General features: G+C 40.4%; 3 protein-coding genes across 12 annotated transcripts; 2 read left to right on the top strand and 1 right to left on the bottom strand.

Annotated features, from left to right (window-relative positions):
• The first annotated feature begins 4,786 nt into the window (after positions 1 to 4,786).
• SGCB (sarcoglycan beta) lies at positions 4,787 to 22,114 on the top strand. Its single transcript, XM_074324679.1, has 6 exons — positions 4,787 to 4,910; positions 8,938 to 9,147; positions 14,310 to 14,495; positions 15,147 to 15,338; positions 15,652 to 15,783; positions 18,877 to 22,114. Exons 1-6 carry the CDS (start codon positions 4,878 to 4,880, stop codon positions 19,078 to 19,080), a joined length of 957 nt encoding a protein of 318 aa, XP_074180780.1. The 5' UTR covers positions 4,787 to 4,877; the 3' UTR covers positions 19,081 to 22,114.
• A 124-nt stretch (positions 22,115 to 22,238) lies between these two features.
• Positions 22,239 to 51,223, top strand: LRRC66 (leucine rich repeat containing 66). 3 transcript variants are annotated; one of them, XM_074324677.1, is made up of 6 exons: positions 22,239 to 22,490; positions 25,263 to 25,763; positions 37,374 to 37,543; positions 42,644 to 42,863; positions 44,116 to 46,211; positions 49,270 to 51,223. In XM_074324677.1, the coding sequence occupies exons 2-6, from the start codon at positions 25,268 to 25,270 to the stop codon at positions 49,276 to 49,278; spliced, it is 2,991 nt and encodes a 996-aa protein (XP_074180778.1). In that variant the 5' UTR covers positions 22,239 to 22,490; positions 25,263 to 25,267; the 3' UTR covers positions 49,279 to 51,223. The 3 variants fall into 3 exon arrangements, with proteins under 3 accessions (XP_074180778.1, XP_019596580.2, XP_074180777.1); XM_019741021.2 differs by lacking the exon at positions 49,270 to 51,223 and having other exon boundaries at positions 42,674 to 42,863; positions 44,116 to 46,670; XM_074324676.1 differs by lacking the exon at positions 49,270 to 51,223 and having other exon boundaries at positions 44,116 to 46,670.
• Positions 51,224 to 69,693: 18,470 nt separating this feature from the next.
• DCUN1D4 (defective in cullin neddylation 1 domain containing 4) lies at positions 69,694 to 136,370 on the bottom strand. Of its 8 annotated transcripts, none has more exons than XM_074324672.1 (12): positions 136,212 to 136,368; positions 134,835 to 134,896; positions 115,676 to 115,746; positions 115,460 to 115,499; positions 106,790 to 106,904; positions 103,758 to 103,849; positions 96,654 to 96,706; positions 93,294 to 93,385; positions 86,289 to 86,397; positions 75,303 to 75,407; positions 73,110 to 73,212; positions 69,694 to 73,002 (listed from the first exon to the last, which is right to left on the bottom strand). In XM_074324672.1, exons 2-12 carry the CDS (start codon positions 134,851 to 134,853, stop codon positions 72,947 to 72,949), a joined length of 855 nt encoding a protein of 284 aa, XP_074180773.1. In that variant the 5' UTR covers positions 134,854 to 134,896; positions 136,212 to 136,368; the 3' UTR covers positions 69,694 to 72,946. The 8 variants fall into 8 exon arrangements, with proteins under 8 accessions (XP_074180773.1, XP_019596592.2, XP_019596591.2 ...); XM_019741033.2 differs by having other exon boundaries at positions 96,654 to 96,724; positions 136,212 to 136,366; XM_019741032.2 differs by lacking the exon at positions 134,835 to 134,896 and having other exon boundaries at positions 96,654 to 96,724; positions 136,212 to 136,370.
• Between the last annotated feature and the right edge of the window lie 7,809 nt (positions 136,371 to 144,179).

Below are 144,179 nucleotides of genomic sequence, written 5' to 3'. Positions count from 1 at the left end.
TGGGAGAAGAAAATGTTAAGAAGAAAATCATAAGAGAAAATACATTTACAGTACTGTATGTATTTATTTTTTAAAATCTGTGTGTAAGTGGACCTGTGCAGTTCAAACCCACATTGCTCAAGGGTCAACTGTAATTGGTAGGGACCTGAGCTGAAGACAGTTTCCCCCTCTGGATAGAAGCAGAGATGCTGTTTTCTGTGTAATACCAATAAGCATTCCCTGCTCAGAGCAACAGTTCAGAATTTTTCTGTAAAATTATTTCATGCCCTGTGTTAATTAAACTACAAAAACATAAGTAATTTTTAATACCGTGTTTCCCCGAAAATAAGACCAAGCCAGACCATCAGCTCTAATGCATCTTTTGGAGCAAAAATATATTATATTAAAATAAGACCAGGTATAATATAATATAATATAACCAGGTCTTATATTAATTTTTGCTCCAAAAGATGCATTAGAGCTGATGGTCCGGCTAGGTCTTATTTTCGGGGAAACACAATATATCACAACTGTATCACCTTAGCACGTAAATAAACTACAGGACATTTATAGCAAACAGATTAGAAGGAAAAAAACACAATTTACTGTGATTTTTGAGAGCCACAAGATACCCCTCCTATCTCAACCCAGGTTTCCATCATTATAGTTAGTTCAAAAAAGACGACACCCTTGCCCTCAATCTTTTCAGCTCTGCTAGCTAAATACATGGCAAATACTTGACTTTGTGAAAATGGTCATTGAAGGAGTAAGCTAATGAAGCTATTGCAAAGGCACAGTGGGCATGATCTACACTGTAAGATACCTTTAAGCACCCCAAGAGGGACATGGGACAGCATGAGGTCAGTTCTAAGGTGAAGGGTGCTGAAATAGAGATTTTCAGCACATTTGGTAAACATTTACTGAATTTCTAGTATGACAGAAACATCTGCCTTAATAAGAAGGCAAAATTAGACTCAGTCCCTGCTCCCACAATCTACTCAGGAGAGAGATAGACAGCCATAGTTCAGTGTGACAAATTACATTAAATATAAAATTCCATGGAAACACTGACCCTTCCCTTACCTCCTCCTCCAACCCCCTGAAGAAAGGATCAGGGCAAGTTGTGGAAGAAAGTGACATTTAAAGCCAGCTCTGGAAGTATGGAGAGGAGTTCCTCAGAGGAGGAAGAGAAGAGAAAATGGAAGAGGACAGACTAGCAAAGAGGCATAAAATTACATGGAGAGGCAGGGACTGACGAATGCTACTCCATTGTGACAATAGTATCAGAGAAAAGACTGAAAAGATAGTCCTGGGTTCGGCTACAATGAGTCTTGTATATCAAGCTAAAGAAAGTGATCTTTATCTGGAGGTCCTAGAGGCTAACTTTGGAGGGGGCAGAACAAGACCCAGAAAGAACATTTAGGAGACACAGAGATGAGAGCTAATGAGGTTCTTCTCTGGGGTAACGCATGGTGAGAGCATTAAAGTGGACATATGTCAGAAACACTTAGGTACTAGTAATATTTTTTACCTTGGATGACAATATTCACTCATCAAAGTTACTAGGTACATATTATATACTTGGTTGCTAATGTGTTCAGGATTTGGAGCATCACAGAAGCTGTTAACACATTTCCCCTACTTTATAATGAGCTTACAGTTTACCTGGGAGTAAATTATATGTGCATGAAAGGTGAAATAACACAAGATAGTGTGTTATTATCAAATGTTCATCATAGGAAATGGTGCAATAACAGTTGAGAGAGAGAGAGAGAGAGAGAGAGAGAGACAGCAATAATGATTGGCTGTAATTGACAGAAGGAGGTGGGGCTGAAGATGGTCCTTAAAGACCGATGAGATTTGGAGAGGTATGAATTCACAGACAAGAGAAATGGGCAAGTAAATAAATTTCAGCGTAGTGGGATAAATGTGACAATAGAGACATGTTTGAATATCACAGAGAAGAGCACAGAAATCAGAAATTTGTGATGGGGAGAAAGGCTTCCTAGCAGAGAGGTCATTTGAGCTTACTTTTAGCAGAGAAGTAGAAGAACAGGTAGATAAAAAAGATAAATATCCACATATGCAAAGGCACAGAGATTTTCAGAACTTGATGCATTCTGGCAAGTAGATGGGAACTGCAAATGTTGCACGTGGCTAGAGTAAAAATGAGTTTGTGGGAGAGGAAGTAAAGGAGGCTAAAAAGAGGTAGATGGGAACCAGGAAGCAAAGGACCTTATGTGCTAAATAAGGAGTGTAATTTTTATCATGGAAAGTACTGGAGGCTTTTAAGCTTCTGCATGAGGAGTGACATGATGGGATTTGTATCTTAGATCACACTAGAAATGATTTCAAGTTTTCTGAACAAATGGCGATATCCTTCACTAAGGGAATTCACGAAGAGCAGATTTGGGGAAAAGATGTTGAGTTCAATTTTTGGATGTTTTGAGCTTGAATTTGTAAATTCGTTTTTTTAAGGGCTGTTGTACCAAATTACCACAATCTTGGTGGCTTTAAACAACAAAAATTTATGATCTCACAGCCTGGAGGCTAGAAGTCAGAATCAGCAGGGTCTGTTCTTTCTGGAAGCCTCGAAGGAGAATCTGTTCCCTGCCTCAATCCTCGCTTCAGGTGATAGTCTTGACATTCCTCGGTGTAGACACATCACTCCAATCTCTGCCTCTGTCACATCATCTTCTCTGTGCCTCTGTCTTCTCTTCTTTTACAAGACACCAGACATTAACTTTAGAGCCTATTCCAGGGTGATCTCATCTTGAGATCCTTAACTTAATTATACCTGCAAAGACCCTATTTCCAAATAACATCACACTCACAGGTACCAGGGATTAGGACTTGGATATATCTTTTTTGGGGGGAAGACACTATCCAACCCACTATAAAGCGAGTGAATCTGATTAGTACTTCATGATCTGATTCGAACTCTAGCCTTGGTTTGTACTTCTAAATGCTAATATATTTACAACAGGCAAAAGGAAATGCATAATTAAAGACTGTGTTACATGGTAGAAAGAGCAAAGACTTTAGTCAGGTGGATCTACGTTCAGTTCTGGTTCTTTATTAGTTAAAAACCTGGTTAACCTCTATGAGTCTCGATTTCTTCATTTATAAAATGGGGATAATATGACCTATCTCATAAAACTGCTGGAAGAATTAAAAAGAGATTGCCAGGTACACAGTAGACTCTAAATATTATTATTTCAGGGGGGAAAATGCTTGAAGATAATACATTTGGAAATGACCACATCAAAGATGTGGTCATGTGAGTGTGTTGGATCTCTCTTTAAAGGCTATAGCGATTGGTATCAAGGAAAATTGTGAGGTGTCCTGTCAGAGAGGTGGAGATCAGCAATGAGGACTCCAAAAAAAGGTGGTCTTTCAGCTATCAAAGGGACATTTGGCATCAGGAAAATGAGTTATCAGTTATCTTACCACCTAAGTGGGAGAGAAGTTGGCAAAGTCAAGATAGGACTCTAGTCTTAGAAACTGGGATATCAGGCAAATTTCTAAGACAATAAGTGTCAATACTATGCTAGGCATTGGAGGTAAAACGACAAGTAAGACATGGCCCTTCCAGATAGAGTTCACCGTCTTTTAGATGACATCAGACAGGTAAACAAGACAAAACACAATAATATGAAGTGCTAAAAAAGACTAGGAGCAGAATTAAGGGAAAGACCAGCTAAAACTGCCCATAGGAGCCTAGGGAACCTTTAAAGAGAATGTGACATTTTAGTGGCTTCTTGGCGGATAGAAAAAATGAGGACTTTCCAGGCTGAGGAATAAGAGGCAAAGCATAGGAAAGACTAGAGTAACTGAACTGGAGACAGGAACTGAAGATCAGTCAAAGGCCCAGTGATCTAAATCAAGAGATGGGATCAGAGCCGGACTATTCACAGAATCTTACTGCTGATTCCCAAAGCCCTGGGCTGTAACTTCCTGCCTAAAATGCAGGTTTGTCCTAGAGATCCAGGCAGGAGTGGGCCTAGAGATTTCATTCAGGTTGTTCTAGTGTTTGGAAAAGAATATACACAGAAATTAATGAACAGTTAGGTACTGACATTAGCCAAAATCAGGGTAGAGAAGGGAAATGTTGATGAGAGATTTGTTATGTGTCAGACTGTCTATTTAAACTTCACAGCAATCCTCTGATGTAAAGCAGGCAGTTAGTGAAACAATGGCTCCAGTCATTAAAAAGCCATACTGACCGAGTTCCTAGAAAAAGAAAGGTTACTTGTACATTTGGGTGGCTTCCTGGTGTGCAGTAAATATCTGTGAAATTAGGTTTCCCAGGATACACATGGACAACACTATCTCCAATACTAAATGGCAAACCCACCCCCACTGCCACAGAAAAAGGCATCAAACGTCATCGGCCCTCCTCCAAAGTTAAGCAGCATCCCCTAAAGTGACTGTGCGTCTTCCTTGAGGACTCTACGCCTTCAAGATTGTAGCAGGCTACCTGGCAACTTGTTACCCTCTGTCCACATTGTCGCCACCCCATCTTCGTCCACCTCTACTCTGGAAAACGCCCCTTTGGGCCCCAGCCAGGGAGACCCCGGCCCATGAAGGAATGAGAATATGCCAGCCGGGGATGGCCTCGGCCCAGCGTGGCGGGGAATGGGGTTGGGGAAGCAGAGGCGTCCTCAGTACTTTGCGGGCGCCCTTTCGGGAGAGTCCACGGCCCGAAGTCGCGTGGAATCGCCGTGGGTGGAAATACGTTCCCGAGGCCACAGTCCTGGATGCAGGGCGCAGCGGAGCGCCGCCTCCGAACCTCCCTCCCGGGGACAGGGTTGGGGCGCAGTGAGCCGCAGGTCCCCCCTCCCACCCGGCCGCCAGGGCGCAGGCGCAGGCGCTCGGGGTGCGGCGGCCGCGGGAAGATGGCGGCGGCAGCGGCGGCGGCGGCCGAGCAGGTCTGTGAGCCCCGCCGCGGCCGCGGACTGCAGGGGCAGGGGCCCCGGGGTCCTGCCGGTGGGGCTGGCCTGGGGCTGGCCGGCGGGAGGGGGCTCCGCGGGGCGGGGCGGGGCGGCGCGGGGTGGGGCGGGGCGGGCGGGGCGGGAGGCGCTGTCTGCAGCCCGGGATGCTGGCAGAGGCCGGGCGAGCCCCCGGGCAGGGGCTCCGGGGCTGGGGAGGAGAAGCGAGCCGGGCTCTCGGCCTGGCCTGGCTGTCCCTCGGCTGGGATGAGGAGGGGTCGCGGTCCTAAGAGGCCGGAAGGCGGCCGCGGCAGCCGGGAGCCTGCGCGGGGACGAGCCGGGGACGTGCGCTCGGTGGCAAAGCTAAGATGCGGGTAAAAATAACCTCAGCCCCGCCGCCGCCAGGCTCCCCCGACAGCAGCCAAGACACAGCTGTTGCCTGGGTGTCAGCCTGCGGCCACTTCTTGTGTCTGTCATCCCCAGTGTGGAGATGCAGACATCCCGATTTCTCCGCCCGCTGTGGTTTTTGGAGATCTCGTCACCAGTATGAAACTGTCTCCTGACCGATTGGCTTAAAATCATTTTTAAAAATGCATAATGAAGTAATTCATGATCGGCATTGTGAACTTGTAACTTAGAAAAGTTTAAAAGGCTATTTTCCTCCAAAAGCAAGCTGGACATATGTATATATGTATACATGAATGTGTGTGTGTGTAAAGATACATACACATACCTATAGTTACTAAGGTGATTTGTTATAAAAATAATTTTCATCGTCACTTTTTTCTTTCACTGTTATTTCCCTTAAAAAAAAAAAGAAAGAAAGAAACTATGATGTGGTAGTTTCTTTTGAAAAAGTCCCATTCTTCAACACTTTAAAAAAATAAATACGAGTCAAGCAGCCAACATTCGGTCTCCAAAAAATCTTTTTTTCTGGGAAGATTTTCTTAGCTAATTAACGGCTTTTAGAGATCTATTGGATATATATCACTGGAAGAGTCATTCTTAGGGACCTAAAATAAACTTGTCTATTCCAGTTCATCTCTTACTGGTTTGATTTTGCTCTAATGCAAATTCTCTTGTATCACTAACCTATTTCACATCTTCAGTAGTCAGTCCCCCATCGCCTTCAGATAGAATCCATCATTCTTGACATGGTACTTATATCCATTCATTTACTGGCCTCTAACCACATCTCACACCTTTTTGCCCCTTTCCTATACAGTTGCCTGTACACATTTCATCTATAGCTGCACTTTTGCCTAACTCCTGTTTATCTTTCAAGATTCAACTAAAACCTCAAGTTTTCTTAAAAACCTTCACTGATGCTTCTGCTCGCTAAGTGGAGTTGCATTCCTCTGGTATCTGTGCATTGCTCCTCTACGGCACTTGGCACGTTGAACTGCAGTTGTTAATGACCCTGACTATCTACCCTACTTACCTGTAAGGAAGTTCATTGAGAGTAGGTGCTGTGTCTTGCTCATCTTAGTAGTCTGAGCATCTGGCATATAATAACTCTTCAATAAATGTAAAGTGCATTCAATGAGTATAACAGGGCACGTGAATTTGCAGAGAAGATTAAAGAATGCATCCTAGGCGGGATGCATTTTGCCCTGTCTCTCTCATCAGACCTATATTCAAACTCTGGCTAAGATTTTTAAATTGCGCATCTATCAGCATTGTCACACGTGTCTGTGAACAGTAGAAGAAGGCACACCTCCCTTAAGGGATTTTACTATCTTTGGGCGGGGGGGAAGCTATCAAAATGCATATTCAACTCTAAAACATCTGCAGTGTCATGCACCCTGCTAGATGTCACACCTCATGCAGGTACACAACCACCACAACTGTATTCAGCATCCATAGGTGTTTTGTGATAAAATCTATTGAGTAGATTGAATTCTCTTCTACAGAGCTGTCCTTGCTGCTTTGTGGAATTTAAAAATTTCATCTACCACATTACTCAAGATGATCTTTCCTGTCTTTTTCCATAAGCCCTCAACCAGCCTGCTACGCCCTGGTGAGATGCCAGTAACCCTCTCCTCTCTTTCTTGGCACCCTAGGAAAACGAAGAAGGTTTTCCCTTCGTGGTGTAAACCATTTCAATGATGTGGGAGCCCACCCTGTAAGACTGTTCTCTTCTCTTGTCCTCTGTACCACTTGCTCTCCTGCCTCTCTTGGCATATTTCCCTCTGCCATCAAATATACTAGTCCTCCTACAAATTGAAGGACTGGGGAGGTACTAACAACAACAAAGAAAAGCACAATGTTTCTCTAACAGTACATGATTCTTTAGCTAGACTCCCTCTTTCCTCTTTTCTCCTTCTGAACTCAAAACTAGATGTGCACATGCTGGCACCGTTTCAGGAGTAATTCCTACTCTCAAAGTTCATCTTACGGAGGCACTTCCTGATGAATCAAGTTCAGCAACAGTACACATCCTTGATTTTCTTACCATTCATTGTCTTTCTCATTGTCCACATTCCCTGCATATTTAAAGTTTCCCAGAACTATGTCCTGGGCTCCTCTCTTCCCTCTATACTGTTTTTCACAGTAAACTGATACAGCCTCATAGATTTAACTTACCTCGAGGCTGAGGACTCTCAAATCTATCTCTAGTCCTGACTGACCTAATATCCCATCCTTCCTATGGGCTTTGAGGCATGTGGTATTTCTCATTCAATTCAAATGCAACATGTGTAGAATCTTCTCCCTCCTTCATTCCCCACATTTAACTAGTCATCATTCAGTAAACATGAGGTTCTTTTTTTGACCTAGCTACAAATTCAGTTAACTTTTCTGTTGAAGTATATTTTCCATCTCTCCTTTTTCATCCCACCTTAGTTTAGGCCTTCGTTTCCACTAACCTCCATTACTACAGCATCCCCAAAAGCCTGCTTACAGTCTACTTAATCCTCTTTCCTAGCGCCTACCAGGGCCACATTTAGCATCCTGAAACATACATGTGCCATTCATGCTCAGAAATCTCCAGTGACTCCCAGGTAAACAGACATAAAGACTAGAATTTGCACCCAGCCGTCCAAGAACTTGAACAACCTGCCCTACATTTCCAACTTTATTCTCCCTGAATTACCAGATCTGACCCACCTACTCCTTCTGGTTTCCCTGGCAACTCCAAGCCATCCTGTCTCTCCTCTCATTGAATTCCACAGCACATATTGTCTATACCATTGATTTTGGCACCTGAACATACAGAATCCTTTATTGCATGCTAATTATTCCATATACCCAAATCACATTTGTTTGTCTAGAAGACAAGGATCCTGTCCTATATTTCGTTTGTATTCCTATTTATGCTTAAGCATAAAGTGCTTACTAAATACCTACTTAATAAATGAATTTTCTCAGAGTTCTATAAAATATGTAAATTGTACAGTATCCATTTCTACCCATTTCTTTGTGTTCATGACAGGCCAGGTTATTACCTAAAATGTCATTCAACCACAGTCTAAGTCAGAGGTCTCAAACTTTTTGGTCTCAGGTTCTCTTTGAACTCTTAAAAATTATGGACAATTCCAAAGCACTTTCGTTTATGTGCGTTATATCCATTGATATTTACCATATTGGAAATTAAAACAGCTTTTTAGGGGATGGCCTGTTAGCTCAGTTGGTTAGAGCGTGGTGCTAATAACATCAAGGTTGCTGGTTCAATCCTCACATAGGCCACTGTGAGCTGTGCCCTCCTTAAAAAAAACACAAGCAAACAAATGTGTATGTCAGTTCTTTCCCCAAATGAGCTAACTGTACACTTACTGAAGTAGGACTGTTCACAGAAGAGAGTAGAAATATGTTATCAAATAGTCACACTGAAAGTTCTCCTCTACGACACCTCCAAGCACAGTAAGACCCTTACTGAGCGCCTGCAACTAAATGTGGCTTGAAGTTTATTAGTGGAAAATATATCACTAACCAATTCCGCTTTCTTTGGTTACGAATATGCACTTAATAAATAAATGCATCAAAAAGAGAGGCTATAGCTGTCCCTATGTGTTGTGCTTTGTTTTAGCAAAGTTCCAATGGTCCTGTAAAGAAGTCCATGCGGGAGAAGGCTGTTGAGAGAAGAAATGTCAACAAGGAGCACAACAGTAACTTTAAAGCCGGATATATTCCAATTGATGAGGATCGCCTCCATAAAACAGGCTTGAGAGGGAGGAAGGGCAACCTGGCCATCTGTGTGATCGTCCTCTTGTTTATCCTGGCTGTCATCAACTTAATCGTGAGTATGCAGCACAGCACATTCTTTTTTTCCTTACCATGGGGAATTTTTCATCTGTTTTTCAGTGAAATCATGGACTTCGTTTCTATAATTTCTTTCAAGACCCTCTTACTTTCTTCTTTTCTACACGTTTTATCTCTTACTGTGTTTCAATGACTACTTTATATATAAAAACATGCTAATATTGCCATGTATTCATTTTATTTAGAAAAAAATGTCCATGGATCCTTCCCTTTAAAGGACTTAAGTTTTAAAAGGATAGGATCAACTCAGCAGAAAAGACCTTTGCCAAGGTGATTTTATTGCCTTCTCTTAAAAAATATAATCGAGTCTGTTTTTATTCAGCTTTTCCCATACTGCGTCTTGTCTCCTTGGCTAGATTTTAAAATTGTAAACCCTCGGGTGGCAGTAAAGGGTTATTTTTTATAGTCTTAAATCTCTGTTGTCAAAGAATGAAAGGATCTGGTAGGTGGTTTACACTAAGGTGCTAAGTACCTGGTATGTTGCCTTTCCCAAAGAGATTTGCTTTGTTAATGAAGAAGACTTTCAATCCAAGGGCATAACTATCTGAGGGTTAAATCTGAAACCCTCTGGCATGTGTGTGGATACATATTTTCAGAGCGTGATTATTGGTGTAGTTAACCACTGATCATGAACGTGGACTTCGGCAATTCTAAAGTGATTCCATCTACTTTCTTCTTTACTTCTAATACTCTCAAACCAGTCCTTTGTATTTATGTACATCCAAAACATTTGTGTCTAATTCTTTACTTAAATCAAAAAGAGCTGGTACCGTAAATAGCTTTACTAGGAGCACATATTCTGAATTTATTTTATTTTGTAAATTTATTTTCTTGGGAACTTTTGATTAAGATGGCAGAGAAAAGACATTATCGTCCCCTTCCTCTCTAAAACGCTCATCTCCAGGTGAAAATGTCAAGAGACAGAAATATCTTAGAAGAAAGTAGGAGTTAACTGAAATCTAAATCATAACATATGAAGACAAAAAGGAGGAGGAGGAATAGCAGATAACTTATCAGAGAAGAGAAACTGCTGTGTGTGTGTGTGAGACGAGGTTGCAGGGTGTGTGGGTGAAAGCTCCTTGCAGAATCCTGAAACGCCTCAGGAACTGGAAGTACAAGTACCCCAAAAAGCAGAGGTGAGGTTGGAACTGAAAACAGAGCTTGTTTGAAAATCTGTAGAAGGAGCCAGGAGATCCCTAGCCTTCCTCTGCCTCCCAGCCAGCAGTCAGGCAATTACTGCTCCTAAGCCCACACGAAAATACGCTGAACCAGAGAGGATTCTTTCTGCCTGAGCCTGTTGTACAGAGGAGGTAGGGGTGGGGTTCCCTACGGAAAGCAGGGAAGTCTAAATCCTGAGCACTGAGACTCCCTTTCCCAGGCTCCTTTGTCCTTATCTTCCACCTCATTTTCTGATACTCCAGGCAAGAGATACCCTGGGCAAGAGATAAAATAGCCTCCTCTGGAGAAACTGAAGCACCTGGAAAAAAACCCTGAAGATATTACCCTTGGCAGGTCCCAGTGAAAAAGTCACATGATCTCCCTCCTGCAAAGCCTGTCAATCACAAACCCCACCCCATACAGAGAACTTTCTATGGACTTTTTGCAACCTCACTGTTAAATATGAACACTGAGCCACAAAGGATCAATATATTTTGGAGGAAAACTCCCAGAATGGAAAAATGATAGAGACCTAAAATATCCAAACCATGGGGAACGTAGGAATTCAAGGAGATAGAGAAAAATGCAATGAATAACAGAAAACTTAAAAAAAAAAAAACACCTAAAATAAGTATCTTCAGAGAAATGAAAAGATATTACATCCATGAAACATGGATAACATGCCATCAAAAAGGAGCAATTAAAGAAGACGGACCAACTCCTAGAAATAGACATGGATGGATGGATGGATGGATGGATGGATGGATGGATGGATGGATGGATGGATGGTTAGGTAGGTAGGTAGGTAGGTAGGTAGGTAGGTAGACAGACAGACAGACAGACAGATAGATAGATATTGGAAGATAAAGAAAAGGAATTCTTCCAGAAAGTTCAATAACATTAAAGAATCAATCCAAGAACTGTAACATTCTGTTAATAGGAGTTTCAGAAACAGAAGAGGGCACACGCTGGGGAGAAAGTTGTCAAACAAATCAAGAAAATTTCCGAAAACAAATTGAAAACTACGTTCTGGGTCCAGCATACTGCATAGAAAAGATTCACACCAAGGCCATTACTGTGAAATTTAAGAAAACCAAGAATACATAGAAAATCCTAAAATCTTCCAGAGGAAAAAGAAACAGGTTATGTATAAAGAATACAAAATCAGAGTGGCACTGAACCTCTCAAAAGCAGCACTGAACACTAGAAAGCAAGAAAGCAAAGGTCTTCAAAATTCAGAGAGAAAACAGTTTCTTTTATTTATTTATTTATTTATTTATTTATTTATTTATTTATTTTTAATTTATTGGGGTGAAAATTGTTAGTAAAATTACATAGATTTCACGTGTACAATTCTGTATTACATCATCTATAAATCCCACTGTGTGTTCACCACCCAGAGTCAGTTCTCCTTCTATCACCATATATTTGATCCCCCTTACCCTCATCTCCCACCCCCCACCCCCCTTACCCTCTGGTAACCACTAAATTATTGTCTGTGTCTATGAGTTTTTGTTTTTCATTTGTTTGTCTTGTTCTTTTGTTGTTTTTGGTTTATATACCACATATCAGTGAAATCACATGGTTCTCTGCTTTTTCTGTCTGACTTATTTCGCTTAGCATTATACTCTCAAGATCCATCCATGTTGTCACAAATGTTTCCTATATCATCTTTTCTTACCGCCGAATAGTATTCCATTGTGTATATATACCACACTTCTTTATCCATTCATCTATCGAAGGACATTTTGGTTGTTTCCATGTCTTGGCCACCGTAAACAAAGCTGCAATGAACATTGGCGCACACGTGTCTTTATGGATAAATGTTTTCAGATTTTTTGGGTAGATACCCAGGAGAGGGATTGCTGGGTCATATGGTAATTCTATTCGTAATTTTTTGAGGAACCTCCGCACTGCACTGCCTTCCATAACGGCTGCACCAGTCTGCATTCCCACCTACAGTGGATGAGGGTTCCTTTTTCTCCACAGCCTCTCCAACACTTGTTACTATTTGTCTTGTTGATGATAGCCATTCTGACTGGGGTGAGGTGATATCTCATTGTAGTTTTTATTTGCATTTCTCTGATGATTAGTGATGTTGAGCGTTTTTTCATATGTCTATTTGCCATTTGTATGTCCTCTTTGGAGAAATGTCTCTTCAGGTTCTCTGCCCATTTTTCAATTGGGTTGTTTGTTTTTTTGTTGTTGAGTTTCATGAGTTCCTTGTGTATTTTGGATATTAGCCCCTTATCGGAGGCACTGTTTGTAAAAATCTTCTCCCATTCAGTTGGTTGCCTTTTTATTTTGTCGATGGTTTCTTTTGCTGTGCAGAAGGTTTTAAGTTTCATATAGTCCCATTCATTTATTTTAGCTTTTACTTCCATTGCCTTTGGAGTCAAATTCATAAAATGCTCTTTGAACCCAAGGTCCATAAGTTTAGTACCTATGTTTTCTTCTATGCAGTTTATTGTGTCAGGTCTTATGCTTAAGTCTTTGATCTATTTTGAATTAATTTTGGTACATGGTGACAGATAGCAGTCCAGTTTCATTCTTTTGCACGTGGCTATCCAATTCTCCCAGCATCATTTATTGAAGAGGCTGCCTTTCCTCCATTGTATGTTTTCTGCTTCCTTGTCAAAAATTGTCTGTCCATATTTATGTGGGTTTATTTCTGGGTTCTCAATTCTATTCCATTGGTCTATGTGTCTGTTTTTCTGCCAATACCATGCTGTTTTGATTATTGTAGCCCTGTAGTACAAGCTAAAGTCAGGGAGTGTGATACCTCCATTATTGTTCTTTTTTCTTAAGATTGCTTTGGCTATTCGGGGTCTTTTGTGGTTCCAAACAAATCTGATGATTTTTTGTTCTATTTCTCTAAAAAATGCCATTGGGATTTTGATGGGGATTGCATTAAATCTGTATATTGTTTTGGGTAACATGGCCAGAAAACAGTTTCTAATCTAGAAATGTATACCAACCTAGACTATCGATCAGATGGGAGGAAATATAAGACATTTTTTAGCCATGCACACTCTCAGAAAATGTTACTTCACATAGATTTTTAAGGTGCCCACTGGAGGATGTGCACTACCAACAAAAGGTATAAACCAAGAAAGTTGAAGATAAGGATACAGGAAACTGGGTATCCAGAGGGAGAGAAGGGAGAAAAACAAAAGGAAGTTCCAGCGTGAAAGTGAAGGGAAAAGTTCATGATTACAGCTGTGCAGCAGACCCAAAGGGTAACAGTCCAGACTGAGGCAAGAAAATAGGGGTTCCAGGAAGATTTCTTGGGAGAGAAAAATAGAAGTTATAAATGATCTGAGAGGTTTGGACCACTAGAACATTTTAGTGAGAGACATTTGGCAGAAATGTTGGAAGGTTTGAAAAGATTTAGTTAGATTTTCAAAGAAACTAAGCAAAGGAAAAACAAATATTAAATTCAGAGACACAAAGTACAAGAAAGGATCTGCCATCATAATACAATATTTGGCTTAGCAGTAAATAATACTTAAATGGTTATTATACTGAAAGTATTGAACATGGATTTAACCAAAACTTGAGATTGGAGTTGGAAAAGAAATATAGATGAGCTAAAATTCTTACCTGCTAAAATAGGAAACTAACCAATAAAACCTAAAATTGAAGAGTGAAGAAACAATATACACATACTATTTAGAAATAAGGAGGTAAATTCTGGACGAAATAGTGAAAATTATTGAAAGTGGTTGTCCCTGGGTGAGATACGGAGAGGATAGACAAAATAAGAAACTGCTCTTTTTTTTTTATAGACCTTTTAGCAGTTTTTAACTTTTAACTATTTGCATGTAATACCTTGATAAAAATAAAATTGATTTTGTTTGTAAGTGGAAAACCAATTGATGTGTTCATCTCACCGATAAAACACAGTTATCTTTTCTATTTGTTTTCCAATTATGTTAAATGTATGCTACCTATTAACAGTGGGCTTGTTTTTTTTTTTAGATAACACTTGTTATCTGGGCTGTGATTCGCATTGGACCAAATGGCTGTGACAGCATGGAGTTTCATGAAAGTGGTCTGCTTCGATTTAAGCAAGTTTCTGACATGGGAGTTATACATCCTCTTTATAAGAGCACAGTAGGAGGAAGGCGAAATGAAAATTTGGTGATTACTGGCAACAACCAGCCTGTAAGTTACCACGTTAATTGAGAGACATTAAAGAAAAATTCTTGGGAAAACCTAGAGTTGATTCTTAGAAATGGATGTTTTCCTTTAGGGAAAGTTCATAAATATATTTAATAATATTGTTGGTCTTACAATTTATTAATATTAGATACTTTCTTAATATTCTGGATTTTGTTCCTTGGTAGTATTTTCTGTGATGTAATTACTGTAAGAATACATAGTTTACTCTTTTCTTCTCCGTACAAGGAAACCGTTAAAAAAAAGCACCTTCCCAGATTAGAATACCCTCTACTTTCTGGGAGTCTAGAAGAGAGTACACCCATCTAGTCAGTGGCAGCCCATGCCAAGTGGCTGCTGTCACACAGGTTTGTAACTGCCTAGAACCTCAAGGAGGTATCCTTACCTCCTCCGCCCATCGTCAGCCTCCGTCCATTTGCCCTGTGACCCATGTATTTGTGCAGAGCAGTATAAGCAAACAAACACATAAGCCTTCATTTAAAGAACTCTTCTCCCAAGTGGGTGGAGGGGGGACAGACAGAAGCAGTTAAAACTATTTAAAATTAGTCTATTATTACAGAGTGTTCTAACAATGTTCTTGATGAAGTTTGGTTGCAGTCTTCTTTGAAACCATTCATGAAAATTGTTTTTCTGAAGATTGTTTTTCAGCAAGGGACAACAAAGCTCAGTGTAGAAAAGAACAAAACTTCTATTACAAGTGACATTGGTATGCAGTTTTTCGACCCAAGGACTCAAAATATCTTATTCAGCACAGACTACGAAACTCATGAGTTTCATTTACCAAGTGGAGTGAAAAGTTTGAATGTTCAAAAAGCATCTACTGAAAGGGTATGATTTATTTTCTTTGCTTTATTAATGGAAGAAAATTATTGTCTGAAGTTACAAAATGGGAGGGGAGTTTCACTGTTTGCTAGTGATATGAAAGAAATTCCAGAGCAATGGAACGGATTAGTTCTAGATGTGTTATTAACTAGCTGATGTGATCATTATCAAGTCATCTCTCTTTATCTCAACATCTGTAAAATGTGAATGAAAACACTTGCCTTTCATATTTCACATTGAAACACCTATTCCGCTATCTCTGATAATAATTCTCACTTTAATTTAGAAACTCTTTTCACTACTTCTTTTTTTTTTTCAGATTACCAGCAATGCTACTAGTGATTTAAATATAAAAGTTGATGGGCGTGCTATAGTGCGTGGAAATGAAGGCGTGTTCATTATGGGCAAAACCATTGAATTTCACATGGGTGGTAATATGGAGTTAAAAGCAGTGAGTATTTTTTAAGAGTTTAAGAGAATTAATAGATTCTTGGGTACATAAATCCATATGTAGAATAATATGCAATTATTGAAAATGGCAGTGTAGTTGTATTTTTGACATGGAAGGATGTTCAAAATGGATTGTGAAGTAAAAGAAAGTTATAAAACAATTTGTGAAATATCTCATTTTTACTTTTCAGAACATATATATGTTTATAAAAACCTGGGCAGGTATGTCAATAGATCAACAATGATTAACTATGGGTCGCAGGATAACAGATTATTTTAATTTTAATTTTATTTCTGCTTGCCTGTTATTGTCTAAAAAAAAATTTTTTTTTACATACTGCTACCTATATTATTTTAAAAGGAAAAAAACAAAACAAAAAGCAAAAAAACTTCCAAAAGAGAATTCTGGAAAATTAAAGTAAGTATCTCTTCCACAAAGTTGCCAGGGTATTTTTTCAGTTAGATTTTTCATATCTGTTCCAGAGTTTTGTATCCAGTGATGTGAAAATCAAATAGGAAATATATAAAATGTATTTTTATTTATATATCCATTATTAATTACAAAGGAAAAACCTTTTGCCTTTATTATAGCTATTGAAAAGTGAGATTTTCTCTGCGCATTACAGATTATATCTGAACTTTAATAGGTAACATATTTCATATGAGGGAGCCATAAATCCCAAAACGTTTTACCTACTCACAATCCTGGTAAAAGAATATTTATTCAAAATGTCTTTGAGCACCTGCTATATGCTACTTAACTAAAGCTAATTAAATCTGTTTTAACGAGCATTAAATGAAAAAAGAGAACTTAAAGCTATGGCCTTACAAAATCTTTCCTTTTTTAAATTTAATTTCATAGGTCTTAGGGGGAAAAGACTTTTAAAAATTAAGTTCTTCCAACTTCCAAAAATAGCTTTTCCCATTAAAGCACATATTCCAACCTCTAAATAATAAAGATGAACCTAAAATGTGATTCTTGCCAGAAATTCAATAGCAATACTGAGTATTTTTTACATGTACTGTATAGTAAGAAGCCATTTCTCTAAGAGAATAGTGTTGAAAAATGGTCTCAGGGGGCTGTTCTCTGCACTAGAAACTCGAAGAAGCAATAGATGTTATAGATTTGTACTTAGCCATTAGTGAGTTACTAAATCTTTTATTCCCCCCCCCCCGAGAATTCTACCTGTTGTTAATATGACAAATATTAAAATACTTTAAAATATACATACACATGTCACTTTCTCCACAGTTAAAGAAAAAGCCAGTATTTAAAATAATAATTAGCTTTGTAATTCAGTTAATATTAGTGGTTAGTTTTTAACTGTATAGTTAATCACTAGAGTTTTCTCAAACTGCTTTTAAAAAGTGATGGCTTTAGCAATTTAAAGAAAATAAAATTAAATGACCACAAGATGGCAGCACTGGAACAAAATTGGAAAAGTCATCACTTAAGACTTATTTATTCCATGTACTATCACTTCATAGTCAATTAGCCATTTTCATTACTTTATAACCAACTTCCTCATTGCTTTAAATACCCTCTATAAGCTGATGATTCTCAAATTTGAAATTCTCTCTTTAATCTCTCCTCTGAACTGTGATTCTCATATCCACCTGCCTTCTTACCTTCTCTACTTCAATATCTAACAGGCAACTCAAATTCAACAAGACTAAAATCTTAATATCCTCCCTCCCTCCCCAAACATACATTTCTTTCAGGATTCCCTTCTAGTTAAGTGGTACCTATCAGTACATCAGCAAAGCCTTCAGGCTCTGCCTTCAGAAGACGTACAGAATCTAGCTGCTTCTTACCACCTTCACCACCAGCACCGCCACCACCACCATGGTATAAACCATCATCATTTCCTACCTGCACTGTTGGAACAGCTCTTAAGTGGTCCCTACTTCCTCTTTCACCCTGTAGTTAGTTCTGTATACAGCAGCCAGGATGATCCTTTTTAAAAGATCATACCACTTCCCTATTCAGAACCCTCCAAATGGCTTCCTGTCTAATTCAGAATAAAATCCAAAGTCCATTCCCTGGACTTACCTATCTGGCCCCTAGTTATTTCATTGACTCATCTCCTACCAATCTACCCCCTCACTCTCTCTGCTTCAGCCGCACTGACCTCCTTCTTGTTCCCACAGCACCAGACACATCTTGGGGCCTTTGTGTGTAGTGTTTCCTCTGCCCAGAGTGTTCTTCCCCAGTTACCCACATGGCTTACTCCTTCACATAATCCAGTTCCCATTGCTGCGTGACCTTATCAGAGGGGCCTTCCCCAACCACCCTGTGTAAAGTGTAACCCCTGCCTGGTCACTTTCTCCCTACTTTTCCTGAGTTATTTTTCTCAGATATCATATTTGTCTTACCTGCTCATGTGTTTACTGCCCCTCTCCCATTAAAATGTCAACTGTGTAAGAATTTGAACCTTGCCTGTCTGTCGACTGCAATATCCCCAGCACATAGAATAGTGTCGAACACATAGTAGACATTTAATCGTTATTTGTTGAATGAATGAAAAAAGAAAAGGAACGAAAGGAGAGAGAAGCTTAGGAATTCTTTTTAAAAAGGGAGGTAGGGAGCCTACAATACAAGAATGTTTCTAGAACAGTGGGATTGAGGAAGAAAACCTCCAGGCAGTTTCCCTCGAGTGCCTGGTCTTCAAAATTGTATAGTTTGAATCCTCATTTGAGGTGTTCAAAAACATTGGGAATTAAATTTCACTAGGAGAAAAAGTCTTTTTCTGCTTATCGTCAGAAACTTATCAACCAGTAACCTTGTTAAAACTCTGTTAGGAAGTAACAAATAAAAATGATCTGAGACTTTATCAACATTAGTCTTATTATACACTTAGGAATTTTGATGTAATTTTAACTGAGAAATAAATTGTGTTACAAATCCATTTGTATACATTTGAACTATTACTAAGAGGTCACTAGTTAAATCTTGATACTAGTTTTGTTTTCTTTGTTTTGGTCATAACTTTACTCTTTCTTACTGCCTTCTTGTTAATATGCCAATAAGTTTTATTAGACTTGTTTTATCCTCATTTGCGGAGGTAAATAAATTATACTATTCTCCTAATAGGAAAACAGCATCATCCTCAATGGAACTGTGATGGTTAGCACAACTCGCCTCCCCAGTTCCTCCAGTGGAGACCAGTTTGGTCCTGGCGACTGGGTGCGCTACAAGCTCTGTATGTGTGCGGACGGAACGCTCTTCAAAGTGCAAGTCACGGGCCAGAACATGGGCTGCCAAATTGCAGACAACCCCTGTGGTAACACTCATTAGAAGAACCTGAGAGGTCATCCATATGTTCATGTCTGGACTTGACTTTTTTTTTAAGTATGCATGCAAATCATGTTTTTACAGTTTGTGATAACTGATAATTATTTTATCTGCAGAACACTACTGTATCTATTATATATAATCTCCATATTTAAAATATTCTCAGAGAGCCTACCTTCTGTTTCATTAATTTGCACTGATCTTCAAATTATAGTTCTCTAAAGTAATTATCAGAAATTAATAAAATCAAAATTAATCTTTTAAAAAGTGTTTTTAAAATTCCACTATTCCTTGTCTAAAGGATAAAGGGCTGAAGCAACTGTTGAGACTCCCTATAAGTAAGCTTTTGGTAACTAAATAAAGATAGACCCACTTAAGATATTTAAAAGGTACACATCGTCAGTAAATGTTACACACTGTGTCTCATGGCTTCTTAGAGCAAAGACAGGTTTTTGGTGCATTAACTTGCAGCCATATTCTCACATGCAAGTGAATCATTAAAGAACTTCATGTATGTGAGATAGTAAGAAACTGTGGTTCCTTAGTTTTGCACAAGGAGGAAAATACTCTAATATTATAGAATGTTTACTTGTTACATATTGATAAATACTAAATGTTCACAATGTGGTAGAAACTAAAATTCTATCCATCTCAGCTTTAACTTTTAGATAATGATAATAGCTGTCATTTACTAAGCATCTTATATATCCTAGGCTTTGTCCTGGGCATTGCATGTGTTGTTTCTCTAATTCTCACCAGAGCTCTGTAAGTAGGTGTTATTATCCAAGTTTTACCTATTAGGAAACTGAGGATCAGAGAAGTTAAGAAATTTGCCTAATGTCACATAGGAAATAGAAGAGTTGGGGTTGGAATTCAGGTGTGGGTCAAACCTAGATGTACCTGCTTCCAAATACCATGTTCTTTTCAATATCAGTACTGTAGTTTTAATTATTTAAAACTGTAGAAAGTTGAACAAAGACTAATTCAAACTTACACGTAAGAATCGAACAAAATAGGTATGCTTACTCGTGTTAAAAAAATCAGTCACTCAATTGTGTCAAAAAGAAAATAGCCAATCCCTGTTAGATTTTAAACTATCCTAAGCCAATTCCAAAATATTATACTATAGCGATGTTAGATTGCCTACTTATGGGTTACCCTACTTTCCGGACTGATGGGCCTTGGCACACTGGAGTACCTGACCTGGGGAAAAGGGTTGCCAAGGTATTTATCCCCTCAGCCCTCAGGGCAACACAGTAAGAAGTGAGGGGGTTAGGGAGGCCATGGCCCCAGTTAAGTCCCGCTGGCCAGGAATAGCCCAGTGGCTTCACCCCAATGTGCGATAGTACCCTTTTTAATGTGTGTCATGCCTTGAAAAAAGTTGGGAAGCACTAGACTAAACAGTGCTAATGCAGGAAATAATACAAATAATTTTTAAGGAAGTAGGAGAACTGACTCTGCTCCTAATATCAGCAGCCCACTGTAATGATTTACAACCCTCAGGTCGGTTGATTTTTAATGTATTTTATATTTAACTTGAAAGGAACTCTCTGGTATTATTAAGACATACACAACATCAGGGGCAGAGACTTCAAAGTAGTTTGCTATAAAGTAGGCAGTTGTGATAAATCGTAGGCCCTACTCTGCATTCAACTATGACAATATCCTGTCATGGTCACTTTGAACTGTGTAGATAAAAAAATACAAAAAACAATTTGCATTCAGTGTTGTTACAGTTCTCTTTGATAGAAAAACCAAATGCCTTAGAGATTATCAATAGTCATTAAAGTATACTAAAATAGAGATTGACTTACTACATAGTACTGAATACAGTTTTTAAATGAAGAAAAAAGAAAGTAAAATTTATGACCTCTGAGTGTTATTAATTATAGTGACATTCAGAATCTATTTTAATACATTCAGTATCATTTAATATCTGAATGATATTCAGAAAAAAATCCTTTGGAATTTTCATTCAGATACATAGTATATTTTTAAATTTTACATTCATTACTTGTCTGCTCTATTTAGATTTGTTTTGAAAATTTGTTTAAATAAATATTTTTACAGACACTACAGATGCTATGTTATAAAATATTATTTATTGAATGTAATTCATGAAATAATCTATTTTTACTCCTCTTTGAGAAATACTTGTGTTTTTGATACATTTCCATTAAGTGCTTTGGACATGAGAGGATATTTTGATGTTTTTATAGAATTGATTGTTAAGGTAACAGGTGTAGTATTTGAGGACACTTTAAAGGTCATCCCACTTTTTCACTGAAATGCAGACCTGGAAAATTCCCTGGAAAGCAGATCAAGAACAAACTGTCTGTTTTACCTGTCACCTATTTTGCATAAAGTAAAGCTTGAGCTACTCATTCTCACTACCAGGTCGTATTTTTCTATAAACTGAAATGTTAACTTTCCTCTTTCTGCTGGTTGTTCCTCCCCTATAATGAGCACTGATGTGACAAGCAGTGACCAGGGAAAGGTAGATGACAAAGACAGGGTCCCAGGAGAAGAGGGGACACATCCTTGTTTAAGTAACTGCAGTACTTGAGAAGTGGGATGCAATGGCAAGGGAGACAAATGAAATAAAAGCGAAATGTTTTCAAAACTAATGGGCAGAGAGGAAAAATGGAAAACAACACAAGGTGGGGACTGCCTACATATGGTCTACAATATTTAAAACTATATGTATTTGTATTCTTTTTGCATTATGAGAAAGCAAATTTTGTGTAATAGATTTGTTGATGAAAGGTGGAAATTCTACCTAGTTTGAATGAGTTGTTTTTTTTTAAGAGGGTAAGAAAGTTTCGGTGCTAAACTTGATTAAAAAAAAAGATACCATTGAAATGCTGATAATTTTAGTAATCTTTTAAAACGTGTTGAGGGGGGGCAAACATTACAAATTATGCCATACAAACTAAACCTATAAATCTGTTTCAGATTGCTAACTTGAGTTTCAGTTCATTCAATTTGTAATAACTATTAATGACCTCTGTTTACAATAAAGATTCTGTAAATTGTTTGCTGTTGATTTCTCAGTGGTTAAAATGTTACCAGGTTTCTACTTAATCATACAAACATGAATTAAATTTAGTTTCAGACTGTGGCCCCAGTCAGTATTTCTGGAATCCTAGAGCTGGAAGTTAGAAGTTATACAGCCCCAGTGAGGGTAGTCCTCCAGGGCAGTGGAGAAGCCCCCCCCTCCCCCCCACTGGCCCTGACCTCAGTGTCCCACTGTCGCTGTGGCAAGAGGCCAGAGCCTGGCGATGAAACGGTGAAGGTTTGCCACAGGGCGGGCTCTGTGGACAGATGGGCGGAGCTTCACAGGCTTGGGTCTAACATTCCCACCTGGCTTGATCCAGATAGAGCCCGTTTGAAAACTACCTAAGGATCACAAGGTATACCTTAGAAACACTGTTACTCTTGTGTTCTTTCTACTTAATGAAAAATAGCCTCTTTCTCTTTTTTCCCCCTAATTGTTTTAACTTCCTTTATATAAGAATGGAGTCTTTATTTCCTTTCTACTTTCTGGGTTTTTTTTCTACTGCCCTTTCCCTATCTCTTTCACTCTGACACACACGCCCAATATTTTTAATTGCTTCCTCATACTTCAGCTTGAATATGTCTGTTTAAACATTTACATTTTACTTGTTTTTCAATTTCCTCAGAAAATTTTTCAGGAGTTCTCAGGGGTTCCTTACCTAAGTCACATAAGTTTGTATGTAGTAAATGTAATTTTTCTTTACAGATTAATAGGTTTCACTTTAAGACATAAGATTATTATTACCTAGCTGTTTTGAATGCAGATCTATTAGTTAATGTGTAGATCTCTTCAACTTAGAAAGGACCATGTCAATGAAAATCTTTAATTCCCCTTAAGAATAAATATTTTTCAACCACGTTTCTCTCTAATACTACAAAGTAATGGGCCTGTGAATTATTGTTGTTTATTTGGTGGTTGCTGATATTGTTACATTATCTTAGTATACAGTTGTATATATAATGATTGCAGCTTTGAATATAGAAACAAAGATCTTTCTGACTATACAAATCAATTCAATTTCTGGTATTGCATAAGAGGTACTCTGAAAATAAATCACTTCTCCATGCTGTAGGGCACCTTTGCAATTCATGGCCATGTATAACCCGAATTTAGATGCCCTTCAAAAATGGGAGACTTGACCTTGTATGAAAACAAAGCTTAAAAGTTGCATGGTAAATTTTATTCACTCATGTATTCATCCAAAGAGCACAGTCCCATAACAGACTGCAGATGACTATTAAAAATATAAAACGTGAGGAAATTTTATATATGTATAAATGGAGAGCGAGAGAGAGAGAGAGCCAAAAAAACGTACACACATTTTAAGAAAGGAAAAAGCTATTAAAATTATGCTGATGGTAACCACTCTGAGCACCTCTTGTAATTGCAAAATTCAAATGTGACTTGTATTCATCTTTTGTTATCGGGATATATTGAGTATTACAATTTTAATAGTTTTTCCTTTCTTATGTATACATTTTTTGGCATCCTATGTATATATTCTCAAGCTTGTAGTTCTAGTTGTGTGTGTGTGTGTGTGTGTGTGTGTGTGTGTCTCACATGGAAAATAATAATGCTTACCTTCTGGGAGCTTACAGTCTTTGGGGGAGTTTAAAACAGACAAACAGCAAAAATGTAGCAATGCAGGATAGTGTTGATATTCTGTCCAACTGAATGTTGCTAATATGCATTCATTCATTCAATAAGCATTTACTGAAAGATTTCTGAAAACAAAGACAAAGTAGAGGCTAAAGCTGGACAAAAGGTCTTCAGGCCATAGGATTTGAAATGGATATAGAAGGATATATAGGATCTGGACTGAGGAGAGGAAAAGGCATGGAGCTTGGAGTTGGCAAGGAACTAAAACCTAATTTTAGCATAAGATGTGCATATATAGTTCTGTGCACAGTCACACCCTGTAGTTGCTCCACACATACGTTCGGTACCTCGTTCAGAAGGTTAGCTAGATAATGCAAAGTCATGAATGTCAACCTGAGAAATTTGGACTATACTCATCGGCACTAAGGAGCCAACTTTGAGGATTTTGAATGAGGGAATAATATGAGGGAAATAGCAGCATGAGGAAATAACCCTTTGGAATTTTATAGGCTGGACTGAGAAGAAGGAAAATCAAGAGGCAGTGGGGAAAAACAATTAAGCCTCTCTAGCATTTCAGAGTAGTGACGAGGACTTGAAGGGTGTCATTAGAACAAAAAGGAAGGGACAATTTGTTGCCAACCTGCATACTGAATAATGTGGTTATTTGTATGCTCACTGGTTTTTAATCGGCATTTAGTTTAATTAAAACAAATTTTTAAAATGATTCATTGACTCTTTTTAAAAAAAATTTTGTGTATATATTTAGCCATTGAGATTTGTGGATACCTGTTTTAAAACTTTCGATTGCTTCCCCCAGAATCTTTGCTGAAAAAGGTACTTGATATGTCTATCTTCTTACATCCTCATGGTTCTGAGGCAGAGCAGCTTTCTTATAACCTGTCTGATTTATGTTAGCTATATCTAAATGATTTCAAAAGGATTTGAAAAGTCACAAAGTCAAAGCTTGGAGTTCTTACAGTCATTTAAAAAAAATGGAGAGTCGCTTTTATGAGCTAAACTTCCCACCCATACACTTACTTCCATAGTTTAGTGTGATCAGCTGTCTGGCTTGTCACACATAATAAACCACGTGACTGATTACAGTGTCATAGATAAGCATGATAGACTTTGCTCAGTACTAATAACCAGCAAGGAAGCAGAGAAATCTTTCCTCTTGGTAGGATTCCCTCACTCCAAAGCAGACTGCAGCACAACTGATCCCAGAAAAGCAGACACAGAGGTAAGGCCCAAGTGAATATTTTCTGAAAAATCAGGGGAGTTCTTTCTTTAGAATGTGACGTAAATGTAATTTTATACTATAGCTATACCATTTTGGTAGCTCCATTTTAATCCCCCTATTTCTAAGCAATTCTAGGAAATTTCTAAGAAATGAAACATTCACTTAAATTGGCAATCAAAGCAAGATACTTTTCCTAAATCTTAAATTGAAAATTGAGTTTTCCGTTTATTTGCTGCTAGTTTTTACATAAGTAATGGTAAATACGTCAATTCATTTTCCTTTCTCCAGGCATCATGAAAAACCTATGTTTCACAGCCATTACCATGGCTATACGTCTTTATTTTACTGGAACAATGGCAAACCCAGCAAGAAAAAGCAGTATTTCATTCAATTCTGAGTGCCAATGGAATGGATATCTTCTGACCAATTGTTCTTTTCCTGGAAAGCATGCTATACCTATGGACATATCACAGACAGCAGCCACAGTGGATGTAAGTTCCAATTTCTTTAAGATTCTCTTACAGTCTCCCACAAAAAAAGAAGAATGGAATATAAAACATCTGGACCTCAGTAACAACCTCATATCAAAAATAACCTTAAGCCGTCTTGCACATTTACAAGCTTTGGAACTACTGAACCTCAGCAACAATGCCATCCGCTCCCTCTCATTGGCTCTACCCAGTCCTAAGTCCTCATCAGTGAAACGCCACAGAAGCAGCTTGAGAAACGGACTTCCACTTCTCAAGCTGCTGATTCTTCAAAGAAATAAACTCAGTGACATTCCCAAGGGTAAGTACAACCTTAAAAGATCGACTAGACCAAGAAACAGTATGTGGAGAGTTAATGTTTTATGTCAATAAGAATTCCATGTTTCTTTTCAGTTTCAAGAAAACAGCTGAAAATAAAACAATTTGGTCAGAGCAAATACAATAAAGAGTTAAGAGTTTCTCCCTGGAATTTGCAGTTATTCTATTTGGACTGTATAGTCAATGCAATTTAATTACTACAATTTACATTAATGTATATGGATTTGTCGCAAGACACTAAGACACTTAGTGTCACAAGATACTGAGAAGTATGTAAGTGCTAGATAATAATGCACAATTTTAAATTACCTACTTTGAGTATCATGTTTGTTACTAAATATAGAAAAGCACTGAGAAATAACTAGATCAGATACTTTAAATATGTTAATATAATTCAAATTAAATGTATTGCCATAAGTATAATTTTTTTAGAAGACATTTTGTGTCTACTTATCTAGTTGTCCTCCAAATGTAGACTAGAAATATGCTAATATCATACATCAATATGCAAACTTTCTTCTTATCTAATCAAAATCCGAATTCCTTATCCTGGTTTCTAACAGAACACCCCATATAGCCTCTTATTATAATAACTTCTCATCCATTCTGACATTCAGTAATCTACGTGTTGGAGTTCCTTAACTAATCCACCAATGTTTTATTTAGAAAATATATCAGGTTCATTAGCCAGAGCTTCTTTTATTCTTTTTATATTCAGGAGAGCTAGACAATTTCCTTTCCCTGTTTGGTTTTAGTCTTGGTCACTATTTGCTAAGTACTTACTTTACAGAAGACACTATACTATAAAAAAAGAAAGTGTAAAGATATTGTCATTTTTCTCCATCCCAAATTAATACTTAGTTTTTCTCATTTTTCAGTTCTTTCTCCTTCCCTTCCTTCCTTCTGTCCTTCCTTCCTTCCTTCCTTCCTTCCTTCCTTCCTTCCTTCCTTCTGTCCTTCCTTCCTTCCTTCTTTCCTTCCTTCCTTCCTTCCTCCCTTCCTTCTTTCCTTTCTTCTCTTTCTCCAGCTTCTGGTCTTGTATTAAACATAATTTTGACAATAATAGCCTGGCAGGTGAAGGAATGACTATTCCAGTTACCGTATCAGCAGAATTGTGTGAGTAGGGTAGGCGTCTTCTCTCCCTCGCCTTTTCCATAAAAGCAATGTGAAGTATTTTCAGTGCAAAGTGTAAACTAATAGTATTTTATTTTATGATTTTATTGTACTGTTCTTATTATACAGGAATACTTGTTATTTGTAGAACACTGGGATTTAAAGAAAAATTTTAAGGGAAAAATTAAAGTCCTTCATGTAATATATATTCTTTAAGTTTACTGTTTATGTCTACATATATTTTTTTATTTCAAATTGAATTGTACTTTCCATAATATTTCATAACTTGTATTTTCATATCACAGAATATTTTGAACATTTTTATCTAATTAAGCATCTCATAAATAATATTTTAAATAGTTTTCATAGATACATATATTATAATTGGTTCAATCAAATAACATTTAGGTTATTCCCCTTTTGTTTGCTGTAACTCTTTGATGAACATCATTATAGCTACACGTATACATATGATATAACATATGTTTTTACTAGTACGGTAGATGTAAATCTCAACCCACAAATTCAAGTATACTAGTGATATAACCTTCTGTTGTCTATGACTCAACATAGTTTCTGATTCTGAACCCCCGTTCTACTAGGATCAGTTGGGGGTGGGGTGTAAGGTACTTGTACTTAACATCAATCTTTTGTGAGCTTTCCTGTCTTTCCCCAGATTTGTACCACTACTCTAGAATGTCATACCCTGACAAGGCATCAAAGTGAGTGTGTGTGTGTGTGTGTGTGTGTGTCCCTTATGCCCAATAACCAAAGAACATTTCAGTTTGGAGAAAATTCTTCCTCCTTTTTGTTTCTTCAAAAATCCTTTCTAGTTCTAGAAATTCCTTTCCTCTAAAAGTTTTGGCCTTCGGAAAACAAAAGCCAGAAAGACTTATAGACTCCTCCGCTTTGTGCCTGGCAATGTGCCTCCCCTGGGACAATTAACACAGAGCCTACTTTCTGCTTGAATGGAGAGAAAGGGAAGGAGGAAAATAGAGGTAAAAGAGTAATATGTCAAAATATCCCACCACAAAAGTAAATAGAGAGATGCTGAACATATTTCCTTAAGGCAGATGAATTCCCTAGAGCTAATAGGATATTAGGGCAAATACGACTCCTTTGAAGGACCAAATATCTAGAGTTTCCAGGCGGGAATTCCAGTCCATTCTCAGGAAAGTTTTTCGCTTTCCCATCCCTGAATCCTGAGATACAAACTATTTTCTGTTCTCCATGATGAATCATTTCTACAAAGTGAAGGCTGATACTACCAACCACCTGGGTTCAAGGAGCTGATTTTCCCGATTTCCTGACCAACTTTTCTCGGGATTCGGGAATGGAAAAGTGAAAAAATTTCCCAAGAACGGGCAGGAATTTCCACCCAGAAGCCCTACAAATATCCCTATATGATGCAGATACAGCCCCATCTTCCTTTTCTGAGTTAAACTCTGCCTCCCAAAATACTGGGGAAAATGTTGAACTTGCGAAGGGGGAAAAAAGGGAAATTAGCAAATCCTGTGTCTGAAATTCCATTAGAACTCTAGCAAATGAAATTATAGAGAGAGGAATGAAACAGATGGGTGATGGAAGTCCAGTGTAAGCCCTGAATCTAATTGGATATAAGTCAGAATTCTTTTACCCATAGCATTTTGTGATTTGAATTATTTTCCCAAAATCATCATACATTTTCAGTTTTTACTAGATTAAGTTCCCGCCAACATCCCTTCCCATTTTATGATTCTGTGACTGTAGCTGGGTAACTCTGACTTTGAAATCTCATTTCAGAGGGAAAAGCCCTCTGAAGAGGGTAAGAAAGAGATCTGCCTCGCATACCATGCTATTTCTGACCTATCCTTTGTCCTTTTTTGATTCCTTTATTCTAAGCCTGTTTAAAGGTAACATCTGGATAATATAATATTTACTCATAGAATTGTTGTGAGGAATAAAGAAAAATGTATCTCAAGAACCTAACTTTACCACAGTATTTGGCATAATAAATGGTAGCTATTAAAATATGTGAAAAGTAGTTTGTAACCTTGTCGTTTACAAATAGTAGTTATTATTACTCCCTTGGCACAAATTGACAATAGCAGTCTATTTATAAACAAATAATACATTTGTTTTTGTCAAAATCCCAAGTTATCTTTTAAAATTTAAATAATTATTGCAGTAGATGGGACTCCTTAGTCCACTATAATTCATGAGCCAAGAATCATTTGTGTCTAACTATTTATACAGGTGTTTGCTCTCATCTAAATTAATAACTTAGAGATATCTGAGAAAGCAGCAATCAAGCTGCTGGCCTTGTAGCACATGTGTACTTTTATAAATCATTCCCACATATCTTAAAATGGTGACAGTTTATAGAGCCAGCAAAAAGTTGCTTTCAGTCAGTAAAGCCCACTTTTGTAAAGCTGACTAACCCAATGTCAGCTGATCCCCTGTCTTCAGAGTCAGCTGTGATGTCACCACTAAATTTCACATTGGGAAACACCCAGAGGAAGTGCCAGCCAATGCAATTTACAATACAGAAGCCAGACATGAATTTAAACTTAATGGTCATTCTATCTTCCTACCATATTTTTGAAGTACAGTGTTAATAATGGAAAAATCAGTTTTAAAAAAACTTAAAATAATGGGATGGGTGTCCAGTTAAACTATCCCACCTTCCTCAGGCAGTATTTTTAGAGTGCTCACAGAGTACCTAGAAATCTATTGGGGCCAACATCTTATTGGGATTCCAGTTAGGTTGACAGACCAGAATGTGACAGCCTGATATTAATGAACTCACTAAATTCCAGAATCCAAGAGATGTGTTATTAATGAGATGAAATAATACCTAACTTTGAAACCGGTGGAGTAAAAAAACATAACCAATGTATTGTAAAAACTAAAGTGTGTTGTATTCTTTTCATTCGTAGGGAATTTAACATTTCATCCTGATTGCTATTGGATTACAGAAACATTAATAACCAATGTTTTCAAAACCAGTTCAGGTTAGAAAGTAACAAAATGAATGTATGTCATTAAGTTAAGAGGGTAAACTCTTTGGCTCACCTATATAAATTTGACCACATTAAGGTCTGGCTTTATGAGTCAAATATCTTATCTAGAGCCATTCACAACTGTATTCTAATTATTAATACTCTTTGAAATTGAAACCACAACCCAATGAATATCATTGTTCTATGGTATCAGTTTATCACACTTGGGAGAGCATTTAAGAAGTTGATAGTCCAAAGGGATGCTTCTAAGATGGCTTAATGTCTGGATATACCTTCTGTGGCTGTTTTTCTAACAGACACGGAGATAGTTTCTTGGGAGTAAAATTGTCTCTGGCCACTTAAATGCAAAAGCTAATTAAATTCCTGTCTCTCATGGCCTGTGTGATCATCAGAAAGCTGTTCAATAAATAATTCCATCTCCACAAAAGTGCCTCCATATTTTCCTCCCAACATTCAACTCTACTCTCTTGGAACATAGAATCTACCCTCTGATGTCCAAACCCCAGCCATCAATGCACCTCCCAACCTCTTTCACTCACCTGAATATCTACCCCCTCATCATTGATTCACCATGCAAAACTTTTAAAAGGACATTATTTTTCCCCACTGAGAAATGTAATTAAGTATCATGAAAGAGTTTATTCAAATTTCCCAGCTCCATCTTGGGAGGCCCTAAACAAGGAAGGTTACATCTCCCATTGTCTTTGGATCAGCCGGCTAATCACAGCATGTTATTTTCATGGCCATGTTCTTGGCAGAAGCCACAAGAACAAGCCCCACCATGTGCACACATTTAAAATCTTTGCTCACATCTTGACTGCTAACATCTCATTGGCCAAAGCAATCACATGGTCAGTTCAGTGATGGGATATTCTGCTCACAGGAAAGTAAATATTTGTTGAATAATCTAAACGGTTATACCTTGCTTCCATTGAGCTTAAAATACTTGAAGATCATAGTAATCAAAGATAGACCTCAATTCTACTGTGAGAAACAATTTTTAAGAAAGGAAACTGAAGCATCGAGACCTTAAATGGTACACCCTGATTCACACCAAAAGTCACAAACAGAGCTGGAATAAAACTCAGTATCTTAAGTACCCTATTTGCAAGATGATACAAGTGGAATCACAAAACAACCGCCAGTACATTTGGGAATTTTATGTATTCCATGGCCCATATCATTCTTTTGCATAGAGAGCTCTGCCCACAGCCCCCTTTTCCCTTTTCTAAATTCAAGTTATCTTTCAAGGACTTGCTTTTTTTCTTTTGTAAGAAATGTGCATGGTTAAAGCGTAATTGTTAAGAGATCCGAGTTTTGATCCCAGTTCCACAGCTCCACCCACCATGACATAGAAGTTCTTAACTTTGCTGCATCTATGTTTTCTCTCACAAAATGGTAATAACCCGCAGGGCTTGTGGGAATTAAAAAGATGTTTGTGAAATGCTCAGAGCATAAAAAGAGTACACAATTAAGTAGGGATTTTAAAATAATTTCTTCCCTGCTTTCCAAAGCTAGGCATGATCTCCCCTCCACTGAACTCCTAGCACACCCTTCAATTCAGTTCATATTCAATTCACGGAGAAATTTCAGGAACCATAAACTCACATCCCTATGTAGGCCAAGCAGGAATCATGAAAATGTTAAGAAAGTTATAGCTTCTTTCATACTGGTGTCTTGTGTTGCATTTTTTTTTCTCACAAACCCATATGTTTGCATATTAAAACATGTAGGAATATTCATCGCTCCCAAAGGAAACCTTTCTCCAGGGGGGGAATACTGAAGTGCCTAGGACAGTGGGACAGCACTCAGAGGTGGGGGCAGGACACGGGCTTAGCAATGGCTACTTTACAAACCAATATGGAAGCATTTCTTACTAGCATATGCCAGCTGAATATCAACCTTGGTTCTCTCCCATTTTTTTAATCATGCAGGCTTCTTGGCCTAGCCTTTGATTTCCCTATTTTTGACAGAGACATGAATGCAAAGAAATTATATTCCTCTAGAAATGCAAGGCTCATGTAAAGCAGACAGTCCTCAGTCAGCTCCAGCTAAACGTTGTCTTCTGCCAGTTGGAACGTCCAATATTTCAAGAGAAGCTAGAAATGCAAATTGTTTGTATTGATGCTTTATCATTGGCTCAATAAGTTTTGAATCTCTGTGCAAGCCAAATACTATGACCTGTGGCTTATTGAATGCATGTTATATTCCAGGCATTACAAGAGTTCACAAAGATGTGAATTATGCCCTCCAGGGACTAATCATCTGATGGAGAGGACAGTCGGATAGTGGGAGCATAATTGCCTCATCTAACTAGTAACTTTTCCTTGTGTATATATCTTATCACTCAACCAGACATAAGGATTCTATGCCATATTGATCGTCAGCACCAAGTGCCTTCACTTATAATGTTTGGATTGAGTTGTCATCCTAATGATCACTTGCTTAGTCTGTGCAGCTGAAGTTAACATATGATAACATAGATGTACAACCATTTCAATTAAGCCATCATCTCTCTGCATAATCAGTCTCACAGGAAGTACTTTGCAAATAGTAAGCAAGGAATAAACCCTTCTGGAACTGAACCAACCTGATCTGTTGTATAGTAGTTGGTTAAAGACGCAGACTACATGTGAGAACACAGCAGAAGGCAACGTAAAAATGCAGAGCTTCCTTGTGAGAGTCATATGGGAAATCAAATTTAGAAAACTGCTGTGACTGGCACTTCATTCTCAACCTTTATTTTCAGTGCCAAATGGGCCTCCTGGTTACTCTCTGGAATCAAGTGAAATACAAGGGCAGAGACCAAAACTCAATTAGATTATTTTGCCAGAACACAAAATCTAGCAATAACTTATCACCTTTGAAAATACATGAATGTGGACTTCCGGTCAAGATGGTGCAGTAGGTAAATGCTGTGCTTACCTTCTCTCATGACCACATCAAAATTACAACTAAACTACAGAACCACCATCATAAAATCCTGCTGAACCGAAGCCCTACAACTAAGGACATGCAGAAGCAGCCACCTCGAGATTGGTAGGAGGGCCAGAGATGCAGAATGGGATGGTCCCACACCTGCGTGTGACCATTAAAAATTAGGAGGATACCTTGGCTGTGGAGGTCCCCCTCGGAGGAGCCAGGGGTCCCAGCCCAGGGTTCCAGGACCAGGGAGAGAAGTCCCCATAATTTCTGGCTGTGAAAACCAGTGGAGGTTGTGACCGAGTGAGACAGAGGGCAGTTGGAGTCCCAGTTGCTCCTTTTAAAGGGACCAAGCACGGATTTACTCACCAACAGAATCACTAGCTCTGAGCTCCAGCGCTGGGGCACAGCAGGAGAGGCAGCAGGGACAAATTGTGGGGAACTGAGTTTTCTGGCTTCAGGAAGAGGGATGGAGGGGAAGCTTTCTCCTGAACGGAAGAGCTGGTGGAAGCCATTGTTTCTTTGTTGAGCCCTCCCCCTTCCTTGCATTCAGACACAGGTGGCCCCCATATCTGAGTCTCCATCAAGCTGATGCAGTTCGTTGGCCACACCCTGGTAATTCGAAACCCCACCTCACCCAACTTCCAGGCACACCCAAGCTGCTTCCAGTGGCCTTTTCGTACAAACCGCCCACCTTAGCTCACGCTGCAGACTTTCCTAGGGTCTCTCAAAGGTTCAAGTAACCAAGACAAGCAGCATCTGGCTTAAGCATGTCTTATATCTCTTGCTGAGCAGCCCTAAACCTGGCACTACCCACAGCTGGCCATGGTTTGAGGCTTGGCCTCTCAAAGCACTTCCAAGCACAGCACAGGCACTAGCTATCTGGGGATTGCTTTGTGGCTCCTTCTGGGTGGCCCTGGGCAGGGCACTGGCTGCAGCTGAACTTGACCTGCAGCAGATCCCCTTCCAGGTGCCCCTGGGGCTGACACCCCCAGTGGCCAGATTTGAAAGAAGCTTGATCCTTACCCAGCCACCTCCAAGGGATGACACACCCAAGGGGCAAATTGGGCAGGCATCAGAGCCCTGCCAAGACAGATCCTGCTCTGTAGGGTCAGCTTCTACAGCAAAACTCCTCCATTGTAGTCAAGGCCAGTCGTCACAACCAATGAGCCTGAGGGTCGATCCCTCTCACCCTCTCATTGATGTGCAGATAGCAATCAAGGCTCCACTACAAGAGGAGGGCACATACAACACATACAAGGGACACATCTGGAGTGTGTGGCTTAAATGAGCAGGAAGACTGCACCACTGAGCCCCACAGCACACCAACTACATAATGCCAACCTACTAAAACTGGGAGACATAGCAGATCTACCTAATACATAGAAACAAACACAGGGAGGCAGCCAAAATGGAGAGACAAAGAAATATGTCCCAAATAAAAAAACACAACAAAGCTCCAGAAAAAGGAACAAAATGGAGACAAGCAATCTACCAGATGCAGAGTTCCAAGCACTATTTATAAAGCTGTTCAATGATCTCAAGGAGAACTTCAACAAAGGATAGAAAACATAAAATGGAGATAGGAAACATAAAATGAAGATAGAAAACAAAAAAGAACCAGTCAGAAATAAAGACTACAATAAAACAGTAATGAAGAATAATGAAGAATAAATTACAGGGAATCAAAAGATTAGATGAAGCACAGGATCAAATCCTGATTTTATTTAGAAGATAAGGTAGAAGAAAACACCCAATCAGAACAGCAAAAAGAAAAAAGACTCCAAAAAATTGAGGAGAGTTTAAGGGGCCTCTGGGACAACATCAAGCATACCAACATTTGTATTATATGGGGTACCAGAAGGAGAAGAGAGACAGCAAGGAATTGAAAACCTATTTGAAGAAGTAATGACTGAAAACTTCCCTAACCTGAAGAAGAAAATAGATATACAAGCCCAGGAAGCAAAGAGAGTCCCAAACAAGAGGAAACCAAAGAGGCCCACACCAGGACACATCATAATTAAAATGCCAAAGGTTAAAGTCAAAAAGAGAATCTTAAAAGCAGCAAGAGAAAAGCAGTTAGTTACCTACAAGAGAGTTCCCATAAGACTAGCAGCTGATTTCTCAACAGAAACTTTGCAGGCCAGAAGGGATTGGCAAAAAATATTCAAAGTGATGAAAAGTAAGAGCTACAATCAAGATTTCTCTACCCAGCAAAGCTGCCATTTAGAATTGAAGGACAGATAAAGAGCTTCCCAGACAAGAAAAAGCTAAAGGAGTTCATCACCACCAAACTAGTATTAAAAGGACTCTTACAGGGATTTCTTTGAGACCAAAAAAAATAAATAAATAATATGAATAATAAAATGGTGATAATTACATGCCTATCAACAATTACTTTCAATGTAAATGGATTGAGTGCTCCAGTCAAAAGATAAATGGATAAGAAAACAAGACCCTTATATCTGCTGCAAGAGACTCACTTCAGATCGAAAGACACACACAGACTGAAAGTAAAGAAATGGAAAAAGATATTTCATGAAAATGGAAACAAACAAACAAACAAATAAAATCTGGAGTAGCAATACTTATACCAGACAAAATAGACTTTAAAACAAAGGCTGTAACGAGACAAAGAAGGACCTAGTAATTCCACTTCTGGGTATTTATGCAAACAAACCCAAAATGCTACTTTGAGGGGACGTGCTCATCCATATGTTCATTACAGCATTATTTACATAAGCCAAAATATGAAGGCAACCTGGGTGTCCCTGAATGGATGAATGGATAAAGAAGAGGTGATACATATGTACAATGGCTTATTACTCAGCTGTAAAAAAGAACAAAATCGTGTTATCTGTGACAACATGGATGGACCTAGAGTGTCCATGTAGTAAGTCAGACAGCGAAAGACAAATGTCATATGATTTCACTTATAAGTGAAACAGACACTTGAAACAGAACAAATGAAATGAAACAGAAACAAACTCATAGATACAGAGAACATTTTGATGGTTGCCAGATGGGAGGGCAGTTGGGAAGGGATTAAGAAGTACAAATTGGTTGTTACACAGTAGTCATGGGGATGTAGGGTATAGTATGAGGAATATAGTCAATAATATTGTAATAACTATATATGCTGTCAGATGGGTACTAAATCTCTCAGGGCGATACATGAGAGGGGGTTTGGGGGCAGGGTGAAAAAGGTGAAGGGATTAAGAAATACAAATTGGTAGTTACAAAATAGTCATGGGGATATAAAGTATAGGGAATATAATCAATAATATGGTAATAACTATGTATGGTGCCAGGTGGGTACAAGTCGGGGGATCACTTCCTAAATCACATAACTGTCTAACCACATTGCTATACACCTCAAACTAATGTAAAATAATATTGAATGTCAACTCTAACTGAAAAATGAAAAGGGGGGGGGGAGATAAAGAAGAGTAAGAAGTCCAGAGTTCCAGATATAAAACAAGTAAGTCTTGGGAATGTAATACTGTGTTTCCCTGAAAATAAGACCTAACCGGAAAATAAGCCCTAGCATGATTTTTCAGGAGGATATTCCCTGAACATAAGCCCTAATGCATCTTTTGGAGCAAAACTTAATATAATACCCAGTTTTATTTTCAGGGAAACATGGTATACAGCATAAGAAATATAGTCAATAATATTGTGATAGCATGGTACAGTGTCAGAGGGTTGCTGGACTTGTCATGGTGATCACTTCTGTAACATAGGGAATATAATCAATAATGTGGTAATAACTGTATAATGCCACGTGGGTGCTGTTGAATAACTATGGTGTACACCTGAAACTAACATAATATTGTATGTTAGCTATATTTTAATGAAAACCTTTTAAAAATAAATAAAAGAAAGAAAGAAAATACAAGAAAGCCTAGAAAATAGTTATAATATCAACAAGTAGATAAAAAAAAGATATAGTTACAAAATAGAATAAGAAACGCTTAAAACTCAGAGTTCATCCACATAAACAAGTCATCAAAACAACTAATCAGTTTTACCCATAGTTCAATCCATTAAATATTTACTTATCACATCCTTCAATCAAAGTTAGATTTTTAAAATTGATGCTTTTATGATAAAATTAGCACATGCTCATTGAAAGAAAGAATTCAACAGTATATAAAATAAAGACAAAGTGCCTTCCTTCTCCCATCCCACCTTCCCCTACCATCCCTCTCGAAAGTGTAAGTACCACGGACAGTTTACTTCACCTGCTTCCAGCCTTTTTCACTGCTCGCTCAAAATATATGTATATGTTCCCATATGGCTCTTGTTTTTCCAATAACATTGTACTTGTACTGTATACAACTTAACATTTTCCTTCCTGTTCAGTCAGTTCATGTTGATCTGCCCCCATTCTTTTTTAAGACTACATAGTATTTTATAGTATTGATATACCATATTTTGTTTAACCACTTCTCTATTGAAAACCATTTAGGTTGTCTATAATTTTTCACCCTCACAAACAATGCTGCAGTAAGTATCATCAGTTTATATTTTAATTTGCTTTTTAACTTTAACAGGACTATGGAAACTGAAGTCATTACAGAGTTTGGATCTGTCATTCAATAGGATATCGCAAATTGGTGTTTCTGATTTTCATAACTGCCTTCAACTGGAGAACCTCTATTTAAAGAGCAACAAGATATTCAGAATTCATCCAAAAGCCTTCAAGGACCTCAAAAAATTACAGGTTATAAAATAGTTCTTATAATATTTCAAATATGCAGATATATGGGCAATTACATTAGAAGAATATGTCCATTGAAGTTTCTTCACAGCCAGTAGTAGTGACTATTAATCAAAAAAACGTAAGTCTATTTTAAGATTCCCCTAAAATTACTGAAGTCTCTCTTGCCTTAAAAATCAGAGGCCTCAGTAATGGATATGAGTTTTACTCGAACAGCAGCAAGAATTGACACATAATTTTTCTAAATCAAATTAAACCCAACTCCGAGTTTCCACTTGCCAATTGGTAAGAGATTAAATCTTAGTTACCAGTGAGGCTCTCTCCCTGAACTGCAAGGTCAGTGAAAGGTCCTGGGGAGCTTATGCAATCTGGAACACTTGGGGAGGTTCCTCTAAACCACCCTGGTCGATGCTGAGATGTCACCAACCCAGGACTATACGGACCTCTGAATACCAGTGACCCTGTTGCTTCCACACCAAAAACGATAATGATAAAAGCTCATACTTTTATAGCACTTCCCATGTGCCACATATTGTTCTAAATATTGGGGGAAATCTGTGTCCCTTCTTGGAGCACCTAGCAGTTAATCTCACTTAAGGTGTGAAGTGAGGTGAAGGTGAGGAACCCCCAAAGTTCTGCTCTACTTTCAGCAGCTTCAGCCCCTTCTCTTACAAACAGTTTCCTCCACCCCCTCTTTTTTGGGGGGATATTGCAAAATCTCCCCTCAGTGCTCCTTTAGAAACACCAGGGTGGCCTCCAGTGGAGCATCTAGAGATGCCTTAGGAAAAGCTTTAGCCTGCAGTCTCCATCACACATCCCCATTCTTTATACAGGCCAGCATCGCTCCATAAAAACAAGGTATGAGCCACATATGCAACTTTAGATATTCTAGTAACCAGACTTTGAAAGTAAAAATAAGCAGCTGAATTTCATTTAGTAATTCATTTTTAACCCAATATACCCAAATATTATCTTTCACGCATATAGTCAATATAAAAGTCATTAATGAGCTATTTTACATTCTCTTTTCCATACCAAGTCTTCAAAACCTGGCGTGTGTTTGACACTTACTGCACACCCAATTTGGACCAGCCACATGTTGATGCTTGCTAGGCACATGTGGCTAATGGCTGTCATGTTAGCATCGATGTACACACCTGAGGTTTTCTCAGTTTTATGTACAGTGATACTCAAGCATAGCTGCAAGATAAATCTCCAACTCTCCCTGTTCCACCAGAATGACCCCCCAACTCCCTTCTCTTTTGAAGGGAGACTAGAGAAGCTGGACTCTCAAGCCAAATTCCTGGGTTTAAACCTAGACTTTCCCACTTTGCCAGCTACATGATCTTGGGCAAGTTACCAAATCTCTCTGTGCCTCAGTTTTCTCATCTGTAAAATGGAGATGGCTTGGTTCCTTTCTCATAGAGTTTTGTGACAATTACATGTTTTAATACATATAAAGTGTCTCAAACAGCACTTGGAATACAGTAAGCTCTTTATCAATGTAGATTACATATAGAAATTCTAAAGTGACCACAGTACCTTACTCATTTAACATACAAATCTGATTGTGCCAATTCTTATTTAAAATCCTTCTAAGCTTTCATAGCACGGATCTGGCTGCTGCCTGCCTCTCCAGCCTCATTTCAACTGTCCCCTGGCTCGCAGCACTCCTGCCTCTGTGTTCACCTCAAGCTCTCTCCACTTGCTGATGCTCTGCCTGGAAGAGCTAACTCATATCCACCCTCCCCATGTTACTTCCTCAAGGAAGCTTTCCCTGGTCCTGCAGATTGAATCAGTTGTTCTTTTATACACACTTATAATATGATATGCTTTTTTCACAGTGAAGTTATTCAGTTTTAGGTATGGTGAGTTGTCAATGCCTGTATCCCCATAATCCGTCTCCTAGATGGTAAGCTCTTTGAGGACATACATCATGCTTATCTTGTTTTCTAGTGCTTAGCATTTGTCTAATACATAATACATATTTAAAAACACTTGTTGAAACAAAGGAATGAATGAATAGATAATGATCACGGATAGGCATGTTAGTTATCTATTGCTGCATAATAAATTACTACAAACTTAGCAGTCTACAACCACACACATATATTATCTCACGATTTCTCTGTGTCAGGAAACTAGGCAAGGCTTAGCTGAGTCCTCTGCTAAGGGCCTCTCAGGAGGCTGCAATCAAGGTGTTGGTCAGGGCTGGCATCTCACCTGAATGCCCAGCTGGAGGAGAATCCACTTCCAAGCTCACAGGAGTGTTGGCAGGATTCGGTTCTTTGTGGGCTGTTGGACCGAGGGCTCAGCTCCTTACTGGCTGTCAGGCTAAGCCTGTGGTCAGTTCAGTCCATGTGGGCCTCCCCATAGGATAGTTCACAGCTGGCAGCTTGCTTCAGAGCCCAAAGAAAGCCTGCTAGCAAGAACATTACAACCCTAAGTAATGCAATCATGGAAGTGACATCCCTTTGTTTTTGCCGTATTCTATTGGTTAGAATCAAGTCACAGTCCCCACCTACCCTTGAGGAGATTTCTCAAGGGTGTGAATACCATGTTTCCCTGAATATAAGACCTAACCTGAAAACAACCCCTAGCATGATTTTTCAGGATGACATCCCTTAAACATAAGCCCTAATGCGTCTTTTGGAGCAAAAGTTAATATAAGACCTGGTCTTATTTCAGGGAAACATGGTACCAGGAGGCAGGGTCATTAGGGTCCATCTGAGAATCTGTCTGCCACCGTAATTATGAGAGCAGCTGAGAAAGCCCACTTAACTTGGCAGTCCTCCCCGGTTCACCACAAGCAGGTTGTCAGATTGCCTGGCATCTCATTTAGTATATTGTATACTGATTATAAGTATATTTGTATATGTAATTGCTGTACGTCTGTTTTATTTCCTATGCATTTTTATTGTGCTTTATAAGTCTTCTGTAGCTCACATGTAATGGAGGCTACAAGCAAACTGAAAAACAACCCCAAGAATGTTTTAAATCATCTGTAATTCTCAATTCACCTGAACTGCCCAAAATTATACAATTTCTCCTTCTGTTATTCCTTCTACCTGTTCGGCAATAACTTAAAAACTCGTTCTTGAACATGACAAATATATTTGGTACCAGAAAGCTGCATATTAAAATAGATGGGATTTTTCTTTCAGGAGATGTATTTAATACTTACACTGTACAATATGTCTTCCCATGTTGGAATCTACTCAGATGCCAGATAGATTTTTCAAAGCATGAATTCATCATCATGTTTGATAGAATAAATTAAGTTTCATCGGCATTTCCAATTAGCACTGCTATGTACCTTTTCCTTAATCTTATTCTATTCATCTTAGATTTAGTGATTTGTGTAGCAACATTATACGCTTCTCACAATCTTTCTGTAACGTACAATCCTTTCAAATGATGGTGGATGGCTATTTCTTCAGCCAAACTTAACTACTCTGTTTTCATCTTTTCTCAGAAATTGTGTCTCCTGAATCATCTTATGTATTCTGTCTTCTCTCCAGTTTTGCTTTCAGTTACATGATTTGTAATATAATAGCTGCTAGAATGAAAAAAAAAATGCAGATATGCACTGAAAAGAAAATAACTCCCTGAAAAACATTAGCATATGTCACTCTGTTGTTGAGGAGGGGCACATAAGAAAACTATGGATCCTAGGTAAGGCTAGGCCCAAGCAAAGTATTGTTGTTGCTGCTGCTGCTGTTGTTTTCTTCCCAATCCCAGTCTCCTATTTCCTGTTTGGGGGAACTTTCCTTTGGGAATCAAGACTGCTTAATTACTCAACATTGGAAAGATCATCCTCACCACCTAATTTCAGGGAGAATTCTGATTTTACATGTAGTGATCTTGGCTATAGTGTTGATTGTTTGAATCAGCTCTTAGGAATTTATATAACCTGGATATCAATGCTGCCTTTTTCTTGATGTTTATAAAACAGTTGACCTGGACAACATTCAGCCTCTCTGGTTTTCATCCATAGCCCTCTTTTTATTTTTCAGCAAGGTTTGAATGATTTATTTTACGATTTCCTCTTCTCCTAATAACCATCTGCTCTTCCCCGAACCCCAAGACCCCACTGTGGTACTTCATGCCCCAAGCCTCCTCCACCCAGTGCAGTGGGAGCTCAGGCTGCGAGAGGGTGTGTTCTGAGTAAAAGGCACCTGGCTGTGAAGCCAGATCAGATCTCAACTCTGCCTTTCCTTCATTCATTCCTTTCTCCATTATTTACTGGGCACCTGCTATGTCCCACACCCTATTGCTAGGGGCTATGGGGATTTACTGGGTGACCTAGCACAGTTTCCCCCTCTGTAAAAAAGGGAGAAATGAGGGACTTGCTGGGAGGATTAGTGATAATCTACATAAAGTACCCAGTAGAATGCCTAATACACAGCAATGCTCTGCAAATGGTAGCTAGAGGTACATGTAACTGTGCTTTCCATGCTGTATCATGTCACTGCCATGTCCAACTTCAACAGATCCTTCTCTGTGTTTCTAGTGCCACTGAATCCTTTTTGTCCCCTGGTTTCCCCTTCATTTCTGATTAGACTAGAAAAAGTCATCATCTTGTGTGTAGTGAGTAGCCATGGGTGCAGGGAAATGTCCTAGTACCCTTGAGATAATACTTGATGCAAATAACCTCTCCTTGTTATTTCTGGTCAACCACAACTCTTCTGTGTTCTATGTCCTCCTCATCTGGTATCTTCTGCCACTTTCAAGATCACCATGCTTCTAGACATTGTAGACCATGTATTTAATTTTAGACCCTGATAACAATGGGGAGTCTCAGTTTTATCTGACAGTACAAATCACAACTCATAGGAAAGAAGGAAGGGAAAATGATTGGGCATCTAATATAGGCACGATACTTAAAGCTCTCACATACATTTAATCCTAACAACAACCTTGGGAGGTAGGCTCATAGAGAGCAGACAAGATGCTGAGGTTCACAGAGTTGTTAGAAGCAGGGCAGCGATTTAAACCCAGTATTCTCTGACTCCCAAATCAGTGCTAAATTCTTATCGCCTCCATAGAGATGTTAACAATATCTGTAACTCATTTATTGTCTCTAAATGTCTTTCTTCATAGACGGCCCTAAATTTGTTTCTTCCTGAGCAGGCTGTAGACCTCAGCAATAATGCTCTGACCACCATCCTGCCGATAATGATCATTGCTCTAGAACTGCCCCATCTGGAGGCTGACTTGGCAGACAACCAGTGGCAGTGTGATGGGAGCGTGGCTGTCTTCCAAAATTTCTTGTCTGAATCCTGGAAAAAGAAGTGGAATGTAATTTGCAACAAGACTATAGGTAAGTCAGTAGTTCCTCATCTCTTGGAAAGGGTTCCTGCTGAACTGAAAAAAGTACACAAAACATTTAGTTTCATTTGAAAGAATAACAGCAAGAGTGCTGTTCCACAGCATTAGTCAGCCTTGGGCTGTAGCACAGAACCATCATTGGTTCCAGACTGTTTTCCTCAGTTCATGAATTTTCTTCACGTGGTCAAAGAAACCTCATTCAGTTAGCTCAGAAACCACCGGATTTGGTCAAAAACAGAAATTTCACAAAAACAGAATTTTGCCGAAACCCCAAATTGTCAGAATTTTGCCGAAACCCCAAACCTCAACAAATAAGTGATTAAAGAAAGAACTTTCAAAATTTGAAACACGATTATTTAAAATGTTTACTAGCACTCTAAAATGGATAATCCTATGCATACACAATATTTGTACGCTATTTCAAAAGTATATTTTTCCTTGATTCGCTCCCAGCCACTCTCCCAAAGCACTAGAGTATGTTACTGGAGTTGAACATTCTGGAAAGCATTTTCCACTATTTACTATTTTGGCTAAATCTTAAACTGCTAACTGGGGGTAGAAGGGGAGTCAGATTTTCTTAAGTGAGTCCTGGACTCCGTTCTATTCAGGACTGACATTAAAATGGAAAACGGGCCATGCTTACAAGGTTTAGAAGAAATCTGTGAAGATCAGAGCGCCGTCTTAATATTGTCAGCCACACTTATCTCACTCCTCTCTAAAAGCCACAACTGTCATTCTGAGTGTGCAGGGGAGAACAGCAGGAGCCAGCAAAGAAAACTGAGTATATTTTTGCTGTGTCCCAGCACTGGGGGATAGTGAGGAAATTATATTGCAAACTTGGTTAGGGCTGACGTAGATTGTGCAGGGGCCTGATAGAATGTTCTCACAAACATGCGCTAGGTGAGGCCATGGAGGAAGGAGAAGCAATGAGGCTGCCCCTCCAGTCTGGCTTATTTCCTCCCACAGGTAGCCATCCGTCAAGAAGCCTAAGAAACACACAACCTTCTGGGCCTAGAGCAGCGGACCTCAGCCCGATAGCCATGTGGAAATGTGCACAGAGCCGTATACATACTATTGGCGTTAGACAGTATCAGTCAGTCAGTCAAGTTGCTTGTCATCAAGTATATTCATAACAATGGGCATCATGGACATGAAATACAGCTAGATAAGGATTGAGAGAGACTTACAGAAGCTTTTCATACCATTGCACTCTCCTTTCAACATGTGTTTATCCCCCCTTTCAGGGAATGAGGAGGCATACTGGTGGACTCCCAGAAGCAGAATTCCCAGGAAGAGCCGCATTCCTCACACTCATCTGAATCATAGGAAAAGCCTCAGACAGAGCAAAGCCGAGAGGCACCAGGAAGGCATGTACATTAGCTTTTCCACTCCAGGGGAAAAGGACCACGCCAGCTCTGATACCAGTGAGCCGCTGGGACGGCTGTCAAGATGGGTGAGGAGCGTCCGGGATGAGCAAACAGCTGATGGAAAGGAAGCCGCCCCCCAGAACTTCGCCCTGGCCATCTGCCTGGCGGTGTTCATCACATTCTTCGTGGCTTTCTGCCTGGGGGCTCTGACAAGGCCTTACGTTGACAGACTGTGGCAACAGAGATGCTGGCATAGAAGTTCTGGTTCAGACCATGCATATTCCAACGAGGGCTTCTACGACGAGATGGAAGCTGCGGAGAACACACGGCATGCCACAGTGGATCCGCGCCAAGCTTGCCACGATCTAAACCTCTGTGAGAACCAAGACCCTTTCTGGGGGACAGAGGCCAGACCACACGCTGCAGTCATTGCTGACAGAAATCTGGGAAGATGCAGAAAGGAGAGTGGCAGCCAGCAGAACAGGGAACGATGTGGGGACCACACTGGGGCAGGAAGCAGAGAGGACATCGTGCTACCAAATGACAGTACAGCCCGGTCCATCCTCCATGGACAGCCAAATACTGATACTGATGCACTAATTGCAGCAGGACAGGACCGCATCTACAAGAATGTTATTCCTGGAGAAATAAATTATGACACTGTGTCCCAGGAAGATTCTCTCTGTGAGCATTCAGTGGGCATCCCTGCACTAGCTGGCAGGTCACAAACTGACTCTGGCTCAAACCGTAAGGATTGGAATGAATTAGACCCACCCCTCTCAAGTGAAAGGACAGCTGCTCTCTCTGAAATGCAAACACATACAAAAGCACAGAGGATTGGAAAGAACAAGGAAAGAGAGGGCACTGAACAGTTACCTCCAGAGTTTTCTAAGGAAACGCAAGTGAGCACTTCCATTTGTGTGCTGAGCCCACAACAGCAAAGGCTCAAAGGGGCCATTGCTGAGGAAGAGCTTTCCACCTACAATAGTTCAGTCACACTCAGTAACCCAGGAGATATGGACCCGTCCCCACCGGTCTTTCCTCCAGGATGGGGCAGTGACCTGGCCACCACTCCTAGTAATGAGGAATCAGTGCAGAAACACACTCCTGACACACAGTATGAGCTGGACACCAACTACGAGTCTGATGAAGGGTCTTTGTTTACTCTAAGTTCAGTAAGTTCTGAGGATGCAAGAAATGTGGCTGAAGAAGACACAGATGGCATGGAGAGCTGTAGAGCCAGTGAGCCCCTGGAGGACGAGGACTCAGAGGAGAGGAAGGACAGTGTTACGTCATTCGAGAATCTTGAGGACAGCATCACCTTCCAGAAGATTCAGGGGAAATGTGAGAATCAGGAGGATCATTTTGAAAAACCTCTCATTTCTGGTCCAGACTCTGGTTTGTGCGAGAGTCACCTGGAAAGCGCCTCTAACACTAACAAATGCGAGACTCCACTGACCTCGCCTGGCTCACTGGGCAAGAGTCCTTCCGCTGATGAGACCCCAGACACACTCGTTTACGACTGTGTCACGGCTCCTCGGCCTGAGGCAGCAGAGTGGCTCCGCTCACTTAGCGACTTAGAATTTTTCACTGTGGATAATTCACCACAAACACCACCATGTTCTGCAGAAGTTCCCTCAGATCCTGACCAGAGTGCCCATCGTGAAAGAGACTCAGACTTTGGTACATGCGAACCTTTCATTCAGGAGACAGACACAGCTCAAAACAGTGTTCTTTTCCAGATCACTACAGGGGAAACCGTAAGACCCTCACAGCAAGATTCTGAAGGGTGCAGTGTGAATTCCAACCCTCTGGACATTGATGCAAGTGAGGGGTTTGTATGTCCTCTTGAGAACTACGATTCCAGAGAGGCTATAAGCCAAACACAATTATCAGAATTCTTTGGCGATGAGCCAGCTCTTCAGTGTGACAGAAGAGGAGGGGAATATTTTGAAGAGGATCCCAAGAGCCAGGTACCATTATTACAAGAGCTTCCGAATAAAACCAGTTCATTAAGAACACAGGAGCCCTTCAGTGATAGAGATGGGCGTAAATATTCAGAGGAAAATATGTTGCAGTGAGAAAAAGATGGTTCTGACTTTTATACTCAAATGCAGACCCAGAGCCACCTCATAGGAGCTGGCTCTCTAGGTGAGGACTGGCTCTACTATGACAAAGACAGATGTGGAACTTGAAACTCAAAGGGAATTTAAGCCACATTTTAATATAGATTGAAGCACTTAGGTGGAACTGCTGAACAGATTCTAATGAATTCTGCACAGAGGACAGTACAGCTTTTGGGAGGTTCATCATGAAACTACAAAATTGGAGGGACTCAGGGCAATTTTAAATATTTTTTAATAAGGTATGTTAAAAGAAGGATCATTTTGTAAAACAAAGTGTAAATTAAAAATCAATTTGCAAGAAGACAAGAGATTTTTTTGTGTGTGTGAAAGAAAAAGGGACTCCACCGTTATCCTTGCTTAGACCGTCCTCGACCTGACTCTCCCACCGGGGCTCTCAGCTGTGTTTGTCTGTTTGTCCTCCTGCTTTCTGACACTTTCTCCTTTCCTTTCCTGACACCCCTCCTCTGTTTGCTCTCTTAAAGAGCATTCTGCGAGGGTCTGTTGCTAGTCTTTCTTTATGTCCACTTTGTCCCTCCCCTTCGGCCCCCAATCAGCTCTACACGGATGAGGCCCAGATCTACACGACCTCCCTTCCAAGCTCCAGACTCACATTCTCAAACCCAGTTGCCCAAATCCACATACCGTGTTTCCCTCAAAGTAAGACCTACCCCGAAAATAAGCCCCAGTTAAGATCATCAGCCAGACAGACGCATTTAGTACGTTATGACGATGTTCTAGAAGAAGATGACATGACTGGATTTGAATACATGTAGATTGTTGTACATGCAAAAAATAAGACATCCCTGAAAATAGGCCCTAATGCGTCTTTTGGAGCAAAAATTAATATAAGACTTGGTCTTATTTTCAGGGAAATACAGTAGATCCTGCGGGGACCTGAAATTCATCATTTTCGTTCACAGACATGACCTTCTATATTCTCTTTCTTGGTAAATAGTATCATGACATCCACCCAGTAAAGCCAGTTAAAATTTCTGATTAATCTCTGACTCCTTTTCACTTATTTCTTATATCCGACTAGCTTGTAAGCTCCATGCAGTGGAAGTTCCTGTATATCTCTACAGGGAGACATTTAGTAGAGCAATCTGGGCGCTGGGCAGTTGATGTCAGACAGTGTTTGCATAGAAAGCAGCGTGTTTCTACTTAGAGTGTATATTTAGGGTAGATTAGGATGGAAGGTGATTGAGTTTGGGAAAGGGTCCTAAGGATCCCCCAATCCAACTGTTGGCATCACCACTAATCTTACAGGCTCTAGCTCCTCAGTAACTCTTAACTTTGTAATCTCTACTCTTAACCCTCAAATAAGGCATATTCCCTATCTATCACCGAGTTAAGGCCTCTTTGTGCCCTTTGTGACCTTCTCCTTGCCCTCATTCTCCCCCAACTAATCTTATATCCTATTCATCCTTCCTCTACTCAGAAACCTTTGCTAGTTCCCCATTGCCTATAGAAAGACTAAATTTCATAATCTAGACACATCCCACCTTTCCAACTTCACCTCATGACATTATCACTTTGCCACACATTCTCTATTCTAGCTTTGATCATTTGCATCATTTGATCATTTGATCATTTGCATCAATCATTTATTCACTTATTTTCGCAAACGTCTGAGGCCTTCACTGGTTCCTGATCAATCCCCCTTCCCCATTCACAATTACCGTTTTGAAATGTCCCTGTCCCTGAACTTCCTCTGCGAAAATTTAGGCTATGAGGAAGAAACTCCCTCACTCCCCTACCGCATAGCAGCAAACATTTTCCTATCCATAGCTACACTCACGCCTTTCCTCCAGTCTAAGAAGTCAGCATTCTGCGGTCAAGGTTAATCCCTCCTGTCTACAGCAGTCCTGAGCATGGATCCATTCCTGTTTCCCAGTCCTGCACTTCCAAGCCTTCCCCATGCAATGGCTCCTTCCCACGAACCAAGAGCATGCTCAAGTCCCTTCAACCTTAGAAGGAAAGAAAAGAGCACCCTGCCGCTCCCTCAAAATCCTCCCTTCTTCTCCCTTCCATAGCTTCTCATAGGAATGGTCAGTGACTCTCCGCTGCCTCTTCAGGGCACTAAAGTCATGCTCTCCATTCCTTTAATCTGAGCTAATGGATTCCCCAACACCCTCTAATTGCCATGTACCGTGGACCTCAAGCATGACCTCTGCAGGATGTGACACCGTAGAGCACGCCCACCTTGACACTCTGTTTCTGTGCTTTTGTGACATGACGATAAAGGTGAGGATCCCAGAAGGACACCGAGGGCAAGGAACAGGTGTGACTGGAGAGAGCTGAATGAAGGAACCATTAGGAAAGATCTAGACAGGATGAAGAGAAACTGGCAAGGGAAGGTGAAGGACCAAAGGGCCAGCAACAAGAAAGCCTTTCCCACCCTTCGGCCTGGAGAGACCAAAGGAATTGCAGCTGTGGGTGCACAGCACGAAGTGTTGCCTTTTGTAGCCATGAACAATCCACAGTCCAGCGGAGAAAGCCCAGAGAATAAGCAGCTCTCTCTTCCTACCCTCCAGTCTCCTGCCAGCACCTCCCCGTGTCCGAAATCTGGGAGCCAGAGGATCAGTCCACAAAGGTCTGCCTTCCGGCCACTGAGCAGGATGAAGACGGATAGAAAGTCGTGTTGGAGGGGCAAATGGAGAATATCCAGCGCATACTTTCTTCTGACTCTCCTACTTCTCTGGTCATTCTTTCTCAGGCTTCTTCTCTACCTCCTCTTTCTATGTTCACTTCTTAAATACCTGTGTTTCCCAGGGCTTGGGCTTGGAACCGCTTGTCTTCTGATGAAAAATATTCATAATTATGCAGTGAATAAGGGAATAACAAATTTGCTTACCATCCTTTTTTATTTTTTTTCTCAAACTTGTCATTCTGTCCTTCCTTATAGATGATGTAGACAACTAGAGTGACTTCCGGGAAGCATTGCTGCAACTGGGAGCGGTTCCCAGGAGAATAATGAGATACAATCTGGAAGATTCCACCATTTATTCCAACCTTACTCTGTAAATGAGGCAACTGAAGCACAGTTTAATAACTTTATGTGCCCAAGGTTACCCAGCTCGTTCTTGTTTCCAACCAGAATTCACTTTGGATAGAGCCCTATCAGTGAAGAAGATCCTTACCTTTCTCTACCACTCCTGCTGTTGGCCTCCCCTCTGGCTGGCTGCCTCGACAGTGAGGCCATGCCACCCAGGAGATTTAGAAAGCATTCTTTCCAGGACATCACAGCATCTTCCAGACCCTCCTTCCCAGGAAAACCAGCTGCCTGCTGCAGCAAACACCGTGCCTGGCATGTTCAGAGCCCCACTCACAGGGACAGGGGTAGGACCCCATGGCTGGATGTAATCCTGTGTGTTCCACCGTCCAGCCGGAACTGCACCTTCCTGCCATCTTTCTGTCGCTCCCTCCAGATCCGAGGGAACTGTGTGCTTCTCCCTCTCCAGATCCCCGCAATGCCAGTCCCCTCAGGTCACCTGGGTGCAAAGGGAACCTCTACAGCCACAGGAGTGGTAACAGCTGAAATGGTCCTCAGTTCCCCCACCCCCCCTTTTTTAATTTCAGCCACCGGAATGCAGCCACAGACAGCCTCACTCAGCGACCCAGGAAGAGGCAGCTTGTCTGCTTTAAGAGCATCTTTCTGCTCCTCCCAGCCCACCTGCCGGCTGCAGGCTGCATGCCTCGCTCCCCATCGCAGGAAAAGACTGGGCATAGCACAAGACCTTGAAGAAAACAGACGTGCTCCACTCAATGTCTCCTGGTTTCCTGAGGGAGAATACCAACCAGCAGTGCTCGCTGGGACTGTGATTTAAGTAGGGCTGCCAGACTTAGCAATAAAAATAAAGCAAGCCCAGTTGAGTTTGCCTTTCAGGTAAACAACAAATACTTTCTTAATATTTAAGTATGTCTCATGCAGTTTGGGGGATTTATTTATACTAAAATAAAATTCATTGTTTATCTGAAATTCAGAGTCAACTGGGTGACCCGTATTTTACAAGCCACCCCTACTGCAATGTTCAAATACTACAATGAACTGAAGAATCTTCCATGCGAGGTACTGAAAGGGCCTACATAGTTCAGCAAGGGTGGAGGATAACAACTATTGCTGAGCTGCATTTGCTGCAGCAAAGAAAGGATTAGCTATCTGGTCGGTTCTGGGTTCTGCGTTAGGCATTAAGCACACGCCATCCATGCTTACAAAAGTGCCTCCCTCAAAGCTTAGGCAATGATTTACAAATCAGTAAACATGGAAATTGACTCACACCCCAATCCAAGGGGGCGAACACCCAGCACATCAAGTCCTGCCTGCAGTTGCCAAGGAAATGACAAAATAAACGGTGACAAAACCAAATGGCTGCAAATGTGTTTTCTTGCACAGAAGCAAAGAGCTACTTGTAGGGAGAATGGATTACATAAAAACTTGCCATTGTCAAAAAGAGAGGCCCCCCCGGGAGCCTTCCATTCTGTGCCTCTCACACCAACTCCACCCAGGCCACAAGCTCACAGCTCCAAAATGCATCATCCTTTCCTTGGGCTGACTCAGAAGCCTGGAATGGATGACTTCCAGTTAACTCGGTGGCACATTTTAAAATGCCACAACCACTACTTTGGCCAGCTAAATTGCACACACATACGCACAGAAACCCTTTTGTATTTGCCACGCAGTTCAAATGACCGCTTCTAATGGGCAAAATGCTGTGCAAGACACGAGGTGAGGATGGGGTACAGGGTGTGGGGGAGCACGGGTGTGAGGCTGGACCCACACAGTGCCGCCCTCAGAGCGCTTCGAATCCAGAGAGAAAGTCTCACAAAGACAAGCTTCCGACACCAGAAGTACAACAGGAGCGTCCAGAGAAATCAATTCCATGTTTGGGAAGGGACGGGTGGAGGCAAGGGGGTAGGAATGAGAGGGAGGTGGGAAATATGCATGCGAGACTTCTGTCCATATTATAAAGCAATGTATGGATGGATGCAGAAGGAATGTCAATGTATTATTTAGACCACATACCTAAATAACAGATGTTAAACTGAATCCAAAAGTGCTAAAATATAATGGGCCCTATGTGGGTCAGTAGAGGGAAAATCAATTTACAAATACAGGAATAAGATTCGATTTACATTTAGTGATAAAGGCCCCCTTCAGACAACCTAAAGCTACAGATGGAGGCATGTAGAAATTTTGTCTTAAAATATTATGCACATAATGCTATGAACGGCCATATGTAAGCAAAACTCCACACACTGGAGGAAATGCTAATAATGTTAAATGCTAATAAATAAGATTACCATTAAACAAAACATGAGACATGTTTCTTTTTTAAAAAATGTGAATATATAGATTGCTCTTTTGTCATCCTCCATGAAGACATAGCTGGGATATGCAGCTTCCACCAGGCAGCTAGATCATGTCACTGTCCTGTAGAAAACCTTCCAAATCAGCTCCCTCCTTGGCCCACAGCACCCCATGTCACCTACGCCACTCACCTTCTCGCCAACCTCCCCACTGCTATTCTGCTGATTTCACCACTGCAGCCACACTAGTGTCTCTCAACTCCCAGAATATAATAGTCATGGCCCCACTTCAGAGCCTTTTACTTTTTCCTCTGCGGGAATTGACCGTCCGTAGTTCTCACCATGGTTTCTTATTATAATAAAGATCTCAGCTCAAATCTTATCTTCCCATCTTATTCTGTCTAAAGTAGCACACCCCACCCAAAGCATTCTTTATCACATTTCAGTTTTGTCTTCATACCGCCTAAAATTATCTACAAAACTATTACTCGTTAAATGCTTCCTAGTGTTTTGTCTGTCTTCCCAATATGGACAAACATCTTATTGGTCTCCGTTACTAGAGCATCCCCGGGGACAATACTTGGCACAGAATAGGTGCTCAATAAAAATCTGCTGATTGAACAAATACATTTCAACTCCAGACAAACCAGAAACAGTGCTTTTCAACATACTTACTCATATATCATCAGTAAGGACACATATATTAGAGATGGGAGAGAAGTCCCAGGCTGTTCACTTTTCAGAAATGACTCAAGAAAAATGCATTTAATCTCCTTTAAAAAAATGATTTTATGTAGTTTCTTGGGAAGCATCCCCATGTTCTAGAAAATTTTTAAATTAGGAGAAAAATGTTTACTATTACTGACTTTCAATCTAAATTTTTCTTCACTTAGAACAATTTTATAAAAGTTCAGTAGAGAAGGCTACCAAGTACTGGCTCTCTGACCATTTTCACCATTGGCTAACAGCTGCTTTAACCCAATATTTATATGCTTTTTCCTTGGTCAAAGGAAACTCACCTGTAAGTGTATTTTGAAATAGACTGGGTAAGTATTCCCAGCCTTTCTAGGTCCGCAGTGGTATCTACTCTCGCCTTTCGTCTCTTGAGTCTGACACACTTTCCTCCATCTTTTTTAGTGTTTTAACCAGAGTCCTGTACTTGCCCTGGCTTGGCACCCACACTAGGACACCGCCTTTTATTATAATTCTCCATTGGTGTCATCAAAGATAGGTTTATATAATTCTCTTGGGGCAGCACCAGAGTCTACAAAACAGGAACAGTAGGTACAGTCAAATCCTCTGGGGGGCAAGGGGAGGGTCACCTGAGATGCTACCCCGCACACAGACCTGCAGCCACCAGAGCCCAGCAGACTCATGGTGCAGCAGGTTAGGAGATGGGGCTGGAAGTCAGCTGCTCTTTCTGCCATGATGATGTGGCTCAGACCCAGGCAATCCTGCAATGATCTAGAAAGGGATGTACTTACCCGAATTTATGTGCCACACAGATACCTTTGCCACGTGCTCCTGGGCCCAGTCATGGGGCTGCTGCCAGCTTCCCTGGACCCTTTCCATGCTCTGCTAGCAGCACATCACTACCTATGGGCCTTAGTTTCTTCACCTATGTGATAGGGATAAGAATAGCATCATCCCGTAGGTTTACATAACCTCTTTGTCCCTCAGTTTCCTCATCTGCAAAATGAAGATAATAATATCTACTTCTTTTTTTTCCAGTTTTATCGAGACATAATTGACATACGGAACAGTATAAGTTTAAGATACACAGCATAATTATTAGACATATATATGTCTAATATATATATACATATATACATATATGTCTAATAATATATACATATACATTTTGCAATATATATACATTGCAAAACGATTACCAAAATAAGTTTAGCTAGCATCCGTCATCTCACATAATATTCCCTATTTCAAGTGACTGTTGTAAGGATAAAATGATTTAACATATGTAACACACTTAAAACAGTGTGTAACACTAATAAGCATCACATAAATGTTTATTGTTTCTGTTATTCTATTTCCAAGTTCGGTTTGCTTCATCAACCTTTCTTTGTGAAGCATCACACTTAGGAAATTAAAATATTTAAGTGTCACAGAATTGTAGCCGTTTAGAGCTGGAACAGGTTTTTAAAAATTAATCAAGTCCATCCTTTTGTGTTCTGAATGACAAAAGCAAGCTCAGAGTAGCACATCCAAGCTTAGCCAGCCCAGACTGGCAGGTCAGGGACCGAAATCCAGCCCACAGCCCTTTCCAACACACCTTACCATGCTCGGTGCTTATCGAAGAAAGCACCACGTGCCAGTAGCTCTGATCAAGCCGGAGCCTTTGCTGCACAAGGAAACTTAGGCCGAGAACACAGAAGCATAGTGGAAGAATTTGAAAATCACCCCCCACACCACGACCATCTCACTGTCTTTGGCTTTGTAATATCTATAGAAACCCGATTCTTTAACCCCCTCCCCTCAAGCGCTGTTCTAGAGCTCCACCTGCCACAGCTTTTAATGGAATTCTAGGGGTTAAACAGGAAAGTTCTTCCAATTCTTCCCAAATGAACTCTGTGTGTACCACCTCTTAATTGTCCCCAAGAAGCCCCTCGTCCACAGAGAGTTTATGGAACTTTCTGCTAAGGTCACAACACAGTTCTCCTTCGGCAGCTGCATAGTAATTGGTCCCTGATCTTTGAACTCTGCTTTTCAGACTGCTGGGTTGAAAAACATTTGTCTTTTAGAGAAAAGAAAGAAAAAACTTTCTCATCCATTCTTTCCTCTCCTTTGCCACTACTGCCACCCCACATGGATCCATTTTCCATACTGGGTGATTTAACTCTGAGGTGCTGAAATGCATTGGGGAAGAGGACTGTGTCGGTGGGTGAGAACTGGCCCTGGCTCTGCCATTAATGAGCAGGGAAGTGGTTTGGGGGAAGTTCCTTAACCGCTCTAAGCAGAGACATGCTGGAGCTGGCTCGAGTCAGCACACAGAGCAAATTTTATGCATCTTTTCCCAGCTCTGTGTTCAGTGACATCATTATGGAAGCTTGAAAATGGTCATGGTGATACTATACACCATGGAAATTAGCAAACACTACACATTAGGGTCTCCCTGTTTCCCCAGGCTGGTTGTTAAGCATTTACCAGCACACCACTACAGGTAAGACTTGCTTCTTCTTCTGTGTAATGGGGATGATGAGAGTTAAATAAGATCATGCATGTAAATGCCCAGAAAGCATAGGACATAGAGTACTCAATGTCATCGCTATTATTAGCCACCAATCTCGTAGTTCCACGCTATTTCCAATCTAATCCATCACTCATTCGTTCAACAAACATTACATTCAGCTCTGCCATAGTCCAGGTGAATCTCCTTACATCATTTTCCCCATAACTTTCCTACTGTCTATGATAACTTTCTCCACTCCCAACTCTACTGCAGACCTGTTCTGGATCACAGGTTCCGTGAATGAGGGAAGAGGAGCAGAGGGGATGTGAGCGAGAGGAAGAGAAATATAGAGTAACTATAGCACTAAATACCTGCTTCACAACCACAGGGACTCAATTTTATTCCTGGCTCCTCCAATAATTCTGTTCTCCTGGAACTGTGACATTTTCTACATGCCTCTGTTTATACATCAGCAAAACATGGGCAGATGGCCCTGTGTGTGTGCACAGCACAGGGGCACGTTCACACCCACACATGTGCCCGTTCACACCCACACAGGTGCACGTTCACACCCACACAGGTGCACGTTCACACCCACACATGCGCACGTGCACACCACCACCAGCACCTCCACCACCCAGTGTGGGAGGGTTCTCAAGTTTACGTTGTGAAGGTGAACGCTTCTCCAATAGGAAGTACTGCCTGCCACTCAATTCTTCAAGGATACTCGACAGGCCTTTATATGACTTTTCTATTTCCTGATTGGCTTTCAGCTTTCCTTGTCTGTCAACATCATCACCTCCCGATGGAGGAAGGGAAAGGAGGTTATACTGAGACTGTGCCCACGAGATGACAAAAAGCTACTGAGCCTCAATGTATAAAAAGCAAACTTTGTTCTGAACCAAACAGCTATTTATTGGTTTGCTGACTTCAGAAAATCTGCTTTGTGATTTGCTATGAGCTCCCACAGAGTAGTGGGAGGAAGGTAAAACTATTAACTGTCCTTACTTTTGAAGTGTGCAAGGTTAATTATTTATGCCAGGATTCTGCACACTCCCTTGAAAAGGGGGAAAGAGGAGGTGTTTTTCCACGTACTCTTTCCAACGTCTCCTTTCTGCACACATTTTTACCACAATTAACCTAACTCTCTCTTCCCTGATTTTCCAGCTGGCCTGCTCTGACCATCCCTCCTCCCTGGCCCTCTCTCAAACCCATAAGCGTCATCTAGGCCACTTTGTTTCCCTTAGCTAACTTACTCCCCGTTCAGTTCAGTGCAGCAGAGTTTGGATGTTTTCTTACAAAGTCGTATTAAGAACCTAAAGGGCAAGCTAGTATTGAGCTGGCATTCACCAGTATGAGCCTACGGTTATAAAAATATTGAAACACTGCACATGACATGATGTATGTAAAAAACACTAAAGACTCCACCAAAAAATGTTAGAAGTACTAAACAAATTCAGTAAAGTTTCAGGGTACAAAATCCACATACAAAAATCAGTAATGTTTCTATATACTAACAACAAACTACTCAAAAAAGAAATTAAGAAAACAATTCCATTTACAACAGCATCCAAACTAATAAAACACTTAGGAGTAAATTTAATCAAGGAGGTGAAATATCTGTACACTGAAAACCATAAAACATTGATGAAAGCAGTGGAAGAAGACACAAATAATGAAAAGATATCCTGGGTTCAGGGATTGAAATAATTAATATTATTAAAATATTCATACTACCCAAAGTGATATACAGATTCAATGCAATCCTTATCAAAACTCCAATGGCATTTTCACAAAAACAGAAAAACAATCCTAAAGTTTATATGGAACCACAAAAGACCCCAAATAGCCAAATCAGTCTTAGGAAAAAGAACAAAGTTGAAGACACCACACTTCCTGATTTCAAGATATACTACAAAGCTATAACGATCAAAAGAGCATGATATTGGCATAAAAACAGATATGTTTCCAGCCTAAACCTGGGCTCCCTCCTGGAAGCATAAGGCTTTCTGGCCCAGTGATTCTGAAACAGCTACTGAGGATCAGTGCCCATATTGTGCTGAAGGTGTTACCAGCCTACTAAGATGTGAGTGAGGCAAAAGATACCTCATTCCACGTAGGGTAGGTTTTGTTTTATTTTGTTTTAAGAGGAGAATGATGACTGCATTAATTTTATTTTTTATTGTGGTGAAATACATGTAACATGAAATTTTTCCATCTTAACCATTTTAAAGGGTACAGTTCAATCCTGTTAAGTATATTCACTGTTATGCAACACATCTCCAGAACTTTTTCATCTTGCAAAACTGAAATTCTGTACTCATTAAACAACATCTCCCAATTCCCCTCTCCTCCAGCCCCTGGCAACCACTATTCTACTTTCTGTCTCCATGAGTTTGACTACTCTCTGTACCTCATATAAGTGAATCATACAACATTTGTCCTTTTGTGGCTGGCTTATTTTACTTAGTATAATGCCTTAACGGTTCATTTATGTGGTAGCATGTGTCGGAATTCCATGCCTTTTTAATATACAGAGGGTGCCAAGAAAATGTATACACATTTTAAGGAAAAAACAATATTAAAGTTGTAATACTCAATATAAGCCAATAACAAAAGATGAATACATGTCACTTTTGATTTCTGCAATTACAAGAGGTGCTCAAAGTGGTAACACCATCAGTGTAATTTTAATATAGGTTTTTCCTTTCTTAAAATGTGTGCACATTTTTTGGCACCCTCCGTATATACATCATGTTTGTCCATTTTTCTGTCAATGGACATTTAAGTTGCTCCCACCTTTTGGCTATTGTGAATAACACTGCTATGAACATGGGTACGCAAATATCTCTTCAAGATCAGCTTTTAATAATTCTGGGGATATTCCCAGAAGGAGAATATAGCTGGATCATATGGTAGTTCTATCTTTAACTCTTCGAGCAACCACTATACTGTTTTACATAGTAGCTACACCACTTTACCGTCCCATCAGCAATTCACAAAAGTTCCAACATCTCACCTCCTCATCAACACTTGCTATTTTCTTTTTTTAAAACAGTAGCCTTTCTAATGGGTATGATCATGTAAGGTGTGAAAAGATAAATGTATTCCATTGTCCTTTATTCTAGGATTGTGTCTTTTCTTACTTTTTTAAAGGTTAAAATTCTCCTTCCTTTCATCAAATGATGGCGATCGTAGATGCTACTTTTTAAAACATATCCTTCCATGGAAAAATTAAAAATTGACATTGCTGGGTCAGTCCCTGCAATTCAAAGAACATGTTCAGGTCACACAATCCACGTCTAGAAACCTACTGGGCAGGAAAGAGCAGTAAATGCACTAATACTTGCTTGGGGTAAGAAGAGAATGTGTTTAAAAAAACAAGAAAATAAATTGATTCTATCATAGGTGCAATCGAGACAGAATAACAAAATGCCTGGCTCACAGTCAATCCCACTGACTCTAATGTAAGAGGAAGAGCAGATGGATAGATACCAGCGACTGCAGAGCAGCACCTTGCCTCACTCACCCGCTCCGCTTCCAGTGAGGCCGTGAGTTGAGAATGACTGCAACAGAAATGATGACCGATTCAACTAGACATATTTTATATTCTTCTTTATTTTATATTCCTCTTTAGATTTTTTTCTCATGTAAATAACTTGTAGAAAACTAAATTCTTTATGCAGCTAATAACTACCTTGGAATTTGTGTCAAATTACAGGAATTGGTACTGCACATAACAGGTGCATGTAGGAATGCTGTGCTACACAGTCACCTCACAGAAAAAAAGTCTAGAAAAACTCATCTAATGGACATTGTTCAGCTTTTCAAGATTTTAGATGTTATTCTACTATAGACCTAAAACCATTCAAGTTTCTGTACCTTGTTGATAATTCTTAGCGCCAGAGAGAGGAGGGCAGTGATTGATTTCATAGGGCCGAGTGGACAAGGGATGTTAGCACAGCTCGGTTCAGAATACCCAGCCCAGGTAATGTAAATGAGAGGCAGCCTTATATTAGTGGCTAGCTTTTTAACAAATAAGAATGTGAAGCGATGTCTTGGTGTGTCCTTTTAAATGTCATTAATCTGAAGGCCATAAATGTATTTTAATGAGCTTTAGAACACACTCTTTTGAATGATTCCCCGTCAGTACATCACCACTCATCCGAATGGATGTGATTTCACTAAAAGTGATTCTGAACCACATCTGGCAAAGACGGTTGGAATCATGCAGTGAAATGCTAGTATCATCAAGAAAAGGAGATCTGGCTACAAAACAATAGGGCTGATTGGAAAGCTTTCTGAAGGCAATTCCAAAAGAGGAATTCCGAAATTATTTTTAGCAACGGAAGCACTATTGGTAAAAGTGTGTACGTGCCCAACTCGACTACTCTGAAGGAAAACCTACCAGTTTAAACTCTGAATATTTTGGGGGAAACAAAACAAAAACATTGCTTTCCAGGGATAGCTCATAACTCACTCTCTTAGAATACCAGACACAAGCTGGCAACCCAGAGGCCATCGCTTGGCCCACACTTTGGTTTTCTTTGCCTATTTTATTAAAATACTCTGAATATTTAAATTGGGGGATTTAAATTTTTTTAAAATCTCAATTTCTGACGGATCATGAACACTCAGCCAAACTCTGCTGTCATTAGCAGGCATGCTTGCTTGACCTTTAAGTTACTTCAACTCAGTGCCTTAGGACCCAAAGTAACTCCAGTTATTTTCCCCATCTGAAAAATAGGGATAATAACACTGTGTTTCTCTGAAAATAAGACCTAGCCGGGCCATCAGCTCTAATGCATCTTTTGGAGCAAAAATTAATATAAGGCCCGGTATTATATTATATTATATTACATTGCATTGCAGTACATTACATTACATTATATTTTAAAGACCCGGTCTTATATTATAGTAAAATAAGACCAGGTCTTATATTAACTTTTGCTCCAAAAGACACATTAGAGCTGATGGTCTGGCTAGGTCTTATTTTCGGGGAAACACGGCAGTACCTCTAGCACTGGATTATTCTGAGCTTACAATAAGACCATCTATTTGCCTCAATAAACGTGAGCTATTATCTGGGAACACTGCATCCCCTTTTCTGCAAGAGCCGATTAGTGGCTGCCCAGTTTATGAGGGGCAAACATCCTCCAGTTTGACACAGTTCCCATCTGGGCCATTTCCCCCATTTACATGACCCGACCGGCCCCTGTGACGATTTGCAGTCTGCAACCCCTGCCTGAGAATTATAGATCTGGCCAAACAGCCACATTTCAAGATAAAAAAAGAATTACCTTCCAATCACGAAGTTAGTCAGCAGTAGTGCTCGCTGGCCGTCTGCCAGGCCAGGGTCACTTCCAGTGCCCACTCTACGGCCCCATAACCTTGGCCTGTGGCAGAGGCTCTCACCGCCTACTCTAGGGAATTGCAGCAGGGCCACAAAATCATTCCCAAGTCACACAGGCTTGCAGAGCGAACGGAATTTCTTTTACCTATAACTGATATGCTTCCTAGGATAGCAGGAATAACTTACACTTGCCAGTGGAAACTATTTGTATCTCTTCCAATCTAAATTATCTTCTTTCTGTTTAAAATTCTAGTCTGTTGAAAATTAATTGACCTCTCTATCAGGAGTAGGTTAAGCAGCTTTGTTGGCATGACTTAATCTCTGATTTCTGTCTCGTCTCCATTCCTTTCCTCTGGTTGGTATCTGGGTATATGAGGGCCACACTCTGTCTTTGAAGCTTTGGGGAGAAAGGCGCTTTGCAGGAGGTGTCCCTGGACCACCCGGTGGCTGCTCGTCTTGTCATTCTCTGGCTGTCACTTGTTTTGGATTTGTCGAGGTCTGGTAACCTGCACTCACTGCCTACCCCACCCAGGCTCTCACAAACACCCGGGTCTGTCTCCCCTGCATGCCCATCTCCAAAGCCCTACACTAAGGGCCACCCCACCCCATCTCTTTGATAAGGTCCCCAGGCAAGCCCTTAACTAACCTCCCTATGTGCTGCCCGAGGCTGGGGTCCCTAGAAAAAGAGTCTGCAGTAAAATGTAAAAGCCAGGATATTATTGATAGAGGGATGGAAGAGGGAGCATCTTCAGGGAGACAGAGGGGAAAAGGTAACTACTGTAGGGGAAAGGGAATGCAAACACAAGCGAATGCACAGGGGAACACGGCTGGTTGCTCAGGCATAGGGACTTCTCCGGAGAGGCTGCACCGAGTCACTGAGTCTCGGAAGAGTCAGGAGGCGGGAGGTGGGGTAGAGGGAAGAGGAGGCAGGGTAAGGAATGTGTCTGCTGGCTTCTTTCCAGTTCCTGTCTCTCCCTGTTCAAACTTCACCCCACAGTCAAAACTCATCTGCACTTCTGGGCTGTGTCCCCTGACCCCCATGCAGCACAGAGAGAAGCCAAACCCCTGTCACATTGTGCTGCACCTGAATTTGAAAATCGTGGGGGCCCTGACTTCAGCTGCAACAGCTCCCATAGGGCCCACATTTCAGACAGTTAAGAGCATGAGGTCACTACACACCCTGGGCCAGTTGCACGCTCAGGCCATGCTGTGACAGGCTGAGTGGCCCAGTGGTCACAGTTATTGGCCAGGGCGCCTACAATGGGTACAGACTGGCAGAGAACGGAAAGAGTCCAGGGAGGCTGGCAGCAGCCCCATGGCTTGGCCCCGGAGCACGTGGCCAAAGGCATCTGGGTGGCTCATCAATTAGGGCCAATACACCCCTTCTGGGCTATTGCAGGATTGCCTGGGTGTGAGCCACACCGTAATGGCACAAAGAGCAGCTCTGGAAAGCTGCCTTCCAGCCCCATCTCCTGACCTGCTGCACCACGAGTCTGCTCTGGTGGCCCCAGGTCAGTGCGGGGGGTAGCGTCTCAGGTGACCCCTCCCCCTCCCCAGAGTCCTCAGTGATGCCCTTGGCATTCTCCTGGTCACATCTAACCCACGTCCCTACCTCCATATGGAGGAGGCACATCTCACTCCTTTCCTGTTTCCTCCTATCACCTCCTACAATCCTTCACGACCAGAGGGGCCAGTTCCAACCTTACACTTCCACCATTTCATATCCTCCTGTCCTCCACAGCAAGCCTGTGGGCAGAAAAGGGATCTTCCCTATTCAGCGGCAGAACTCTCTGGGCCGGATCCTCTGAGACTGCCTCTCACTGGACCTCACTGGGAGAGGTGATCCACCATATGGGTCCCTGCAAGCTCTTACTGGTGTGCCAGCAGGGCAAGGCCCTCCGCTCCTCTCCACAGCCACTTCTCAGGGTTGTGTTTGCAGGGAGGGCCTGAGGGATGAGGTGACAGTTTCCCCAAACCAAGAGCAGGCTTGCTATAAAAGAGGCAACTCCCTAAACTCGGTGTTCCTTGGCCACGACAAACCACGCTCTCCCTTTCCCCAGTGTTTCTTGTGAGCCTGTGGTGAGGACCAGTGAGGAACCTGCAAATGGGTGAACATTGGGCAGCTCCTGGCGTTCTGCATTGTCATGCTAGTGGCAATTCGTTACAAATCTTAGTTGAATTCTTCTTACCAGCTTGTACAGCCTCTAGAAACATGTGCCCTGGCCAAGTGCTCACGGCCCATTCCTCCTTGGATGTTCCTGTCTTTTGTTAGTTAGCTGCATGCTACCTCAGCTCTCCGGTAGAGTCAAGAAAAGCAAATATGCAGCTTTTCTGGCAGATTATCACTTATTTGATGAAGGCCTAAGACATTAAAGAGAAAGACCGTGACGAAATAACTGAAGAAAATGATGCAGCAGTAAACAGATAAGGTGGAGAACAGACCATCCAATAACAAGAGAAAACTCGGGCATTAAAAACATGATGAGCTGTAGACTGAGCTGGGAATGAGTACTACAGGGACTGCTGGTTTTCATCAGAATCCTTCCTGAATTGTACAGTTCATAACCACGTCCATATATGACCTTGATAAAAAGATTTCAAAATTACAGAAGGCACACAAAATCTTATTTATCACTAAGTCATGAGCAAAACGCAAAGCATCCCTGTCACAGTGTTGTTGGTAGCTGGCAGAGTTTGGGGACACAACATCAAAACCACAGAACCCAAATCTGTTCCCCTGAGGGAACTCGAATCCACGCCTCTCCAAGAAATACAAATTGGTAAATCTGGGAAGTGCTGGCTCTTTGTAAAGTTGGCGTTGCTACACCTCTGTATCGACTGAAAAACAATTGAGTTGTTTCTGGCACCACGTCGGCATCTAAGAGTGTCCTTAAAATTAGGGTTCATATAGTTAAATTGCGTGAGAGGAGCCGTGCCTAGCGATGCCCCATGTTGAGGCTGCTGCCCGACAAGCTGAAACACGGCACTGGTTACAAAAACTCACCCTGGCTTCAGTCACGCTTCACTCCCTCTGACACCCAGTAGTTACCTGAGTTGGAATCAGAGAGTTCCCAGACAGCCTGGCACCCCGAAACAACCTAAACTATGCCAGGGTTCTACTAGTCTTCTCTCACATCTCTTTCTATAATCAAGCATTTCCAGAAACACATTTACAGAAAGAAATGAGTCATAAGGATATGATGTGTCATAGTTGAGCTGTTAGTGAATTTCTTGGATACTTTCCATTTAGTGGCTTAGAACTTAATTTGAAGAAGAAACTAGCTTTCACTTACTATAAGGTGAAGTTGGGTCAAGCAGAAACTGAAACTTTGGAAATGCAGAACGTTCTCAACAGCTTAAAGGAGGGAGGAGGGCAAGTGTCAAAATCTGTACCCCTGATTCCCACACTGGTTCAGTTGTTCAACAGAGAAACAAATAATAAATTCATATAATCTTACGTGTCTTCAAATAAACAGATAAATAAAAACCAAGAAGATCTGACCAAAAAAGAAAAAAATATCGAATGGGGTCCCACCGAGAAAAATCTGATGTTACAAAATCTATAATCTCCCTTCTTCCCAAGGAATTGGGGTTTGAGCCCGACAGGGTATTGAGCGGAACGGGGCTTCGCAAGGAGCAGGCCCCTACTGCTTCCAGAAACGGGTTACTGTCACAGAGTTACTGTCACAGCCGACCGACATCTCCTCAGGTTGGAAGCTACTTGGTCAGCAGCCCCCCTAATTCCAAGCCTCCTCCCTAACTAAGCAGGAGGAAAGTTTTGTAGTGCAAAGCTGCCAAAGCAAGGGTTTGGGCTTTCCACACACAGATGTGTTTCTAACCACAGCCAATAGAGAAAAACACATGTATTTTTTTCTTTGGGCAGGAAGAACATTCTTCCCGGACATAAAAAATTGTGTTTTCCATACCATTACAGAGCATGTATGCAAGAGCAGTTTGAAATGCTGCTAATTAGCCTACGGGAGCTGTGTGGATAGAAGTGAAGAATATGGGAATTCTCATGCGTACGATAATTCCCCAGACGCACATATTAAAACTTGATTTTCTCCTGTTAAAAAACTCTGGCTGCTTCACTGCTTAACTGTGTAACCTGGGGAAAATTGCTTAACGAGTCTGTGCCTCTGATGTTTTCATCTGAATAATGAGGATGTAAGGTTGTAGTGAGGACTAAGTAAGTTGTGGCCTGCAAAGCGCTAAAGATAGGGTCTGGCTCATGGAAAGCACTGCGCACATGTCACTTACCATTGTTCTGGTGGCAGACTTTTCCTGTCCGAATCGCTTGTGATCCACGAGGTGCCCTCTACCAGTCAGCGGAGGAGGAATACCTGAGAGGTCCTGCAGGGTGTCTGTTAACCGAGCCTTCTTTGAAACTTTCCCCATGCCTTGTTCTACATCTCTTCCATCTGCTGTTCCTGTGCTATATCCTTTTGTAATAAACCGGTGATCTAGTAAGTAGACTGTTTCTCTGAGTTCTGTGAGCTGTTCTAGCAAATTAATCGAACCCCAAAAGGGGTGTGGGATTCTCCAATTTATAGCCAGTTGTTGAGAAGCACAGGGGGACTTGTGATTGGCATCTGAACACCACAGTCTTGTGGGACTGAGCCCTTAATCTGTGGGAGCTGATGAGATTTCCAGGTAGACAGTGTCAGAACTGACATTGTTAATTGCTCGGTGCCTTGGAAAACACCGTATTTCCCCGAAAATAAGACTGAGTCTTATATTAAGTTTTGCTCCAAAAGACGCATTAGGGCTTATGTTCAGGGGATGTCATCCTGAAAAACATTGCTAGGGCTTAGTTTCCGGGTTAGGTCTTATTTTGGGGGAAACACGGTACCTACATCAGACCATGCCTTTGAGAGCCAGGCCCACACTTCTGAAAGATGGCTAACCAGTGACCTCAATTCCTTGGATGAAGGTTAACCAATCCCTAAACATTGCCACTTCTGAAAAACCAGCCAATCCCTGAACTGTTTCCCAGAAACTCTCTATAAAATTAGCAGGAGAGGGGCCCAAGTCATCCGCCAGAGAACCACACTGCACACATGGGGCTTACATGCCTCAACCTTCCTCCCGGCAAACTTGCCTCTATCCCACGTGGCCTCCCTCCCCAGTAACCTGCTGGAGTGGAGACACCTACCTGAGTGAAAACTCAGCTCCCCCCACCTCCCAACTATGTGACTTAGGATAAGTTCCTGAAACATTGTGAACCTGTTTCCTCCATGTACTTTCCACGATTGTTAAAAGGCATTCAAGGAGCTCAGCGTGAAGCACAAGGCCTGCCTGGCCACCTGCTCTTCTGAAAGGAGCTAAATCATGACAACAAGCCACTAGTTGGTCTTCCCGACCTCATCCCTCGAATCCCTTACAGCTTGCTGGCAACCAACTCTCAAAACAAAACCCAGGAGTATGCACATGACACCAGTACGCTCAAGGACGACGATGACCGTGTTGGATCAGAAAGATAAAAAGTCTGATTTTTCTTGGTCACTCATCTGAGTCTATCACCTGCATAGTAATCAGAATTCAAAAAGTACTTTGCCTAAAAAGATCCAAAAAAGTCTGCTCCCTTATCTCCAAATGCCCATGCTGGAGGGAGAGGGAGATGGTTACAGGTGCCTTTTAGCAAATGATTCTTTTAGCAGGGAGGATTGGGGCAGGGGGAACAGAGGGGGACAAAGCAATGAAACTACTTAGCTACAAAGGTTTCGACAATGTAACTGCACAGAAAATCATATGCTGTGGGAAAATTGTGTCAATTCTGATGAGGAGGAGAGAACACAAGGTCTCTGCCAGCCCGCAAGCTCTCCCTGTGACTGAATGCTGGCAGTCAATGCCTCCTCTGTGGGAGATTCGATCCAGTCTGAGCTTTGGCTCTCTGAAAATTAGTTAGCAGGAAGACTTCCTGTTCTCCCCACGCTGTCCTCCCAGCTCAGTCCGCTCATCTACACCTCAGCCCAGCTCGCTCCATCTCCCCACTGCGGCTCCGCTCCACTAAATCTGCCTGTGCCACACGGACCCTTCTCACCTGCCAGCCCTTCCGCTTCCCACTCCCAAAATCTGAGGTCTGCCTCCCATGGGTGTCGTCCGCTTTTTTAAAGTGCCTAATGGCTGGGCCTGGGGAAGGAAGATGCTCCTAGAAAACTGACCTTCATCCCTTTTCCTGTAGGGAATGAGCTGGGGTGTTGGTACCAGTTAGTTCCATCTGGTGAGTGGGCAAGCTTGCTGCCAGTGTCCAGAGGGCAGCAGGTTCAACCCCGTGAGAAGGGCAAAGAGAGCATCTTCTGCCCGGTAGAATCCGTGCTGTGTGTGTGCACTTTCAGTCCTAGTTGGACCTTTGGAGCCGGGGGAAGCATTTCCCCCACTGCTTTATCATCTGCTTTACGCAGCTGCCTCACGATACTCTGCGTCCTTTATCACCGACGTCCCCAGTTTCTGTTGGTATCTTTCCAGCAATTGTATTGCTCTCTCTTGGTGACAACCATAAACTCTCTGCCCTGAAACCTCTCTACCGCCTCTATTGCTGTGTGTGCCAGACCTCTCTAAGGGGAGACTACACTGAGTCGCCCTCTTTCCCTATAATGCCCTGCTCTCCAAAAGGAACTCCCAGCTCCGAGTCTTCCTACCATCCATCAGCGGCTGAGGCCACTTAAACTTAGTAGGCACAAGACCGCCCATCAGGAGGTCCTTCCTCATTCTTCAGTGTATTTCCTATTTACCCCAGCCCCCTCTATGCACACTTACCAACTTTAATGCCAGTGTTCCCAATGTCACATAGGAATTCTGCCTTACAATTGACGTTTGGTGATAGAGACGATGATGGTGCTGAGACTCTGCAAACCCACCTTGCTGCGCAGGAGGAACCAGGGCTTGAAGGACTTACGCCTTTGTGGCATGCAGAATAGGTTGCTAAAAGGCACCTCCTATTTTATTCAATGATTTGGGGTGTATCTGTGATAGGATTGATTATAACACTTGTCCAAGTCCCACGCTCAAGATGGAATATTTAGGAGCCACCACAGGTCATGAAGACAAAATAAATAATAAGTAGAGACAAAACACAACGGCTCTCGATATATGTACAATCAGAAGTAGGCCCGAAACTTTTTGAGTTTGTTCACTGGTATTGAGTACAGCTGCCGCTCTCTTTATCATCACACATTTATTGGAAAATTTCTGGAGAACACTAGTTAGAATTTCAAATGCTCAAGTTTAGGCAATTCTGAGCTGTCTCTGCTGGAAAGTGTCAGAGGAAAAAAACAAACCCTTCACAGCTTACTCTCTCATTGCCAGGGTTCACCACAATCCACATTCTCCAGTGATTGCCAAGGAATCTCTTTCAAACGACTGAATACATTTCTTTAGAAGGGATTTACATTTTAAATGATGTACTTAAAAATTTCCATTTAATTATTATAGTCAATTTTTTTCAGTTCCCAATTATTATTCTCAGCATAGCCTATTTACTTACCATAATTTCTAAGTGAGTACTTGTATATACATGGGATGGTTTTATTTTTTGTTAAGGCAATTGAAGATAAATGCCAGGGACCAAATTCAGTGGGGAAAAAACCCATAGAAAACTATTTCCTGCTAAATGTGCCAAAACTGGTGAACAGGCCCTATTTTGGATTATTTCTGCTTAGGTAAGTGATGGCCATAAAGCTTGATATTATTTCCTCACGAGTGTTTTTTTTTTTTTTTTCCTACGAGCTGTAATAAAGTTCCAAAAGCAATTCTTAATAAGTCATAAAAGGTTTTCGCTAATCTTCTGCCTAAAAGTCATTCTTCACACCAGCATTTGGGGATAACATTTAAATGTCACTTCAGTGTGACGTAACGCACATTATAGTACCATGGGAAACGTGTCCTGCCTTCCTAAAGGTTCCAACAAATCAAGCAAGCTGCTGTCCAGACGTAGCTGACTGTCCCCCTCACTTCTATAGCTCCAGGATTGACCCACTGAGCTCCATTTTTTTCTGTAGATAATGCTTTTCATTTTTTCAGTTCACTTTCCTCTTCGTCTCATTATTTCAAAAAACTATCTTTAAAAATGCCCTTTGTTTAGAGCAACCTTCCTGTAACTTCCTTCCTAGCACTGCAGGTATGTCTGCAGTGCACCTCAGCTGGGGTTTTTTTGTCTACTCATGAGTAGACATGAGTGATTTATTCTCTCCCCAGTCTATCTCATTCCAATTACATTGCCGGGGAACTTTCTTTCAACGCCTGTTAATTTTATCGTGAACTACAAGTATTGCCCGGAGAATACATCTCGCCTTCCTAGCTCCTATGCTAGGTTAATAAGCCTCGTGTGCTATAGCCCAGGTTAAGAATCCCAGCCTAAGGTTTGTCACCTTCCACTCCTTTCTATCAATTTAGGTTAACTTTTTCCTTTATCTCCACCTGCCATCTATTCCCTCTCCTTGCAGGTGTCTGAAAGAATACTTTCCCAGTTTAATCCTCAGCATTGAGCACAAAATAGTTGAAATAACCAGCAACATCACCAATGGAAACAGTGAACAGCTGGATTCTGGATTGTGTTTTTTAGGAGTCTTGTTTCCTACTTCCCCTCTTGCTTTCAAGCTTCCAAAAATCTTAAAGTCTGTATCAGTCCTTCCTAATTAATCTTTACATGAGGTTTCTTATGTCCTGACAATTCTTTGTCATGTGCAAACTGTTACTTGCTTCCTTCCACACACATTTTCTGAGCGTGTGCTCTGTGCCAGAGGCCCCGCCGTCAGGGAGCTGGCATTTTAGTGTAAGACAACTTCAGTGAGGAGGCACGAGGGCTGACACCCACTTACAGACTAACAGGGTGGGAGCCCTGCAAGGAGTAAAAATGGTCATTTCGGCCTGGCTCCTGGAACACAGTAAGCACTCTATTATTGGCTCAATATTTAGAAAGATACAACATATGGTAGTACATATACTTTTTAAAATCACTATTCGGCCGAAGAGTGTTTGCACTGTATCTGGAATTGTTACAGAGTAAAAGAGACTAAAGAAGGATGACAACTAAATTAAACGCTTATCCCTGAATTAAAAATAAAATAGTTGCTGGGACATTATCGGTACAAATGAGATTTTACTCTAGAGGCACAGTGGGTGGGTAATAGCATTGCATCAGGGGTAAATCCCTTCAGTGTGGTCACTGTATTGTGGTTCTAAGAATGTCCTTGTTTGGAAATACTAGGTATAAGGTGTCATAATGTAATTTACTCTCCGGTGGTTCAAAAAAAATTATAGCTCTCTATTTATGTAGAGAGAAATTCATATTCTCTCTCTGTCTCTCTCTCTCTCTGGTGCAGAAACCCAGGTGGTAGATGTATGGATGGGTGTTCATTATATTGTTATTGCATAGTTTCTATGCTTTGAAACTTTTCAATATAAAAAGTTGGGAAAAGAAAAAGAATAAAAAACAAAATACTTTAAATGCCAGAGCAGAGAAGGAAGAATTCACAAATCAGTTCTGAAACCAAACACAAATACTTTTTATTTATGGGATTATCATTTTACATTACATTAAAACCTAAAACCAGTTTGCTGTACTCAAGTTAGGTGGCATAACAGTATGTGAGTTAAGCTGGGCGTCACAGGACTTGCACACGTTTATGAATGTAATGCAAATACTGACGACATGAAGCATTCACAGTTATAGGTTAGCTGCTGTTCATTTAACAGTAACCCCCAAGGAAAATTATTTTATGAAAAAAGCAACCCACGTTTTGGTCTCATTTACAGACACCCAACATTTTAGTTGGTCAATGAATTCTATACATTTATTATACAACATATGAAAGAATAAAAGATAAGGCTTACAGAGGTATTTTAGCAGTTGTAAGAATAAAAACCAAGGGCACAAAATGAACTTTTAAAGCTTTATGTATAAACTTCAAAAGCACTGTGAAAATGGAGACTGAGAGGCAACAGAAATCTGCTGTTAAACGTGAAGGTCTGTCTCGTCAGATTTGTAACAACTTAATTCAGAGTTCGCTTCCAAAAAGCTGCATGTAACATTACAGTGGGTGTTTATGGCAAATCAAATAATGAAATTTGTGACCTATTGCAGCAGTAAACATCTAAAAGTTGTATTCCATTACAACAGGGTATTGCAATGAGGAGTTCCAAACACAACAGAAAGAGATAAAGGGTGTAGACTTAGGTAATAAAGAAAAACCAGAAGAAGGCACCCTAATGTATTTAATATTAGCCAGTTAAGTAAGTGCTTGATGATTCCTCAATTGTATGTAATTTAGGGACATTTTTAAGAAAAGTTATCTTGTTACTCTAACCCTTATTCCTCCCCTTAAAAATAACTTCATAAAATCAAGAAAACCAAGGGCAAGCACTCTGCAGTCACAGAGGTTTATTTTTCAAGGGAGTTTAAGATTATTTGGAGTTTTCTAAATATCGCTTTGGAATACTTACTTTTGTATTCTACACCATGAAACCATTTTCACTCGGGTTTTTCCCCCATTATCAAAATGTTCATTGTGGATGAAATGTACCATCTCCCCTGTGACAGTACATTAATTTAGGATTAACTGTGCTTGGTGTTTAAAAAATTCTCCAGTTTCTAATAATAACTTTTAAAGTAATTTAATCTATGATTTATATTTGTATATTCATTTGTGATTTATAGTTGATCAAATTTAAGAACTGATGACTTTACAGTGATTCTTTTTAAAAAAAACTTTACAGGATACTTTTGAAAATGAATCAAGTTCTCCACAGATCTGAACCCACCTGTGGCCCATCGCCACTGGAACAGCACCGTCTGAACCGAACCCCTTTCAATACACCGGGCTTGAGAGCTGTGCTTGCCGTTAACATCTCCTGTTCTTTTCAGATGTTAATTTGTGCAAACTGGTATGAATTTATAAAGTAGAAGGGAGTCTACAATCCCTAAACAAGGAATGATTAAGTATGCTTAATCACTATGGAGTTTTTCAAACTTCTGGTTTATTTCGCAGCAAACCAAACCTTTCTATTTGGTGGAAAAAGGAAGTAATTTCATTCTACCGTATCATGATTTTTGTATATGCACACACACTGTATATACATACAAAATTTCTGTCTTTGGTGGTTCAGTTAGAAAAAAAAATAATATGAAAATCTGAATACTGTTTGCAAAGAAACTGTGAAATAGTGGTCAAAAGTAGCATTGTCTGTGTGCTTTTCTGATTTAATGCCATTTAAAGGTTCACATTTAATCCAGAAGATTTTTCGGCCAGGTTTAGAAATGATCCAAACCTCTTCCAAGCATTATATAGTCAATCATGGATCTTGCTCACAACTATAGCCATTCACTTGTTCAAATGCACCATTAGCTTTTTACTTGGATTAAATCATTAGACTTTTGTGTTTCACAAAACTTTAGGGACTCAATTAGTCACTTAATAGCACCAGATAGTTGAGGGGGAAACATGTTATCTATACATTTCCTCAAGAAGGGTAAGGCAAGGGGAGGGGAGAAAAAAGACATAAAATACAAACCTAAAAATACCATCCTGTTTACTCTTTTTCCTCGTCCACATAAATAATGGCTACCGACTTTCTATACAAATTACTCAGGTAATGATGAGTGGCCTCTCCAGGAAAGGGCCTGCCGTATGATAGAGTTATTAGCTCAATGCTGGTGGTTTCATATCCACTGCCTGCAGTGGACATTCTGCCAGGAAAAGCCTAGCATGAAAGAAACAAAAAAGGAAACCAAAACACCTCTCACTTAGAGTTTTTTCCAAAAAACTAGAAAATTAGACACCATGAAAGCTTAACTAAAAATTCAAGCCACAACTAAAAGTGCTCTGCAGTTATAAAATGCCAGTAAACCATTAGGTTTTCATGGAAGAGGAAAAACAAATTTTACTTAGAATGGCAATGAAAGCATCAGCAGACCAAACACTGACAAGAGGAATGCAAAGGAAGAAAAAAAAACAAAACACACACACAAGAAAGTTTACTACAAGAGCTTAAAACCCATCTCATTAAAAAAAAAAAAGGTGAAATTTTAATTTGTTCATTTGTACCTATATTCAAATTATTACAGTTTTTAACATTAGAAAAGAAAAATCTATACCTTGCATTGTGGAAATGATTTGTGACATGGTACATGTCTATATGCTCAAATAAATACTAGTTTCATCATTTAAAAATGCTAATATTTAAGTAGACCAAATTATATTTGGCATTTGCCTCTCAAAAGTTATAACTCCCACCTCCTTCTAAAAGTTGGCCTCTTGAACAATAAGGTGAATTCTGGCAACATTTACTTATGCTAACAGTTGTTTTGTCTTGTTTTCTGAAATGCTACATTTGAGACCAAATAAAGTGTAATTGGTTCATTTGAAAAAAGGGACTAGAAATATGCCACAAAATTATTTTTACAATACATTTTTGCAGAAATAATCTCTAGGTGAAGCTTTTTCTTTTTATACACATATACAAAATTTAAACAGCAATATACACATAATCACAGTGAGGACGTTGGTGAGTTCACCAATCTGTAGTGTAAATACAAACTGCAAAGCAGCCTTCCAAGAGAACAATGCTACACAGCAGGCAGAGCTGGCCCATTCCATAGCAAACACCAAAAAACGTCCCTGCAAAAGGGAGACAGTGCAAGAAAAGCAGCATGCGCTTTGATACAAACAGCGATTTATGGCTAATGGTTGACATAACTGTGGTAACAGTGACTCTTTCGCTGCTATGCATCAAGTCCTAGGACATCTGTTTGTCTTTATACCACTCCACAAACTCGTCCAACAAAACTGGCCCTGAAGAGAGAGAGAAAACAGCACGGCTCTGAGGCTTTTCACAGTGAGAAGGACGAGCAAATGTACAGCGATGGGGGAGATGAGAGAACACCCAGCACGGTACTTACACGCTCCGTCTTCATCATAGTTGCTGAGGTCAAGATTAATTGTTCTGCTAAACTCTAGCACATTGCACCACTGGTCTTTGTTAATAACTTTGTATTTTGATTGCTGATGGAGGGAAAAGTAATATGAATTACTGACACAATTAAAAAATAGGACAGTTTCAACTGCTAACTGCTGTATGAATCAACTTAATATACAGTTCATGAAGGTTAACTCTTTCCGTTTGCAGTGTCTTAAGCACCATCTAGAAGGGTGAGAGAGAGCAAGAGTAGAACTTAAGATGACAATTTTCATTACAAAAATATTATGGGGGCTCAACACAAAATGATAAGCACATCAAAAGAACACAGTTTTATTTCCCTAGAAGTGAAATTTCTAGACTGCAAAAGCCCTTTTATAAAAAATGGGGATAATACCTACTTCATAGAGATATTGCAAGGATTAAAAGAGATAATTTATGTAATTTATGTGGAGCACTTCATTCAGTGCTTGGCACAAAGTAAGTGCTAAATAAAGAGCAGCTCCCATGAATAAGCCCTGATATGACCAGCAAGCTCACTGTCAAGATGTCAGCTGAAAGTACACGCAGCAGGAAACGAGGAGTTACTAAGTGCTGCACGTGGTCTCAGGCTAGGTGCTCTAGCCGTTGAAGAAAACTACTGTTCTAATAATTCAAAACTTGAATCTGATCATAAAAGTAATCAGAATAGCCATGAAGTAGTTTTCTAGTCCTCTTAGAAAAGAAATATGCCACATGTATATTTTAAAATACAGTATTCCTGTATAAAGATTTGACAATAAAAGCCAGATAAAACAATTTCTAAATCCTAAACATTACTAACATCAGAAACATTGGAAAACAATACAAGCACATAAAAAGCAAAGAGTTGAGCCGACGGTTTTGAGGATGCAAACACAAGAAAAGCTGAAATGAACGGATTACTGTGTCCTTTTAAAAGGATAAGGCAAACTAGTAAGAAAGAGAACAAAGCACAGACTACAAGTTTAACTTTCTAAGCAACTGAAAGCAAAATCCAGTCATTGCAACAGTTGGTGAGGCTCCTGGACTTGTGGAAAGTCCAATCAGCTAAAGAACGTTTCACACTCAGGCTCAAATTCTGTTAATCTCTCTGAGAACAAGAACCTGTTTCTACTCATTTTCCAAATAATGCTAACATTTCATAAGATTGTCAGAGAAATCAGAACAGATCATTTGTAGTTATGAACTATCATGTAAACAAATACATCTTATATTAAAACTAGTTTTTATACCTTTCTTGAAGAGTTCCAGTTAGTAATGCTACAAGCAAATTTTAATAACAGTCCTCAAAGAATCCTATCAATTGGAAGTTTTTCCAGACAATTACATATAGTAAGTGGTAAGAAAGATGATTTCAAGAGTGAAGCTGGAGTCAGGGAAAGGCCCAGGATTTCCTCAAAGACCCAACACACTCAATCCTTTCAAGCAAAGGGCATTTTTTTGAAAGGGGTTTGTAGCTGGATGGCAAGAAGGATGCTATCTATATGTGACAAGCCAAGTAACTCAAACTTACATCTCAAGTACTGTCAGATCCCAAATATTACACTGCATCAAAACCAGCTCCCAATAAAGAGCAGCTCAAAGTTTTTTTTATTATTAATACTTAAAGCAAACAAATAATGATGGAGTAAAGCGCTGGATTATTGCTAATACAAATGTGAAGAGATTTTTAAACTGTCAGTTTGCCTAACACTTACATTGATTCAAGGTCCCCAACTTACTTGGAGATAAGAGAAGACTACATTATAAACTTCTTTTAACAAGAAGGGAGATGGCTGTTTTTTAAACTTTGCTTAATAAAAGTGGAAATTAATGTAAAGCCACAAAAGAAAATAAACCTTGTCTTACTATTGTTATAAGGAGCAGGGCACCTAAACAAAAGTAAAGCCTTTAAAATGGGGAAGAGAGAGAAGACAGGAGAGAGCTGCCGCTATGGCGGATACACTTGCACCAGGGGAAGGCCACACAACATGAAATGTACACACAGATAGGCTCAGAGAAAACAGGTCGCTGCTGAGTGACAGCAACTACGTCACCATAATTCCTATAAGCAGAAAAGTGCAACAAACAGAAAAGTACACAAAATGGTTAAACAAAGTACACTTGGTAGTTCTAAGCAAGCAAACATATATTCCATAAAATAACAATTTGGTACCTCTAAGAATTGGTGAAAAACTGGAAAAAGGGGCCACATTTTTCCTAATAACAGTCCCAACATGCACTTGGCAGTGTTTATGTCTAGGCTGCGCTGGTCCTTTTCCTGTTTGACAAACAAAAACATGAATGAGCCCGATGCCCCAAATAAATTCCCATAATCCAAATTTCTACTTCGCTTCAACAAGAAATTAGTCAACAGCTCATTTGTCATTTATCATATACAATAAAACCCTGGATCAAGACTAAGGTGGGGGAGGGGAGGCAGTCAAACACAATGGAAGGCTAGATCATTCTGGTACTACACGAATTTATTATGAGAAAGATTCATTTCAATTCAGTGACTGCCCTAATGTAATATCAACATCATCTACGATTTTTTCATGGGATAAATAAAAATCTATAACTCAATCACTCGCTGTTTGACATTTATGATAATTATCAAAATCATAATTGTTCACCCCAAAGCCCATTACTAAATGAAATTTAAAGGTTTCAATTTCCATGCTTAGGAATCAGGTTCCCTTAATAAAAATCATTTTCTAATAATTTTATACCATTGGTAAATGTTTTTCTTATACTTAAACACTGGAATTATGAATTCAGCTCGTAATAAATGTTGGGCTCTGGAGATTCCAAGTAAGAGGGTGTATTCACCCACCCACTCTGGGGGAAAGCAGTCTGTCTGTTACAGTCCTTCTTACCTTGGATTTGTTAGATGTGATATCTCCTAGTAACCAAGTGAAAGATAACATTTCATAAAGAAGCCAGGAAAGAAATATCATATAAACCTGAATATGGGCAGATTAAGTTCATTCTATTTATATTTGCAATTAAGGATCTAATTTCTCATTCTCAATTTTCTTACAAATTCCCATTCTGGAACTACAAGTGGGGAGTTTCTACGTAAAGGGACAGAGGACCTGGGGCCAGCAGGGGTAGCCTTACATATCCAAAGCTCGCCTCCAAGTGGTATCTCAATGCCAGCGGAAACTTGCAAAAGCACTTTTTACAACGGGAGAACGTTCCTGACCATCCCATTTGGGGTGGAATCTGAATGTTTCCAGATGATGCTGTGACCACCACTGGCAGCCACATATCCAGCACATACACCTCCTGATAAAACATATTATTCCCTCCAGAACTCTACAGTGGAGTGCTCTTTGGTACATAGAGAATTTCTGGCCTTGACACTGACTTTAGAAGTGAAGGACTTAAACAATACAGCAAATGTAAGGGCCTCACTCAACAGCAGCAAACACGGTAGATGAAGATACAGGAAGACGTGTGATCGGTCTGTCTTTTGGTCCCAGTGATAAAAACTAATGACTGTTCACGAACAAACCGGGTCAGATGGCTCCGCATCCGTCACCCCCTCTGTCACAGGCCACACAACTTAAGTCTGGTGACGGTCGGGGTGTCCCAGTTTCGCAGTTCCATGCACACAGGTGGGGTGGGGGGGCTCCTTTCCAAAGCCCTCTCTGTTTGTCCCTTGGCCGTGCACACTGTCCTGCTCAGGGCTGCAGGACTCATTCCCAACAGAGGAGGACAGGACAGAAGGTGCCCTAGAGATTGTCCACCTTTGCCAACCAAGCCTCACTGGTGCGCTGCATTCCAAGGGCTTCTACTTCTGCGATGCATGGTGCAAGCAGATGGAAACCTTCCTCTCACCCTGTCACAAAGGCGTGGCAGACAGCAACAGAGCACCACACTATGAAGCAATCCACAAGAAAAACGAATAAACTGTTGAAAACACAAGTGGCACCACTGGACTGGGCCTAAGTTCAATTGCTGAACAGCAGCTCAGGCAGCAGTGGCTGATGACACTGGTGGCAGGGAAAAGCTTTCCCTTGGAGTCTGCGATCACTCACTAAACCTAAAATTGCTGGTCTTGCCTCCATACATATTGTGCCTTCTTCCAATACCATCAATGCCTATGTCCCCACCACAATGGACATACACTAAGGTGACAAAAAAGAAAAAAAAAGATACAAGAGACCTGGACAGACTCTTTGGAACAATATAATCATCTGACAAACTGATGATCATGAAGGGTTTCGATGCATGTGTTTGGCAGTGATGCCCCACAGGGAGGAAAGGCATCAGACTCACAGGACCGGAAGCTGAACAGCACTCACTCACTCCTGCGCTGCACAGGTGCCAGCCAGCAGCTCACAAGCACTAACACCATCTTCTGCCTAGCAAATAAGAGAAAGGTATTATGGATGCACTTACGATCCCAACAGTGGATTCTCACTGATAGACAACCAACATTGCCTGGGTTGGATTTGAGGCTACGTGCAAATGACCGTAACTGGAAACACTCAAAGTTCCTGGAAACAACAGGCCTGAGATCTCACCGCAAACATCTACTGAACATGAAAATGGACACATGCCCAGGGGTTCTCTGCAGCAATGCTCCCAATGGCATTCTCTACCAATGGGTTCCCAATTAAAAGTAAAATCAATCTCCCAGGACGCTATGAAGCAAGGCATTAAAAAAAATATCACCTTAATTAATTTGAGGACAGCAAAGACATCTAGAGGCTCCTCGCAGGAAATTAAAAGAGAACACTGTCAACACCAAGACTGCAACCCTCCGTTCAGGGAACACCAAGCACCCGTGCAACAAGGGGCAGGTGTCTGCATCCCCAGGTCAGAATCTAAGCAGAAAGTACCTTGAGACAGACTGTCAAGAGTCAGTCAGCATCCCCAGAAGGCCCGTCAAGGTGAAAGAAGAGGAAATGAAACTTTTCTCCCTGCCCACGTCTTGACCCAAGATATGTCGGTATGTATTTCATTAATTTTAATTTTAATTTTCTAAGGTAACAAATTTTAAAACAATTTTATTTTTTCAAATAGCAGAAACAGGTTCTGTCCACCAAAGATGTACCAACCCCGTGCAGTACACAACTAGACTCTGCCTCGTCTTCCTTAAACACAGATCAAAGAGCAGTTACAGTTGAAATTTGGCCTCTTAGTGGTACAGCTGCAAAACCAAAGGATCCTATTGTGAATAGTCTTAAAAGTTATGTTTTGTATACGGAATAAATGCACTCCCTAAGATAAAGACTAATAACAGATAACGCAGAGTAGAGAATATTGAAGTTTTATTAAAGTCTGATTTGAAAAAAATATTGCTTTAATTGCCTTTGTTCTAGTATAAGTTTTCCTATAAAATGTGAAAATTAAACATTTTTTCCTTAAATGAAACACATGACTTAAGAAACAATAACGGAAACAAATATGTAAGTGTATATATGTAAATATAAGTGATACCATAAAAATGAATCTTCAACTATCAAAGTATCCAGATACACTATTCAGAGGCCCCCCAATTGTTTCAGATGGTCTAGTTCCAATTCTCACAAAATTTTAATAGCTTAAGATTTATATGTAAAAAGGGGAACCTTTAATTATTAAAATTATAAAGAAAAAAATCTTCAACAGGAAAACAAAATTCCTAAGATTTTCAAGAACTAGTTGGACTCTAGAAACAATATATAAGTGACCATGATTCACAAACATAAAAGGTGACAACCAAGTCCGAAATTGGTACATGAAATCAAAAGGACAAAAATGAAGACCTATGACATATATCATGGAATTCTCATCTGAGATGAGGGGATTACAAAAAAGAGAGAGAAAATATAGTCCTCCTTGACACGGCTACCTAAATAAACAAACAAAAGGCAAAACTAGAGAGCTCGAACTCAAATCTTAAATAATGTGACTAAGTTTGTAAAACTAAAAATATAGCAAATCAATTTTTTGAATGGGAGGGTTTTTAAAAATACACATTAAAAAAAATCATAAAACCCAAGAGTATCTGCCACTGGGGAAAATGAATCTAAATAATTATGCTCTTAGAACTTATCCAGCACTAGTTTACAGATCACAATATTTGCAAGGCAATTACTTCAGCTTAACCTTTCCTTTAAAACAAACAAACAAAAAATCTGCCAAATGACAGAGTCCTTCCTTGTCATTTTATTTGGTACAGATTCTATTACTGTACGCATTAGTCTTGGAAAGTAAGTCATTATTTGAAACTCAAGGTTTGCAGACACCTGAGTCATGTCAGTGAAGAGTAATTCAACAACTATTTCTAACTCTATGGTTAACTGTTATTAAGAAATTAATTTGAGCCAGAAACTGTTCTAGTGCCTTAAACTTATCAAATACAACAACCTTCTCAGGATAGGCATTATTATCCCCAATTTATAAATAAGGAAACTGAGGCACAGGGAGTTAAAATGACAGTCTTTAAGTGATAGATAATAGGTAAATAACTAGGACTTGAACCAGGAAGTCTGATTCCAAGCCTGGGCTCTTTCTTCTTCATGTACCATCTCGCTTCCCTGAGAAGTGATGAGGGAAGAGACATTTCAATGTAAAGTGCCATACAGTCCAGTTAGCTTTATAAGTTAACAGCTGAGCAAATCTGTGTGTGTCTGCAATAACCAAACAGTACTTTTTAACTGAAGTATAATTGACATATTATATTAGTTTTCAGGTGTACAACATGAGTCAACATGTATATAGGAGTACATTAAGAACATTAAGCCTCTGCCACAGAGAATGTAGAAAAAATCAGATTTCATTGAATTTAATGACTATTCCCCTATTAACAAAACATTAATACTATAGTCTTTTATTGCATTCTCTTTGTCCAATCTTATTTTCTCTAGGTCCTTTTAAAAAAAAGAATCAAGAAAAGAAATGGCTGCTTTATTTAAAGGAATCATACAGTAATATTTGTTTATATAATAAAATTTAACTTGTATGAGCGAACTGGCCATTTCAGCCATTGAACTTATATCCCACCACCTTCCTCTAACAAGATACCACAGGATGGTGGCAGCTGTTGAGTCAGGGAAGGTGTGACGCTATGGAGAGGACAACCGCCTGCACCTCAGGGGCAGGCAGACCTCGGCCGTGTTATCCTCTCCTCTCTAGCTCTGTTTATTCATCTACACTATGACAAAACTGGACCAACTGATTTCTCATGGTTTCTTTCAGCTGTAAAATTTGTCTCTGACATCCATAACACTATAAATAAGTTCAAGTCAAAGTAAAATTAGGAGAAAAATAATACAACTTTATAGCCAAATAATATTTTTAATTGGCTACAAATCTGAAGATGAGAGAGAAAAATAATCCCGCCCTTAGGAGTACAGTCTGGGTGGAAGGATGTTAAAAGGGCTGTTTTATCATTTTCTGGTATTGTACTAGAGTTTCTTTCTTGGTACTTTAAAGCATAATTCAGAATATTTAACATGTGCCATTGTGATCTGTGATAGAAAATGTTTAGGACATAAAAACTATCAGAAAATGTAATTTCCATTAAAAGTTTGATTTTAAAAGGTGTTAATTATAAATTATTACCTCTAGAAGTCATTTTTCTAGTAGGAAAAAGAAAGATTAGAAGGATAAAAAGCGGTTTGACTTCTGCTTCTAACCAAGATGGAGTTAAGAAAAACCAGATTTCCCTTTTTACTTCAAAAAAACCAGAAAACTGGACAAAATGATGAGAAATGATGACTTTCACATATTGGACAACAGGCAGCACAGGACCATGACCCCTGACAAAAAGGAAACATGAAGTAAGCCCTGCAGTGAAACCACCTAACAGTATGGAGGTGGTTCCAGGACACACAGGACGGGAGAACCCAACTGCAGCCCCATAGCCTTGCTGAGGTGGAAAAGACAGAGTTCGCGGTGACAAAGGTGACTATAATCCGTGGGTAAAAATACTAGCGAGATGGGAGCTGTGGGGAGGGAGCTGTGGGGAGGGAGCTGCGGGGAGGGAAGGGAGCTGCGGGGAGGGAGCTGCGGGGTGGAAACTAAAGGGTGGGAATGAGCAAAGAAAGACATCTGGAAACCTACAGTATCTCCCCAATCTTTGGCCAAAGATTTAACTTTGCATATGAGAGAGGAAACCACCAGAGCCTGGGGAAAGAACCACTGCAAAAGAGTCAACAGAAATTCTCAGCGCCTGGGAATAGTTTGTATTCCCAAGAGCCAGAGTGGAAAGATCTCATAATGCATAGGGCCTCGGGTGGTAGACTCCTCAAAGGGTATTTGTTTTACAAGTGGGGTCCAGTCATCCTTAGACTGAAGTCTGCTTGGCACCAGCCCTTTCAAAGGATCAAACTGATTCCAAGTAACTTAATTATACACCAGAAAAACTTAAAAAGCCAACACTATTTAAAAGAATACAAAAAAATACCCTAGCAACTAACAACACAAAATTCACAATACCCAGCATCCAATTAAAAAAAACAAAAAACAAAAGAACAAAACTAGCAGGAATGCAAAGCTATAAAATACGATTCATGGCCAAGACAGAAATTAACCAATAGAAAGAGACCCAGAAATGGCAGAGATGATGGAACCTGACGACAAAGTTGTTACTATACCTGTTATAAACATATTCTGGATGTTCCAGAAGGTGGAGGAAAATACTATGATGAAGAGAGAAATGGAAGATAGAAAAAAAGACCCAAATGGAACTTCCAGAGATGAGAAATAACAGTATCTGAAATGAAAAATATACTGAGTAGGACACTGTGGGAGAAAAGATTAATATTAGAAGACATGGTAATCAAAACTACCCAAAAGGAAACAGACAAGGAAATAAACCTGAAAAAAACTGAACTTGGCATCAGCGGCTTGTGGGACAATATCCAACATCAAACATAGGTGTAGGTATAACTATAGTCCCAGAAGGAGAGCAGAGGAAGAACAGAAAAAAATCTGAAGAAATAACTGCTGAAAAATTTCCCAATTTAATACAAACTATATGCCCACAGATCCAAAAAACTCAATAAACCCTAACCAGAATAAACAAATAAAATTTTGCAAAGGCGCATTGTAATCAACTTGCTGAAAAGCAATGAAGAGAATAAAAATGGTCAGAAAATAAAACAAGACATTACATTCAAAGGAATAATGAATACCACCAGACTTGTCATCAGAAGCTACCAAAGACAGAAGACAATGGAGAGAGAACATTAAAGTACTGAAAGAATATTCAATCAACCTAGAATCTTTTATGCAGAGAAGTACCTTTCAAAACTGAAGGCAAAATAAAAGCTTAAAGAATTCATCACTAGAAGATCTCTACTACGAGAAATGTTAATTTTTAGGCACAGGGCAAATGATAACCAGATAGAAATCTGGACCTGTACAAAAGAAACAGAACACAGAAATGACATATATTTGGGTAAATATAAAAGACATTTTTACCAAAATGATAACACACATGCCATGATCTGGATGTTTGTGTCCCCCCAAAATTCCTATGCTGAAACCCTAACCCCCAAGGCGATGGTATTGGGAGATGGGGCCTTGGGGAGGTGATTAGGTGCCCTCATGAATGGGATTAGTGCTCTTATAAGAGACCCCAGAGAGATCCCTCCTGCCTTCTTCTGACACTGCGTTTACAGGAAGTGAAGCGGGCTTTCACCAGACACCCAATCTGTCCAGGCCTTGATCTTGGACTTCCCAGCCTCCAACTGTGAGAAATAAATTTTTGTTGTTTATAAACTACTCAGTCTCTGGTATTTGTTAGAACAACCTGACTAGACTAAGACAATATACTGTGAGATTTACAGCATACATGTAAGTGTATGATAACAGCAAAAAGTATGGGAGGGCGAATGTAAAGTTTCTTGCATTATACATGAAGTGGTATATTATTTGAAGAAAACTTGTGAAAATTTAAATATAATATACTATAAAGCCTAAGCAACCGCAAGAAAACTGAAGCACAGATAATAGCTAACAAGGCAATAATGGAAATAAAATGGAATTGTAAAAAAACCAAACCAAAAACTCAATCCAAACTAAATCATCAAAAGAGGAAAAAAGGAACAAAAAGGAGATGGGACAAATAATGGGAAAAATAGCAAGATAGGAGATGTAAACTTAACCATACCAATAATTATATTAAATAGAAACGGTTTAGACATCTCAAGACAGATGTCAGACCCAAATATACACTATTTATAAGAAACCCATTTTAAATATAAAAACACAAATAGGTTAAAAGTAAAAGAATAGAAAAAGACATATCTTGCAGACTTTAATCAAAAGAAAGCTGGAGTGGCTACATTTGTATCAAAGTAGACTTCAAACAAGCATTATTACCAGAGATAAAGAGACACTTCATAATGCTGAAGGGTCAATTCTTTAAGACATAATACTAAGTGTACCTAAACTTAATATCTGAGCTTCAGTACATGAAACAAACAAAGAAAATGATAGAAGTGACAAGAGAAATATTATCGTTGTCGAGTTCAACATTCCTCTCAGTAACTGATAGAACAAGTAGACAGAGATCCATAAGGACACGGAAGACTGAACAACACTATCAACCACCGTGACCTAGCTGACATTTATGAAACACGCCACTGAACAGCAGGGGAATAGTCCTTCTTTTCAGGTACACATAAGATATTCATCCCAGCAGATCATATTCCGGACTATAAATCAAGCCTCCATACAATTAAGTGGACTTAAAATTATACAGGATATGTTCTCTGACCACAGCAGAATTAAACTAGGTATCAATAATAAAAAGATTACCTGGAAAATCCTAAATACCTGGAAAATAATACAAACAACACACTTCTAAATAACCAATGGGTCAAAAAGGAAATCACAAGAGAAACTGGAAAATATTTTGGACTGAATGTAAACGAAAATACAACATCTCAAAACTTGTGTGACAGAGCTAAACAAAACAAAACAAAAAAGGATTCAACAACAAATTTTGTGACAGTATATTTTAGCTGAATGGTGGTTGTTATTATTCATCATTATGCAAAACAATTCACTGATCTTAACTGATACTCTACTTAAAAGCAAAGAACTCTGCTGGCTGCTACAGGGGATACCTAGAAAGAAAACACTAGTCCCTTAGTCTGGCAGATAAAATTGAGGCCTTTACCTGAACTCCAAAGCCAAGCTAGAGGAGATAGGAGCTTTAAGTAAGTGAAGACAAAGTACGACCCCAGCACAGAAGGAGGGGGAGGCTGTGTGAAAGTGGAAGGAGGGGCTTGGGCCCGGAAGCAGGACAAGGAGAGAGCTGCATGAGTACACACAGGGCTCTAGGCGGAGGCCCAGCGTGATGAAAGACAGAAAGCAGAACCCACCAAAAAGGTAGGTGGCAGGTTCAGTGAACAGCTAATTCAACTTCACCACAACACAAGTGTCGCAGGCATCACATACATAAGACAGGGAGCTTGGGACTTGATTGTAAGCCTGGATTGACCTGCAGATTGGACTTGGAGCCAGAACGTGGGTGTGAGTCCTGCGTCTACTATTGTTTAACAATGTGACCATGGTCCAATTTCTCCACTTCTCCGAGGCCCACTTTCCTCCTCTGTGAAGTACACTGAAAGCATCTCTGCCTGCTGTGGGAGCAACTGCACCACTGGATACACTGTGAAGTACATACATACAGGCAGAGGGAAGGTACCGAAGGCTTCAGTGAGGTGGAAGGTGGCCAAGTGACCCTAGGGCTGAAGGAAGATGAATGACACCCTACTCATGTGTATGCTGGATGAGAAGTGAAAAAATGTGGAAATAAGGCTACTGTAGCAGTGCAGGCAAGGAGTAGCAAGGGCCTCAACCAGCAAGGCGGTGGCAGAAGCACCATGAAAGAGGCAACCAAAGGACTGACCGAGGATGAATAAAAGCCAGGAAGGAGTAAAATGGAACCTGGGGCTAAAGCGGCAGATACATGGGAAAATTTGACCCCCACATAGTAAAGTTAGAAAATAAGCCCTATTTTCTAGAAAGTTTCTTCTAAACAAACTTTGCCCCATACAGTAACAAACAGCTGACTTTGGGAGGAAAAAAAAATCTCATGTAATAAAATATTTAATCCTAGAAACTATGCATCTATTCTAAAAGCATCTGGCAAATAATATCTACACATAATATCTATATATAACTACACAAATGCCATTTAGTAAAACTCTGTATCTGAGTTTTACCATATAATTTCTAACATCTATAAATTTCCATGCATGTTGTCATTTTATTTGAAAGTTGCAATAATGCAAATATTTACGAATGAGGACACCACAGAAAACTACTAATGTGTTATACTAACACACGAGAATTCACCACTGAATAAACCTTTGGTGCTGAAGTAGCAGAGCCAAAGCAGGTAAAATGTGAAAAAAATCAGCACAGGGGTAGGAAGGAAAAAATCATTTTTCACTAACTTCTCTGCTTTGATAAAAAAATTCATTTAAAATATGCAATCAATCAAGAAAGCCTAGTCACTCAAATTCAACAAACATACCAACATAACAGAAAACACCATGTTTGAATAAAGTGTAATTGTACGGGCTGTTGATTGTGTGTGAGTGAGTACAATGGGAGCTGGTGCCGCAGCACTCAGGACCTATGGTGACCAGGCTGAAAAACAAGACTTGATTTCATTCCAGTAGAACCACTGTCACATACCTGGACCCGGCTCACTATGTAACAAACAAGATGACCAGTTTTCAAAATGATGATTAGAAATTACATTTGAATAAATGTTCACTGAAATTAAGTTTGAAATTCAAATGCTGTCCAAATACAATATAGCACCCAAAGTGAAACCAGATTAGATCTGATTAGCTTATTCTAGTAAACCCAATGGTGAAGATCCGCTGTTTCATGAGAAGGAAGTTTTACCACCTTATCTAAGAGATATTCAGAACAGTGTCTATTGCATGCCCATTTATAAATTACTTCTAAGCGAGAGCTACGAGAGGTCTGTCACTACAGCTTTTTGCTTATCGTACTACTTTTTTGCTCAGAATCAGAGTTAGTTTAGAAAGTGTACACGCAGAAAGAAATTCGAACTAACATCCTGGGAGTAACTTATTAACTTCTTTGCTGTAGTATGTAAAAACAAACCTCAAAAGGCAAAAAAGGGGCGGGGAGAGGGAAACATCTGGATAGGCTCCAGAGAACTCACCCGTGCAAAGTCAAACGCGTATCTGTAAATAAGTTTAAAGTTTGTAGAATCATTTAATAATGATCTTAAGTAATCCAAAGTATTTCTGAGTTTTTCTGTTGTATCACATCTAGAAAAACAGAACAAAGGCAAATTATAACCTGAGTTTTCTTTCTTAATTGGGGCAGTAATATAAAACACAATACCAAAAGACAGAATTAAAACCCTGGAGTTGGAACATATCTGTGATGACCGATTTTTTTCGTACAATTTTTATTTTAAAACATTTCAAACGTATAGAAAAGTTGAAAGAATACTAAATAAGCACCCATATACCCATCCCCTCAGTTCACAACAAACATTGTCACACTTGTACTCTCATGCACACACTTTTTTCTGTACCATTTAAATGTAAGTTGCCAACTTAATGACACTTTGCTCCTGAACACTTAAATACTATCACTCTTAGTATTCTATCAGTGTTAACTTTCTTAGCTAATACACAACCCACATTACCAAAGTCCAAATTGTTCCCCCAATTTTCTTTATAGCTGCTGTTTGTTTGTTTTTCAAACTAGGCTTATGCATTACATTTTGCTGTCATGTGTCCTTAGTCTCTGGAAGGGTGTCCTGCTTTGTTTCTGTCTTTCTTGACAATGTCATTTTAGAAGAGATCAGACTAGCTGTTTTATAGAATCTCGAATTGTCAGAAAATTTCCCTATGATTATATTCAGACTAAACACTCATGGTAAGAACACTACATGAGCTGTCCTTCTCCGTGCACCCCAGGAGGAGGCTGGTAACTTCAGTCTGTCCCATTACTGGTGACACTCAGCTGATTCACTTAATTAGGGTACTGCCCATCAGATGCCCCATTTAAAGGTACTTTTCCTCCTCTGAAATAGCATGTAATCTGTAGGATGATATCTTGAGACTCTGAATCCTGTTCCTCAACAACATTTCACCAGTGGTTTTAGCATCCATTGGTGATAACTGTCTGAACAGATTTTACATTTGAAGATACAAAATGGTGATTTTTCTAACTCTATCATGCTTTTACACTTACTGGCTATAATTTTTCTATAAAGAAGAGTTCTATTCACCACTTATTTTTTGGACTTCAGGATTTTTGTTTTCCATTCAGTTTTATAATCTATTACTGTCTTTATATTCTTTTTGATGCACAAACTGTCCTCATTTGGGCAGCGGCTCCTTCAAGCAGGCTCCAGGGTCCTCCTGACATGCCCCCGTCAGTCTTAGAGCATGTCCTCACTTTCTGACACAAGACATTCTAGCTCACCTTGTACTTTCCCTACCCTAGATTTGAAATCAGCTATTTCTCTGTTGAGCCCTGGTGATGATAACCCATTTTTATAGGTAAGTGGCACACTGTTTATTTTTCTTAAGGAAGTAGACTAATTGGTAATTTTTACAAACTAATTTAGTTTGTAATATCTAGCCCATAAAAATGAGAACCAAGAGTCACCATTTTCACCAGCAATATCAAAGCTTTTCAATGCGGGATGTATTTCCCTGTGCTTCTCTATAGAGCTTTTCCGTGCAGATAATATATATAACAAGTACAGATAATATATATAACAAGTATTATCAATGTAAATATTGTACTTTATAAACTAAAATCTGGCCCATAATAAAGCACAGTGATCTATTTTTAGCAATAAATTTGTGAAACCTAAGTACAAAAAAGTCTCCATAATCTACTGAGATGAAATCTCTAACAGCCAAGACTTAGAGCAAATGTTTCATTTCTGTGAGTCTGAGGTGTGATTACCACATACAGTGAATGTTTAAATAGAAAAAAATTATTACAGTAAAAGACACATTGCCATTAATCCCCCTCAAAATATTCCCCCTCACTTTGAACACACTTATCCCATCGTTCTTGCCACTTTCTGAAGCAGTTCTGGAAATCCTCTTTCGTGAGTGTCTCTAGTTGTGCTGTGGTGGCTGCCTCAATGTCCTGAATCGATTCAAAACGGTTTCCTTTCATGGTCATTTTGACTTTGGGAAAGAGCCAGAAGGCACACAGTGCCAGATCCGGTGAAAAACGTGGATGAGAACACACCGTTATGTTTTTGACAGTAATTGCCACATCAGAAGCGATGTGTGACACAGAACATTGTCATGATAGAGGATGAAATAAAGACACTCACAAAAGAGGACTTCCAGAACTGCTTCAGAAAGTGGCAAGAATAATGGGATAAGTGTGTTCAAAACGAGGGGGAGTGTTTTGAGAGGGATTAATGGCAATGTATCTTTTACTGTAATAAGTTGTTATTTAAACATTCACCATATTTTTTGATCACACCTCATATAACAATTTAGAATGTCCTTATTTCTTTCTGATATTTCAAAACTTAAAAAAAGATTAAAATTAATGATTCTGGAAGTCTAATTAGACTATTAAAGATGCCTTCTTTAAGGGACTAACATGTAATCTGATAGCTGAAAGATAAGCAGAGATTCCATGTTTTTGGAGGGGAGGGCTTTCCAAATAAAAGTAACAGCATGTGCACAGGCCTAGTGGTAGAAGGAAGCATGGCAAGTCCAAAGTCTAAAAGAAAAACACTGTGACTAGACTGAGAAGAATAAGAAGGGAAGTGGTACAAGCTGAGGATGAAAGGGAGGTGGAACCAGACCATAAAGAGTTTCTGTGGTCCACAGTGTTTTATTTTTTTATTGAATCCTAGAACCAATGGAAGCCACCTCCTACCACAGGAGAGACCACGATCAGGCTTCTATCTTGAAAACCTCATTCTGGATCCCTGTGAAGAAGGGTTAGGGAAAGGAAAAAAAGAGACACTGATAGCCTAGTTAGAGCTCTAGTGCCCGAACCCCACTGAGGATAAAAGGGTACAGAAAAAGATAGTAAGTGGGAGTCTAGGAGGCAGGTGTGGGAGCAGGGCTTACTTTGCACTGGGTACTCTACTGTATGGTTTGATTTATTACTATGTATATAAATAATATTTTATTATAACATGGGGGAGGGCCAAAGAGGAGGGCATGGTAACCCTAAAACATAAGGTAGAGGTCCCTGGAACCTGTACTGGAAAGGAATATTACAGACCAAAGCCACAGGAAATTGGCCAGATTTTGGCCAGTTTAGTTTAATCCTGCCCAGTGAGAGGGAGAGCAGTTGTTTGTTGAAAAGATTCAAGGGCAGGAACCACTCATTTAAATAACCTAACAGGAAACAAAGTAGCTGGGAGTCTTTGGGTAGAGCTGCAAGGAGAAATGTCAAGTTCTGCAGCATGCCTGGGAGTGAGTCCAGCAGCCCTGGCAAAAGACGTCCCTATGTTTAAAGGATGGTCAGAAGTCTTTTCTGGACCGTGAAGCATAAAATGCCCAAAGTAAAATTTTCACTTCATTTATCTATTAAGTATAGTTACATGGATTAGAGATAACACTGTCAATGAAGAATTTAATCTGCTTTAAAAGGCGCTTTGTCCTGCAGAGCCCCTGGACTAACCCCCACTAGGGAAACGGGCCGCTGAGTCACCCTGTTTGAACCATAGGGTGCCATCTAGTGGCCGTTCAACAGGATGGTCTGCAGAGGTGACTCGGTTCTAGTTCTAACAAAGGGCCTGTGAAGAAACAGGCTTGGGAAGTTGAAGCAACCAGCCTGAGATTTTTCAGAAAGCAGCCACATCTTCACTCCGGTGCCCCCTACTTTGCTGGGTACCACCTATAAGAAAACTCACAGAAGTTGTAGAGTGACAGTGCCATACCACTATGGGTCATCACATGCCTCAACAAAATATACACATTATCATGGGATCATTTCTTATTTGAGTTTTGCTGCCACAAAACACATGCAGAAGCAACAGAAATCAGGACAATCATCCTCAAAGGTTATAGAATCAAAGGTAGTTCTCCCCCCATTACCCAGAAAGGGCCTTCACCCCTTTACTTTGTCAGCCCAAAGGTTATTTCCCAGCCCATCAGTTCTATGCAAACTTAGCTATAACTCTAACATACTTCGTTTTGTTTAGCTTAAACATCCCTATAAAGCTTAATTCATCAGAGGTAACCTTAAACCCACATGTTAGAACAAGGCAATAAATAAAACAAAAGGTCAATTTAAATAAGAACTGTGTTTTCTCTGACTAATGACCTAGGGAGCTTGGGGACAGAATTCCCTACCAGCTGCTGCCACTTCCTCCAACACTCACAAAACCAGGCCCTGCGGAGGCCATGCCCACAACTCCCCTAGACAGTGGCGAGACTGGTCTCTGAGTGCCCAAGCGTATGCCACACTTCATCAATTCATCTTCCTGCTTTCAGAAATGCTACCAGAGACACCAGGAAGTGGCCAAACTGATTCAGAACTCTCTGGTTCCAAAACCCATGCGTGGGCTTTCTATTTCTAGTACACTCCCACTGTACAGTAACAACAACAAAAACCAGCCTTTTAATCAAATCTACTAGTATATGAACATGCAGATTTTGTCATACACACTTTAAAGTTTGAGTCCAAAACAGTTCACTGGACAGGTTTAATAAACCCAAAAATGAGCAAAAAAGCAAAAGAATCCAAAATAGAAGATAAAACAGATCATTCGAAAATGGACTACTTACTACTATCTTAAGAGCAAATAAATGAGTGAGCAGAGTTTTCTTAGTTACTGGGTGCACGAACCTACCAATACAGTACTTATTTAGTTAATTCAAGCAGCATAAAGAGAAGTGACCTTATTACTTTTGATCTTTTGCCTGAACATTGCTTCCAAGCCTCGGCCACAAATGGACTTTGTCTTGGTTGTGGGTTTTGTTTCTCCAGGACTAGAACACAGAGCTTGGCACACATCACTGCCATTCAAATATTTGCTGAACAAATGTCAAATCAAGGGAGGCTGGAGGGGGTGGGGGTGGGGGGTCGAGGTTCTTAAAATATGAAACTGGACTATTTTTGAACTACAAAGAACCTTACAGGTTATTCTGAGTAATTATCTCCCGCGTTGATGAGGAAACCAGTCTCAGAGATTCATATCACAAAAAGCAAGCAGATTCCTCAATGCCTTTACATGGACCAGGCTTGTCACTGCACTCTGAACTGCAAGGACCAAGTAGCAGCATTCCATAGGAGCCCACTGCCACCACCTATGTCACACAAAGTGGCAAGCAGAGTCCCCAACAATGAGCCTGTGAAGTGTTCCCCTCAACCCCAAACATACATATAGACCTCTTCCAGGAAACTGCATATTTCATTTCCCAGGTGGTGAGGCCGTGAAAACACATGGGCAAAGCCTGGCAATATTCTTTTGTAAAGGCAAATGTAAAAAAGAATCCAGAACTATACAAAAATGGATATTATATTTGTAAGAAAAATGAAAATGTGCCTGAAAAAATGTTGACGGTGCCTCCTCTGAAGCCTTGAAATAACACTTTGATACGGCCACGCAGTCGTCATTACAAGGACACTTTAAAAAAAGAGCAGCCATTAGGTACTCTATTCAGAAAGCAACAAACCAAGGCAGGAAAACAATGAGTTAATAGGCTTAAAACCATAAGGAGATGTTTGCTAACACAATTTTTAGAGATTTCAGAGACTTAATCCTAAATTCTAGTGCATGCTGAGAGGAAAGTGTAGTTGGAAATGGGTGGTTTTTGGCTCTTACCTAAAACTCATTTGCCATCAGACAATAACAGTACAGGAAGAATGAGAAGTCTTGGGTTTTCTTCCCATCTCTGCCACTTACTTTTACAAATCACATATCCCCTCTGAGCCTCAGTTTCCTCATTTGTAAAATGCACAAGGATCAAGCCTGACCTTTCTCGGCAGCCATGAGGCTCAGATGGGAAAAATAGTAAGAAGACTTCATAAACTACGAAGGCACAATGCAAATAAATAAAGCATTATTATCAATAACAAATGGACAATGATACTGAAAGTTGACATAGTCCAAAATTATTTAAATAAAACAAATCGATCTCAATTCCACTTTTAATCTAATAAAAATCAAAGTCTATTAATCCCAGTTAAAGTGAGAAGAAAAAGTAATTCAAAGTACTAGATCAAAGCTACTATGTTAAGAATTAGCAGTTCATCTTCCAATACCATTTGAAATGTTTAGTCATCCACCTCAACTGTACCGTTCAACGCGTAATATAGAACAATTTGTTTTCTTGAATGCAACTTTCAGCGTGCGAACACACACATGCATGCGCACACACACATACACACACCACACCACACCACAAGCACAAAAAGCATACACATAAAAACCACTGATTTTTTTCTTATTCTGGGTCAGGCAATTCCAACAGAATTTTTATTGCTACTTTTTAATCACTAGAGTAAAGAAGTCCCAATTTTGCCCGAAACTAAAATATATAAAAGATATGAAACATTTTTACTTGTAAGTTTTGCTTTACTCAATTTTTTCACACTGACTGTAAACCAGATGCTAATAAGCCTTTGCTTGTAAAGCTCTACCCTGTGCTAATACAGTACCCACTAAACACACACGTGGCTACCGAGCACTCGAAATGCAGCGAATGCAAATTGAGATGTACCGTAAATGTAATACACACATCAGAGTTTGAAGACGTAATATGAAAAAAGGATGTAAAAGAGCTCACTGATTTTTTAACTATTGATTACATGCTAGAATGATAATATTTGGGGGTTAAATAAAATACATTAAAATTAATTTCACCTGTTTCTTTTTACTTTTTTTTTTAATGTGGCTATTGGAAAATTTTAAATTACACATGTGGCTCACATGCATGAGAAAAGGCTGGTATATTTCTATTGGCCAGAGCTGTTCTAGAGGAACACTAAAATAAATATACATTACATAAAAACTTTATATGGTTGCTCAAATTCAACCATAATAGCCCTCCCCTCCTCATCATATAAAAATGGGGCTTGGCCTTGACACCCATGGCCACAGATCACCTAGCCTTCCTCAGTCACCCACCCCAGGCTTGCTGAGGTCCCAGGGAGGAGGCAGCCCGCAATGAGAGGGCAGGGACCCCCGCAATGCAGTCTCAGGACTTACTGTAGAGAAGTCATTCCTTTTAACCATTCCTGTAGAGTAAAATAACCCATATTTTGTGCATCCAATTTCCAAGCTAGGACAAGCATAACTACCTGTTAAAAAAAGAAATAGAAAGCCCAATGAAATCAGAACAACAGATCGCCTCAGTTAAATACATTAACATCTTGTCAAATGCTTCTGTTCACGGTCGTTTAGTCCCCGAAATACGATAAGGTTAACTTCAAAACAATGAGTCCAGTTTGGCAAACATCTAGAAATTTGACAATTCAGTCTGCTGACAAGGGCTTGGAGAAACATAAACGCTCATGTTGCGTGACAGTGCAGTGTGGGGAGCTTAACCTCTTCAGAGGGCAATTCTGCAGGATCTACCAAAACTAAAACCAGTTACTGACTTGGCAATTCCACCTATGGAGAGTTACCTTACAGACATACCTGCACATGCTCACAAAGGTGTAGAGTCAACAATACTTACTGTAGCAAGAGATTGAAAACAAACACACGTCTACTAACATGGGGCTAGTTAAACACCTCTTTGCTAAATACATTCCGCACAAAGGAATATGCTACCATTAAGACAAATACAGTAGAGCTATCGGTACAAACAGGGAACAACCTCCAATATTTATTTAACGCAAAGAGCAAGGGGCAGAACAGAGTGTTACCAAATAAAAAGCTGGTGGTGGAACATATACAGTGGAGTTGGATCACAAATACATTAATGTTTATAAATTCAACTATATACGCTGGGGGGGATTATAAAGTAGCCTGACCTTCCACTTAAACAGCGCCATGCCTGGAATGTGCACGGGGCAGCAGCACGGCCCAATCACGTCTCAGTGGGCGCCACACAAAAAAATCAAAGTCACTGCTATGATGGTAGGATTAAGTGTACTTTTTCTGTTTAAAATTCCCTTTCATCAAATAGCAATCAAGTCAGTACATAACTATTTTTTAAAAGTTACCAGGTGTGTTAGACTTTAAAAAATCTAGATTACGAGGTAGATTATGGGAGCTGGTTAGTAAATCAATTTATTTACATATTATACACATCATCATAAAATAAGATTGTGAACTTAAAAAATGGCAACTTAAGAGACTCAGAAGAATTGCCCAAAAAGAAGAGGTTATATATTCTTTAAAATGTTCACGTTAGTGGATTTTCTCTTCATCTCTCGGCTTTTCTTAGAATTCTGACTCCTGTATATCCCTGTACCTCGGTGAACAGCCCCCCATTTCTTAATTTGGTATGTTCTCAATATCTATACTCAATCCTCTATTAGAAAGATTACAAGTTCCACATAAACACTTACTAAGTTAAAAAAATGGTGAAGGCACAAGAACACAGACACAGTATACGTAAAATATGTCTAAACTGCCACGCAGACATTCAAGTTTCCTTACACAAAATAGACCTTTTTTTATGATAGCTAATAAGGAAGCTAACTACTTAAATAAAGGACTTTGCCATTACCTTATTAAATGAAAGAAGGCTTGAATTTTTCAAGCCTACTTAAATTTCATAAGCTATAAATACTAGGCAAGGTGAGAGTTTTAAATACTTTAAAGTGCTTACTCATCGAGGAAGACAGCCTTTTAAAAACTTTTTTGCCACTTGTTTCTCAAATGTTAACATTTCTGAAATTGGGATATATCCACAATTAATGTCGTATTAGAGTTATTTAGCAATGTTTTTTCTTTTTCAGTAATGATACAAAATAATACAACTTCTATCAATGGCATCTTAGGATTGAAGTACGGTAATATATCCTTTAAAATAATATTCTAAATTTGGTCTTTTAGTCTTCAATGTGCATGATTCAACATTCACAAATATTTCTATTTCTACAGAAATAGTTAAAGGACTCATAAGTGCCCCAAAGGGGGTAACATTATAGTAGCAGCTCTCTTTTATTGAGTCCCAGTATTTGGGGGTGAGGAGCTTTGAGGAGCTGCCATCTCCCCTCCTTTTTTTCAGTTAGAACCAACATCAGCACCTCCTCCCACACAGACAGCCCTTTCCACCTGTGAGGAAATGCTCATCTAACCCCCTCACACCTCCAGCCGGACCCTGGTCTCCCCGTCTCCTTGCCACGGCCCTGCTGCCCACCCCTGCAATCGATCAATCATCCATCGTACAGGGACTACTGTCCTCCGGGTGGCATCTCTGGATCCCCTCTCGGCCCAGCTCACTCATACCGTTCAGAAAACACCCTGCCAAACTTGGCCCACGTTCTGGCAAACACTTCCTTCTTAAAGTCAGCGAAATATTCTTTCCTGTGTCTACAACTGGTCTGTGGACCAGACCAGGCAAAACACTATTCACCCAGCTGTCCCCAAACCGTCCCACCAAGGTGAATAATTATCAAGATCCCGGAACTAGATCATACTAAAATTAAAAATACAAGACAAAAATCCTGCAGTAAGTTGGAGACATTCCAAAGGCTCTTTAGAAAATGTAAAGTGTCATTGAGGGGAAGTGGTGGGGGACAGAGGCACAGAAATGATACTGAAAAAAAAAAAAGTTTTAATAAAAAAGTGTAGTCTCAATTCCTAGTTTTCTTTCAGAACACTAGATACCCTGCAAACAGTCTGAATGAAGGCGATGCTCTCTTGAGATCTCTTCCAGGTCATAAATTCATTTAGGATCTAAGACATATTTGTTAAATTGGAGGCTAATGCAATATTAAACTGCACAGTTAATGATTTGGGCATTTGTATGAGCAGAATTTTTCATTTTCATGTAAGAGAGAAGATATGGGAACAGGAAAAAATACTCAACAACAACATGGTAAGAACTAGGCAAAAATAATTAAGCATATAAAATAACTTCTAATTAAATTTTTAAGGGAAGTATTCAGGGCTTTTACACTAAAAAGCAATTGCTTTCTAAGCTAAATTCAAATGGAAGTGTAAGAGTTGTGAAAAATTCTTGATAATTACATCCTATCAAAACCCTTAAGAACAATTTTATTTAAAACCCTGGCTAAATCCTACATTAGACTAGGACAACTGCAGAGGGAGACAAAGGGACACAAGGCCATGACGTGGTCCCCCGGTTGACCTATCACTGTGGGTAGTCATGCCCACATCACTTTTTAAAAATCTAGTTTAATTATTTTATTACTGCACCTTTTAGATACAAGAAATTAAACAAGAGAGACAAAAGGACTGCAGTTACACTATACCAATGACAACAAAAAATTTCACTTACAAACCAAATTAGAAATGGAACTTATTTCTTAGATTGCCGCATAAAAACTAACACGCCATTACTTCTTTATTGTTGCTTTAGTAGTCAAGGGAGAGAAGACGTAAGGAAAACAATCCACTTACTCCCCCAACTTTGTCAGTCAGACTTACGTTTTCTGGCTCCACACCGATGTCCTCACAAAACTTCTCCATGCCTTCAGGACCTACAACATCATCAGTACCTGGGATGAAACGCAATCTTATATAAATTAAATCTAACCACGCACACTATTACTACTGCACTGTATTGTCAAAATATTTGTTATTAAACTAAACTAAAATCAAATAACACTTAAGGGCTATAACTCCTTCTCTGAAGAAAGAAATCACTGAGTATAAATTGAAAACTATTCAGGAATTTCAGTTATATCATTAAAGGATTCTGCTCTCTGCACAATCATTTAAGTCAATTTACCTCCATGTCCTTCCCCCTGTGGACATATGGTCCATATCATTTATGTCTACAGATAAGGCTACTGAGTTCAATTTCTGCTCTTTATTAAAGTAGCTTAAAGCTCTATTCTTATTTTCGTTATAATTTCAATACATACAATAATTTTTAGAAACAGCAAGGAACCACATAATGTTCTTTGTAAAATCAATTGAGAAATAACCTGTTTCTTTTACACCGAAAACCAATCAGTCTTTCTGTTCTTGATAAGGCAATAGAGCTTTCCTCCCACTCTAACTTTAGCTTTGTGTCTTCCTGAAAGAACTGTCCACATGTTCCATCTCTACTTTATCTCCCATTCATTCTTCAGCCACTGCAATTTGGGTTCTGCTCGTCTCGCCACTGAAACTCTTCTGGCCAAAGTCACCAATCGCCCCCTAACTGCCAAATCGAATAGACACAGCCCACCTTTGTTTTATTTGACCTCTCTGATATCTGAAAATTTGAAGTTCTTTCTTCACAACTCTTGTGTCCTCCCATGGCTGCTGGGAAGGGCCCTCTCACCTGGTTTCCCCCCGCCTCTCCTCCTCTAGCCTGTTTATGGTTCCTTTGCTTCTCCCAACTTGTTAAATTTGATGTGTGGAGTTCCATCCTTAAACCTCTATACACTCTCCTTAGGAAATTTCAACCATACTTGAGGTTTCGGGTATTACCCAGACCTCTTTGTAGCCCGCATTTCCCCCCTTAGTTTTGAACTCTCTGGCTACCCCCACCTCTTCTTCAACTGCCACGACGAAACTCCCCTTCTGCCCCAAACATACTCCTCCTGCATTTCCCACTTCCAGCCACCATCTCACTGAGCCCATCCTGTCCCCATGACAAGCCTGCTTATCCTCCTGTACTGTCTCAACTGGTGGCATCACCAGAATAGAAACCTGGGAGTCATCCAGATTCCTCCCTTCTCCTACACGCTCCACATCCAATCAGTGATCAAGTGTGCTGCCAATTTTCCTTCCAAATATTTCTTAATTGCACTGCGCTGACCTATTCAGGCTTCCTTCTCTCACTTCGATTACCACAGCAGTCTCCTCAGGAGCTCCCTAATTCCACTGTCTACCCCCCTCGGACCCATCCTGCACACAGCCACCCTGGCTTAAAATCCTTCAGTGGCTCCCTACCACCTAAAGCCCAAAGTTGATGCCTATTAAATAAGGTACCGTATGATCTAGTACCTCTCTCCCTCTTCAGCCTCATATCTTTCCACCTTCAAATTACGTTTCTTAGAAATAATCAATGAATATTGCTGAATGAATAAAAATTAAGACTCAGAAACACTTCCTTACCTGTGGCTTGCTCTGCACACCATCCTGACACACAGCCACCACACTACTCTGAGCCTCAGCCCTTCCTCTCCCGTTGCCCCATCTTACCTGGCTAACTCCTTCAATCCTTAAAGACGAACTCAGACAGGCAACCACCCCAATCTCCCTCCCCCCACCAGCAGAGGCTGGGTGTCTGGCGGTCCTCTGTGACCCCATGCAATGCTAGGAATCATGAACCACAATGAATGTATAGGGAGGTTGTCCTCAACAAAGGATGACTATTAAAATCACCTGGAACACTTGTTGGAAAGTCTCATGTCACTTCTCTGCTTCAAATCCTATCTCCCCCTAAACTCTAAACTCAGGTCCTTCCTCATAATCTGGCCAGAGCAAATCCTTTTTCTCCACTCTGTTTACTTTAATCATAAATGTGCTATTTTGTTACAAAATGTCTTATTTCATATATTCAAATCTGTTACCTTTTTCTGGGATTTTTTTCTCCTTTCATATTTTAAATATTTTTCTACATACTCCTAATTTTCTTAACTTTATTAAGGGAAAAGTTCTTAACCAAATAAAATTTTCTTAATTTTTAATTTAGTTATTTTTTGCTACATTAACACACAAACATGACACAAAACTTCATTTAAAAGTGAAAGTGAAAAATATAAATATTTAGAAAGCAAAAGTTTCCCCTCAAACCCCTCCCTACTCCACAGAGACAACCATTTATTAAAGAGGTTAAGAACCGTTCCCAAAATTAGCCATTTATAGAACCTACATGCATGGAATATGTATACATTTATTTGCTCTCTCTAAGTTTATCCAGGCAATTCTCTGTGGCTTTCCAGATATACAATAATATAATCATCTCATCTCCAACAAATGACCATTTTTGTTCCTCTTTTCCAATATTTATGCCCCGTCTTTCTTTCTGTTGTCTAACAACACTGGCTAATAACTTCCAAAACAATGGCAAATAAGAATAGTCAGAGTGGCCATCTTTCTCTCATTCTTGACTCAAATGGGAATACATGTAGCATTTTACCATTTGATATGTTGCTAGTTTGGGTTTGAGACTATATGTACCCACATGTGCACACTCATGTATATATTACACAAATGAGACATTAGTAAATACAGTAAACAGAGAAAACTTGCCTTCTCCCTTTCCTTACCAGTTAGCCATGTGTCCTCCCAGACCTTTCTGCTATGCTTTACAGATGTGCAAATATACAATGAAATGCAGCTGAAACATGTTTATCTGCACACATGGGTTCGTGCTGTGCCTATAAATTCTACCCCTTGGTGTTTTCAGTAAATATGCCTGATAATCTTCCTGTGCGTGTACCTACATATCTACTTGGCTCTGTTAGCGGACACATTCTACATTACTCCACTGTACGTGAATGCGTGTGTGTGTGTGTGTGTGTGTGTCTGTACGTTCACCATGTCCCACTACAGTAAAGTATTTAGGCTGAAATTAAATAATAATTCTCACAAGGAAATATCCATCTCTTCCTATTTTGCTAAGAGGTTTTGTTTTTAGGAAAAGACACCTTTTTGGTGACTACCAATAGGACTCATTGGAGGTGGCTACCTAGAGCTTAAAAAAAAAAGTTTCCTTGTAATTCTTCTTAAATTCCTCTTTGGTTTCCATTCTTGCTGATTAAAACAAGCTCTTTCCCTGTAACCTGTTCGTGAGCCCAGCCAGCCACCTGCATTTCCCAGGCCACTGCACTGGCCTGACTGTCTCCAGCTCGCTCTCCCCTCTCACACCCGCCATCCTGGTGACCGCCAATGTTCTCTATCAACACTCATTACAAACATGACACTTCTCAGTTTATTTGTCTGTTTGCCACACTAGGAAATGAACACAGCACTTCTGCTGACTGTACCCGAGCCTGGCACACAGCAAGCCCTCAAAGGTTTGCTGATATAGATACACTGTGCAGTGGGAATGTTAAAGTTATCCACGCTTTTTCCTTTTTTCCACATTTTACACAATGCCATTGTCATCTTCATTGCATGTACTTACATCTATATGTTTTAAAAGAACAGTCTTTAACAGTATTATTTGCAACGGCATGACTCTACCAGAAGTCATCATTTTATCCTAAAAATATTCAAGTATAGCTTGTCCATCAACATTATTTAAAAGCTATTCATGGGGTGACTGGTTAGCTCAGTTGGTTAGAGCGTGGTGCTGGTAGCACCAAAGCTGCCGGTTCAATCCCCACATGGGCCACTGTGAGCTGATCCCTTCTTTAAAAAAAAAAAAAAAAAGCTACTCATAATCCTGCTATCTAAAACAACTTTTCCTTTGGTCTCACTATCTTTCCCATGCACACATTTAGCTCTAGTTGTAATCGCATTGTTCATTGGAATTATGGTGGTATTTAGACTAAGTTTATCTGTAGAAGTGAGCAATCTTAAGTCTAACAAATATGCTACTGACTAACACAAAGTGGGGTTTGAAGAAGATGGTTTAAAAAACCATTATAGTTAAAATCATAAGCTACGCAACGCCCTGGTGACAAGATTCTGGAGATACATTGAGAAGACAGATATACTGACCATAATCTAGAAAACAGTGATCCTCCCACTTTCCCTGCCATTTTAAGCAGGGGCCCCTAACTAAATATATTTAACCTTTTCACGATGGGCCAAGACCCTCATGGCCAAGTTCCCATAATTACACCACACTGTGTCGCTGAGGCAAACAGGGCCCCACTGTCTTCTTTGGTAGCTTTTAGTATCTCTTCCTTCGCTGACACTTAGCATCTGCTCCTGGTCCCTAATCTTGTTTTGGAGAACCAAAAACAAACGATTTTGCTATAGCACTTAATCCAAAATAACAACTATGGGCCTACAATCGGGGCCTGCACAATTGTGACGATCTGCACAAGTGAGCTTGGTGTGACTGCACAGCGCTGGCCCGTGTGCTTGGCTTACTTCCTTATTCTTAGACATACTCCCAGAAAGTGGAAGTTATTACATACATTATTTATATAAAACTGGTTATTTTCATTCTAATAGAAAAGAAATGGGATTCTGGTTTCACATGGAGGTCTAAATAATAGTCCGCCACCTTCCTCCCACCATCCTTTCTAAAGTCACAGAGCACTGAAGTAGCAAGCACAAAAGGGAGTGAACCTATAACCACAAAGAACAGGACAAAGAGCCCCCAGTGGAACGGGCTCATTTATTAAATTTCTGAGAAACAGATACTGAGTTGATAGGGATTTAAAAAGGTGAGAAGGCTGCATCCTAGAATGTGCTAAGGAGGGCTGGGTTAACTGGCCAGGCAGAAGCTGGAGGACCTGGGCTCAGGCAGCAGGAGCCATGGAAAGCAGAGAGCAGGTCCAGGAGTGGAACTGAGAACTCTGGGAAGAACTAAAGGTCCATCCAGGTGAAACAAATGCACCACCGAGGCCCCTGCTGCCCCTCCACTCCACTCAGAATTAAAGTGCAGGGAGTCCGCCCAAACCAGCTGGCTCTCTACCAGGGAAAGTGGACACACTATGAGTGGTAAAGCCCTCCTCATTCTAGCATCTAGGGGGCCTGGGAACTCACAACCTGCTCCCCTAGATTCACCCCACAGCACAACCTGTCAGTCATCCTTGAACAATACTGATCTACAGTTTTTATTCACGTGGTTGGGATACTAAGAGTGAAACAGCTACCACCTGGGGCTTTTAATTATTGCTAGTTTCAAACTATTTTCCCTACTGATAAGATATGTGAGATTAAGGAAAAGGGGAGATTTATAAAAATAGGGATAGCCACACCCACAGAAACTTCTTAGGGATGAACTATAAGGAACCACGCAGCAGGGATCTCAAGGAACCTAAAGAATGTGGCTTAAGCTTTATCTCAAATGTCATCTTTGTGAGCTAAAGCAAAGAAAACAAGAAGGAAAACGATAGCCTGATCTCTTTTTAAAGAAAACAGAAGAGTGGCTGGTACTATGGAAAAATTCGTATTTGTTCATAAAGAAAGACACACAAAATAATCAAAATAGCTGTGCTATGACGGTGGGATTAAGTATACAGTTTTTGTTTAATATTTCCTTTTTACATTTCATAACAATAAATGTGAACCAATAAAAGACAGCAAAAGGTCTTTATAATCAAAGTGATACAAATATGAGAAAACTCTTAATTCATTTCAGCAGCCATGTACCAGACATCTGGAAAATAGCCAACCACTTTCACTAGGAATACAAAACGTCTTCAAGAAATCTGTGTTTTTATTATCTAAATGTGAAAACAGATAAATTCTCATACTATGTAAGTGTTTGTACTAGTGTCCACGCCCCACAAATAAAATTCAGCTCAAACGAGTTCTAGTAATGAAGGAGAATTCACTAGAAAGATATTGGGGTAGCTCAGAAAAATCTAAAGAATCACAGGAGCAGGATCGTATTCTTTCAAGTCCATCACTGGAAAAGAAAGATGCTCTTCTCCCAGCTTCAATCTAAAAGTGCCAGGGGCTTTTATCTGACTGGCCTGGCTGACCTAGGTTACCTGCCAGCCACTGGAACAAGAGCTGTGGCCAGAAAAGGGGTAGGGTGCGGGGAAATGGCAAGATCAGGCCGTGGGAGGAATCCTCGCTTGCATATCCAATGAAAGGGTGTCAGAACTAGTTGTGAACAATGTCCTAAAGAAGTACAGAAAAGGCTATTCAGCTAATTAGGGGGCTTTAAAGATGTATAACAGCTTCTCAGATGGAAAATGGAGAAAAGCACCAGGCAAAGAGATGGCAGGGAATTAGTGGTCTTTCATCCCATTGGTGGCAGGGATTTTTAAGTGGGGTGGAGTGGAGGTGGACTGATGATAGCAAAATTGTTTGAAGGTTGCTGGCATAGTCAAGTTGATAGGAAATAAGACAAGGAACAGAAGAGGTAAAAGAACCTTCAGCTCAAACTTGTCTGAAAATGTTTCTTTTTCTCTGTTCCTACCATACACCACTACAATATAACAAATAAACCCTAGATTTCACTATTACACTATCCAACCAATTATAACAAGTTGCAAAAATGGGACTGAATTTAACACATTTAAATGACAAAACAAACATTTTCTGCCAAAAGATCTTTCAATACAGACACTTAATATAAGAAATTCCATTGCACTACATAAAGGTTCAAAGCAGCAAAGCTTATTTTAACTTTGATGTGTAAATCAAATAACCACCCAGTACCGGCATTCTAAATAGGTTTCCTAGCAATCCAAAGTATTGCTCCCAAGTACATTTCATCTTTTCAGTTCCCTTCTAGTGTTCTGAATTCTTTGGCTTAGCTGCTGGCTATAAATAGTAGGACATTTGGTGATTTGTTTCAACTATGTTCTCTCCCTCAAACAGGGACACACACACACACACACACACACACACACACCAAATTCGAAAAGTACACATTTTTTAATCCCCTATCTCCTCGAGGTAGTCCTTACTTTTAATACTGAGGATTGGTCTCAGATGATACAAGTGATTACCTACCTGCATACTCATAGAACCACTCTAAGCACCTCTTACTTGAAAAGGCTTCTTCTTCAGTCTTTATTCTAGTTGAATCATATTTTCTATACATGCTAGAAATTGAGAGAGCAGTTTTAAGTTATTTACAGTAAAGACAGTGAGTTCTTTTAACTAGCAGATAGATTTTATTCACCTACCCAAACCAGACATCTATTCAATCAGTATGTCAAGTATAGTTTAAATATTTTACTTCCTGTTTTGGGAAGCTTCAGCTTTTATAACTACAACTTTAAACAGTGACACTCAATACAGAATCAAATGGTAACCACTTAATACAAGCTTTTCTCTGATTAACGAAGAATCCGTAAGTACTGAATACAACAGGTATTTGACAGACTCCCTTCTACCTGACTAGCCAGAACTAACTACAGAATGATAGTGAGATACAGTAAGAAATGCTTACAGTGTTTTCTCCAATTGATGACCCTAGAACTCACTTATGTCTCCACATTAAATTCTCCTGACTTCTGTGTCTTACAAGTCAGGTTGGGCACAGAGCACACTCAAAGGAAGAACCTGTCACTATTAGACATCTCAAGAGAACATTAAGAAAATAAAAGAAACATCAAACTATATCCAAGCCTCCAGGGGAAAAAAAGTCAGGTGTAAGGTTGATGAGATAAAATCCCTTGGACAGTTTCTTGATTAGTATAACCTTAAAAACCTCAGGAGAGAGATGTATAGAGAAACCCTGGCTTCTGCCATTCTCTTACAATTCCCTAGTGTTATGATGACAGCCAGCATCAGCCAGAGAACTGACTCGGGAAGCACAGCAGCCTCCTCCTCCACACTGTGGCTTCCACAGGATTTCACAATGACCCAGGTCTGAGGACTGAGATATTGCTCCGGGGAGGGGGGCAAGGGGTGGGGGGGATACAGTATCTCTAAAACAGTGACTTGGATAGAAAAATAATGAATATATTATTTTTCTTATCCCTTATTTATATATAAATTGCCTAAATAGTTATAAACATTTATGAACAGTTTTCATTCACGTAGTACATAATATAAAAATCATATTTTTTAAATGAGCATTTACTCATGACCTTGACATTCACCAGAGTACCTATATATACCTCTGATTAGAAATTTTGAGTTTTAATACCAAAAAAAGAACATGGTCATAGCATGTACTGAACCTGCAAACTACCAGTTTTGTATTTCTTCTATAAAAGGTTGCCATACTACCTGGGAACAAAGGTGGGTACTGGCCAAGGGTTCAAACAGAGATGCTCCAATCCTGGGCCTAGATATTCCTGTCTCAGCTCAAAGTCTGTAATTGGTCAATAATCTGGAGATCAATATATGATACTGTAATGTTTGAATTGCTTAAACATACTCTACATAAAAAAGGACAATGGAATACCATTCAGCAAATAAAAGAAAAATAATATTGATATATGCTATTAGAAGGATGAACCTCAAAAACATTAAGCTAAGTGAAAGAAGCAAGACACAAAAAAGGTCAACTATATAAAATGTCCAGAACAGGCAAATCTGTAGAAAGTAGATTCATGGCTGCCTGGGGGTGGGAACAGGGAGTGACTGAATGAGCATCAGGGATCTAACGGGTAATGGAAATCTTTTAAAACTCGTTTGTAGTGACGGTTGCACAACTCTAACAACTTCATAAAAATCACTGAGGTTGTGCACTTAAAATGGATGAACAATGTGGTATGTAAATAAGGTGTTTTTTTAAAAAACAACCAAGAATGAAACTCAGATAATGCTATAGCTCCCTTTCCCTTGGGTGACCAAGGAAATGCTGTCGGTAAGAGCACCTCACACCCTTCTGCAACTCAACTACCAGTTTTTAAACTGGCTTTAACATACTAAATTGTATTAGACTGTGGTGAAAAATAAGTGCTATATATATATTGTATATGTGTGTGTGTGTGTATATATATATATATATATATATATATATACACACACACACACATACACAGTCACAAAATGCTATGTGATTATTAGAGTTTAACAATGCCCCAAAAATCACATCACCACCACCACGGAATTACACCAAGTAACCTGGCTTCGTAAGTCTAAAAATCATTGGTCTAAACCGTTGCTGATGATTCTCTTCTAAATCACTGCTATCTTCTTTTAGATAATACTTTCTCCTCATTAGGGATATGAACAGTGACATTATTTTCACATTTTCAGAGTCCATCTCTCTATCCCTCCAACTGAATTGTAGCATATTAAGTAACACAGCAAGAAAGAAATAGAAAAATTTCATCTTGATTTACAGATGTGAAAATTCAGGCCCATTAGTGAGGTGACCTACAGAGCAAGAATGAAGGGAGATGGAAAGAGGCAGAAAGGATTAAAACTCTAATGTCTGTTCATTGCTTTAAAAAAAAATAAAACCTGACAAACTTACTTATTAAAATTAGGGTGAAAACCATAAAGAGGCCTAAAATAAACAAGTCTAACAGACCTTTGGAGTTACCAAAATTAACAGTGCACTTGTCTGAAAGAGAAGTGGTTGAAACAGTCTTGTTTTCACAGTCCCTAACCAATTCTCACTCCTCTAATAATAAACCTCAGGCAGGCTTAGAGGATGCAATCCAGGCAGCTCTGTCCAGCCGCTGTCTGGGCCCTTGCAAAGGCAATCAGAGGATTCTTGAGGTGGTATTTACTGAGACTCTCACAGAACAGATACATACCAATCCTGGGGTCCTCAACAGGCACCGACAGCAAGCCCTTAAAAGGAAAGAAAGAAACTCTACACCAGTTTTGGTGGATCAGTGCACTAAGATAAAACTTTAATTTCTAAGAATACAAATGACCTAATTTGTTTTTATTTTATAAACCCACACATAAAGTAAGTGACAGGAAATAACCATACTTCGAAAGTCCACCTGGCAGAATGACAACAATGTTCCCGTTGGCATCTGCACATTTAGAAGACCCACACTGGACTAGGCAGACACGTGACTCTTTGACACATATGTCATCAATTTTGATCTACGGTCTCTGCCACATACCTGTCATGTCTACTTTTCTTGGCAGATAAATCATCTCCAGAGGCAGGTCTTCTCTTTTTCCTTGGTGGCATCACTTTACTAAAGCAGTCCGAAGAACTACAAGACCGCAGACTTCCTACAGCACAAAGAGTCAAAGGGTATAAGATTAATGCACGCCACATCACAACTCTTCAAAAAAATACACCCCACCAAATGAGAAAGCTTCCTGACTGGTACTGTAAATGGTTTAGATGTTATCTGTAAATGCTATGAGGTGAAAAAAATGGTTTTTAGCTCCTGCTCGAAAAAATGTTATAGTCAAGAAATAAACTAGCAATGACAAATAAGTTAATACTTTTTCTGCCCAAAACCACACCAGAAATAGAAGTTATCACAACTTCAATTTACTCTCCAAAAATACTAATGTAAATCATCTCAGCTTTCAGCTTCTCTTACATGTCAATGTTCCTTCAAAAAGAATTGCACTGCTATCTCATTTATGTACTTCACCAGGCAAGGTCAGCTCAACCAGTCACCTTGCGTCTAAAATACATACAAGAACATCAGTCCTGACACTCTTCAGTTTCAGGAGATAATCTGGTTTGGGTTTAAAAAAAACAGGATTTTGATACTTTTAGGAAGAAGACTGACATGATCTTGAGCAAAACTTCCATGATAATTTTGAGGTTTTTTTCCTGCAACTTGAAGAAGATTCTGCCACTTTCAGTCAGGGTTTTCAGAAACATACCTTCATTTGGTAAAAAACAATTATTAAAATAACAACACGGAACACTTATTGAAACCTTACGGTTAGCCAGGCCCTGTTTTTAACACTTACTTACATGTATTAACACACTTAACATCATGAGCTTATGAGAAAAGAACCATCACTACTGACCATGCTGATGAGAAAATGGAGGCAGAGAGAGTTAGGGAAGTGGCAAAACTAGGATTCAAACCCTGACAGTCTCGCTTCACACTGACAAAAATTACAAGACAATTATAAGATAATTAAAATACCCATCTTGGCACAAGTACTATCAGATATGTCATTTGGTTCCCACAATAACCCTGAATTATACGCAGAGCAGAGGTAATTATCTCTACTTGACAGATGGGGAAAACTAAGGCTTAGGCATTTAAGCAAATTTCCAAGGTCTCTGAAGTGTTAAGTGATGAATTCTGGAGCGTACATCTTTACTCCTTCCATTGGCCTCTTGGTAGAAGGCCCTGGGGACTTCTCAGTGAGCCATGAGGACGAGCGCGTAGGGGTGCCTGCGCTTGAACAAGCTGCATTCCATGAATGAGTTCCAGCTCTTTACCTACCTACGTGGCTTGGTCAATCACTGACCCTTTCTGGGCCTTGGTGCCCCATCTGAAGAATGAGAACTGTGGTATCTCTCTCAAAAAAACATCCATTCAGGAGGTGCTTAGGTGCCAAGTGCTGTGCGCAGACCGATGTTGGAGACGTAAAGAACACGCTCCGAGTGACATATGGGTGATGCCGTGGAGCTCAGGCAGGACCTCACAAGAACCCCACAATGTAGGTGATTTGCTAGCATCCCCATTTTTACAAACGAAGAAACTGAACCAGAGAGATTAGGTGACAGATGGAAAGTGAAGTAAGTGAAGTCGAGGACCGAACAAGTGGCCCAGCAGCAAAACCCAAGCTCTCTGCCACTATGACTGCCACCTCCCCTAGGCCAGAAAAGCAGAGACTGAGAAGCAGAAAACTAAGGACAGAACCCTAGGGAATGTGGATATTCAGGGGGCTGGGGAAAGAAGGTAAAAACCAGAGTAGGGAAAAAACCTCGAGGAGAGTCACGTCCTGGAAGCAGAGGAGAGTGTTTCGAGGAGGGACGGGCAGGCGGCACACAGAGCAGCGCAGGAGGGAGTGAAGGCGCACCCTGCACTGAGCACTCGGGGCAGGAGCAACGGGCCGGGCCGTGAGGGGAGAGGCCAGATTGCACGGGACTGGGAAAGGCTGTGAGGAGAGGGAGTGAACACAGCGGACATACAAAACTCCTTCCAGAAAGCTGCTCGGGAGGCAGGGAGGCAGCTGTCAGTCGCTAACAGTCACCACCCAGGAAGAGCAATGGTCAGGACTGGAACCTAAACGCCACTTTATACCGAGGCTTCCACCGCTGTGCTAAGTGCTCAGGGTGACTCAAACGCTCCAAGAACATACCAGCCAAGAGCACTTACTCTGTTATGAAACAAGACGGCAGCCTGACTGAGGTGTCCGCCCAGGGCCAAGGACCAGAAAAGGCATGTGCTCGAGGACCCAGCCTGCTACTCCAGCACCCCAACCAGGGCTAAAAAGACGACACTCAGCTACCTCTCCCGGGGGCCCAACCAGGCCTTCCAGAGGAGGGAGTCAGGGTTTGTCTGAGACTTAAGGCACCCCCGGATCTCTCTCCCCATCACAGCAGCAAGAACTGAAAGAGAATGAGCCGGAGAAAGGGCCTACCGCCACAGGCACCTCATTCATCCTCCCTGGGAAATGGTGGTCCAGTTTACAGACAACACCAAAGCACACACAAAGGTCCCAAGAGTTGCAGTGACCCAAGCTTTTGCAGACTGCCAACATTTAAGAAAAAGATTTAGTCTTGCCCATTAATGCCTTGGGGTGGGCCCTGCAAAATTAAAAAGCACACCCTGTCTAGCTGAAAAGCCTGCTACACTGCTCGGAATTAAGAGTCTGCCTTACACCTGGCGGCTTGCTTCTCCCACCGTGGACATGCTTTGTGTGAAGGAAAGACACTGTCTTCCAGTAATGGTCATGGTTTGGTTCTGAGCATCTGGTCCGGCAGTAACTGCTCCCTTCCACCAGTGTTTGCAGAGCACAGAGGAAAATGTACTTACCTCCTCAACCCGTGGGAAGACGAACACTATTTAATGTCTTCACCAATATTCACCAGTAAAGTTTAATCCACCAGCTGCTCTACTATGCTTCTTCATAGAAACACTGGTATAATGTCAGGCTTTCACTGAATCTCACTTGTCAAGAGTATCATGTATTTGGTAAATATACAAACATTGTAAATTAACCAACTTTTTAAACTTTCTTTTATTTTTTTTCCTTACTGATGAATGCTTTCTGTTAAAGAGTTTCACAAATCACCTTTTCTTGCGTCAGCATAAAACTTATTCATATTCGACCCCTAAATCATCCCAAATTTGACATTTTATTCTTTCACTTATCTGACATTTTTATCTTCTAGGTAAGAACCATCGCTTTTGTTCAGCTCTGTCCACTCGAATCATCAGCATAAGCGAGTGGCTGTTATGAGACCATCTTTCACAAAGAAACAACGTCTGTTCCTTCCCTGACGCTCATTACAGCTCAGGCCCCCACGGCTCCCTGCTGCTCTCACCCTCACCTCACAGGAGGGAGGAGTCCAACTCAAACCCCCGTGACGCTGCAAAGGATGACACAGCACAGCTCCTCAGGTAGAACCCTAGAACTTTTGGCAGCGAAAAGTTTCAGACTACATAAAAGCTATTTTTTTAATGCTGAGGAAAATTAAGTTTACTTAAAATAATGTGCCAACATGAACCAAATCAACAAAACAGAGAGAATACAACTCAAGTTTGCCCCAAGCCCTCCACCCCAACATGGCTCCAAGGACCCTACCTGAGTAGGGCAACAAGTAGGGTTTTAGTATATGTGCTGCCAAAGCGAGCACATCAACAAGTAGGGTTTTAAGTGCACGGATACAAAGGTACACCTTGGTTTGCAGGGCCCTGTTTGGTTCACCTGTGTGTACACAACAGCTAACACAGTATTACAGTGCAGTAATAATCAGACATATACATTGAGAATCCTATAGTAGACTTTCAATAAATATTTGAATAAATGTGTTCCTATAACATGCATAAATCAAATGCTGTTAAAATTCAGTACATTTCCAGATATTTAAAACACTTATGAATAAATAATACACCATTATTTTTGATGTTTTTTCTAATTCTCAGTAAAACAAGCACTTTTAAGATTCCTGGCAGGTAAGAGTTTTTTTTTTCTTTAATACAAATATTCCAGAGTATTTGCTTCTTAAAATAACTCTGTGCTAAGTCTTTTTATAATAAAAATCCTTAAGTCTAAATGAATATGTTTTACAAATTTGCATTTATCTGTATAGTTAAATTTAGACTTTACTGACTCAACTTCTATCACAATCACAAACAATGAGCTATTTTGACCCTTTAAACGTACCTACTTAGATACAAACAATCTGCCATTACAGGGAGAGGCAAAACATTAAAGTCGATGTTTTAAATAATAACAATAAAGCACTTTTAAAGTTATCTTACTTATCTTCATAAAGCTGAGGGGTGTTATTACTACCCTAATTCTAAAGGTAAGAAAACTGACTAATAAAACCTGAAAGTTCCAAGATCGACAAATACTTAACAAATAAAAGTGACTGCCTGATGAACTTTAAGATACCCAGAAATTAATTTGAAATGATCGGAGCTGCAAGTTTTCATTCTTTCACAAACATGCAAGAAAAACAGTGATGAAAAAGATTATAGGGAACCCTCTTAAATCTCCTAAAGAATGTTTCACAGAAACATATGAAAGAGGAAAAGGTTTTTTGTAATAATAAGAAAGAAGAAGGAAGAAGAGAAGAATAATCTCAACCAGTAATCCCAAACTATGATTTGGGCTCCTCAAAATTATCCTGATTGATATTCTCATGCTCAGTCTAACGATCTCTCTATTAGATGAACAGTGAGTAAAATCAACCCTCCCAGTTCTCCCACCATTAGACGCTATTTCTTGATACCGGGGTTTTTAAATGATCCTTAGGAAGGCAATAAAAATTGTTTATAGTTTTTAACTCAAGGGTTATGATTTTAGTTCGGGTTTATTTATTTTCCATTCAGTGTTTAAAGAGAACAAATAAATTCTTCTACTAATGAACTATGTTTTCAGATAAATCAGGTAGTGAATGAATATAGCCATTCTTCCCACATTAAACAATTAGAAATACTGCCAACATTTTTCAACATATCTATCCTAACATTTGGCCCCAGAAAATAAATTTTAAAGAATAACGAGTTTATCTGGCTCAGACCAAAGGCCCTTTACAGTCAAATCCAGTTGGTTCTTTTGCTACTGTGTTTCCCCGAAAATAAGACCTAGCAGGACCATCAGCTCTAATGAGTCTTTTGGAGCAAAAATTAATATAAGACCCGTCTTATTTTACTATAAGACCAGGTATGATATGATGATATGATATGATATGATATAATATAATATCAGGTCTTATATTAATTTTTGCTCCAAAAGATGCCTTAGAGCTGATGGTCCAGCTAGGTATTATTTTCGGGGACCCACCGTAATAACTAAGCATGTTATTCTCAATAAATGCTATCTCAGAAGGTGGTGCGCTGCCTTTTTTTCTTTTTTAAATCTTTTTGCTTGTGGGCCTCATGTAAAAAAAGGTCCTGTTCAGGATTTGTTTTCTGTAAGACACATACAATTGTGTGCCCAATTTCTAGTCATCCACAAACAACAGGTCAAGAATTTCTGACTTTTCCAAAATTAGTATAAATGCATGTTCTAATATAAACAACTCACTGTCTAGTTTTTCATTTCAGTGAGTTTGTTGTATCATATAGCTTTATTTCACTTAATAACATTTTACGTGGTTCAGTACATTTTATAGAGCTATTTCACCTCACTTTTCACTGAACAGTGTCACAAAGATACAGTAATTTGAGTTGATAAATAGATTGCAATTTAAGACATCTTACCAGTACCTAATATGTTATTTCATTTTCTTGAACAGACCATTGAACTACTTGCTTGCTTGAGTAAAAAACTATTAAGTGTCTATATGCACAAATTTTATCCTACTATTTAAAGCTAAAATATTTCCTTTCCTTTCTCTTTTAAAAATATTGACTTCTGACATCTATCATCTTCATCATTTTTTTTGTCTACTTCTCCAATATTAACTCTCTGTCTAACACTCGTGTGTGTGTGTGTGTGTGTGTGTGTGTGTGTGTGTGTAAGATTGAAAGCACCAAAGAAAATCATTAGAGGAGACAGAAGGGGAGCTTCCAGCCTCTCCTGCACTTGGGGTTGGCTCTCCACACACACTTGTTACAGATACTGCTCAGATTACGGATGAGCCAAGAGATTTGAACAGGACTACAATGATTAACTTTTTCAGATTTCCAACATTATAGATTATATGTTGTTTAATTTTAAAGGCTACTCTGTCAGGTATAGCAATCACAAGTGGTGCTATAACCAGATGGAGAATGTTAATGAAATGGACAAATCTAAGAAATTCCTAACACTAATTGACACTGACTGGCAATTACGAGGTACTAGTAACTGGACTAACACGTCATGTACCAAACATCAGACACACCCACTGTCCCTAAGGCGCGAAAGAGGAGGCATGAGGCCAAAGATACTTTCCACTTTCATCTTCCTTAATTACAACTTAGCTATTAAACTGCCACATTCAGATTAAGTATTTAAATATGAAATTACTATAGTAACAATACTCAATTTTAATCCAAAAGTCAAAGTTAATTACATAATGTACAAGATTCAGAGCTTAGAACTTTTATTACCTTTGCTAAGGGAAGATAACCTAAAGGCTTTACAAACAAAATTCAGTTTTAAAAATCAAAACTATACTAACTCTTAAATTAAAAAAAAAAAGTCCCCAAAGCCTACAAACATATTGTTCCTGAATAGGAGAGAAATGTGCTCTTTTTTTTTGTTACTATTAAAAGTAGCCCTGAAAACTTTTATTTCAGCATTATTGGTAGTAGCTGAAAGTTAAACATACTTAAATGTATATATCAATAGAAACATATCATGATATATCCATGAACTGGAAAATCATGCATTCATTAAAAAAATTAAGTTAATGCTTTATAAATCTGCTACTATGAAAAGATCTCTAAGATATACTGAATGACAAAAACAAGAGGCACATACAAACGCACAAGGTATGTGAGGGAAAAATATACTATCACCATCATCACTTGGGAAACAAATATTAAGAATATGAGCGTTACCTGCAGAAAGTCAAATGTGGAATACTCCTGGGGAATGGGAGCTGGGGTAACAGAATAGGACAGAAACCTTCGCTTTCTGTTTTATACCTTTTTGACACTTCTTTTAAAACTGTGTACATACACTACTTTTAAAATTATTAAGGAAACTTTTGACTGTCTTTGACTTGATCTACATATTATACAATGAAACAAGAAGATCCGGTGCAGGGACACTGGCCTGGCCTTCTAGGACACTCCTGGCACAGTCTCTGTCCCCATCTCTCACTCCTACCCCTGGGAGGAGGAGCGTCTGATCTAACTGGTGATACAGAAGAAGGAGCTGAGCGGAGGGGCCCAGCCCTTCCTGAACTCCCTTTCAGACTGGCCTGCCAACAGAAGCTCAGGCCTTTGCACTGTCACTAGCGGGGCCCGAAGGGGGAGAGCAGCTGTGCTGGCCGGTGCTCATCCAGCTGTGGCAGTGACTGAGTGTAAGGGTGTCTGATTCAGGTGAAACACTGAAAAGCCTCTGCATTTTTGCTGCACAACTAAGCTGTGTTTTCCAAAAAACTTGTTACTTCAACCTTCATCTTGCGCTTAATTTTCAAATGATTCTGAACCAATTTGGAGAGGTTCCAAAAACCTCCAAGATATACCATTAAATGAAAAAAAAGAACGATGCTGTATAGTGTATACTGTATAGTATGATCTCATCGATGCTAAATAAAAAACACCACTATAAAAATATACGCTTGTATAAAAATGTCTGAAAGAACAAACATTAAACAGGGTAAAGAATGGATTGGGAGACGGGAAGGAGGACTGTCACTTTTTCCTCCTCAATTTACTTGTGTGCTATTCAAAATTCTCCAGCAAGCATGTATTCATATATTTTTGTGGTAATTTTCAAAATATTTAAAATATATTTTAATAAGTTTTGCTGGAAGTTTTAGTAACTACAGATCAAGCGCAAGTTTCTAAACTTTATGGTTACCAGCAGTTTCGAGAAGTGGTTCTCAAAGTGTGGGCTCCAGACGAGCTGCGTCAGCACCTGGGAACTTGTCAGATATGCAGACTCTGGGAACCCATCCCAAATCTGCAGAATCAGAAAGTCTGGGGAAGGAGCCTAGCAACCTGTTGTAATAAGCCCTCCCCAGGTGATGATAATGCTACAACAGTATGAGAACTATGCGGCTAGAGAATCATTTACAATAATCAAGTTTCAATTTTCCCATTTATAAATCTTCAGGACCTTTACCGCGCGCGCACATGCACACACACCCCTACCTACCTATAAATCATGTTTCATCTCAACAAACATTTATGGAATACCTTTCAAACTGCGTTAGTGTAGTAACTTTTTAGTATAAACTAAAATACTTCAGTAGATAAATGGTATCTTGAAACCATAGGGAGAATGCCCAGCCCCCTTTTAAAGGGACTGAAGCATTGTCATAAGCCAAAGCCCCAGAACAGATTTCCTACTAGGAAGGAACTGTAACATGGCTGCCTCCATACACACTGAAAAACATCCTCAACCAAATAACAACTTGTTAATGGAATGTTAATACAATGTTGATTATTCTCAGCTAGTATTTTTCCTTCGTAACTTTATGTTAGGAAGTTCATTTAAAATTAAATAGTATTAGCATTTACAGATACCTGTTTGGTGATCGTCTTGGCCAACGTCTTCTGTTAGATTCTGCAAGAAATATGTTCATTAGTACCAAGAAATCACATACCACACTGCAAGTTTTAAAATTCAGTATTTTCATAAACAGCTGGTATCTTAATATCTATAACCTAAATTTTTATCAAATACACTTAAAACAACTATTTTAAACAGTTGGTAGTTTTGTCTTTAAAAGATTGACTTACTAGCTTATTAAGGGTGTGGTAGATCTTATGAATATTTGCCAGTGTTGAGAGATGAGAATTCAGCTGAAAGTCTTTAAAAGAAAAAGGGGAAAAATCAGTGTCATTCATTTCCCACAGTGCAAAGACTATAAAAAACAGCATTCACAAGTGAAGATAAACAAATGTTTAGATACAGTTGAATACTATCTCCATAAATTTGATATTTATTAAATAAAATATAACAGGCAACTACTGACCTAGAAATAAAGTCTAACAATAAAGCTAAAATTCCAACCAAATGTTAGAGTTCATCAAATTTTCATGTGAATTGTAAGAAAAACAAAAATACTTCAGTACTTATAAAATCCTACCAGCAATGAACCTGAACTTAACAGAAAAATATCAATGTTATCAAATTAAACAAGTCACACAAATAGAAGACAGATCTCAAATGAAACTGATCATTTCTCTTTCTCTTTGTCTTCCCCAGAATTACCAGTAAAATATCAAGCTCCCCGGAAGAAACTAATAGACCAACTTCTCAATCATTCAGCAGTTTTTACAGTATATTTATTTTGTTGGCTCTTACACCACAGAGAATAACAAAGGAATCTAAGCCCCTTGCCCTCCCATTAGTCAAACACAGACAAATCAAAGAATGATCCTGCAAGCTGAGCCCGGCAAGCCCTGTGATGGAGTCTGTTACTGCAATATTACATGTGCCACAGAACCAGACACACAGAAACAGAAATCACACTCTGAGAGAAGTAGGCCTAAATCAAAGAATGTATCCACACTGAATTATTTCCAACAGTTGTGGAGTTACTAAATCATACATACAAGACAAATTACGTTGCTCCACCTAAGAATCCCGCACAACATAAAACTTGAAGGTTAAACTGTTAGGCTTTTGAATCTCTAATTTCAAATTATTTTTAGCAAGTTAAGTATGCTAGCATACATATTAGGCTATGTAAAAATTAGCTAAAAGTCTGAATAATGTCATATTTGACTAAGCATTAATAGATGTGTTTTCATAAAATATAAGAAATTACATTAGTTGTTTTTCTTTACTATCATAAAGGTTAGTAAAGGTTAGTCTTGAAAGTAACCTTGAAAAGATACTGTATCTCTCCAAGTTATGCCATTCTGATTAAAAAAGGGGAGGGGGGAATCGCCCTTCATGGGGGTATTTATTCGGGACATGTATCAGATGTCAAGAACAGACCCAAAGAGCAGACTCCACAATACAAGCTGTCTATGCAGGGGGCCTGGACATTCTGGGCTGCGGCTTGGAATCTGGAAAGCAAGCTGATTTCCCTGCCAGTATTTAGAAAGCTTTACTTTCTTTTCTACATGGTGGCAGTAATCCAGTTCTTGGCTGGCCTGCAGGGAAGAGGGGCCAGCAGGAAGCAAAGCCCTGACACTGATGCTCCACTGCCAGGAGCTGCAGGCCCTCCAGGTCTCCACCGCACGTGTATACTGCTCTCCCTACCAGGTGACAGCCAATCACCTACCACCATAGTCACAGCCATCAAGAGGGGTCCAGAGAACCCGAGCTTTTGGCTGAGAGGCAACCAGAACAGGGGCTCAGGCTCTAAATAGGCCTCGAACATAGACAAGTGTTTATTGTTTGGCATCTGAATGGTTCAGCCATATTTAAGGTAAATGACAACATAAGGTGGCACAGAAGCTCTTCCATTTTAATTAGAGCATTGTACAGAAAAGTTTTAAAAAGCATGAGGGGTGTGTGAGTGTATGTCTATGTGTGTATTTACTTACTCATGTTTATATTTAATAAACATGGACAGCGATCCCTAGAGCTAGAAGCAACAGCCCTCTCCTGAGCTGCCAGAGGCAATGGGGTACTTAACCATATACCACCCCCCACCCCGCATCTACTCCAGAGCCATAACCCCCCTTTTTGTGGTCTCTCAATTTAAAAATAGGAATACAAATGATACCTTCCATTATCATCTTGATATTAAATCCTGAGTTAAAACTCCTGGGCACCCCCGCAAAAAACAAAAATAGGAAATTTAAGGGTCATGATTCTTTTTTTTCACTGAGGCCACACAGGAGGGAAGAGAGCAGTGCGGTTTCCAGGGCCCCCGTGCTACACTTGTTCACACCCTGACGTCAATTCACCAGTCAAAATTCACATACAGAATCTAAACGAGTTGTAATAACTACATCCTTCTACACACACACACACACACACACACACACACACACACACACACACGTCCTGCCCAAATAACCACTGTGCTTCACTACCTCTCTCTGGAGTCTTACATCTGGTTTGAATCTCAGGTCTGCTAGTTCTTTAACCTGACCTTTGAATGTCCTCGTCTGTAACATGGGATCACAGTGCCTGCCTGAGAGACATCCTTTACAAGGCCTGGACCAAAGCAAGTGCTCAATAAAAGGTATCAACTATCACCAGATCCTCTTGTACCATTTTTCACACCACCTAGCTTCTAAAAGTGTCTCTAATTTCCGTAGGTCCAAGTCAAGCCCCAGCACAGACACCCCCAAGCTGGCGCTCCCTCTGTGACTGAGGCACATGGCCTGACACATCTCCACAGCCTATAGGGCCTCGCTGCACTCGTACATCACCAACTGATATTCATGACGGTCAAAGGTCATCTCTACACAGTGGAAAACATCTACAGGAGTCATTAAGACCAGGTTCTATACATGAAGTTTCACGTTCACAAACAGAGAACAACGAAGTCCATTTCACAAATCACATGTCAGCAAGTCTCCATTTCCACATCCAATGGCTACCACCGTCACCACCGCGTCATCGCTTCACCCCCTAAAAAAATCAGTAAAAAGTAAAGGAACCAGCAACATGAATCCTTTTTCTTTAGTTTCACCAAGGTAAGAAGAAACTGAGGAGACACAAATTCAAGGAAAAAAAAGACAAAAATGGCCTTAAAAGATAAATCCACAAAAATTAATACATATTAAATTTATGGTTCATCTGTTCAGTGCTCAGGGCAAGTAATAGCCCTTAAAATCTAAAAAAAGATTTCACATCTTTAAGGAATAGATGTTAAGAGTAAAGATCAAATGCTTTACAGAGAAAGTATTTAGGAAAGCACTAACTGATTCATAAAAATCTCCTTCGGCTCATATTTCAATTCCGAAGGAAATGCTACGTTAAGTCAACTTTATTCCACCATCAAAAGGCTCTTTAGAGTAAAGCAGTGACTGGGGTTGACTCTCCTGTGTGACATGCAAACCCTATATTCTAAATTAACAGCAACAAATGGCTCTGTAAAAAGGCACAGCCTGCGTGATAAATAGCTGCTGAAATTATCTTCTGGGTATTCTTACAACTACCAACAAAGGCTGATGGAGCATAAAAGTTTTCTGGGTTGCTGGATTTTTTGTTGTTTTGTAATTACCATTTGCTGTAATCCACGTAACACAGAAGAAAAAAATGTGTGCCTCTGAGAGGGTGCAAGTCCATTCCCCCAAACTACCCCAGGTAGAGAGTCCCACAAAATAGACCAAGACATAAATATCTGTAATGAAACAACTACAGGTAAGTTCAAACAATGACCATCAACCAAGAGAATCAAATTTTAAAAATTAACAGTCTTTCCGTAAGAGGGTAAGAAAACAATTTAAATGTACAAAAATTAAAACCTTTCCTTTATGCCACAGTCACTTGTACAATACAGCTGGGAGGTGATCTCAATTTTAATAGGAACAAAAAGCAATAATACACGTAGGAATAATCTTAAATATGCAACATTCAAACGAAGAAACAATAAAAGCTTACTGAAAAACACAAATACAGAGATACTACATTCCTGGAATGGAAAGTCCCAGTATTATAAAGCAATCTTTCTCCCTTTACTAAACTACAAAGTAACTGCAAATTCCTATTCTTTGCACCTCCCAGTTTCCCACCCCTAAGAAAGAGGTGGGGAAAGGGAGGGAGTCAGACAAACTTGGCAGGTTGGTTCTAAAGTTCATCTGAAAGAACAAACATGCTAGGTTGGCCAAGAAATTGTTGAAAAGAATGAGGAAGAACTTGCCCAGATATCAATACATAGTATAAAGCAGAGGTTGGTAAACTCTCTGTAAAGACCAGATCATAAATATTTTAGGCTTTGTGGGCTATATGATCTCTGTTGCTACTACTTTGCCATTGTAGCTCAAAAGCAGCAATAAGCACTGTATAAACAAATGAGTGTGTTCCAATAAAACTTTATTTATAAAAAAACCAGGTAGTGAGCCAGATTTGGCCCATGGGCTGTAGTTTGCCAATGTCAGATATAAAAGTACATTAGTCCCCTCTTATCCGTGGTTTTGCTTTCTGTGGTTTCAGTTGGCTGAGGTCAACCACAGTCCAAAAATATTAAATGGAAAATTCCAGAAATAAACAATTCATAAGTTTTAAATTGTGTGGTGTTCTGAGTAGCGCGATGAAACCTCATGCCTGCCTGAGACACGCACCATCCCTCTGTCCAGCATTACCCATGCTGTACATGCTCCCTGCCCATTGGTCACTTAGCAGCCCTCTCCCGTACCAGATCAACTGATCAACTGCCAAGTTATCGCAGGGCTTGTGTCCAAGGAACCCTTCTTTTACTTAATAATGGCCCCAAAGCGCAAATGTAGTGATGCTGGCAATTGGGATACGCCAATGCGAAGTCATAAAGTACACCCTTTAAGTAAAAAAAAATGTATGTATAGGAAAAAAACATAGTATATATAAGGTTCAGTACTATCCGTGGTTTCAGGTATCCACTGAGGGTCTTGGAACACACCCTCCACAGATAATGGGGGAGTCTGTACAGTAACTATAATGGTAGGTACGTGTGCAAGACAACAAACGAATGGAAGAGAGTTGATAAACATGTATGTATGCATGTATGTACATATGTATGAACACAAATATAATCAATATATATATAATAAAACTGCATTTTAAATTAATGGGGATGAGATAATTACTTAGTAAACACAGGGGCAACTAGCTAGCATGTGAACAAATTTAAAGTAATTCCAAACTCACACAAACGTGACAGATGGAAGGGGAAGGCATGAGAGGGAAAAGTCCTAATTATAACCTCAGAGGCCTGCACACTCTGCCTCTAGCTGTCTATTCACTCTCATGTCCTATTCATCTTCCCCTGGCTCATTCTTCTCAGTCATAGTGAACTTCCTGCTGTTCTGTAAACCATCCAAGCATACTCCTACCCCAGGGCCTTTGCACATGTTGTTCTCTTTGCCTTGAGTCCTATTCCCTCTACTTGCTCTCATACTTCATCAGGTCACCATTTAAATATCCTGTTCTTACAAAACCTTGCCACACCCAACAAACAGGACTCCTTCACTCTTTATCACCTTGCCATGCTTTACTTCTCTTTATGGTACCACCTGGTAACATGTCATATATTTGTCATCTTCCTCTCCCATTAGGATGTAAGCTTCACGAAGGACTGCTGTATCCCTACTACCTACCAGAACAATATCTGACACATACAAGGTGCTCAGTGAATACTCGGTGAATAAATGAATGCAGATACAAATGCACCAAGACCTAAATTCAGTATGTTCAGGGCATTTTAGTACATCTACAGCATTAGGTCTTCAAATGTGAGAAGCGGCATAGTAATAGACTCAAAAAAAGGTCCAAAAAAGAAGACTGAATCCTGCTTCAGAGTTTAGCTTTAATCTCCTAAGGAGATTCCAACTGAGCCAGAGGGTATGCAAGTGTAAGAGGTAAATATGGCACATTCAAGCAGCAGCATCAACTCTGCTCAATGGCAATTCATCTGTAAGAGTGTTACATGAACACAAAAATGTGATTATGGCTATAAGACTTTAAAGAAATGCGCCCACACTGATCGAGGCTCCCAGGACCGAGAGGGCACCTAAGTCACGGAACCTCTGTCATAGCCCAAGGCTGGTGGAGAAGTGTGAGAAGCACGGCTCTGCGTCAGGGTGCCACACAAGTGGTTTAAATCGGGTTTTTTAAGAAGATCATTTCTATGGCAAATGTGTGGCATAGATGATGGGTGGCCTGGATTTAAGATGGCCTTTCCTGAAGACTACTGGAAGTGATTGGAATGGAAAATCATTAGGGCCCTAAGTTAGTGGCAGTAAAAATGGAGAGGGAAAATGCTGAGTACAGTGGGATTGCAGAATATCCACATTTAACTCAAACAAATTCAACTTTATTCACTTGGCCAACAAAAAAAGGAGTGAGAGAGAAGAAAGTAAATTTTCAATTGTCCCAGTAACTGTCCTCCCTTCTCCTTACTGAGCAGATGATGGGGCAACGTGAATCCCAGTCACTCAACTGCCATATGCCAATCACATGTGCGCAACTCACAACAGTGTATGAGTCTAGTATTTAAAGATTTTTCTTCCCCATAAAACACGGCCCTTAAACGCAAGGTAGCTGCTTCAACTGGTGCTCAGCGGAAGAGCCAGCGATGTGTCCTAACGCTGGAGGAAAGGACTGGCTGCGCTGACAACCCCACCGGGACACCTCCTGAAAGCAGTGCCAGTGACATTTTTAATACAGGGGACTGTCACCTTACATATGGACTTTAGAACTAACTTCTATATAAAATGTGATTGTGCTGTGAGGAAAAAGAACAAGGCCGCATTCGGGAGACGAGAGAGGAGCTGTGCTGCACGTCCTTTCGTCCACATCTCACTTTATTAGCTCAAGCAGGTCAGACAGCTTCGCTGTGGCCAAGCTGGGAGTACGTTACATCTTCCAATTCCCAATCCAAAGTCTGCTCTTCCATTCCAGCTTATTTCTAATCTGATCTATCTTCACGCTCCATAAAAGACAAAAGGAAAAAAGCCAACAGCATTTCCCATGCAAAGTTGTTAATAATCAGGCACACGTAGGGTAATATATGTTTTTTAAGCTATCAAAACTGGCTAAATTTAGAACAACCTACCTTTAAAAAAAGAAAGAGAAAAGATGTGCAGAAAAGGTACCACCAGTAACATGGATGTTATTTCTATTTTAAGTACACTTCTTTCTGTTGGTCACTAAAGCGTCATAAAAGTAGTTTATCATTAGCTAAACTCCAGCTGGCCAATCAGAGCAATGCTCTCAGGTATAAAAGTTTTTGATGCAGCACTATGCACAGATATGTACTTAATAACTGCTGTTTGATGACAATGAAAATGATAAACCAAACCAGTAAATGCTGGGGGGGTGGGGGACCACGGGACACTGAGACAGTGACAGAAAAATGACTGTGTTACTGCCAAAAGAGTGAAACAGAATTGGACAAAATTAAAGGTTATCAAAACCCGAACTCATCCCAAATGTGTCTGGGACAGAACCTGACCTAATGGTACAGGGCTGGGCCTCTCTAACTGGGACTCAACACAGACAGCGGAGGGCTTCTCTAAGCCATGGGTCACCCGGCCCATCCTCCGGAAAGGTGAATTTCACTCAGTCGTATGGAAAAAGAAAACAACTGTGTTACAGCCAAGGATGTAGGTAGCTGAGAGCCACTGTTTAGGTGTGCGTGGTCTCCTTCCTTCTAGAAGAGAAGCGTTCTCTCCTACGGGTTTCAGACAGAGGATGAGAATGTCAGTGATCTCCAGTGGAGACCTCCCTCCGCCTTTGATTTCAATCGCTGAGATTTCGGATTTGTTACTGAAGCACAATAGACTCCAAGTCTTCCACACGTCCTTCCAAAGCTCTACCTGATCTAAGTTATCCGCCCGAAGTCATCTCATTCCACTTATCCCTGCTCACTCCATTCCGGCCACACTTCTTGAATACAAGTGACTTCCTACCTCAGGGCCTTTGCACTTAATATGCCCTCGGCCTCAACAACCTCTGATGCTCACAGGCCTGACAGGTGACCTCACTGAAATAGCTACTCAAGTGTCACCTGGGCACAGAGGTCTCCCCTGACTTCTCTATCCAAAGCTGTACCTCCATCCCCACCAGATTTAGATTACTGCATAGCACTCATCACTTTCTGACATTTTCTAACAGCTTTATTGAGATCTGGTTCACAAACCACCCAAGTCACCCATTTCAAGTGCAGTCAATGTTTTTCAATGTTTTCACAGAGCTGTGTAACCATCTCCACAATCTAATTTTAAAACATTTTCATCGCCCCATTAGCCGTCACTCCCCATTCCTTCCCCTCACTCCTCAGGCCTACGCCACCATAAATTCCACTTTCTGTCTCTGTAAATGTGCCTGTTCTGGACATTTTATATCAATGGATTCATACAATATGAAGTCTTTAGTGACTTGACATTATACTTTATATATATTTACATCTTTATCCTTTGCCACTTCCCTAGAGCCCAAGGTCCAGGCAGACAGGGACTTTCTTTTGCTTTGTTCCCCACTATATCCCAATACCTAAAACAGCAAAAGCCTAGTACATTGCAGGTACCAATAAACAGGAGAATAAAGGCTTTATAAGTACGTAGTCACTGAAGTGGGCAATGTGACCTTGGCGAAGATTTTGAAGCCAGAACTGAGGCCAGATGAAGTGGGCTGAGAATCAAGCAGGCAGTGAGGGAGAGGACTATGTCAAACATAAAAATCCTGCTCCAGAAGTTTGACTGTGAAAGGGAGACTAGAAATGTACATGGGATTGAGCGAGTCTTGATTAGGGTCTCATGATGGTGAGCATGTTTAACATGCAAACGTTAGATTTGCTTAGCATCCTGGAAGGTTACAGTAGCCAGAGTGTAAAGACCAGGTCAGATCACAAGTCAGTGCAGATCTATCTACACATAAGCTCATATGTCTGATTTTAAAAGTACAAAATGCAGGGCAGCGAGTTGGTTCAGTGGTTAGAGTGCAGGGCTCATAACACCAAGGTCGCCGGTTCAATTCCCACATAGGCCAGTGAGCTGCACCCTCCTCAACTAGGCTGAAAACAATGACTTGACATGGAGCTGATGGGTCCTGGAAAAACACACTGTTCCCCAATATTCCCCAATTTAAAAAAAAGTACAAAATGCAATTTTAAGTAATAAAAATCATTAAAAATGAGTTCTACTTTAAAATAACTTGGAATATAAAAATCTACCACAAAGTAAAGTCTACTTGCTTTTGGCACTATGAAAAGTAGTGTTTTAGGGGGCGGCCGGATGGCTCAGTTGGTTAGAGCACGAGCTCTTAACAACAGCGTTGCCGGTTTGATTCCCACATGGGCCAGTGAGCTGCGCCCTCCACAACTAGACTGAAAACAACTTGAGTTGGAGCTGATGGGCCCTGGAAAAACACATTGTTCCCCAATATTCCCCAATAAAAATTTAAAAAGCTTAAAAAAAACAACAAGTGTTTTAAATGATCTACAATATCAACTTACACCTTTGCATACCAACTGACAGCCATTCAGCTATATGAGATGGCGCGAGTATACAGCTCATCTGTAGAAACAAATATATTCATATTTGAGGTCAAATTATTAAAACACAAAGATTTGAAATGAGTTTTCTATATCGCAATACTAGGAAAACCCAAAAGCTAGGTTTGTGGGTCAGCTTCATTCTACATGCCTTTTATTGCTAGAAGTAGGAATTTCTTTATCTGTAAAATGGGTAATAATAGTGCCATCCTCATAAGGATTCTGTGAGGATTAAATGAGTTTTTGCTGCAATGTGCTTAGAACAGTGCCTGGCACACGGAGAGCGTACCTGAGGGCTGGCTATGTCAAATGGGGTGCAGGAATGGTCTGTGCTACCCGCCCAGGGCAGGGCCTCGGTGACAGAGGCTGCAGATTTTGAGCCCTCTCCCCCACAGCCCAAACCAAAGCCAGCACACTAATTAAGCTACTTAAACGAACCCAATGACTGTACATCAGAATCACCTGGGGAGCTTGAAAAAAATGCCACTGCCGGCACCCCAATCCAGATCACTGAAATAAGAATGGGGGAGGGGGGAGCGCTGATCTTTTCTCAAGCAGCCCAAGTGATTCTAACGTGCAAGCAGAGAGGAGAGTTCTGTCCCCACCCTCGACTCAATGGCAGCCAATCCATTCCTGGAACAACCTCACAAAACAGACAGGAATCCAACTCATTCATAAGTACCCTATCAGCATGTAAAAAAAAGATCAAGAAGCATGTGAAAAAAAGATCAACGCCAGGGAAAAGATTACAAGGCTGAAAAGCCAGGCAAAAATGAAAAGAAACAAAGTAGCAGTGACGAAGGTGTTAATGTCATTCTCATCAATAAATATTTGCTACTTACAAGGCAGAAAGCCAACAAGGTGAGCATGGAAAGGGGAAAGCCACTAAGTGGGGGGAAGCAGGTCATCAGAGGTGACGCAGCGTTTTTACTGAACACAAAGATCCAAAGTTAAAGCCATCCAAGCACACCGCTGCTGGCTTTTTCCTCCTAACTCTCACAGGACCCATAAAAGAGGCTGGGAGGAGAAACCATCCACCCAGGAGAGGCGCTGTGCCACCTAGCACCCGTCCTCCATCGCACAGCATATGCCTGTGGGAGCCATCTCAAAGGAGTCGGCCACTTCAGGACACCGGGTCTGGCTGCGCTCCAAACGTAACATGGTACAAAGGGCCCTAGATTCATTCCCTTCACCCCACCCTCCCCACTGAAGAACACACATCTACTCGGGAGTTCTGAGTAAAAATCATCCTTTAACCTCACGAATGTTACAAGAGCGCAGATTTAGGTTCAAGAGTGCAGCTGTGGCATCAGAAAGCCCTGGGTTCGAGTCCCAGCCCTGTGGAGTCCTCGCTGAGTGACTCTTAACCCAGGCTCACTGTGCCTCAGTGTCCTCATCTGTACAGCCAGAATCCCAGGACCCTCTTTCCAGGGCTATTGTGAGGAGGAAATGACATGTTACATGCCAAGTGCTTCGCACAGTGCTGGCCCACGACTATGCACTCATAAAGGGTCATTATTTTAATCCCTATTATTAGAAATGGAAGAGCCTAACAGACTAAACCCAGAAGATCAAAAAGTAAAGACAGGGCAAGAGGAATGACAGGGTGACAGGTCTTTAAAACTCTAACTTCAATAGCCAGTTGCCTGGACTTGAATATACAACTATCCTTCTCAGCTTCCTGTTTAATTAAGAACAAGTGATCTGTGGTTTAATTTTGGGAATGGCATCTGTACAAAGAGATCTTAAAGGGGAAAAGGCTCATCTACGGACAAAGAAGAAAATTTCAAAGATGTTACACAAGAACTACATTAATCGCTCTACTGAAAGGTAAATTTTACATTTTCTGGCTTTTCTGCAATGTAGGTAGATACTTCTTATAGTTTTTAAAATATTAAAAGTGTGTGTTTGGAAAGTACTTAACACATGTCTATTTAAAATAAAATGTAAGAAGACTAAAAATGACTATTTCACCAGTGAGTTGAGAAAAAGTATGGAAATATTTTTGTTTCCCACTAAGAATCCATTTTTAAATGCCGTCTGTTATTGCGAGTAAAACGGCAGAAATGAGAAGAGGAGGGCTGGGAAAGAAGGAATTCATCCGTGACCCTAATCCTGTTGGAGCCCATTCCGAGAAGAAAAGAACCAAAAGTAAAAGAGAGAAAACCATATCAACTGGCTCTGCTGTCATCATTCACAGGCCAGGGACAAAATATGGAATTCCAATGTATCTGCAGGGTTACCACCAGGATTCAACGAGCATTACTTTACTGGCAGTGCTGGAGTCCCAATGCCTCAGTTAGAATCTCAGTGCACTACTTATAAGCTGTGTGACCCTGAAAAAGTGAGTTAACTTCTTCACCTCAGCTTCCTCATCTGAAGAATGGGGATAAGAACCATACACAACCCACCTCCGGGGTGGCTGCGAGAACTACAGGAGTTAATACGGCAAAGCAGCCGAGCAGCGAGAATAATCCCGTGTGTCAGTCCCTCCCATTTCCCTTGGTTCCTCCTACCTCCCTGCACCCACTTTCTGACTTCTCATTTCTTCTCTCACTTCCCGGTACCTCTTTTCAGCCCTCCCCCACGTAGCTCCTGCCCACCCTCTGCTCCCCTCCCCGCTTCACTCTGGGGCCCCAAACTCCCATTCTGCAAACACAGTCCTCAGGGCTGCCCCCTCTGCTCACACAGCCACCTGCCCACCTCACTCCCCAGGTGCACACAGATCCTTTTCTTCAGACAATAAAACTTCAAAAGCTGAATCCACATGACAATTGCTAGCCCTTCCCTGAAGTCTAATTTTACTGACTCCTTATTTGTTCCAAAGCAGCTTAGGCACCAGTTAACCCAGCAGCCATAGCCCCACACTTCAACTGCCCATTACTTCTCTGTCTCCACCACTTAACTAGCTGGAAGGAAGCTCCTTAAATACAAGGACCCCGGTTCAGTCCTGTTACGGCAGCGCCTGGCAACAAGAAAAACCTCCAATGTTTGGTGAATGGCTGAGTGAGGGAATGCCTCGCTCCTTCGGTGCTTCTTAATCACCTCTTTTCCTCTCCAGGCTCTCCTTTTAAAGCCTAACGAGGAGACTGTCATTAGACAGTAATCATTAGCAACAAAAACAGAAAAGTGCCAAGCACTTCTTTGGATACTATGTGTTTTATCTCCTTTATCCTTGAGATCCTTTTTGATCTTGCCTCCTACTTTTTTCTCCTTGGCCCAACCCCCAACTCTACTCCAAGCACACCAGCCTCTTTGCTGTTCCTCCCATGCAGCCTGCTCCCCACTCAGAGCCTCGCGTTGGCATTCCCTCTGCCTGGAATGCCCTGTCGCCTCCATCAGGGCTTAACTTAAAACCTTCTTTGTGAGGCCTTCCCTGACCATGCTATTTAAAATTACATCCTCCACTCCCTCTCCCCCCTCCACCTACAGGGAGGGCTACCTGTGCTCTCCCCCTTCCCTGATTTATTTTTTCTACAGATTTACCTATTTATTATTTGCCTCCTTCCCTGCACCAGAATGAAAACTTCATGAAAGATTAAGAACGGGACCTGGTGTATAGTAGGTGCTCAATAAGCATTTGTTGCCTGAACAACTCCATACCTGGCAGTAGTTATTTCTTATACATGAGAACTCTGAAGTGCACACAGAGCAGTTGAGTAACTTACCCACGGTCACACAGCTAATAGGTAGTAGAGCAAGGATTTGAACCCAGACATTCTGACTCTAGGCCTCACACTTAACTGTTACGTTTTCCTGCCTCCTAAACTGACCCAGATAACAATCAAAAGACATCATCGCATTCAGGCAGCATATCCTAGCACAGTATGTCTTTGGGCCACAAAGAAGTATGAAAAGCCATTTACTGGGAAATCTTTCAAGAGAACAAGTCAACATAGACAGTTTCATGTGGTAAAATAGTATCAAATTTATAATTTATACAGCACTGGTAGTTTTTCTTTGGATTTAATAGTTCAGTAGAAAAGAGAGAGAGATTTATCATACTTTTCTATATTGTAATATCCCCATGAGCAGCAAAATAACAAATTATCAACCAACATGGAGGACTAAAATGATATATATTAAAAGCTAAAAATTATAGTGGGAGGTAGAGAAGTATAAATTACAAGAGGGCACAGGGAACTTTTGTGGGTAATAAAAATGTCCTATATCTTAATTTTAGTAATGCTTATACCAATATAGATATTTATAAAAATTCATCAACCTGTAAACTTAAAAAGGTCCAATTTTACAGCATGTAAATTATACTCAATAAAGTAGACTAAAAAGCAATTAGGACTATCAGATACAAATTCTGGCTAAACAAATATTGCACCGGAAAAAAAAAGCCACAAATATTATTTCCACAGGTAATATTCCCAAGTCAGATCCAAAAAGATGCGCAAGTTACGCTTTAACTCCTCGAATTGTTTTTTCCTAAGGGACAAAGGCGATTAGGGAAAGACAGCAATCAAGGAAGGCTCCATCAGATGAGAACCAGTGGGCTGGCTGGTGTGTCGCTCAGAGTCCTGCCTGACCACCGGCAAAGCAGCCCCCGCAGCTCACACTGCCTGTGTGCTCCGCCACTTCAGTCCCCTAAGCTGCCTTCAAGCAGGACTCCAGGTCTCTACACAGAGTCCAACCAGGGTGGAAAGGCCGATCACTGCTCTTCTCCACCAGCGCCTCCACCAGGAATCGACAGGGACAGGTCTGGATGTTGACTTGGTCAGAAGTCTTAGTTGTGAACATCAGAAACCAACGAGCTAATTTAAACAGAAGAGGGATTTGTTTTTTAAAACCTATTGGATAGTTCACAGACTCCCTAGGAAATCCAGGGAACCAAGCGCATCAGCTATACAACCACCATCGGGGGACTCAGCAGAGTACACCATCCACACAGCCAGGACCAGCCGGCCCAGACACCCCACCCCCCACCCCCCACCGCAGCCTCCACTGATTCTAGAAATAGAAATAGTGCAGCTGCAACCACTGTCCCTGCTCTCCAAAGGGCCTGCAGGACCCTTCCCATCACTGGCCTCCATCTTCCGATTCCCACGCCGAGGTGGGTGTGCCTAAGCAGCTCCTCCAATGAGAGGAGGAGCCAGGTCCTGCCCACCAAGACACAAAAGGATGTGGCTGCTTCTGCCAATACTACTGATCCAGGCCAGCAAGTAATGAAAGGTTCGCAAAAAAGCATTCACAAGAAAAACATTCTCAAAGATGAAACTAAAAAGAATCATACCCAGAGGTAATGCTATTTGGGGAGGATGGGGCTTTTTTCATATTATTTAGCATTTTACTCAGTATACTAGTTTCAAAAACTACAAGCCTACCTTCTAAGATTGAAAATAACTCATTAACAGCATTTTCAATCTAAAAAAAAATTCAAATCTGAAGTGGCTGATAGTTTGTCAACTCAAATACTGGACATGATACAAAAAATATCCTTAGAGCTGAAATAGTCATGCAATAATTGCTAAAATACATGATTCTATTTAAAATGTAGTATCTCAATACCTTCTTCTGCTTAAAACATAAGCCACAAATTATAACCTCTTTTATAGCCAAAAATATTTTTAAATGTATGTTCTGCTTAAAGCAGTAATTCTCAAGAGGTACTTCTAACCTGAATCCCAGAATAAGACAAAAGAACAAGCCATGAAAAACTCTGAACACTAATTCAACCTGACCAACTACAAAAAGGTATCAGCATTAATGTCAGATTCTCAGAAAACTCACCTCCAACTAACAAAGTTTACTTTTTAAATGAAGAAAGCTTTTCATCAATGTCAATGTATTGTTAATATTCAGAAATAAAACGTTAGGACCAGAACTGGTTATGAAACAAAAAGGGGGGGAAGCAGAAGCACTCTAGGCCCCTAAGATCAGGCCTGCCTGAGCCCCTCCGCACAGCGCTGTAGGCCCCCGGATCAAAAATGGACACTTTCACATGCGGACTCCTGGTTCCTCAGCATCATTAGCATTTTAACCTCTTTGAGAATTTCTCCGGGCCACAGACATTCTTTGAAATTGATACATGCATGTGTTTTTAAAGAAATACTATTTAAATCTGTTTGCACATGGCTGACGTCCAAAAAGGCAGAGAATGAATGTGAAAGTTTGCATTCCCTGAAGAAAAATCTAAAGATAATGAAAGACTCAGAAGCCTGCTGGATAGCAAGAGGAAGAATTAAAATTTTCCGGATAATTCACGAACTATTCAAGAGTTGACCAGTTAAGCTCAATTCAGGACATATATGAGGACCTAATAAGCAAGACATCACGGGGACAATAAAGTGGACACTAAGACACAGTCCCAGATCTCAAGGGGGTAATAACCTCATTGGAGAGGGGACAAAAGAGCAAACAAGCAGTTATTGTTATATAAGATAAAATTGAGAACAGAAGTAAACAGTACTTTGGAGATTCGATTCGAGGGAACATGAGTCTGCTAGCAAGGGAATAAGGAACTCAATAATCCAGTTCCATCAGAAGTAGCACTGAAGGCAGTGGGCAAGCAAAGAGCAGTCCAAGGGGAAGAAACTGAGCTCAAACTACAGAAGCTGGTTGGACCCCAGCTTCTGAGGAGTCTGTATTTCGGTAAGCAACTAGGAGCCCTCCAGTTTTTTGGGTAAGGGAATCATAAGGACAAAAATGATTCAACCGGTGATAGAGTAGAGGAGGTTGAGCCTGGCCAAAGGATTACTGGTTATTACAACATATGAAAGGATGGGTCAGACCAAGGATGATGGCAAGAGGTACAGGGAAGAGAGGACAGGCAAGGGAAGAGATCCGGCCGCCCTTTCACTACTGACCAGAGAAAGAGAATGAGAAATGTCTAAGCATCCTGCTTAGGTTATTAAATGAACTGTAGTTTCATTAACCAAATGAATAAAATTGGTCTTGTTTTCCTCTTTGTTTTGCCTACTAGGAAGCTCAGAGCCAAATGCATGGCCTTTGTCTAATGTATGGCAAGCATTTATGTGTAGCCTGTCAATCTATAGTTTATTTTCCTTCCCTTGACACGATTTTATCTGTATTTTGCAGGTCACCTCTAATTATTTCAGAATGAGGCAGAAAATAGATCAACAGATAAAAATGATGGAGACCAAGACAGAGACACACCAAGTAGCTGGTTCAGGGATATACCTGCAGGCTGCCAACCCAGAGCGTTCTCCTCACCCTTCTTCCACCCTAGCAAAGGCCATATGCCACGACAGCTGAAAAATGCCAGATTTCACTTTCTCAACCTCCCTCATAAGTACCAGTGGCATGAGATCAGTTCTAACTAATGAAACTCAAGTGAAAGTAGCCAAGGTAAACTTCTGGAAAAGACCTCTCAGTTAAGAGGGAGTTGTAAGTAAATAAACTTTTTGCCTCACTTTCTTATATATGTATGTCTGGTGCCGCAGCAACCACATTGCAAACATGAGGTAATGAGCCTGAGACTTTTGATAAGCCAAAATACTAAGAATAGAGGAAGAAAGTGATGGAAAGGGTATAGATTCTTAAGTTATCATTAAGACACTGCATCAGCCTTAGAACCTAAAGAAGATAGATAAGAAATCTTACCTCTGGACTTCTTGCTACTGGACAATAAGCTCTACATTTAAGCCATTATTTTTTTTTCTTATTTAAGCCATTTTTAATTGAGTACTGTTACCTGCCAAAAGCATCCTGACATAAGAGAGGTCATCACAAGGTCGGTTTCTGACAGGTTGATTTTTAAACTGCTGAGTTAACAAGATGATAATGATGATGATGATGATGATGATTATTGAGAATAACGCAAAACATGTACTATAGTCAGGAAGAAACCAACAAGCTAATAAGAGCTTCTGAGAGCAGCTAAAGATAGGAACAGAAAAGAATATAATGATAAATTACATTTGATAAAATGTGATCAAGTGTTAGCAGGAGCACTTCTTGAAGGCAGGAAAGAGGAAGAAAAGAGTAAATGTACAGAAGTAATCTAAGGTAGAGAAAATGAGGGAGACTTTCTTTGCTGGCAATGTTATAAACAAGAAAACCTAAAAATCCTTCCCCATGTAAAAGGGTCCAAAAATTCTGTATAAGAAAGATCTGTTTAAATGTATAGCTAAGTTCACAAGAAAATAAAGGACCTCCCCAAAGGCCTAAAATCAAAGAGGATCCTAAAAACCAAAGCAGAAAGTGTAAGTTGATAACGTATAGAAACCTAGGGTTTGAAGAGCTAGGGGAGGAAAGGGGTTGTATTGTGTGCAAAGGGCACCTGCCCTTTGGAATGCAAGATAAAGCAAAAGGTGAAGAAATGACTAGCCTAATATATTCCTTTAAAAAACCCACCATTTTGAAGACAATTACAATTCTTGTTTTCAACTTCATATACTTTATCTTTTACAAGAGCAAATTCCACTGTTAAATGTACACTTTAAAAAACATGTCCATATTTCATATTTACATATCACAAAGGGTTTCCTGGATATTTCACCACAAACTTAAAAACTATATTAATATAAGATAGATATAAACTATATCCCCCCAAAAATCACACATTGCCCAATTTTTCAGCCATGAAGAAAAGAACCATCATTGAATCAGGTACACATTCTGTGTATTTGTAACCATACTAGAAGGTTTCCAAATCTCAGGGCTTTTTGGTAAAATTTTTATCATTAGGGTCATTATTCTTCCAGTGACTATGGTACCAATAGTTTCAAAATACCTTATATATCACATAAAAATGATTTCTCATCTCCAAGCTAATTTTGTGGCCCTCTACATTATTAATTTTTTGAATCATTACACATAAATGGTAAAGGGAACACACAAAGGATACGAGGTTCGGGTAATCAACAGACTAAGAGAATGGTCTCTAATACTTACAAGGCAACTAGACGGAATTATAGGCTGCAGCTAAAATCAAAAACAAAAAAAGTGTAAACCTCTAAAGGTCCTCCACTGGGTTTATCTTCCTCTCTTATTTGCTTCCCATGCTTCTTTGAAAACTGAAGACATCATATATTCCCTTTATTCATCTTTACATTTTCATGGTGGCTTTATGAATGAAACCACCCTAGATTCCATCCTAAATTCTATTAATCAGCCTCCATCACTCAAATCATTTCAAAACCGTTTTTTTTTTTTTCAAAAAGTCCCCTCATCCCTGAGCAATCCAGACAGCCCACGAAATACAAACACATAATTTATATTATCTTCACAAGGGTTACATGTCTCCACTGTGTTCCCAGATTTATGTAAGACCGAACCTTTCTACCTACTGTTTACAACCAGCAGACGCCACAATAAATACACCATCCTAAAAACAATCCTTTATGTTGTGATGCACCTTGAATGTTTTTCCCACAATCAATGTGCTCAATGGTTCAACACTAAGCATTTATTCTACACGTAAAGCCACCAAATGCAGGGGGAAAGAATCAACTTTTGGGATCAAGAACCCCAGTGTGAAAGGACTGCACTTTGCTTTCTCCCCATCCCGCTGACAAAGGGAGGTCTACTAAACCATTTCCAGTCCCAGGGGACTGGGGAGCCTCGGGAGAGCACTCTCAGGTCCACCAGGAATAAAGCAAGAGTTAGCAGAAAAGGGAGGCTCCAAGGGGCGCGCTGCATTCTGGGACTCGTTTCCACAGTTACCCACGTGCACTCAACCCAACCGCCGCCAGGACTACGAGTCCCAGAATTCCGCGAGACCGCCTTTCCCCTTCACACCCGGCGAAAGGAGCCAGACCCTAAAGGAAACCCCTAAAGCGCTCTCCCCTCAAGCCTAGGAGCGGTCGCGCCCCACCAGGCGCTACCCCGGGCCTCCAGCTCCATGCTCCCTGCAGGAAAGCGGGTCCTGAAGCACCAGCCTCCACACCTGACAACCAAAAATTAGAAAACTGCGTCACTGACAAATCCAAGGACCCCGACACCTTCCCTGCGCAAAACCCCCCACCCGGCCTCCACGGCCCAACCCCTCCAGTTCCCACAGCGGAAAACCCGCAGCCCGCGTCCCTGCCCCGCCTCCCAGTCCCGCAGCCGGAGCCCGCACCAGCGCTGACCTCGCTTCCAGCCGCTCGCGGGGGAACCGCGACCAGCGCCAACCTCGGGGCACCTCCCCCGTTCCCTATGTCTCAACCCCGCCCCCTCCCTGGACCCCGAAGCTCAGGGCTCGCTCCCCTCTCCAGGGACCGTGCCTTGATGGAGTGGAATGGGGGGCAGAAAACACCTCCCCAAACACAGTCTGACACCTTAGCCCCCCACAGCCCGGCACAGCCCGAATCTGGACTTGACAGTCGTCTCCCTGCCCCGGCCCCTCCCAATCTCCCTTTCCACCCAACTAGCTCTTTACCCACACCGCACCTCCTTTACCCCTACCCCCATCCTCTCACCCCAAACCCTCCTCTCCTTCCCAATTACCCTCTTACTCCCAATTACCCTATCTTCCCAACACCTGCTCCATCCTACCACCCCAACGTCTGCCCCTCTCACCATTCCCAGTTAGCCCACCACCCTTCCAATACCCCTCCCGCCCGCTGGGCTCCCCAACTATCCCATCACACCCCAATCCCTCCCACCATCTCGCTCTCCCGTTACATCAGCCCTCATCTCCTCGCCCGCCCTCCTAGCCCCTCTCAGCCGCTGCCCCCATTCCCCCACCCCATTGTTTCCCCCCACCCCCGCCAACCAGTCCTCCTTCCCATTGTCCCCGCCCCCGAGCTCCCCTCACACTCACCCGCCTTTCTCACCCAGCCGCCCGCACCGCTCAACCCCTAGGAAATCCTCACCCCTGCGCCCCGCTCGCTCGCTCCCTTTCACGCCCTCCGGTGCCACCACCCGTCCCTGCCCGCTAACGCCTGCCGCCTCCACCTCCCTTCACCCCGGACACTCCGGTCCCGGCCCTTCATCGCACGTCCCGACCCCCCTCCCCCAACACTGAAATGGAGCCAGTCCCCACCCCCCTCACCTCCGCCCTCCTCCAGCAGGCCGGCCCCTTCCCCCCACGCCCGCCCCCGCCCCGCGCAGCCCGCGGCTTCACCGGCCGCCTTGGCCCCAAGAGGGGAAGGGGTGGCTCCCAAGCAGGAGCTCCCCGCGCGTTTTGGGACAAGAGGCGCGGGCGCAGGGACTGCGAGACCCGAGTGGAGAGTGTTGGCAGCCGTCCGGCCCCGACCCGCTCGCTCTCTGTTACTCACTGACAGCGGCAGCATCCGAGTGCATTTTCAGGCAGCTCACACGCCGCTCGCCGCCCAGGATCCCGCGCTCGCCTCGCGATCCCCCCACCGGCTCGCCGCACCTCGGCTGGGAGCTGAGGACCCGCGACCAGGCACTCCCGGCCCGCCCACCTCACCTCCTTCATTGGCTATACCTCTGCTGAGGAACAGCCCCTCCGCGTTTCTCATTTGACAAAAGGCGTGCGGAGAGCGCCGGTTTCGGGCTGACAAAGAGGCCCCGCCCCCTGAGATCCAATGCGATTGGCCCCGGCACCTTATCTTCGTAACGCCCCTGGCGGAGGCCACGCTCTGGAGTAGGAGGTTGGACCCCACTGCTGTCACTCATCCCCGGGGGTCCGAAAGCGCGTGTAGGGGCGAGGCCCGGGAATTGGTCCACCTTGACCCTGAAGCTCCGCCCCGCCGCGGGCGGGATTGGTGGAGGTGCCGACCAACCGATAAGGATGGGTCGGCGTCTGAAACAAAGCACGAAAAGTGTTCCCAGAAAAACCCGGCAGGGGAAGCGCTGTCGGGGCAGCGTTTATCCCGCTGCACCAAACAGAGGAGGCAACCCATCCCTCACGCCTGGCGCAGCGCGTCCGGATCTCTCACTTACTCGCACGCCTCAGAGTGGCTCTCTGCAGGAGCCCAGTCCGCGCCGAACTTGAACTGGGACTTCACTTGCTGTTTTCTACAGCTGGAAACTGGATAAAGAATTACCGCGACGTCATTTCCAGCAAACCCCATGGTGAAGGACAAATTCCCATTTCTTGTACAACAATCCATCCTCTTCCCGTTTTCGAAATGCACTTCTTTTCTGGAGTTAACACATTTACCCCTTCGTCACAAATGGGCTGTTCTAAAGCCTTCGAATGTTACAGGCATCGCCCATCATACACACATCTGTATGCTTCAGTCCGCATACAGGAAATCCAGGACCACGCTCCGAGCTTTGAGCTCAGTCTGGCACATACACTGGTCACCAGCCGTCTAAGGTCAACTAGCGTAAACTAAGCGAACCTAAGTCATTGACGCTGGGAGACCGTCCAGAAAACAAAATTGACTGTTGCTTGGTAGAGAAAGGCGTTAATTTAGGTGAATTCTGACCATTGAATTTCCTAAGAATTGGCACCATTTTCATGAGTTTTGACCAGTTTTTCCAATGCTTTCACACCAACTCATTACACTCACTACATGATTGTAGTGAGTAATACTATTTTGAGATATTAGTGGAGGATCGCTCCCTCCTACCCCAAGGACAGCACACGTGCATCACACACGTCCATCACCTCCTCGTATCCTAAGGCCCTGACCAAGACAGCACCAGAGTATTCCACCCATCTCACCTCAGAGAATGGATGACACTACAAACAACTGGTAATAAAACATCAGTCATTTTGGTTTTAGATTTCTACAGCCAAGGTTTGGAGTTTCAGGGTTCCAAAATTTAGGTTTCAAGTCAGGGCATAAATGTTAAGCCAAAAACAAGATATTTGAAACAATGGAATCAAACCTGTTCCGCTGTCCCACACCACTCCTGTTGTAATAAACTCCATTTAATCCCTAATGTTTCGTTTTTTTAAAAAAATCACATCCTTATAATTTATAAAATATAATCTATAATATTTCTATCATTCAAACATTTGTGAGTCACATCATCTAATCATAGAATCTCAGAATTGAAGGTGAATTTATCCTTCTCAACAAGAATCTCACTCATATTGGTGACCTTAAACCTGACAGAGCATCATCTGGGCGCCATAGAGATGGGTAGTTACCTCTGGACTCAGAGATAAGCCATTCCTTGTTGGGCAAATTTAATTGTAAGAATGTCCATCCATACTAACAGCAGAAAAGCTGATCCTGAATTCTTTATCCCATTTATGTTTTCAACCTATTCTACATCTAGAAAATAATAAATTATATTTAGCTTATACAAGTTCATATTTTGTACATGTAGTATTCGTATGGGATTTTTTTTTTACTTCTTATTATGGTACTTCAAGGGCTAAGGCACAGTTGTTTTTTTGTACAGAAATGGGCTTGCTTCTTGACTCTACTAAATTCAAATAAGCCACAATTAATTTGTGTTAGGTAGCCATTTGCTATATGAATTCATTTGCAGCAAACTTTGTAATAATGTATTTAATGCTTAAGCTACATAAGGGACCTTCCAGCTGCTTTGCCCCTGGCACCCAGCTCTCTTCTGGCACAGGGTGTCCATAAAAAAAGTATAGAATGTACAACTTTGTTATTTCTCAGCATAATTTTCAGTGGGGTCAATATGATTATTTTAAAATAAAAAACAGACTTAGAGAGTAATTTACACAGATTTTTGTAGTGGGTCAGTTGTAGTCTGAAGATTGAGAGGTGAAGCTCATTATTATTCTGCCAAACCTTACTGCCCCCACATTTTATGAATAAAATAGTTATAATTCAATGACTACATAATATTCTGCAAACGCTACCCCATTGTTTTAATAATCCACAAGATTATAAACCTTTGAGGGCAGGAAACTTGTTACATTAATCTTTATGTCCCTAGTACCTAACACACTGCTTTCAAATAGTAGGTACTAATTAACTGTTCCTTAAAGTGAACTGAATGTTCACTGTAATGAAATTTTAGATCTGGAAGGAAGCTTAGAGATTATCAAATCCAACTTCCTCATTTTAAGAATATGAGACTTGAGGTCCAAAATAGTTAAATGTCTAATCTGATAACAAAGCATTAATTAAACTCAAATTTCCTAACTCCTAGGTTAGGTATTTCCCCCTGCACCACACGTCCAAAGCTTCAAATTCCAAAGATGGGTAAACTACTTTCTCCTCCCCCTTGAAATTTATTATATCAATGTAATACAAATTCTATACTTCAGAACTGGAATGTTGCCTTTTTTTATGAAATTCAGTAAGAAAACTTTTCATTATATATTTCAATTTTTTTCATTGATAGCATTCCCAAATAACTTGATCCCTGTGAGGATGTTTACTGAGACAATATTGTTACACTTCTGTGTGTTTATATTAAATCCTTGGAGAAAAAAGTGAATAATTGTCTTGGGACTGTGATGGGTAGAGATATTTGGGAATGCAGTCTCTCAGCATCCCCCTTCACCAGGGTACTGCTTTAAGGTAATATTAAAGCAAGTTATTGTGTGTCAACTGATACCAAATTTAATTGGAATTTTTCTATGTTATTAGTTGTATAATATTAATTTTAATCAGATATATTTTCAAATACCCTAAGCCTGCATTAAAATTTGATTTGGAAAAGTGTAGTGAGAGAAAAAACAGCAGAGCTCTTTAATCAAATTTTAAAACTTTTCCCTAAATTCTACAGACCCCATTATAGCATGCTTTTCCTGCAGATGTTAGGGTTGGGGGTACAGAATGAAAAATGGCATAATCCTCAGGACTGAAATAAAGTTGGGTCTGCTCAAACAAATAGATAAATGTGTTCCTGGTAAGAGTTAAAGAGAATAAGAAAGAACACATGCCAGGGTGGAATAATTCAGCCTCAGATTACAGAGACAGCGTATGTAGAACTTCACGAGTCACAAAAAGTCAAACTAAGGGGGTTTCCAGGATATGGAAATGGGGAAAAAAGAAAAAGTAAATACAGTTGACCCTTGAAGAATGCAAAATTGAGGGATGCTGACCCCCCACATAGTCAAAAATCCACATAACTTTTGACTCCCCAAGAACTTAACTACTAATAAATAGCCTACTGTTGACTGGAAGCCTTTCCAATTACACTATTGATTAACACATATTTTGTACATTATATATAACATAATGTCTATTCCTACAATAAAGTAAGCTAGAGAAAAAAATGTAAGAAAATCATAAGGGACAGAAAACACCTTTGTAATACTTACTGAAAAAAATCTATGTATAAGTGGACCCACACGGTTCAAATCCACGTTGGTCAAGAGTCAACTGTGTATCTATAGAGGTCAGGATAATTTATTTCTCCAAACTCATAACCAACTGACAGTTTGCCAACCCCAAAATGATAACCTTTTTCAGTGCTTCCAGTATGATAGGCACTACTCTAGTGCTTTGCCTATAAATTATTCCACCACCCAATGTACTAATATTATCCCCAATTTACAAATGACTTAACTGAGGCTTAGAGAGCTTTAGTAACTTGCCACTCAGCAAATAGGTAATAGTGTTAATATTGTCCCGAAGTAGCCAAACTCTCTACTCTCTATTTTACAATGTTTCCATGCTGGGCTTCATTCAATTCTCTCTCTCTCTCTCTCTCTCTCTCTCTCTCTCTCCCTCCCTCCCTCCCTCCCTCCCTCTCTCTCTCTCTCTCTCTCTCTCTCTAATTTTATTTATTTTAAGTGTTTTTCCAGGACCCATCAGCTCCAAGTCAAGTAGTTGTTTCAATCTAGTTGTGGAGGGCGCAGCTCACAGTGGCCCGTGTGGGGATGGAACCGGCAACCTTGTTGTTAAGAGCACCGGGCTCTAACCAACTGAGCTAACCACTCACCCCAAGTTCTCTCTTTTTAATCAGGTTAATATATGGCCAACATATCTGAGAGATTTATTTATAAGGATACAATAATCTGGATATGAATGTGCTTTTGAAAGATAGTGAACTCTGGCCTCTGTCTTGAGTTGAGTATCTAACCACTAAGGAGTACCTTGTAGGTATATATTGTGAAAAATATCAGTCAGATTATTTCCAGATTACTACATCTTTCTTATCTATTTAATCCTTTTGACTTTATTTCAATAGCAAATATATACTTCCTGGTATATTGTCAACAATATTATTTATACCAGTCTCTAATGAGGCACTACTGCGTGTAACAAATTCTCTAATACATCAGCATACTGGAATTCACCTTTTAACCACTAAGGCCTGTGTTATTGGAAGCATGTTTCAGTTCTTAAACTTTTAATTACATATGACTATCTCTGTAATGTATGTTGCTTTTCACATATATACATAGAACAGTTCTGCAAATAGCCACTTGCCAGATGCTACTAGGGTAATAAATATGTTGGTTTCATTTTTCAGTGCCTGCATACAGTCAGGTCTTAATTATCAGGTTAATGGAAAAAACATAGAAGTAGGCATTTTTCCTTGTTGTCATCAATGAGGACAGCCTCTCCTCAAAACTGGAAGTGACTGACAAGCTGAAAAGATGGCATCGGCTGCCTTCTATCTTGCTTTACTATACTTTTTCTTTTATCAGCTTCCATTTTCCCTGCCTATCTTACACCAGAGGTCAGAATACTGACAAACACAAACAACCTCTTTATAATCTCTACAAGTTACTTCATAGAATTGATATGTTCCTGTCATGTGGGCTTATAATGCACATTCAAGAGACCTCCATGTTTTTCATCACCCTCCACTGGGGCTACTACCTGTCCCCCAACATGAAAAAACCTTAACAGATGGAACTTGATAGAACCAATGCACACTAGGCATTTTAGCTTTAGAAGTTAAATTTTTGGGGGAGCTAAACTTTAACTCTGGAAGTTAAACTTTTGCCATTTTTTCGGAAGCCAAACTTAGGCTTTCTGGAGCCTAAGGTCTGGATCAAAATCCCATTGGCTTCACCACTTAAGAAGACAAATTACTTCACACTGCTGTGTCTTAGTTTCCTCATCTGCAAAATAGTGAAAATAATAGGAGCTACCGCATAAGTATGTTACGAGAATTAAATGAATGAATAAATTCAAGTAAAGCACTTAAAAGTACCCGGCACATACATAGTGTCGCTCAATAAATGTTAGCCACTATTGTCATTGTGACACTCTTCAGTACTCATCACATTCTTCACATCCAACGTGTCATCCCAAATCTGTCTTTTCCTCTAAATGAGTCTCTGACTCCAGTCACTGTTTTATTAACTTGGCTTCTCTCATCCCTTTCAGAGTTGACAGGGAACATTGAGTTAGCATACAAAAGAGCCTCCCCCAAGACATGCCACCAATGGGAAATTAGCCAAGTTTGGAACTGAAATGTGAGATTTTTTCTTTTTTTTTTTTAAAGGAGGGCGCAGCGCTCAGTGGCCCATGTGGGGATCGAACCGGCAACCTTGGTGCTACCAGCACCATGCTCCAACCAACTGAGCTAACTAGCAGAAATGTGAGACTTTACACAATAAAGAAAAAAAAGTGAGTATCTAATGTCAATGCTGTGTCTTTCAAACTCTTTGAAAAACAGTTTAATGACAATTGATACTGGAAGTGCAAATGGGTATAGGAAATTCCTGTGAATATAGACAGACGTCATCTTAAACAACTAAGCAGATTGTAATAAATTACAGGGGATTCTACATGAATAGACACATATTGTGTTCCCACATTGAATAATTTCTCTTCCTTGTACTTTGAAGTAACATTACCCTTCCCTGAGAGCCAGTTACCAGCATAAAAAATTTTTAATCTATACCAGAGGCAAAAGCAAAATGTCTTTAAGTATTACCCTTGGGCCAGCCTGAATTAAGACTCAAATCCTATCACTTAAACCCTTGAACAGGCAGTAAACTTGGCTGGGCCTCAGTTCCTTCATCTGTAAAAATGGGAGTAATACTTTCAAGGAATAAATAATGACTAAATAAGATAAAATATGTAAAAAAACATTTGTAAAAGTAGGAGAGGGAAGCAGGAATGAATGCATAAGCACCAATTATGCGATGCTGTCACATATTTCTTTGTGAACCTAATGCAATCTTGTGAGGTGCAGTTGGCTAATTTTTATGATTGGGACTATTTTAAGTAAAAGTGAGTCTGTGTTTTTAAATTTCTGGAAAATCCTGGTTTCTTTCTTTCTGAAGCAGCCATCTTATGGATCTCTCAGGAAAGCTAAGAATTTTCCAATTATGCTGAGATTCGATATCAGTGTTTCAATTTCATTTAACAATTATTTTTCTTTTTTTGCCTCCCCTAGATATAGAGAAAATTTCACTTATTTTTAAAACTATTTCTCACTTCCAAGATTTTTTATACATGACTATTAGGGTAACATTAATCAGCCTTTTTTTTTGCTAATCTTTTTCTCCAGCACAACTATGGGATGCTTAAACTGACACTGTTCTTTTTCACCAGGGCCTTTTATTTTACAGAAATCACACCTGCCTAAGGATTTTTTTTTTAAATGTATTTATTCATTACCACATGCTCATCTCTGAATTGGGTATTTTCACCTTATTTGCACCGAGCTAATCAAGTCCTAATGATGTCGTATTAAATCGATCTCAGAAGGTATAATTTTCCAATTGACTCTAAACAATGCACGACCTTTATAGTGACCCTCAGAAACAGCATCGCCTCAGTTACTCCAGCTAGCAGGGAATGGACAGAAAGAATAACCATTTTACTTGGACAATGGCTTCTGTGTGTTGTCAGGCTCTTCATTTCTCCTCGCTTTTTCTAGCCTGCTTCCATGAATACAATGTCTTTTAACGTCCCTCTCAGGGCAGTACAGGAGTCCCCATCCATCTCCAGATGTCGGTGCTGCACAGCAGCCGAGCATCTCATTATGGCCAAGTGAAGCATTCTGGGAGAGTGGATGGAGCCGCAGACAGCAATAGGAAATGGGGGAGGGAAGACAAGCTGTGGAAAATATATGCTCACTTCCTTCATGATGATACCATGGTATGGAAGTAAGAACTTCCTATTTTAGAGAGGAAGAGGATGTAGGATGTCAAAAAACCTGTGACTAAGCAGATTCCAGCCCCCACAACCTGGTCACACCTCCCTCAGCTACCCACACGCCTCCTGACACTCACACCTGAACCCCCCGTTGAAGAAACCACAGGAGCCATGTTGGTGGGAGGAAAACAATGAATCCAAGCATTAAAAAAATAAAATCCATGGTTCCAAAATAGAAGAAGGAAAGAATTTGGATACACACACATCCATGCACATTTGTGGGCACATACACTCACAAATCAGTAACTTATGGAATTGAAAATTATT

This window comes from Rhinolophus sinicus, linkage group LG02 (genome assembly GCF_036562045.2).
Source record: "Rhinolophus sinicus isolate RSC01 linkage group LG02, ASM3656204v1, whole genome shotgun sequence".
NCBI classification, from domain to species: Eukaryota; Metazoa; Chordata; class Mammalia; order Chiroptera; family Rhinolophidae; genus Rhinolophus; species Rhinolophus sinicus.
Note: the sequence above shows the minus strand (reverse complement) of the source record. Positions and strands in the feature narration are given on the sequence as shown.

Excerpts from the sequence above, each read along its gene's own strand:
- LRRC66 (XM_074324676.1), top strand. The coding sequence starts at position 25,268 with ATGAAAAACCTATGTTTCACAGCCATTACCATGGCTATACGTCTTTAT. Across the intron at positions 37,544-42,643 it reads AGGACCTCAAAAAATTACAG|ACGGCCCTAAATTTGTTTCT; the intron begins GTTATAAAATAG and ends CTTTCTTCATAG. Across the intron at positions 42,864-44,115 it reads AATTTGCAACAAGACTATAG|GGAATGAGGAGGCATACTGG; the intron begins GTAAGTCAGTAG and ends CCCCCCTTTCAG.
- DCUN1D4 (XM_019741032.2), bottom strand. The coding sequence starts at position 136,236 with ATGCACTCGGATGCTGCCGCTGTCA. Across the intron at positions 93,386-96,653 it reads TCGGTGTGGAGCCAGAAAAC|GTAGTTATGCTTGTCCTAGC; the intron begins GTAAGTCTGACT and ends TTTTTTTAACAG. Across the intron at positions 73,003-73,109 it reads CTATGATGAAGACGGAGCGT|GGCCAGTTTTGTTGGACGAG; the intron begins GTAAGTACCGTG and ends CTCTCTCTTCAG.
- SGCB (XM_074324679.1), top strand. The coding sequence starts at position 4,878 with ATGGCGGCGGCAGCGGCGGCGGCGGCCGAGCAG. Across the intron at positions 14,496-15,146 it reads TTACTGGCAACAACCAGCCT|ATTGTTTTTCAGCAAGGGAC; the intron begins GTAAGTTACCAC and ends GTTTTTCTGAAG. Across the intron at positions 15,339-15,651 it reads AAAAAGCATCTACTGAAAGG|ATTACCAGCAATGCTACTAG; the intron begins GTATGATTTATT and ends TTTTTTTTTCAG.